General features: G+C 39.5%; 2 protein-coding genes and 1 pseudogene across 7 annotated transcripts; 1 reads left to right on the top strand and 2 right to left on the bottom strand.

The window, feature by feature from the left end:
- Positions 1–2,106: 2,106 nt before the first annotated feature.
- On the bottom strand, positions 2,107–47,037 carry Slc25a24 (solute carrier family 25 member 24). 3 transcript variants are annotated; one of them, XM_070006168.1, is made up of 11 exons: positions 46,722–46,810; positions 38,276–38,520; positions 32,745–32,871; positions 29,546–29,633; positions 25,164–25,275; positions 22,385–22,543; positions 18,103–18,249; positions 12,229–12,336; positions 10,977–11,144; positions 7,973–8,123; positions 2,107–4,100 (listed from the first exon to the last, which is right to left on the bottom strand). In XM_070006168.1, the coding sequence occupies exons 3-11, from the start codon at positions 32,782–32,784 to the stop codon at positions 3,916–3,918; spliced, it is 1,158 nt and encodes a 385-aa protein (XP_069862269.1). In that variant the 5' UTR covers positions 32,785–32,871; positions 38,276–38,520; positions 46,722–46,810; the 3' UTR covers positions 2,107–3,915. The 3 variants fall into 3 exon arrangements, with proteins under 3 accessions (XP_069862269.1, XP_069862267.1, XP_069862268.1); XM_070006166.1 differs by lacking the exon at positions 38,276–38,520 and having other exon boundaries at positions 46,722–47,037; XM_070006167.1 differs by lacking the exons at positions 38,276–38,520; positions 46,722–46,810 and adding an exon at positions 36,890–37,284.
- A 5,203-nt stretch (positions 47,038–52,240) lies between these two features.
- Positions 52,241–103,507, bottom strand: LOC138817019 (mitochondrial adenyl nucleotide antiporter SLC25A24-like). Of its 4 annotated transcripts, none has more exons than XM_070007383.1 (11): positions 102,988–103,507; positions 98,121–98,247; positions 87,819–87,906; positions 84,742–84,853; positions 82,535–82,693; positions 80,191–80,343; positions 62,475–62,585; positions 62,057–62,224; positions 60,354–60,504; positions 59,037–59,143; positions 52,241–52,365 (listed from the first exon to the last, which is right to left on the bottom strand). In XM_070007383.1, the coding sequence occupies exons 1-11, from the start codon at positions 103,168–103,170 to the stop codon at positions 52,360–52,362; spliced, it is 1,365 nt and encodes a 454-aa protein (XP_069863484.1). In that variant the 5' UTR covers positions 103,171–103,507; the 3' UTR covers positions 52,241–52,359. The 4 variants fall into 4 exon arrangements, with proteins under 4 accessions (XP_069863484.1, XP_069863482.1, XP_069863485.1 ...); XM_070007381.1 differs by having other exon boundaries at positions 58,926–59,143; XM_070007382.1 differs by lacking the exon at positions 52,241–52,365 and adding an exon at positions 55,133–55,181.
- A 21,299-nt stretch (positions 103,508–124,806) lies between these two features.
- On the top strand, positions 124,807–125,607 carry LOC138817082 (PRELI domain-containing protein 2 pseudogene; annotated as a pseudogene).
- The last annotated feature ends 16,861 nt before the right edge of the window (positions 125,608–142,468 follow it).

Consider the following 142,468-nt stretch of genomic DNA (forward strand, 5'->3'; position numbering starts at 1 on the left):
GGACAGCAAAGACCTGCTGAGGGAGGCATGTCTTCAGCGACTGCTGGACAAATTGCTCTAGAACAGGTGGACAGGGTGAGTGTGAACTCTAGATATCTATAACCACCCAAGTTTATAAGGTAGCCTAGGAAACTTCAACACACCCAGGCAGACCCGCCTCTAATTCAGGATTAGCAAAATAGGAAACACTCATTTGTTATATGATTGATTTGTTATATGAGTGTCTGACTTTGCACAGGTGGATTCAAAACAAATCAAAGTCAACTAACAAAAAGATAATAATAAAGGATTTCCAGGAACCAGAGGCTCGTGCCTGTAATCCCAGCTCGACTATACAGGAGGCTGAGATCTGAGGATCTTGGTCTGAGGCCTTGAGGCCAAGTAGGAAAGTCCATGAGACTCTTAGCTCCAATTCAACACCAAGAAGCCAGAAGTGTAGGTTTGAGCACAAAAGCTCCAGGACAGGGCCTGGGCCCTAAGTTCAAGCCCAGGACCAGCACCCCCTCAAAAAATAAAAAGGAAAAAAAAGATTGCCAGTAAGGTTGTAAAATGTGCATGAAGACAAATAAAATACAAACAAGTCAATCAGAGAAGCAAGTGAACTCTATAGTCTTGTCCATTTGATAAGCTTAAATGTCTCTGTAATTTTTAGGAAAATACCTAGATTGTTTAGCCTCTTAAGTTCCTACTCTCTTGAAAACTTACAATTCTCCCTGGAGGAAGAGAGGTCCATCTACATGCTGGGGAGAAGGGGAGGGATGCCTTCCAGAAGTTGTCTTGCTTGTGATAGAAATGGTGCTTGCCAGAAATGTAGAAACGGAACTCTCACAGGAGAGATGTTGGAATCGTGTTTAGGGCCCGTCACTAAAGAACTGCTGTTATTACAACTAAAGTGAGAAGAGGGGTGGAGTGAAAATAAAAGAGGAGAGGGGAAGACAGAGGAGAGGAGAGGGAAAGTGAGGAGAGGAGAGATGGGAAGAGGAGGATGGGAGGGGAAGGCAGGAAGGAGGGGAGAGGAGAGAGTCCGGCTAATGGGCCTCCCTGATCAGCCCTCTACCTCCTCCGCCTTGCCTCTTTCTCCATGTGTTTCCACCTGCAGCCACTGCAGCCAGGCTCCCTATCTGCCCGGTGCAGGTGCTTGCTAACTACTCCTTCAAAGAGCACATGACTGAATGAGTGCTGGAATGGGTAAGCACCAAGATGGTGCTTACCAAGTTCGACCCTGCTGTGTCCTGTGGCAGAGGATCACGCTAGCTTCCCCCTCAGATGATCCTGCCACCCCCCAGCCATCCCCATACATGGAAGCAAAGGACAGGGCCATTCTTCACCACTAATAGTGCTGCTCTTCTGGGGTGCTTTTCTCCGAAAACTTGCTGACTGAAGGGCTGGCAAAATGTGTGTCTGGAGAAGAAAAGCATGCCACCTGGTTGGTTATACATGCAACTCCGTGGGAAGCTCCAAGAACAAATGACATCAGCGCAACCCCTGTCCTGGTGAAGCTCCACTTTCTTGGCAGGAAGACAAAACTAAGAGGTCAAGAAACAAATCTGGCAGCATTTTCCAAGTATCAGAGGGGCTGAGAGCACTCTACAGGGTGTGAAAAGTCCTGAAGTTGCGGCAAGACTTTTTCTATGGTCTTTTTTTATTTGGGGGAGGGGGGGCGGTTGTGGGGCCTGAACTCTGGGCCTGGACGCTGTCCCTCAGCTCTTCAGCTCAAGGCTAGCGCTCTACCACTTGAGCCACAGCGCCACTTCTGGCTTTTTTCTTTTTGCTTATATGGTGCTGAGGAATCAAACCCAGGGCCTCAGGCATGCAAGGCAAGCGCTTTACCACCGAGCCACCTTCCAGCCCCTTCTATGGTCTCTTGACCATAGAAAATAATTTCTTTTACAAATTTGACTTACCAGTAAATTCTCACAGTTTCAAGACAAATATACTCCACACCAAGATGGGGTGAGAAAGTCCCTTGCTTGGATTTCTGGCTGTAACCCTAGTTGATACGGTGGGACCTAGCATTGTGTGATTAGTAAGTTTCTCTCACAATGAAGAAACAAGTCATTTTACAAACAAATATTTTTAATATAAAAGAGAAGTAAATATGCAATCATGCAAGAAATAAGCTATCTTCAACTTGAAGCTTTTCTCTTTCCAAAAGATACAAGATGATTTTTTTTCAAAAGATAACAAGAGGCACAGTGAAATCACATTCATACCTATGAGGAACAATTTCAGTTCATAATGAAGTGCAAATAGTTTCCATAGTTTTCACCAGCTTGAAATTAAAAAAACAATGTTGGCACAATTATTATTTTCCATAATTTTATGAGTTACAAAAAAGAAAGCACTAATCATGTACTTTAATATTGTCATTTTATGTGTTTTATCCCCAAAATTACAAATAATCCTGAAGGTAGAGTCTCAGGTTTATCAAATCTTGTATAAAAGTTTTTAGACATGTATTGAGCATAAGTAATGTATTACTTAGACAAAACTAAGTAATAGAATATGGTTCACGCAACTACCTTTTCTGTTTATTTCACTTTTGAAATAAAAAAGAGGTAGGTTCAAAAGAAGCAAGTGCCTATTATGTGATTAGATTTTCATGAAAATGTTGGCCATCTATAAAAAAAGATCAAATGAGTCTGCAAACCAATTTTTTAAAAAAAACAACTCCAATGAATAAATATCTTCCTAAGTTCTAAGCACTCAAATTAGAAAAGAAAGAGTTGACCACAAAAAAAAGGCTTATAATGCTACCACTATTATAAATTAAAGATTCTATTGTGTCCCTAAAACTTGAGACAAGTGAAAATGTGGATAATGTATGATTTACACATTTAAATATAGGTATTTAATATATAGGACTAGTATTATTACTATTGATATGTACTTTTCTCAGCTTTCTGCTGCTCAAATCCAGAATGGAAGGTTCGAAACAATTCAGCAAGGAAGAAGAAATCAGTGTACCATTCACCCATGATCAACACTTCATGTCAGTGGGAGAGGAAGTTCAGATGACAACAAATGGTCCCAAGAAGCCTTCTTGATTAAAACAGAATCTGATTCAAAAAGTAGGAAACGAAGGACTAACGAAAGGATGTAATTCCAACACAGGTGCAAGTAAAAGAGGTTTGCTTCAAGCAAAACGTTTCCAAGCAATGACAGAATAACAGAATCTTACACTTAAGTTTTCTCATGCTGATCATTTAACAGTAATATAAGGCCATCAGTGTTCAGCTCCAGGAACCAAATAATAATGGAAGTAAAAAGGAAAAATGACTACATTGAAATAAATATTATCTCATTGTTGCTCTGTATAAATTTGCCCTTGTGTCCGTCCCTGCTCTGCTCTTAGAAAGACAAGAATATAAACTTTATACTTACATAGCTGTTATAAAGTATATTTTAAATATACTGACTTTTAATTAGTGGTTCTCTGAGGAAATTTTAAGAAGTCTATTAAGACATTTAAAATGTATAAAATAAGTTCACTCTCAAGATTTTCTGATCATCGTGCTAATCTTTAAAAAAGACATTTGTATATCAAAGAATTGGCATAAATTTGAACCAACCAGAATATAGAGATCAGTGAATGATAATTCTACCACACAAAACAAATACAGTTTACACAAGTACATTTTCAGGTTTATACTTCCAGGCTCTAATCTATAGAAGGACTCATCGGAAAAGTGCAGTTTTGTGGTTTTTTTCCAAAACGTATATATAAAACTATGATTTAAAAAAATTGCTGAGTATTTAAAATTGAGCCCAAATGTTTTGAAATGATCGCTAATAAGACACTTCCCTTTTGTACAAAAGAAAATAATACGCAGCTGCTTTGGATCCTGGTCTCGAAGTCAGTGCAGAGAATGTGGAAGTTTTCACTCATCGTGCCAAAGCAGAAATTTCAACTTGTCATTTCTGGGTGACGCCTAACGTCTGCTTCATGTTTTCGTACACCACGTAACTGATGCCTACGGCAGGAAGGACCTTCATGAAGTTTGGGGTAATGCCCCTATAGAGCCCTGGCACGCCTTCTTTGGAAATGATTCGGCGAAAGAGGCCCATCATGCTCAACTGCTCAGTTTCTTCCACCATGGCTAGAAATATATACATACATGTATTTTTAAAGGCTAATTCAATACTCAAGCATGTGAGATAAGCGTTATAATAAACAACTCCGATTTCAAAATGATGTCCAAAATGCAACACAAGGATAAAGTGCACCCCAAGGGAACCAAGAAAATACCCTTTAAAGAGCACCGAATAGGGAGTTCTCTACCTATAATAATGATAATAGTCATCACAATTTTTTATTAGCTTTTTTATCTTTTTAAAGGTTTGTTATTATTTTAAGTAGTTGTACAAAAGAATCTGCATTCAGCAAAGCAGGTCCTAACTGCAGTGCATCTTGATCAATCAACATTCTCAACCCCCCTTTCCATCCCTCCTCTTCCCTTACTTTTCTTAATTTGTAGGATATGTATTGAATTTTTTTTGCCATTTAACCAAGCAGATTCTGTATCACATCTTGATCTGTTCTTTATTGAGGAATTACCATGTGCTTGATACTGAGTTAATTACTTTCCATGCTAGCCCTACAAAGTAAATGGCTTCATTTAATGACTGAGAAATTAGAGGCTTGGAGCGATCCTAAAACCTTCAGTTAGCAGGTGGTAGAGCCAAGAGCTCACGGCCCCCAGACTCTGAAAACATAACTCACCATAGCTTTCCCTGCCTCCTCCCTTACCACACCAAGCACATAAGGAAGAACAGTTCAATGCTGGGACTCAGGGGAAGCGAGGGGACACTTTGGGAATCTTAGAAAACGTTCTGGGAACCTGGGCCTTCTCGACGATCTCAATAGGCAAGGGGAGGCCTGTGTCACTGGCAACACACAGTCAAGGGCAGGAACCCCACACAGCAAGGGGATCTGGTGACTTTTGGACATGGACCACCAAGAGGCTGCCGTGGAGTCGTACCATTAGGGATGGAGAAATGGAGATGGAGCCAATCTGAAGTGGGCTTTGGAATTTACTTTGAAGACACTGAGGAGTGACAGAGAGAGAGAGAGAGAGAGAGAGAGAGAGAGAGAGAGAGAGAGAGAGAGAGAGAGAGAGAGAGACAGAGACAGAGACAGAGACAGAGACAGAGACAGAGAGAGAGACAGAGAGAGAGAGAGAGAGAGAGAGAGAGAGAGAGAGAGAGAGAGAGAGAGAGAGAGATATGTCTGAGTGGATATAAAATAATCAGGCCAGCCAGGTACTGGTGGCTCCTGCCTGTAATCCTAGCTAGTAAGGAGGCAGAAAAGCCCCTGAAACTCTAGAGCACCCAGGGGCAGCACACACACACACACACACACACACACACACACACACACACACACACACACACACACACACACACACACACACACACACACACACACACACACACACACACACACACACACACACACACACACACACACATCAGAACTTGAGTTAACCAATGACAAATTTGGTGGCCATGCCAAGACCGGGACTAGAACTTGCAGACTAGAGAGAAGGACTCGCCTGGCTCATAACGTTTGAGTCAGACTGCCTGCCATCAGCTCCTAGCTCCACTACTTTCCAAATGCTTATAACCTGGTGCAAATTCTTAATCTCCCTCTGCACCAGTTACTCCCCTGCCAAGTGTGAACAATATTACTATTGGGTTCCTTAAAATGGTTATGGCGAGAGAATACACATGTGACATTTAGTTTGCTACTTGGCACCTTCCTGGGCAGCCATGACTGTCTTGCGTTATTATTCTGCCCCAGTGCCTTTTTCCACATGTGTTTCCTCAGGCTGAAATGCTTTTTCTATTCATTTCTTTTCTCTCTTTTTTCCTGGGTGAGCCAGTCTTGGGGCTTGAACTCAGGGCTTGTGAATTGTCCCTTAGCTTTTTAGATCAAGGCTAGCACTTTAGTACTTGAGCTACAGCTTCATTTCTAGCTTCTTTTTTTTTGTTCATTGGAGATAAAAGTCTCACAGACTTTCCTGCCCATGCTGGCTTCAAACCATGATCCTCAGATCTCAGCCTCCTGTGTTGCTAAATTAGGTGTGAGCCACCAGGATGGCTGGAATACTTTTGTCTTGACTCACTTTTCCTTCCCGTGCTCATCTCACTCATATTTGTTTTCCTAGTTCCAGCTGAGTTAGGGAAGAGCCTTGTTTTGAACTCTCCTAACAAAGAGGAGGTGGTTTGATGTGTGTGTTTACTTGCTATGCCTTCTCTACCAGCTGTTGAGTGCTCTGATGGCATCTGGCAGAGTGCCTAGAGTCCAGGCTCAAAAATTAGTAGTAATTAGTGGATAAACACTTGGTCAAAGGAGGGATGGGTACATCTGGAAGACAGATTGAAGGTGGAGACACAGATGCAGACCATTTACTATTAAAAGGAAAGAGCTAGCCTCCCTTGGTTCATGCCTGTAATTCTACCTATTCAGGAAGCTAAGATTTGAAGATCATGGTTTGAAGCCACATTGGGCAGAAAAGTCCATGAAACTCCTATCTCTAATAAATTACCAAAAAAGCCAGAGCTGTAGCTCTGTGGGACTGAAGCTCTAGCAGTAGAGCACTAGCTTTGAGCAAAAGAAAAAGTTTGAGAGACAGAACCCAGGCCTGGAGTTCAAGGCGTAGGACTGTCCAAATATACATACATACATACATACATACATACATACATACATACATACATACATACATACATACATACATACATGGAATGTGGGAAAGATGGGGGAGACTGACAGAAGAGGTAATATTGATCAAGAAGCATTTTACTCAAATACTGTCATGTTGAATTGAAACCCTTTTGTATAACTAAAGAGAATTTAAAATTATAAGTGAAAAATAAAAACAAAAGGAATGAACAACAGTGAGTGAAACTGACCAGGGAAAAGGGGTGGGGAAAGGAAAAGAAACACATTAGAATGCATGAATGGAACAGCATTAAAAGTCAGCAGCGGTAACAAGAGAATAACCAATGTGCTGGCAAAAGAATCAGGCTAGCAGCACAGTATCATTTAAGCCAGTGAAGGGAGAGACCCAGATCAAGCACACTAACAGCAACTCCAGCCATCACTTCTTGAGAATTTAACAAGTACATGTGCTTTACTTACACTGTTGATAGGTCCTTTCATTACCATTCACAGAAGAAAATGAAAACCCAGAGTTGGGGCAAGAACCTACCCCCAAACCCTTCTACTTATCAAACCTAGCCAGGAAGCAGTAGCTTCCAGCTATAATTATAGCTACTCAGAAGGATGAGAGCTCAGCAATGAAGTTCAAAGCCAGCTTGGGCAGAAAAGACTTCAATCTAATTAATCCGCAAAAAGCTAAAAATGGAAAGTGGGACTCAAGTGGTAGAACAGCAGCCTTGAGCAAAAAAAGCCAAAGGAGACTGAGAGCTCCAGTAAGGGAAAAAAAAAGCAAAAGGGATACCAAACTTTATATACTTTTATTACACACACACACACACACACACACACACACACACACACAACACATCATTCTGCTTCTATATAAATCATGCATGCACATGCACTATATCCATGGCTTTGGAAAAGGGAGATTTAGAAAATGAATTTCTAAAAATTAGAAATCTTAGGGAGGGCTTGAGAATTCTTCCATTTAAAAACAAAATAACACAGCTGTGCACTAGTGGCTCACACCTGTCTTCCTAGCTACTCAGGAGGCTGAGACCTGAGGATAGCAGTTGGAAGCCAGCCTGGGCACCAAAGTCTGTGAGATTCTCATCTCCAACAAACTACTCATAAAAGGCTAGAAGTAGCCCTGTGTCCCAAGTGGTAAAACACTAGCCTTAAACAGATGCAGCTCAGGGACAGTGCCAGGCCCTGAGTTCAAGCCCCAGGACTGGCAAAAAAAAAAAAGTACATGGTTGACACAGCCCTGTTATCAGTACCATCCTTTAACCAAAACCTCACCTTGAGCCTGCATTCGAGTTCTCACCAGAGACAAAGGATAGCTGGCCAGCTGCCCACAGGTACTGGACAAGGCCCCACAGCTCAGCAACACCATGACCCCTGGGTTGACAGAGTCTTCTGCAAAATTATCCAGCCAGTATGACTTCAAAAGCTGCCAAAAAAAAGAAACAAGAAGAAAAATTATCAATAACTAGCTGCTTCCACTTAATACAAACATTCTCACAGCGAGTCTTGTCTTCAACAAAGAAGGGTCACTTGCTTTGCGCATTGGGGTGTCAGGTTGTCAGCAACAGCTCTGGTGAGAAAAGTAGGAATTCAAAACACAAGAGGATCTGCACTGGGTGCTCATTTTCTTCCAAACAAACATGGAGATCAACAGCACACAAAATGTTCTAAGATGTAAACATTTTTCTACATACCAGAAAGAAATTAGGAGAATAGTAGTTCGAGACCAGGCCAAGCCAAAAAAAAAAAAAAAAAAAAAAGCAAGATCCTTTCTCAATAAATAAGCATGGTGGTATACTACTGTAATCCTAGCTACAAAAAGGAAACAGAGACAGGAAGGTTGGTTGCTCTACCAATTGAGCCACACCACTAGCCTGGCTCTTTGCTGTTATTTTTGGAGATGAAGACTGTCAGGCTCTTCCTGAGGCTGGTCTCAACACATTATCCTCCAGGTCTCAAGGGTACACTTAAATGATTTAAATGGTAATTTTTATATTCACACATCCAAGACAACAGATTAACCAATCCAAGAAGAGATGATCAGGAGACTCAGCAATGGTTTTCATATGGGTAGAAGAGATGCACTCTAACTATAAATAGACTAGCATGGTCAATCAGTGCAAATCAGCAACCCAGCCTTCTCTGTCAATGTTATCCAGTCTTATGCACAGCCATTAAACATTCACACACCTGGCAGCACAGTCAATTCATTTATACCACAAGCCTCACACGAATCTGAATAGCACCTTGCAACAGTGATGCAAAGGTATTTATCACTAGGCAACAGGAAAATTTTAGTTCCACTGTAATCTCCCTCATCTATGTGGTCCCTCCCTGACCTAAATATCATTAGGAGTCACACAACAGTATAGACACACCATGAAAGAGTGCTCTGCCAATAGACGGAATGAAGATCTCATACCTGCCAGGACATGAATAAACCCTGAAGGTATTATTAAGGTCTTAAGTGAAGTGAGTCAGACACAAAATACCAACAGCATATGATTCCACTTATGAAACATCAGATCAATCTAAATTCATAGAAACAGGAAGTAAATTGGAGGTTATAAAGGGGTGAGAGGAAATAGAGTGACTGCCCACTGGTTTAAAAGTTTCTGTTTGAGCCGGGCGCTGGTGGCTCACGCCTGTAATCCTAGCTACTCAGGAGGCTGAGATCTGAGGATCGCGGTTCAAAGCCAGCCCGGGCAGGAGAGACCATGAGACTCCTATCTCCAATAAACCACCAGAAAACCGGAAGTGGCGCTGTAGCTCAAGTGGTAGAGTGCTTGCCTTGAGCTGAAGAGCTGAGGGACAGCGCCCAGGCCCAGAGTTCAAGCCCCACGACCGACAAAAAAAAAAAAAAAAAAAAAAAAAGTTTCTGTTTGAACTTTTTGAGCTGACAAAAACATTTTGCAATTCTAGCTTGGTGAAAACTGCACAAATTATGAATATAACTAATGTTGTTTAATGATACACTAAAATGGCAATTTTATATTCTATTTTACCATAATTTGTGATATGCCAAATGTGCAAACTGTGATATGCCAAAAAGCCACTGATATGTTGAACTGTATGCTTTAAGTAGGCTGACTTGGGATATGCATTTTATCTCAATCAAGCTCTATGTTTAAGAAAGTATTCATTATACATTCCTTCTTCCCCTGAGTTATAAATTGTATTCCTCAACATGTATCCTGGCTTACGTTTATCATGCACATCTGACCACACTGCTTTAGTTTTTGTTGTCCAGCTCCCCACCACATCTCCTTTTTCCTTCCTTTCCCTTCCTTTCCTTCTTCTCTCTTACTCTTTTTCTTCCTCTTTCTGTCTGAGGTACTAGAAATCAAACCAGGGCCTTGTGAGTGTTAGGCAAATACCCAGCCCTTGCTCAATTGAGACACAGTCTCATTATGTAGATGAGGATGGCCTAGAACTCACTACATAGTAAAAACTGGCCTCAAAGTCTTGATCTTTCTACTTCCGTGCCCAGCTCAAGCCTTCAGTTTGAGTCTTTCTTCCAAACCCTAGCTCTAGTATATCACCCAGGGGCTTATGAACAGGATGTGCTCTGTAAATGCTCATCAGACTCATAAAATATTAAATAACTTCTATGGCAGGAATCTGAGATGTGTGTTTTGATTTGTCTGTCTAGTAGTTACATTAATCACTTAGCTACCAATTTAAACAAAAAATGTGACATTGTTTTTCTGCCTTCTTCAAGGTGGAAATAAACATCCCTCGAAGGAGAAAAGGCCTGTTCAAAGTAGAATGTAAGCCAGGAACTGGTGCCTCAGCCTGCAATCCTAGTCAAGAGGCTGAGATCTGAGGATTGCAGTTCAAAGCCAGAAGAGGCAGGAAAGTCTTCTTATCTCCACTTAACTTCCAAAAAGAAAAAAAAAAAGAGTTGGAAATGGAGCTTTAGCTCAGTGTTAGAGCTCTAGCCTTAATCATAATAGCTCAGGGATACTGTCCATACCCTGAGTTCAAGCCCCACAACTAGCACCAAAACAAAACAAAAAAAAGTAGAATGCATTCATGTATAAAATTGTCACAATAACATTCTTTGATGTCATAGATGTATATCAATTCAAACTCAAATATATGTTCATTCAAATTAAAGAAAGGGACAGGGGAGAGGAGGGATAAAAAGGGAAGGCAAAGTAGAGGAGAGGACAAAAAGAAGGAAGGATCTCATACCCAAGGTCTCTTAAACAGACTATGTGCATAGAGAGCTAAGAATGCATGCCTTAGAACTACATCAGCACTGCTACAAACTCACCTCATACACAGCAAGATCAATGCCTGCGTAAGGTATGATGCCTAGCAAATTGGGAACATAACCTTTGTAAAAAGCCCCAATGCCTTCACGTTTCAAAATCTTCTTGGCACAATCATATATTCCATAATATTGCCCAGTTTTGCCAACTGCTAGCCGGGTTTTCAAAACCTGGATAGAAAAAAGGTAACAAGATAACTATGTTTATACTAATTCACAATGGAAATCAACAGGAACAAATTTTAGGGCACATAACTACTAACAAATCTTGTCATTCAATGACTACCCTATTTGTTGGCCATGCTCTTGTGTATTACCTCCATTGAGGGGCCAAGACCAGAGCTGGATGACGAACTTTTGTGGGCAGAGGATCTGAAGGGGGGAAGTGATGAGGACGTGGAGATAAGATAACCCTATCAGTGTGATCAGAAAATGAATTGGTGTATGGTCCAGGCATTGGTGGCTCACACCTCTAATTCCAGCTACTCAGAAAGAGATTGTGGTTTGAGGCCAATCCTAGAAGGAAAGTCTGTGAGACTCATATCCAATTAACCACCAAAAACCAGAAGTGGAGCTATGGCTCAAGTGATAGAATGCCAGCCTTGAGCAAAAAGACTTCAAGGACAGTGCCCAGGTACTGAGTTCAAGCCTTAGCAATAACATCAAGGAAAGAAGGAAGGAAGGAAGGAAGGAAGGAAGGAAGGAAGGAAGGAAGGAAGGAAGGAAGGAAGGAAGGAAGGAAGGAAGGAAGGAAAGAAGGAAGGAAGGAGGGAGGGAGGGAGGGAGGGAGGGAGGGAGGGAGGGAGGAAGGGAGGCAGGGAGGCAGGGAGGGAGGGAGGGAAGGAAAGGGAAGGGAAGGGAAGGGAGGGAAGGAAAGGGAAGGGAAGGGAAAGGAGGGAGGGAGGGAGGCAGGGAGGGAGGGAGGGAGGGAGGGAGGGAAGGGAAGGGAAGGGAAGGGAAGGGAAGGGAAAGGAGGGAGGGAGGGAGGGAGGGAGGGAAACAGGGAAGGAAACAGGGAGGGAGGCAGGGAAGCCGGGAGGGAGGGAGGGAAGCAGGGAGGGAGGGAGGGAGGGAAACAGGGAGGGAAACAGAGAAGGAAACAGGGAGGGAGGCAGGGAGGGAGGGAGGGAGGAAGGCAGGCAGGCAGGCAGGCAGGCTTATTGCTTTCATTTGGGGAGAACTTATAACACAATACATAGCTGATACAAACAGCATTGAGCACCTACACATACCAACACACCATAGTGGTACTTACCTCCATGGGATAGATAAACGTCTGTGCTGTAACTCCAGCCATAGAACCAGAAATAAATCTCTCCAAAGTTCGCACTTGCTGTCCTTCCTCAGTAAGCAACTTCTTGTACTGTATGAATAAGTGTTTGGATGCATATTAATACCTGCTATGGCCGCAACTCTGTCCTCAGGAAATTCCTATGTTGAACCCTAACCCCAAAGGATGGAGTAGGAGATGGAGCCTTTTGAAGGAGGTTTGGTTAGATGAGGTAGAGAACCGGTGACAGGAAGAGCATTCCTCTAGGAGGAGAGCCCAGAAGGACTGCCTTTCATTGATGTATGCATAGAGAAAGGGACATCTGACCCCTCAGCAAGAAAGCAGCTACTGTCTGGCATTAGTAGCTCAAACCTGTAATCCCAGCTATTTTTAGAAGGCTGAGATCTGAGGAGCCTGATTCAAAGCCAGCCAAGCAGGAAAATCCATGAGACTGTTGTCTCCAATTAACCACCAAAAGTCAGAAGTAGAGCTGTGGCTCAAATGGTAGAACATGAGTTAAGAGACAGTACCCAGGCCCTGAGTTCAAAACTCACCAACACACACACGAAGGAAGGAAGGAAGGAAGGAAGGAAGGAAGGAAGGAAGGAAGGAAGGAAGGAAGCAAGGAAGCAAGGAAGCAAGGAAGCAAGGAAGGCAGACAGGCAGGAATCTTCAAACATGGGGAGTATTTATCCTCACTAGAAACTAAATTATCTGGTCCTTGGATCCTTCAGGACTATGAGAAATACATTTCTATTGTTAAAGTCACATAGTTGGTGGTATTTCATTAGGATAGCCCAAGCAAACTAAGATGCTAGCAAAATACTTCCTAAGAATGACCTCATCGATAATGTGATGATGGCGCATCAAATCGCTGCATTACATTACCAATACCTAACAGAAAAGCAAAGCTTAAGTGCCAGCACCTTCAATTTCCTCAATAGTGGTTTTCCAGTTAGAGTTTCACAGAACATAAGCTGTGCTCTGGCTAAAGCAGTTTAAGAGCTTTCATTCCCAAGTGATCAGAAAAAAAAAAAATAGGGTTAATAAATTTTTTTAGATATTTGCCCCTATAATTTCTTTTTAAAGAGAAATTTATTTTCACTAGTGGAAATAAAACCAAAATAAAAGTATTGATCCTCAAAAGACTCCACATAGAGCTCCCCTGTGACCCAGCAATCCCACTTTTGGGCATTTACCCAAATGATCACAAACAAGACCACACTAAAGCTACCAGCACGATTATGTTTATTGCAGCATTATTTACCATAGCTAAGATATGGAACCAACCCAGATGCCCCTCAGTAGATGAGTGGATCAAGAAAATGTGGTATATATACATAATGGAATTCTATGCTTCCATCAGAAAGAATGACATTGCCTCATTTGTTAGGAAATGGAAAGACGGAAAAAATTATATTAAGTGAAGTAAGCCAGGCCCAAAGAAACATAGGTCCCATGGTTTCCCTTATTTGCAATAACTAGTATATGTCCAAGTCAAGCAGGAAAGGTCAGATAAGTTGATGTCAGGGAAATGAGCCCTAAGATATGTATTCAAATGTTTTCTTTTCTTTCATGCGATTGTTTCTAACACATTTATAAGATTATTTCTTTGTTGCTTTGTATGTCCCTCCCCTATGGTATAACCCCTGCTTTCACTGTATTTGATGTTGTTGTAATTTGTGGAGGGGAAGGGAAAAAACAAATCGTTTAAATAGGGATACAGGTGGACCCATTGCAACAATGAGACGTACAAGTCGTTATATCGAAAATGAAAACGAACTTTACAACTTTGGTGGGGGGGGGCTTAGGGGGGTGGGGGAAAATTTTTTTAAAAGTATTGATAAAACAATCTTTGTCAATATTTAACAAACAAATATTTACAACTTAGGAAACCATTTTTGGTAGATGTACAGTTAATTAGACTAGCACATTGACCCCAGTACTTCCTGGCCCACCAGTACCAAAGCAACCCAACAGAGCTGATTGGACCAAAGAGGGAACTATGACTCAAATGAAGTCCAAATATTAACTAGTCTGGATGCTTCTATTATAGGATCTGGAGTCAGGAAGATGTATGCCAGAACCTCTGAGCCAGGTGGCCCTGACAAGTTCATGAACTTCTTCAAGTTGCCTTATCTATGTTAGCACAAGGTATGGCTGTTGCTAGGATTAAATAACACATGATATGAAAATTAGCACTGTGTTGGGCACATGGTGAATGTTCAGAAGTTATTTTTATTACTACTAACAGATTGTCTTCACACTCATGGAAAGAAAAGGTTCTGCCCTTGCAGTGGCTATGGAATTAGCCAGGTGCCTCAAATTCCTTCTCTTGGAAATAGGGTGTGGGTCTGGGAAGGCAATCACTGGTCCCAGGTGGAGACATGGGTAAGACTACAGAGAAAAGCAGACACGAGTGGAGAAGGAGAGAGTCAGAGAGATTCTCTGAGTTTCCTTCCCTTTCTTCCATGCTGCCCATCCTCCCGCCCCAGTGATTTTCAATCCCAAACTAGGCAGCTACTGCTTCTTGAAATTTAAAGGGCCTAAAGCAACAAGATAGGACTCATAGCAAGATTGTGTTTCTCTGCTCATACTAAAAGTGAGACACATTACTATTTCCTGAAGTTACTCAAATAGTAGATACTCTCCACAAATGAGCTCAAGTATTTCTAAGGACTCTGTTTCCTGAATGACCAGGATGCTACATAAGACTACTCTTCAGATAGGCTCAAATACATTTCCTGTCACACTGTCAAAATAAATAAATGTAATTTGTTAAGAACATATCATCTGTAATGTTAGCTATAGTGGTATACACCTGTCATCTCAGTACCGGGGAGGCATAGACAGGAGGGTCTTGAATTCAAGGCCATGCTGGGCTACATGGGTAATTCTGTGTCTCACAAAAAAAAAAAAAAAGGAGGGAAGGAAAGGAGGAAGTTTCTCTCTGCCATCTAAAATATTTCCATAAAGTATTTCCATAAAGTCCCCACCTCTAGTCCAATCTCACTCTTCTGCAATACTATTACCACTACTTTTTCCAAACTAATCTTCCTTCAGTGTAAATCCACTCATTTCGCTTCCCTGCCTACGATGCCTACTAGCCCTCACTCTAATCCAGATGAAGTAGAATCCTGGCATATCTGGTTTGTGCCTCCTTTCGCCATACTCTAACCACAAGTGCCTTGCACTCCACCTGAGGTACAGAACCACCTAGCATTCCTTCTGCCTCTGTGCTGTGCCTCTCCTACACTTACCATCTCCATCCTCCCTCTCATCTAAATGGTGGGAGAGTCCAGTTTACAGGCTCTAATTCTAGTCCTTCTCACCCTGCCTTCTCACCCACTCAGCAATGTTTGTTGATACCGGGCTGGGAATGCAAACTGTGAAAACAAACAACTAGTGCCTAAGAAAGCTCCCAGTCTCACAAAAGCCAGGTGTCAGGTATTGGAACAATCAAAACTCACTAAGGAAGAGCTGAAAACAAAGAAAACAATTGGAACCATAGCAACAAAGAAGATTCCCTGAAGAAAATCACGCCTGAATAAAACCTTAAGGATAATAAAGTTCACTATGACATAGATTGAGGAATGGTTGTCCATCATTTTACTTGGAAGTATTATAAAATGAAAGGAAAGGGTGATATGAAATTACTCATTAAAATCCTTCTCTATTCTAGAAAAGAAAGGAATGTGTGTGTGTGTGTGTGTGTGTGTGTGTGTGTGTGTGTGTGTGTGTGTGTGTGTTTGCTGGTTTGCTGGGACAGGAAAGGGAGTAAGGGCAGAAGGAAAATGACTGTTGTGTTGTGAACATGTTGAGTCTGAAGTACTCCCATGGGATATGCAAGTAGAGATGCAGAGATTCACAATGCACAAGTGGATCTGTGGGTGGGTACAAAGAGGAAGAGAGAGACACAAGCGTGGAAAGAACTTATATGGCAGCTGGAACCATGTGAGCACTGGGCACACTGCCACCATGAGTGACAATATGGCAATGACCACTTGGACATTATACAACGCCATCTCAAGACTGATGCATCTGAGAGTGACAGACAAGGCTTAGCTATCTAAATGACTAGTTATTTCATAAACAAAACATATCCAAATCCAAAAGTGAGCTTTCTTAGCACTCGGTAAGATTTGAGAATGAATGTAGGCAACATATCATTTATCCTGGAAGTATTTAGAACTCGCTAGAGAAGCAATGTGGGTTCCATTAGCCAATGGAAAGCTGACTATTCCATGATCTAGCACTGTAAGGAGGCTGGTGGAGGGGGCAGGTTTGGGATGGAATGTTCAGAAAGTGCTTCTCTCAGAAAGATGGCCTACAGAGAAGAAATGAGTGGAGCTTTTGTAGGAGGAGAGAAAATGAAGCAGTATCACAGGCCCAAGAGACTACCAGGGCACTAGACCATGCTGGGCAGAGAGCTTTCCCTTGATAACAATCTGCAGATATCAGAATGCTGTAGGAGAGCTCAGGGAAGCAGCTGGCTGGTTAGAAGCAGATAATGCCTGCTGGTAGTAGCCAAGGTAAAACTGAAAGGTGGTAGTAAGTGTCATGTGCATGTTTGCTTTCAAATATACCAATCTCTCTCCTGCTGAGATAATGGCATTATTTTTGAATATGCATTTTAGGCTCTAGCTTTCCTATCATGAAACCAAATCATATGGTTAGAAAATTTCAATACTCATGATTTGAATGCTCAAAAATTCACAAAAGGAAAAATATCTTTCCCCAAAATGGGTTCCCATTACATTCTTGTCCAGTGTTTCTTTTCTTTTGATATTGTTTATTTTTTTAAGGGTGTGGCTGAAAATTTATCACAGACTTATGGAACTATACTCATTGACATCCTGTCAATGCTTCTTTGATGCTGCTTGATTTCCTACACTAAGGACATCACTAGATTTTATAATCTGCTTGAGTCTATTCTGCTGTTCTAGATCAAAACATTTTCCAAAATAATCTAAAACTTATTTAAAATACAACCAGAAATTACAGAGTGAATTTAAATTTCAAGGCCCTAGTAGTCCACAATAAACAGTGATGGAATGAATGACTGAAAAGGCCTTGGTAAATGCTCAACTAGACCGTTCTGCTAAGGATCTCGGGGAAAGCTAGATTCTAATACTTATTATTCCTATATTTCTTTTTACCATCTGGCTAGGAGGAAGCAATATCCTAAGCCATGTAAGTCAATGAAAGTCAGCAGAGAAGCTGATTCAGAGGTAAGCACATTCACTCATTCTCTCATTTATTCATTCAACAAACACTGGCTTAGCACTTTAACCACAAGTACTGCACTGAACCTCAGTGTGGCAGTGCTCAATAAGAAGCATGGCCCTGCCTTTAAGGAGCTTTTACTATGAACTCAGCTCTAGGTTACAGCAATATCAAATCACACACAGAATTTTAACTTAAAAGCTTCCTCTCCAGAGTAATTAGAGTGGGACACTTTTGTAAAATGTATGTTAGTGTACCATTCTATTAGCAATTCAAATAAGTAGAGAGTCTACCTTTTCCTTCAGATCGACTTAAAGAAAACACACACTGGGTTGGGGGTGTGACTCAAGTGGTTTAGCACCTGTCCAACAAGTACAAGGTCTTGAGTTCAAACCCCAGTACCACCAAGAACAAAAAAATGCTTTATGAATCATGAGATCCAGAATTCCAGAATTTACTCATAAGAAATCACTGAGTTTATTGAGCTTAATCTTTTAGGAGAAATTCCTCATGGAGTTTATATTTTAAAAATATGTATGTGCTATAAGAATTCTAAAACGAATGTATGAATCTTTACTGAATCCGTTTAGTAACTTCTCTTTGCCCATAATTTCCATAGATGATTACAATTACCTGTTCGTATGCCCAGAACTTCACAGCTGTCTCTGGAGCAATTTTAATGACATTTATGCCATTTCCTCTCCAAAGGGAACGAACACCTCCTTCTTTTACCATCTGGCGAAAGCCACCAAATATGTTCATTGATTTTGAACCATGAACCTAAAAACAAAAGCAAAGTAATATAAAATCAACTGCAAGTAGCTGATACAGTACTAAATGAGTCATATAAACTCTTTTCAATACTGTTTATTGAATGGCCAGGAGATCTATCTGAAAATAAAGTATATGATGGGAGGAATTACCACCACATGTTTTTCTCATTTTTGAGGCAAACGTTTATGTCTCACTCTAAAACTACGAGTTTAATTGGTATCTTTAGCAGGGGAAATGGAGAGAATATGGTCAAAATTAAGTGATTATGAACAATATACATAAAAGAAACCACATGATACATTACACTGAAACACCCTTTGAAACAAGAGAAATAAAAAAGAAAACTCCAAAATAGTAATCCAGATATGAGTGATAAAAATGATTTGGCTATTACATACATCAGAGCCATAGAAACTTGAATGCACAAAGCCTGAAAACAAAAAGGGAAATGTACCTTAACCTATGGGTTATCTCTCAAGGTCTTGGTAGGCAATAAATTGAAAACAACGTGCATCCACAGCCCAGCCCAGTTAATGCTGATGAATTAAGTTAGGGCAAATGAATTACTTGGATGATACCATAGATGAGGTAGTCCTTTAAAGATGCCAAAATGTATGTTTAGCTATAGAAGAAAATTAAAACTAATAAAATTGAAAAGAATTTTAGTTCCAGTCATTTCAGCATATACACAAGAAACTACCACTAAAAGTGAAAGGAAGGAAGGAAGGAAGGAAGGAAGGAAGGAAGGAAGGAAGGAAGGAAGGAAGGAAGGAAGGAAGGAAAGAAGGAAGAAAGGAAGGAAGGAAGGGAGGGTGGGAGGGAGGGAGGGAGGGAGGGGAGGATGGAAGGAAAGAAAAAAGAGAGGGAGGGAGGGAGGGAGAAAATGCGGGAGGGAAGAAAGGGAAGAGAGGGAGGAAAAGGAAAGGGAAATAAAAGTATCAAAAGAAGGAGGGAAGAAAGGAGGAAGGGAAGGAAGGGAGAGGAGGGAGTAAGGAAGGGAAAGGAGAGAGAGCTGGAAGAAAGAGAGAAGGAAGAGAGAAGGAAGGAAAAGAAGATGGAAGAAGCTAAAGGACTCAAATGGTTTTTCTTTCTTGGGATTGTTTTTAACATATTTATAAGATGATTTCTTTGTTGCTTTGTATGTCCCTCCCCCATGGTATAACCCCTGTTTTCACTGCATTTGATGTTGGTATAATTTGGGGAGGAGAAGGGAAAAAACAAATCGTTTAAATAGGGATACAGGTGGACCCATTGCAACAATGAGATGTACAAGACGTGATGTTGAAAAACGAACTTTACAACTTTGGCAGTGTCGGGGGAGGGGGAGGAGTGATGGGAGGACAGGGATGGTAAGGAGAAACAAAGGAGGAGGCAACAATGCTTGATAAGAAATGTACTCATTACCTTGCTCATGTAATTGTAACCCCTCTCTACAGTCTTTACACAATTAAAAAAAAACATTAATTTAAAAAAAAAAAGACTGAAGGTCAGAATAGAACGTGGCCCAAATAAAAATGCTGGACACCAAAGGCTGGGTTGAGCCTCCCTGCAGTGCCCTGTGTTTACTGCTCCACGTCAATGCCAATAAAGTACAGCATTAAGACTCCACAGCAACAGGACAAGAGACACTCTGAGGCTGGTACTTCCCTGGACTCAGCCCTCTGTACTTCCTTTGCTTGGCTGATTTTAATCTTTATCTTTTCCCTGTAATAAAACAGGACCATGGGTATAAAACCTTTTTGAGTACTGTGGGTATATCAAACCTGAAGACGACTTTGGAAACCACCTCAAATTTGCAGAATCTAAAGTCCTGAAAAATCCATTTTTGTGTAAATACATAAACTTCACAATAGATTTTTAGGAAAACATGAGTGTTTAAGCTTCTTCAGAGTTAATTTGCTACTGTTCCTAATAGAAAATACATATACCAATCCCTACCCCCTTTTCTTAAAAACACCATGCTTGTCCCTAAACAAATTTTGAGACTTGGCTTCATTCTGAAAAAAAAAAAAAATCTTAGAAATTGGGCTGGGCTCAGTGGCTCACACCTGCAAACCCAGCTATTCAGGAGATGAAAATGAGGAGGAGTGTAGTTCAAGACTAGTCTAGGCAAAAAGTTAGACTGATATCACTAATGTCTCAACAAATAAGTCAAGTTTGTTGGTCCATGCCTGAGGCAAGCCCAGGCCAAAATATTAGATCATATCTAAAACATAACTAAAGCCAAAGGACTAAACCATGGCTCAAGTAATAGAGCATCTGCCTAGCAAGAATGAGGGCCTGAGTTCAAGTCCCAATACTACCAAAAAGAAAAAAAAAGATCAGAAATATTTGTGTACAAAAGTCTTAAACAAAAAGTTTTAAATATACATGTATGTGTATATGTATGTGCATATATATATATATATATATATATATATATATATATATATATAACACAACTTTTAAAATAATTTTTAAGCAGCTTCTGTATTTCAATAGGTTATTCAAGTGTCCCAGTGTATTGGGTTGTCTTGTAAGGTCATCCTGTTAGATTTCAGAATGAAGAAAAATAAGACCTCAATGGCCACACACAGTGTGAGAACTATAAGCTCAAGTGGTAAAGACATGCAATTCCTGGTCTAGCTAATTAGCTCATTAGAAAGAGAAAGTTAGTGAACTCTTACAGCCTCAGGTACTCCATGGATAGCATAAAGAATAAATACCTACCTAGCTGAACTACACAAATTCCTCCTTATATATAGGTTACATGCAGTTTTAACCAAGTTTATTAAAATAATAATAATGTTTTAAATCAAAAGAATTTTTTAAATTTAAGTGAAACTTTCCAAACATCACTCAGCTCCATGGATATCAAGAAACTCCTGGCCAGTCCCATGTTATCATCAATCATGTTTAAATCTTTGTGTGATCTATTGAATGTCTCCCTGCCTTTGAATTTTGTGGAATCTGCCTCCCCCCAAAAAGCAAATGGTGCCCCCAAAACAAAGTGAACATTATAGTAATCCTCCCACGTCTTAAAAGGCCATGCAATGTGCTTAAATGAAGCACCAAGTGGAAATCTAAGATTTGTTCAAAGGTGGCACATCCTTTAGTGGAAGTTGGGTGGTGATATGGAAGAAATGAATCAAACATGTGCAGCATCACCCTGAACTTTCTCAAGTGTGTTCTCCTTGAAACCAGGTACCCATGAGTACCAAGGGTCTACTGTATTAATTCATTTCCATTCCCTGCTTCTTTCTAGCCTAATACCACACTGAGAGTGAACAGAGAAGCCAGTCTATAAATCCAGGTCTTTTTCTGCTAATCTTAGCTTTTAAATAATTTTTAAAATTGTATCTTTATCCCCTGATTCTAGATTTCAGAAATGCCCCACTTTTAATAAAGTAACATAAAAATGAGTGAAAATACAAGTAATTTAAAGTGAACACTATAATAATGGCTAGAGGATTTCTTTTAATGAAACAGTTGAATAATCATAGAAAGCCAAAGATTAAAAGCTCTTACACACATACACCCACCAATAATTTAAGGTTTGGCAGAACATTGCCAAATACTTACATGGACTGAACTAAGGGTTAATAGCAATAAAATAAAACGTTTTTTTAAGGTATGACAGACTATTACTGGAACATTTTGAAACCTCTTTTTGAGAAAGAGAGAATGAATTTTTAAATGCAGTGCAACTGTGTAAGAAGACAGTATACAGCAGCTCAGTGAAAGCTGCTGAGAGATACGAGTGGGAAAACAATAGAGCTATTCAGAGCAACACATAATACATGCTTGTTAAAATTAATACACAGTCTAAAACAACAACAGGGAAGCAAAATAGACCCAAATGCAGTTGGGGAGGACCAGTAGGAAAAGGGAAAGGCTAACAAGAGGGTGAGTATGGTTCATGTAGATTATTTGTATGAGTGAAAATAGAACAATGATACTTGTTGAAATTGTTGTAAGAAGAGGAAGTGGGATAAAAGAGACTGGAAACCAAGGCAAGGTTGATGGGTTATGTAGTTTACACATATGCAGGGGTCGTGACGAAATTACCCTCGTACAGCTAACATATGCTAATTTAAAAAACAGAAACTTACAATCTGTTTTCAAAGCAGCACATGACTCAGAGCAAGGCCCTGGAGCTCACCTGCATCATGACCTTCAAGCGATCTAGAGGGGCAGTGCTCGTCCGAGAGACAGCCCCAGCAATGCCTCCGGACAACAGCTGCCGCCACCACTGCCCCGACTTCTTCTCTTCTTCTGTGAACTCATCAGGAATAGTTAAACTGTCCCCTATGTCAATCCCCTGTGCACACGGGAGAAAAAGACCATCTTACTCCTTCGGCTAAAAACTGACCCTCCAACGAGAGGCTTCTGCTGGTGTTAGTTCTAGAGAACCATGCATTATTTTGGTTAAGATTATCTATATTCCTCAGAACTTACAATAAGCCAATTTAAGCACTTAGATGATTATAGTCTGTTCACACTAAATATAATGCAGTATCAGTTCACAAGAAATTAAAATAATTACCAATTTAATTCACCAATAATAAAGTTAATGACCAATTTTACCAAATCAATCATTAATTAATGATTTTACCAAATGGATGATTACCACATTCATTTAATAAGTTATCAATTTTTACTAAAACAATTATTACCAATTTTATCAAATCATTACCACATTCAATTAATGTAATTACCAATTTTTATCAAATCAATAATGACCAATTTTTTATCAACTCAATCGTTAACATTCTTTCTTTATAGACTAGGTGACTTTTGTTTGTTTAAGTTATAATAAAAGAACAGTATTTCATCAGATATAGTGAATCCTTTCTAGTATACTTTTCAGGATGCTAGACAAGCATTAGTGATGACAACTTTTAAGAAATTAGGCCAGGCACCAGTGGCTCACACCTGTAATCCTAGCTTCTCAGGAGTCTGAGATCTGAGGATCCCTGTTTGAAGCCAGAATGGCCATGAAACTCTTATTTCCAATATATTACTCAGAAAAAGCTGGAAATGGCGCTGTGGCTCAAGTGATAGAGCACTAGCCTCAATCACAAAGAGTTTCAGTGACTCCAGGCCCAGAATTCAAGTTCTGGGGCAAGAAAAGAAGAGGAGAGGAGAGGGAAGGGGAGGGGAGGGGAGGGGAGGGGAGGAGAGGAGAGGAGAGGGGAGGGGAGGGGAGGGGAGGGGAGGGGAGGGGGAAGAAAGGATGGAGGGAGGGAGGGAAGGAAGGAAGGAAGGAAGGAAGGAAGGAAGGAAGGAAGGAAGGAAGGAAGGAAGGAAGGAATTAAGTTTGTCAGTTCCTCAAAAGTAATCTTTATCTCAAAAGTATATCTACATATGACACAAACCATGGCACATTACTTTATAAAATGAAACAAAAACCATATTCTTCCTCCATGGTATAACCCCTGTTTTCACTGTATTTGATTCTGGTGCCCTGCATCTTGTATATACATTTTTCTAATTTGGGGAGGGGAAAGGAAATAACAAAATGCTGAAACAAGGATACAGGTTGACCCATTGTAACAATGAGATGTATAAGACACTATGTTGAAAACGAACTTTACAACTTGGGAGGGGAGGAGTTGGGGAGGTGGGAAGGAAAGAGATGGTAGGGAAAAAACAAAGGAGGGGGGTAACAATGTTCGATAGGGAATGTACTCATCTTACTAATGTAACTGTAACCCCTCTGTACAGTATCTTTAATATATATATATACATATATATGTGTGTGTGTGTGTGTATATATATATATATGTACATATATATATATATATATATATATATATATATATATATAAAATCATATATGTGACTCTCCCTAAGCTCGGTTCCCATATTGACTTTCTAGAAATAGTTTTACAAATCTGGCTTGTTACTTAAAGCATGCAAGAGATTGTATGTAAAATTTAGCTAGTAGGTAGATATTATGTGAAATGATCATTCATCATACCTGTCCTAAACATTGCTACAGGTTACAAATGTAGCTTGAAAGAAATGAAATCTGTAATCATGTTCTTATAATTATCTAACTCATTTTGGTTGGCATCAGAGATTTCACAGGCAAGCATGTAAGGGTAAGGAGTGAGGCCATGGAAATGACCTTCCCCTCTCTCAGTTTACAATAAACAATGAGTAATGCTTCATACAAGTATAAAATGTGTCCAACTGAACTGCTAATGTAGCACTACTTAATTTTATACTCACAGTTGAATGGATATTAATCACCAACAATTTTCATAGTGTTTAGGCATTGCTGCTAATGGCAGTATATGAACTATAGGCTTCATTTAACTTTGCTGAAATCCATGAGTGAATATAGAAGAGAAGCTCACTCTTTTCCTCCAGAGAGTCCCCAGTGGCCTCCAGAGGAAATTTCATTTCAGTACCACCTTATTTTAGCAGAATATTGATAAAACTTAATCAAAATGTAAAAGCTTTGTGGAATACCAACTGGTGTGACACACTGTGCAAATGAGCCAAAAATATTACATAACCTTCAGTGAGTTCACTGAGTATCCTCAACATGCCAGAGATCCATGTAGGAGCCTGCCTAAATAAGCCTAAGTTCCAGAAGGGACCCGAGGCCACATCAGCATGGACAAGGTAAGCCCTTAGTAGGCACAGGTGTTGAGATGATGTGGGCAATATGTGACTTTTAGACTTCTTCCTGGTAGAAGACGAATATGCTAATTAAAGCTGCACAGCTCATGCATCAAGGTGGTCCTTCTAATTGTGGACAATGGCATGATTTTAAAGACTTTTGCATGTTTGTCTAATAAATTTCTTCAAGATAAGGAACTACTGGGATTTGGGGACCCTGGCTCAGATTTTACATGGGGATTCTTGGGTGGTAATTCTGTGAATGGCATGCAGTTCCAAAGAAGTATAATGACACAAAGCAAACTCACTGTAGAATGTTTCCAGAAACGAATAATTTCCTGGATGTCTGAAGCAGGATTAAATAAGAAGTAGTCCCTCCATTCATTCCAATCCACTGTCATTGTCCCATCGGCATCAATACTGAAAGAATTTTTAAGAGATTAAAGAACACAGGGACAAAGCTGGTATTACTGTCCATCATATACAATAACAATTTCTTTTTCCTATGTAATATACTTATTAAAAACTTAAACCCATCATACTAGGTTATCAGAATTAGCAGCAGGTATTTAATGGTCCTGTAAGGTAGGTTTAACTACCTAGACAAAAATAAACCCCAACATTACAGTGAGAGCTCACTAAAGATTGCTGCAGGCACCCTGTCATGAGCTATAAAACACAAAACCTAGACAATTAAATACTGGAAAGTAGTCATGAATGAATTATGATCCATGTTTGCTTGCACTGACTCGGGAAGGTTTGTTGGGGTTTTTTTTGTTTTTTGGTTTCATTTTTTTTTGTTTGTTTTTACCATTCTGTTACAACATTTGGATGCAATTTTGAAATATGCTACAATTTGCTTTTCCAGCTTGCATGTTAAAAAGAAAAAAAACAGTGATTGTAAGAAATCAAACTCTTATTAAGTAGGCCTTTAAATGCTTAAGAAATCCTGGAAATAAAGGACATAAATTAGAAAGGGTAAAATTAAATTTTCACTGTTTGCAGATGACAGGATCTTAAGTATACAAAACTGCAGAGACTACACTCACACAAAACAAACTATTCAATGAATGCAGAAAAGTTTGTTTTGGTTTTTGGTTTGGTTTTTTTTTTTTTGGGGGGGGGGTCTGGTCTTGGGGCCTGAACTCTGGGCCTGGGCACTGTCCCTCAGCTCTTCAGCTCAAGGCCAGTGCTCTACCACTTGAGCCACAGTGCCACTTCCGGCTTTTTGCTTTTTGCTTATGTGGTGCTGAGGAATTGAACCCAGGGCCTCATGCATCTGAGGCAAGCGCTCTACCACTGAGCCACCTTCCCAGCCTCCAGAAAAGTTTTAGTGTACTAAGATCAGTATATAAAAATAAGTATCATTACTATATTACAATACAGAAATTTGCAAAACAATCAATGTAATAGCTAAAAAAAACCCAAAGTATTCATTTAATCAAAGATATACTAATAACAACAGATGCTGGAGGGGATGTGGACAGAAGGGAACCTTACTTCATTGTTGGTGGGAATGTAAACTTGTTCAACCACTTTGGAAAGCAGTATGGAGGTTCCTCAAAAGACTTCAGATAGAGCTCCCCTATGACCCAGCAATCCCAATTTTGGGCATTTACCCAAATGTTTACAAACAAGACCACACTAAAGCTACCAGCACAACTATGTTTATTGCAGCATTATTTTCCATAGCTAAGATATGGAACCAACCCAGATGCCCCTCAGTAGTTGAATGGATCAAGAAAATGTGGTATATATACACAATGGAATTCTATGCCTCCATCAGAAAGAATGGCATTGCCCCATTTGTTAGGAAATGGAAAGGCTTGGAAAAAATTATATTAAGTGAAGTAAGCCAAGCCCAAAGAAACATAGGTCCCATGGTTTCCCTTATTTGCAATTTCTAGTATATGTATGAGTCAAGCAGAAAAGGTCAGATAATGTGATGTTAGGAAAATGAACCCTTAGATATGTATTTAAATGTTTTTTTGCTTTCATGCATTTGTTTCTAACACATTTATAAGATTATCTCTTTGTTGCTTTGTATGTCCCTCCTCCACAGTATAACCCCTGGTTTCACTATATTTGATGTCGGTATAATTTGTGGAGGAGAAGGGGAAAAACAAGTCAGTTAAGGATACAGGTGGACCCGTTGCAACAATGAGAAGTACAAGTTGTCATGTCAAAAATGAACTTTACAACTTTGGTGGGGGGGCGGGGATGATTGGGTGGGGGGGCGGGGGGAGGCTGGGAAGGGATGTGAAGGGTAAACAAAGGAGGAGGCTGCAATACTTGATAAGAAATGTACTCATTATCTTGCCCATGTAATTGTAACCCCTCTGTACAGTATGTTCACAATAAAAAAAAAGGTATAAACAATCTTCAATGAAAACTATAAAATGTTGGTGAATAAAATTGAAGATAACACAAAAATCAGCAAGACACCTCATGTTTGTACCTTGTTTTCACCTTTAAAATTAACATGTTATAATCTTAAATATTTAACACAAACTTTTTGCTTGTTTTATAACTCTATTGAAAACAGAGTCCATCTGTACTGTTTTTTCCCCCCTAAGATCAATTCAGCATCATGCCAGACTTTTGATTGGCTTGTTCACTATTGTAATTTTATGGAAAGGCTACAGAAAGATGGTAGTCAAATAAAATGTAATTTTGAAATACTTATTATGCTTTCTGGTGCCATTTTACATTCTGATCTGCATACATGAAATTACACTTCACTTGTCCCAGTGCACAGACTTTGACATTCCATATCTACAGGAGAAACAAAGTCACTACTTACTTTTACAAGTTCATTTTTTGTTTGCCACATCTGTAGCTTTACTGAATCACTATTTTCTATTTCATTACAATTGTTCATTTTCTAACCCCATCCTCAAACTCCCAAATATGGGCAGGATTTGGGCTGATTTTTATTCACTGCTGTAACTGGTGTCTAGTATAGTGCCTAATACAGAGTGGTTCAATGCCACCGTAGGCATAAAGTTTGTGAAACCTTTTCTCAACCAATAAAAGCTGGGCATAGTGGTTAATACTTTTCATCCCAGCTACACTGGAAACTTTAATAGGAAGATTGTAGTATAGGCTAACCCTGACATAGTCATGAGAACCTAATCAAAAGGGCCTAAGTAGGGGCTGGCCATGTGGCTTAGTGGTAAAGTGCTTAACTTTCATGCATGGGACCCTGGGTTGGATTCCTTGGTACCATATAAACAAAAAAATAAAAGTAATAAAAACAAGAAAAAGGAAAAGGGCATAAGTGGTAGAGCACCTGACTAGCAAATGTGAGGCTCTGAGTTCAATGTCCAATACCATCAAATAAATAGATGATTAAATGAATGAAGCCAGGCATCAAAGCTCACACCTGTAATCCTAGATACTTAGAAGACCGAAATTGGGAGAGTTGCAGTTCAAGGTCAGACTGGGCTGACCTTGTGAGACTCTTAGCCGATGAGCTAGGTGAAGTGATGTGCACTTGTCATCCCAGATACTTGAGAGAGCTAAGATGAAGACAGTCACAGTTCAAGGCCAGCCTGGACAGAAAAGTCCACAGGATTTTATCTGAACAGAAGCTGGTCTTGATGTATGTCCCTGCCATCCCAGCTCTGACAAAATGTATGAAACAAGTCGATTACAATCCAGCCTAGACCTAGGAAAAAAGCAAGACCCTATCTCAAAAATGACTAGTGCAAAAGAGGGCTGGAAGCATGACTCAACTGTAAATATCCATCTAGCAAACACAAGGCCCTTAGTTCAAACTCCAGTACCATTGAAAAAGAAAAAAAAAATAGTACTATTCAGTACCATGGGGGCGGAGGGGGGGGTAGAATAGGTGGTAATAAAAGAATTATAAAAGTATCTGTACTTCAGAGGGTATGATCCCATCTTGTAAAATAGCAGATTAAGGCTGTAAATATCTGACTAAACAGCTGAACTGATGGTTCCAGATAATGATGTTCAGATTGACACTGAGTTCTGAGAATTAAAGTTATCTGATCACTGGGAGACCTTTGGAATTTTTCCTCATCTAGTCACCTAAACACCTAAACAATTTGCTAGACAAGTTACCTTAGAAAAAATGAGTTCTATTGTCACCACAGAAAGCAAGAGGAGGAAGACAAGAAACAGCCAAGTCCTTGTCACCTTGTGTCCGACTGTAACACCTACTCCTGTTCCACTCTCTGGGCTCCCTCGCCCATCCCTGCCTGTAGACACATAAAGGCATACAAAAAACAAATACAGGGAAAAAGGAAAGACAAACAATGGCCACTAAGAATAATGAATAGTGCAGTACAGAAAAATGCTTTAATGCCTCACTTAACACATGCAGCTCTCTAATGAAGAATATTAAAGTGAGAATGGAAATAACCATCAAGCTGGGCACTAGCGGCTAACATCTGTAATCCTAGCTACTCTGGAAGCTGAGATCTGAGAATCACAGCTCAAAGCCAGCTCCTGCAAGAAAGTCTGTGAAACTCAATAAAAGATGAAAATGGAGCTGTGGCTCAAGTGGTGGAGCACCAGCCTTAAGTGAAAAAAGCTAAGGGACAGAGCCCAGGCCCTGTGTTCAAGTCCCAGTACCAGCACAAAATAGTAGTAGTAGTAGTAGTAGCAGCAGCAGCAGCAGCAGCAGCAGCAGCAGTAGTAATAAACAGGACAAGGAGCTTACCTTTCTAGAATTAATTGTGCTTGTTGTTCAGAAATATTTACACCCAGGGTCTTGAGAGACTGGACAACTTCTGATGCCTCAATTTTTCCTTTAAGCAAATGAAAACAACAGAAACTCAGACTCAGAATTGATAAAGATCTTGGAAATTGAATTTTCAAATCTTCTATTCAAGAGAAAGCTTTACAATGATTAAGGCAAAATTATGTGTCTAGGTACAGTATAGATCAGCTTAAATCCATATTACCACATCAATACTCAAACTTTGACCAAGTAAACATGAACATGGAACAAAAATATATGCACATCATTTAACTCAGTAATCACTGACAATCATATAGCTAAAACCTGACATTCTACAGAAGATCCCAGAGTTCCAATAGCCTTACTCAGTGATGAAATTAAGAAGTAGCAGTCCCTAAGTCTCAAGTAGATAGAGCACCAGTCATGAGAAAGAAAGTCAAGCAGGAGCACAAGGGCCTGTGTTCAAGCCCCGGTACCTGAGTTCAAGACCCAGTACCAGCACTAATGCAAAAAAGAGAGAGAGAGAGAGAGAGAGAGAGAGAGAGAGAGAGAGAGAGAGAGAGAGAGAGAGAGAGAGAGAGAGAGATAAAGTGATACTGTTTACATTTGCTGTAAATGTGTCATTAAATGGATCATTGTCTTTTAGTTACTCAGGAGGCTGAGATCTGAGTATCATAGTTCAAAACTAAGTTTCTGAGACTCTAACTTCCAATTAACACCAAAAAGCTGAAATGGAGCTGTGGTTCAAGTGGTAGAGTGCTAGTCTTGAGGGGAAAGAAAGAAAAAAAAGCTCAGGGCCTGAGTTCACGTCCCAGGACTGGTACACATACACACACACAAAATATCATCTTTATTTTACTAGAATTTTCTGTGAAGGACATGGATATGTGTATGGCTTATGTGCTGGGATCACTGGCCACTAATTATCTGGCAGTTGATCCTGAGGTAGTTCCATTTCTCCACTTTTGGCTTTCCTAAGTTTATCAAGAAAGTTTCCACCGCAACTCAACTGAAAGGTGATCAAGTTAAGACAATATGGGTATATTCAAGGTGATATGGCCATAGACATTCAAGATTTCTGTCTTTTTTTTTTGGTAGTACTGGACTTGAACTCAGGGCTTTGCTTTTTATTAGACAAGTGTTCTACCACTTGAGCCAGCCCTTCCAGTTCAGAGTCCAAACTAGACTGGAAATTTGCAGAAAGGAAGGCAAGCTGATTGTAACATCTGAATTATGCTTGACAATTAGAGGAAGACTAGAATGGGGACAGGCATAAAGGTTTATCAGAAGACAAGGATGCTCTCATAGTTCTATCTTCTATCATAAGCTCAGCTCTTCCTGATATAGAATCATAGACTTGAACCAAACTCATTCTAAATTAGTTGAATCGACTTGGTTTGTAAGAATTTGCTTTGAATTTAGCTTTAGTGTGAATCAGTAACTTTCAAGCAAAATAAGGCTTGTTAACTGTCTTTGTAAATAAAGTTTTATTGGAACACAGCCAAGCCTATTGGTTTGCATATTGTTTATGGCTAAGTAGCCACAGCTAAGACGTCAGTGCCCATGATGCTAAAATATTTATGTCTAAACTTTTATGTGATGTTTGCCATTACAATATAAACCCCATTTTCTCTCAATCTATTTGTTCAACTTCTCTACTGAATAGCAAGTGTATGGAATGGGTGACCCTGACTCTTTATAAAGAGAGAGGAATGTAGAGATATGTTATAACCTGATAAATTTCCTCTTTCACTGATTGTTGCTAGAGATGGGAGGTTCATGGTACCTCCCTTTCTCATACTATGGCCTTTGTTTTATGCCCTTCATAACTGGGTCTCTAAGCTACTCCTATAAATAGAGAGGACATAATACCAATCAGAAAGTATATAGTTAAATCTCACATGCTATATGCTATCTATATTTTCCTTTAATTTTCAAGAGCAGAGTCCTTTTTTTTCTCTTTCTGCTGGTCCTGGGGCTTGAACTCAGGGCCTGGGCCCTGGGCCTCTTTATGCTCAAGGCCAGCACTGTACCACTTGAGCCACAGCAACACTTCCAGCTTTTTCTGAGTCGTTTGTTGGAGATAAGAGTTTCATGAACTTTTCTGGCCAGGCTGGCTTCAAACCATAATCCTTACATCTCAGCCTTCTCAGTAGCTAGGATTATAGGCATGAGCCACCAGTACCTTGTTCCTCCTTAATCTTTAAAAAAAAATATATTAAATATAAGATAATCTGAAAGTTTTTAAATTTTAGAATATATAATATCCATGCCTATAAATGAATAGAAATAAATATTTTTTACAGAAAAGGCAAGAATGTATTATTATTATTATTATTATTATTATTATTATTATTATTGCAGTACTAAGGCTTGAACTCAGGCTTCTTGCTTGCTAGGCAAGTATTCTCCATGGAGCCATGCCTCTAGCCCTTTTTGCCTTAGTTATTTTTCAGATAGAATTTCAAGTTTTCACCCAAGGTTCAGTCTCTGACCTCCTATGTATAAACTTCTGCGTAGCTGGAATTATAAGTGTATATCCTCAGCTTGTTTGTTGCGATGGGAGTCTCACTGATTTTCCTGGGCTAGCTTCAATTTTTGATCCTTTCAATTTCTAATTCCCAAGTAGCTGGGATTATAGGCATGTACAACTACACCCAGCCTTTTTTTTTTTTCCATCCTGGGGCCTGAACTCTGGGTCTGGGTGCTGTCTCTCAGCAGTTCAGCTCAAGGCTAGCACTCTATCACTTGAGCCACAGCACCACTTCTGGCTTTTTCTGCTTATGTGGTGCTGAGGAATGGAGCCAGGGCCTCATGCATGCAAGGCAAGCACTCTACCACTGAGCCACCTTCCCCTTCTTTCCAGCCCTAGCTGGTTGAAGCTTTTTTTTTTTCCCAGCCTATTCTTTTTAACCCTTAGCTTTAAGTCACATCAGCATATTGACTGTTCTATAATTAACATTTTATGTCCATTTTTAATTCAGTAGACCATGCTATCTGTAAATTTTCTTCATTAAAATATGAACTGTAAAGAAAACTAAGATTATTAAAACAAATGAGTGAATAGTAACACAAGAAATAATTACATCTTGAAAATAATTACATCAATTTAGACTTTCAAAAGTCCAAAAAATGTTTCTTCAAAACTGGTAAAAAACAAAAATTGAAAAAGACACACCATCATTATTTCTGTCCAAAGTTTTAAAGGCCAATTTCATTTTTTTCTCATGGTCTTTGAGGTACTTTGAAAATTCTTCAAAATCCAGCTTCCCATCTTTGTTGGTATCTCCAGTATCAAAAATTTTCTATAAATAAATAAAAATAGAAACAATTTTATTGTAAATATGAACCAGAGTGCTAAATTATCTTAATACCTCAATTCAACTGTTGTGCAAACGCACATGTACACGCATGTACACACATACATACATACATAAACACACACATGACCAAAAATTCCATTACAGCAAAAACTTAAATGTAAGTATCCTACTACAAAACATTTCTAAATCTTTTTGCTAAATTTGATAAGAAAAATGATGTTTTTATTTCAATAAAACACAGCAATGGTGTGTGTGTGTGTGTGTGTGTGTGTGTGCGCGCGCGCGCGCACGCTGTTACTGGGGCTTAAACTTATGTCCTGAGTGCTGTCCCTGAGCTTTTGCATTCAAGGCTGGTGCTCTACCACTTGAGCCACAGATCCCCTTCCAGTTTTCCATGCTTAACTGGACTTTCTTGCCTGGGCTGGCTTTGAAGCACAATCTTTGGGTCTCAGCCTCCTGCATATCTAGGATTACAGGCATAATCTACCTGTGCCTGACTCTACAATACTCTTAAGGAAGTAGTAACAGCAATATTTCAGAGAAGTGGAAAAGTGACAATATTTCTCAACCCATTTGATAAGGCAGATCTACCCTTCATGCCATCTCTTCAAAAAGAAAATTATTAGCAATGTCACTGACAATACATATATAAAACGCCTAAAGGATGGTAGATCAAATGCCATAATATATAAAATTACATGTATTATTTATATATTTTATATGGGGGGGCAGATAAACAAGTTAAAATGGAATGTTAGGTTAACATTTAAAAAAGAAATCTTGTAATTTACAGCATAAACAGAGAAAGTCATACGATTTTCTTAATAAATATTTGATGAATTCAATATCTTGATTAAGAACTCTTAGAAGCTCATGTCTGTAATCTCAGCTACTTAGGAAGCAGAGACTGGGAGGATATGGATTTGAGGCCAGTCAGAGAAATATTAGCATGACCTCATCTCAACCAATAAAGCTGGGCATAGTGGCCAACTTAACTACATGTCATCCTAGCTCTTCAGGAGAAGGGGTAGGGGGAGAATTTATTCAAAAAATAAAGCCAAAAGGACTTCAGTTATTTATACTCAGGTGGTAGAGTGCTTATTTAGCAAGTATTTAGCAACCACCACCAAAAGAAAAAAAAAAAAACCTCTTAGCAACTAGGAATAGAAAGTACTTCCTTAGTCTGATAATGGGTATCTACAAAAATAGTCCAGCCTTTTTTTGTCTAAGCTAGTTTCTTTTCCAGTATAACCTAAAGAGGCTTGATTAAAATACTACTGCTTACTTTCTAGAAAATAATTATTGTTTTTCAATTTCTTTTTCAAATTACTCAACTGAGATTTGCATCATTCAGGAGAAAATGTCAAAGCATTCTGAAGGCCCATCTATATCTCCAATTCTGTATCTTGTTCCATGTACATATCAATAAATAACTTCCATTTGGGAACAAAGTGTCTTTTACCCTGTCTTTGCAAATCAAAGAAAAGAAACAATGGCCAGGTATGGTAGTTCACCCCTGTAATCCTAGCTACTCAGTAGCCTGAGACCAATAATAACAGTTCAAAGCCAGCCCAGGAAGGGAAGTCTAAAAAATTTGTATCTCCTATTAACCACCAAAAGGCCAGAAGTGAAGGTGTGGCTCAAGTGGAAGAGCACCAGCCTTGGGCAAATAAGTTAAGGGATACTGCTCAGGCCCTAAGTTCAAGCCCCAGTACAAGCACCCAAAAAAAAATCCCACAGGAATAAAATCACTATACAATGTAATTTTCTATTGCTTTTAATCAATTGAATTTTCAGTCTATACAATTAATTGTCCTCCTAGAAAACTAGAGACATGTGCACAGCTTCAACTCAGAAATTCTTGGAGAGGTGACTGTCACCTGAAGAAAAAGGCCAACATCTCTCCTGGAAAACATGATGCCCATGTTTGGTGAGAAGCCCCTGTGTACCTCTGCTTGGTTTGATGTGTGAACCTTCATCAGCCATCACTAACTAGAAAACATTTTCATATGGTTTCCACTCCATCTTTTACCAAAAGCAGGGAAAAAGATTTGTAAAGAAACTTTTGTTCTGACAAGAAATGACTATGTTTTGCAGGATGGTAATTGTTATGGCATAATCCAGAAGATCTACCAAAAGGCTGGTGGTTAGCATAAGAGCAAACACAAATCATAATTTACATAGTGAAATGCAAGTGTGGGTGTAAAGAAGGATGGAGAGCATTTAGCTCTAAAAATAATTGCATTTCCAATACTTTCAGGACTTCAAGAACTAAAGGGAGCTTTTAAAAACTAGAACTATGGAATCCACTCTTCTACAGACAGCACCTGTTCCAGGTGGTAGCACAGATACGTTAAGTCAGTGCTGTGACGAAACACCTATGGTAATCAGAGCAAAGGCTCATTTGGGCTCAGAACTTCAGTTGCTGGTCATTTGGCCACATACGTAGCCTTTGGGTCTGTGGGAGAGCAGCACATCCAGGTAGGGGAAAGCCCCACTCCAAGTGCCAGGAAGCAGGGAGAAAGAGGAAGGACCCAGGTTCACAATCTCCTTCAATGGTACAGCCCCATATGACAGAGACTTCCATCTAGGTCCCGAATCTTAAAAATCCCCCTCCCCCCATCTCCTAATAATACCACTGTTTGGAGACCAAGCTTTTAATCCTGGGATCTTTGGGAAAGACACTCATCCAAATCAATAGTAAATTATGAAGAAACCAGGAGACAGTGTTTGATACATAGAACATGTTCAAAATACAACTAATGACTAAATGGATGTTTAAAGACTTCTAGCTGGACACCAGTGACCCATACCTGTAATCCGAGCTACTTAGAAGGCTAAGATATAAGGATCATGGTTGATAGCCAGCTCATGCAGACAAATCCAAGAAAATTCTATGTCCACATAACCAGCAAAAAGCTGGAACTAGAAGCATGGTTCAGGTGGTAGAGCACCAGCCATGTGCACAAAAAAGCTGAGCACTCAGAGCTTGAGGCCCTGAGTTCAAGCCCAATACAAGCACCAAAAAAAAAAAAAAAAATACACAAACTAGTCACTAAGAAGATTGAGATCTGAGGATCTCCTAGCCCATGCAGGAAAATGTGTAAGACTCTTATCTCCAATTAATCAGGAAAAAAAAAACTCTGAAGTAGAGATATGGCTCAAGTGGCAGAGTACCAGCTCTGAGCAAAAAAGCTAAGGAACAGCCCTGTGTTTAAGCCCCCAGTACACACACACACACACACACACACACACACACACACACACACACACACTCACACACAGACTACCAACGCTCACAGACTACCAACACTCCCATGACTCATAGGAAGAGTTTTACAAATCCTAATGACAAAACATTTTTGTGGGCATGAAGTACTAATTACGAATAATAATAATTTCTTGAAAGTGCATGAATAAAACTGCATGAAGCATAATTTTGAGAAGGGAAGGATCGACATTCTAGACTGCTAGGAAAGAGTTCATAAAGGAAATGGTGTCCAAGCTTGATCTTTATAATTAAGGTTACAATATGAGGACACTTCAGACCTGTCAAAGCCCGAAAGTATAAACCATTCAGACCAAACCCTTCCTAGGAAGAGAAACCAAAACCTAACATTAGAGAATCACCTACAATTCTCTTCATCCCCAAATGGCAGGTACAGATCTAGCAGCTGTTCCAGATTGCCATCTAAGCTATTAATGACAAGTGAGTACATTGAACAAGTTGACCTCCAGAACAAAATTGTAGCTAATTGGTGGAAGAGCCATCCAAAGTTGGGGGGAGGGGGAAATTTTGTGATAGCCAATAAGAATGGGGAGAAGATAACAGAGTATTAGTTGTGTTGGGTCATTCCTTAAAAACAAAACCAGAAGCACTCATAAACCACAAGTATTACAGGAGGCCAGGTCCAGCCCAGAAATAGGGAAGTTTGGCTTCACCCCTCCGCTGCTCCCAGCGCCCATCTCTCTGGTCAGAACCCCTGTGAATGAAGCCTACCTTATCATCCTCCAGGGGTTGCTTGACCCCCAAATCCTGCAGGCCTTCCTGAAATTCAGATAAGTCCAAGGACCCATTTTCATCCCCATCCAGGTACCAAAAGAGGTCTCCATAGATGGCGTCCATCTATGATGCGTCCAGCACAGGGGTGACCCACACCGCAGTCCTGTGAGTCCCCTGTCAGTAAAACCAGAAGAATTTCTGCCCACCACAAGTACAGCTATAAGAGACCTAAGATGGTGGCTTCCTAGAGACCTCAAAGGCAAAGCACCTGCTGGGACCACCGTGCAGGATCAGATTCGCCCCAACGGTTCCCCCCAGGAGCCGCCTGGGCGCGTGCGCACAGCACCCACAGGCCTGGCGCTACAGAGAGAGCACCGGCTCAGCGGGGTCATTCGCCCTGGTACCACCCCATGGGGCACCGAGAAAGGATGCAGCATGCTCCCCTAGAAACTTCCAGACAGACCCCAGCGCCTCAGAGCTGGCTTCGGGGGACAGATGGGAAGGATAGTGCAGACTGACATCTGTAAATGGCTGGCGGTAAGTGGGCAGACAGCCGTTTCGAAGGAAGATGGGTAGCACCTGTCTAGAAATCCCTCTAGGATTACTGCTCTATTTTCTGTTTGCCCCATTCCTACTTTCCACTGAATTTGTTGTTTATCTTTTATCTTCACCCAACAGCCAAAATGGCTCCAGGGCAAAGCCACTCTAGAGTGGAGGTGGTTGGCTGGACGGTGGAGAGGAGAATCTCAGACTGGCAACAAAAGCAGGAACTGGGGGTCCAAAAGTGAAGGTGGAACTCAACTGTATTTAGGACTGTTGCTTCTCTTCTATTTCTCTTTCTTTCTTATTTCTTTCTTCCTCCTCCTCTTCCTCCTGCTCTCTCTTTCCTTCTTTCTTTTCCTCTTTCTTCTTCCTCCTCCTCCTCCTTCCTTTCTTCCTCCTTCTCCTCCTACTCTTCCCCCTCCTCCATCTTGCTGTTGGAAATTACACCCAGAGCCTCTGATGTGTTCTTCGTGTTGGCTCAAGGTTAGTGTTCTACACCATAAGCCATACCTCCAACCTTGCTTTTAGCTACTTAACTGGAGTTTGACAGACTTTTCTGCTCTGGATGGTTTCAAACTGTGATACTCTAGTTCACAGCTTCCTGAGTAGCTAAGATTACAGATATGACCACCTGCACTCAGCTTTCCATAACCCACCCTCCAGAACTACAGAGTGCCAGGTTTCTATATCTTTGTTCTCCCAGCCTGTCAGCTGAAGGGAGGGGTGCAATTGCACAGAAAAAAAAAAGTCCCCACTTTTATGGGATTGATGTTCTTAAATAAAATATTCTTTCCTTTCTTATATTGCCTATTAGAAGTCATAAGAAAATTTAACTCTTACCGTCTCTGTTAGCCTCTGGCTCCATTAGCTCTGATTGCGTTCAGTACCGAATGGTGGAGAGGATCGTCACCTGTGTTTTAATCACTCACTCTTTCCATTGGTTAATCACAGCTATGACCAGAGGCCACACCATAACATTCCCCTCAGGGCTGCTGAATTGAGGCAGATGTGCTGTGGCCTATTCATACATAAATTCTTCCACCAAAGAGGATTCTGTGGCCCATAAGGACAGGTCTCTCTCTCCACTGCAGAGAACATAGACAGTGGCAAAGAGTCACAGACAATATAGTCAGAGAATAAGCCTCTGTGGAAGGCACCTGTAAGATCTGGCAGAAAAGACAGAAATCATGGCCAGGATAATAAAGAAAATAGACAGGTCTTCTCAGAATTGATAGGAGGCAACAAACTGTACAGCTGAGAGTTCCATCACATAACACATTTTTTTTTTGGTGATGGGGCTTGAACTCTGGGCCTGTCCCTCAGCTCTACACCTCAAGGCGAGCACTTGACCGCTTAAGCCACAGTGCCAGTTCCAGTTTTCTGGTGGTTTATTGGAGATAAGAGTTTCACGGCCTTTCATGGCCTTTCATTGGCTGGCTTTGAACCACAATCCTCAGATCTTAACCTCTTGAGCAGCTAGGATTACAGGTGTGAGCCACCAGCACCTGGCATAACACACATTTTTGCTGAATAGCTTTGTGCACTTTTTGAGACTACCCTATTCATTATTTGCTTATTAGTTTTTATTCTCTCACTTAACCAACTAACCCAGATAAACTATATAGGATTATAAAACCCTATATATAGCCAGGATATGGAAACAACCCAGATGTCCCACCACAGATGAATGGATCCAAAAATTGTGCTATCTGTACACAATGGAATATTATGCAGCCATTAGAAGGGACAAAATAATGGCATTTGCAGGGAAATGGATGGAGCTTGAAGAAATCATGTTGAGTGAGGTAAGCCAAGAACGAAGAGACAAACGGCACAGGTCTCCCTGAGAAGTGGATGTTAAATCCAAAATGTTAGGTGATATGACAAAATTAACAAGGCTTAAGAAACAAAGGACTGGGCTGGGAAGGTGGCTCAGTGGCAGAGCGCTTGCCTTGCATGCATAAGGCTCTGGGTTCAATTGCTCAGCACCACATAAGCAGAAAAAATACAAAAAAAAACAAAAAAAAAAGCCAGAAATGGCACTGTGGCTCAAGTGGTAGAGTGTTAGCCTTGAGCTGAAGAGCTGAGGGACAGCGCTCAGGCCCAGAATTCAGAACCCACGACCGGACCCACAAAAAGAAAGAAAGAAAGAAAGGACTTCCACTCATCTAATCGAATCACTACTAAACCCCATGCTGCTGATCACATATATGGTATATATGTGCACACCGGAGGGAAACCAGGAGGAGAACACATAACTAGAGGGAATCAGGGAAAAACATACAACAGCGGGACCCATCAGCTGCACTGGACATTGACCAAAATGAACTAAGCAACTCAATGGCAGCGATGGGAGGGAGGGAACGAGTGGGAAACAGGGAACAGCTGATGCTATGCATCAGCTTATAGAACTCATAAATGTTATAGACAATGATAGACAATTTGCCCCATGAAAGTTAGAATGTGTTTGTGACTTTAAGCATCACTATCCCACAATACTGTGAAATTTGGGAAATTATGTAATCACTTAATCACAATGAATTTGAAAAAAAAATAAAAAATAAAGATTATAAAAATAATATTTAAAAACCCTATATAAACTATATAGCCCTATAAACTACTAATAGGGCTAGGCACTTTAGCTCATGCCTGTAATCTAGCTAAGCAAGAGGCTGACAAGTGAAAGACTGCAGTACATGTCTAAGCATGGACAGAAAATTCAGATTCCATTTCCAAAATGAGCTAGGTTGGAGACATGGCTCCAGTAGTGGAGTAGCAGTTGAGCAAGCAAGTCAGGTGAGCTGGAGACCTTGAGTTCAATTCCCAGTACCTACAAAAGAAAGAAAAGCAGAAGGAGAAGGGAGTGGGAGAGAGGGAAGAAGGAAGGAAGTTAAGGAAGGAAGGAAGGAAGGAAGGAAGGAAGGAAGGAAGGAAGGAAGGAAGGAAGGAAGGAAGGAAGGAAGGAAGGAATACCATAGAATACAATGATGGATAGTTTCCAAGGTGTTTATCACCTAGTAGTACACATGACAGTACGTTTTTTTTTGGTCAGTCATGGGGTTTGAACTCTGGGCCTCAGCTCTTCAGCTCAAGGCAAGTGCTCTACCACTTGAGCCACATTTCCAGTTTTCTGGTGGCTAATTGGAAATAAGAGTCTCACAAATCTCAGCCTCCTGAGTATCCAGGATTACAGGCATGAGCCACCAGTGCCCAGCGGACACTACATTCAGACTTTCAGACCCAGTCACTTGTACTTCTGTTAGAAGCTCTGTCTTATAGTTAGGAAATATATGTGCATGGTAAGAATGAGAAAAATAAGCCAGGCACCAGTGGCTCATGCCTGTAATCCTAGCTACTCAGGAGGCTGAGATCTGAGTATCCAGGTTCAAAGCCAGCCTGGGCAGGAAAAACCATGAGACTCTTACCTCCAATAAACAACCAGAAAACCAGAAGTGGCGCTGTAGCTCAAGTAGTAGAGCACTAGCCGTGAGCTGAAGAGCTGAGAGACAGCACCCAGGCCCAGAGTTCAATCCTCATGACTGACAAAGAAAAAAAAAAAATGAGAAAAATAAAGCCCAAGTTTGACTGAGGTTCTATGGCCATTACACACCAAGTATAGAACTCTGCACAGACTACTTCCCCTCTTGCTCTGGGCAATTATTTTAGTCAGTTTGGACTATTATAACCACATACTGGCTTAAACAATAACATTGGTTTACCATAGTCTAGAAGCTAAAGTCCTAAAGCAAGGTATAGTCAGATTCAGTGTGTGGCTGGATTATCACCAATACGTGGCTCAGCATCTCCCTTTCTGATTTCCTGATGACTGCCTTCTGTCTTTGCATAGGGGAAGAGGCAGGAAAACTCTCCTGAATCTCTTTATAAATCCCATTCATGAGGACTGAACAAAGGCTATGTTTCCCCTGGGCTGCTTCCAGCCATTAACTAGATATGAAGAACCATTTTACCCAATGTAGAAACCCTCTCTCCAACCAACCTTCCACCCCGTGATTAACCACTGACTATGAGTGAGTTCCAAGGCTATTCTTTCTCTGGGCTACTTCCAGCCAATGACTAAATCTAGAAGCCATTTCTAATCCAACATAGAACCCCACCTGTGATTAACAACTGACTCTGAGTTAACTCCAAGGCTATTCTTTCCCTGGGCTGCTGCCAGCCCAAGACTAGATTTGGAGAACTTAAGCTGCTAGGCCATTTCTATGCAATACGGGGCCTCCTGTGAATTAACAGCTGACTGACTCCCTGTCAAGCCTAGTCCAGTCATTCTCAGAACTTCTCTGTTGTCTGAAGCTCTCCCCATACAATCCTTAGGTGGGAAAAGCCGGAGCCTGGTTAACTGAACGGTCAACTGAGTATGTCAGTGCAAAATGAAGACAAGCAGTTACATTACAGCAGCATCAAGAAGTAGCCTTAAGAAGTAGTAGCACAGGACGCGAAGGGTAAACAAAAGGAGGAGGCTGCAATGCTTGGTAAGAAATGTACGCATTATCCTGCCCATGTAATTGTAACCCCTCTGTACAGTATGTTCACAAATAAAATAAAATAAAGTAAAATAAAAGAAGTAGTAGCACAGGAAAAGCTTCTCAGTGATAGGCATCATTCACTGTGTAAAGGAGGTGAAAGGGCCTGAGGTAAGACTCTATATGGGTTTCCTGAGTAGTGGCATATGGCCCGTCAAATACAAAGTAAATAAGGTGCAGGTGCTGGCCCAAGACCAGGAAATTTACTGGTTATATCACATACCATATGCCTTAATACATTTTCCAACTATTTTTAAAATGCTTAAGACAGGATTTATAAAGAATAGAACTTTAAGCCAGGTGCTGGTAGCTACTCAGGAGGCTCATATCTAAAGATTATGGTTTGGAGGCTAGCCTAGACAGGAAAGCCCATGAGATCCTTATTTCCAAATAACCATTAAAAAGCCAGGAGGGAAGGTGTGGCTCAAATGGTAGAGCACCAATCTTGAATGAAAAAGCTAAGGGGTAGTTGCTCAGTTCCTAAATTAAATTCTCAGTACTGGTGCATGCAAATGTGTGTGCATACATGTGCCACATGTGTGCACACACTCACACACACACAGAAAAAAAAATTGAAGTTTACTTGGCTCATGACTCTAAAGGCTGGAAAATCCGAGAACATGTTGCTGCATCCACTCAGCATCTGCTGAAGGCCTTCTGCTGCACTGTACCATGATGGAGGAAAACACATGGTAGAGGAAGCATCCTGGCTTGCGTCTCTCTTCTAGTAATGCCACTGATCCCCATGACCTTGCTTATTCCTTTACTCTCCAAAGGCTCTCCCTCCAAAAAACAGCCTCCCAGAATACGAAAATGGCCTAATGAACATACAGCAGAACAACTAGAAGACCTTATCCAACAAAAGGGACATACTACCCTTCAGGATGCAGTGTAGGCTCTACAATATGGCTCCCACAGGGCCCCAACTGGAAGAATAAATGAGTCCTATAAGAGGTATTAGGGGAGGCTTCATTCCCAATGACCCCAGAGATGCTTTGGGCTTCCTGTCCTCACACTCTCAGTTCTGCAAAGTTAGTGTCTGACCTCAAAACAGGAACACAGCAAGTGACCCATTGAGCTATAAGTTATGGTTGCCACCAGGAAGGACCTTTTTGAATTTCTGATGTCCAGGGACCAAGCAAGAAGAGATGTTGCCATCTTGACAGATATAAGTTGACCATGATAGACAAGAGGCAGTGCTGCTTTTTACAATAGAGACGGAGAGACTATGTATAGAACTCAATGACTCACACAGATGCCTTGATATTCCCTTAACTATAAAGAAGCATGAGCTACAACATAGGCCTGAGATGCTCAGATCCCCTCAGGAAAAAAAAAAAAAAGGTAAGTCACAAAGACCTTAAGAAAATATGGTAAGGATAAGTGTGATGAAAATACATAGTCAAGAAGGGATATAAGGAGTGCTAGTTGTGACTTACAAGGACTACTGTGTGTCCCACTGAACTCCCTTAGGAAGAGAGCATAAAATCTATGAAAGAGCCCTTTTCTAAAGTTATCTAGGCAAAGAATCAAATGTGTGTGTCACCAGGAGCAGTCATTGGTGTCCAGGTCATTGAATGACTCTGTGAACCTTCTAGAAAACCTGCCTGTGGAAGAGGACAGACAGCCTACTTCCCTGCCACACCTTAGCCCCTCTGACTCATGGGAGCACTCTGATCAAATCCTTGTTTGCGCTGGGTTGTGGCACCCTGGTATTATCACTTGGCAAGCAATGCCGGATTCCCCTTAGTGACTCCCCATCCACCTACCTGAGAATAAGAACCACGCTTCAGTCTGCAGTTCTTCCTAAAGGGATCCTCTCTCACATTTTTCTTAAATGTCCATCCTGTTCTGGAGACCCTATTGACTTCCTACTTACTGTATCCTTTTGCTTGTTCTTCACAGTCATTTCTCAATAAATATTTTGCACACCAAGTCCCTTCTTCATTTCTGATTCTTGGAGAATCAGAACGGATGCAGACTCAGGAGTAGTCCAAGACAAGAGGCAGTAACGGGGGGGGGGGGGGGGGGGGAGGGACAGTTGTGTATTCACTCACTCACTGATCCTCAGGCAAAGATCACTGATCCTATTAGAGTGGGGGGGCAAGTATTTTGCTTTACACAATAAGGGGGTATTCCAACTGCTGAAGATTTCACCTGTGACAAGAAAACAAGCTGGCCTACAGAACTGTTCTGACTAGTGTAATGATTCAGGCATTTGAAAGCTATGAGGGAATTATGCTCTCCAAGAGAAGGCAAATTTAATCATAAAAGGAATATTGTCCTAATTTGAATATATCAATAGCTTAAAATATGGATGGGGGAAAAAATTACAGTTTTTAAAGAAAAGTTAGCAAATCCACAATTATAGAAGAAGATTGACACCTGTCTTTCAGAAGTGATTATAAAAAGGTAACACCAGTGACTCATACCTGTAATCTTAGCTACTCAGGAGGTTGAGATCTGAGGATTGGGACTCCAAGCCAGTCTGGACAGGAAAGAAGAAAGCCCATGAGACTTGCATCTAAAATCAACTACTTAAAAAATAAACAAACCAGAGGTAGAACAGTAGCTAAAGTGGTACAGTGCTAGCCTGGAGCAAAAAAATCTCAAGGAAGTGCCCAGGCCCTGAGTTCAAATCCCAGGACCAACACAAATTTAAAAAAACTAATAGTTATTGAATATTTTTATGGGTAATAGCATTCTTCTAAGTGCTTTGCATAGTCTAATCCATTTATTCTTCACAATAATCCCATGAGGCAGTACTACTGCTATCTTTTTCACAGAAACTCAGTCCAGAGGCTCTTAGAAAACTACTCAAAGTCAGCAGTAAAAATAACAGAATTAAGATTTAAGCCAAAGCAGTTTGATGGCATTTTCCTTGTTTTCTTACAGGCTTAGCTAGGGACAAAGATGTTTATCCTATTTTGCCCACCATTTCTAGTGATCATATATTATTGTCCTACCAGTAATACTAATAGAAACACTAACAACTGATTTACAATTCCATTTTTACTTTTAAAATTTTTATTTTAAAGCAGGCCACTTAGGTTAGTTCAAACCATAGCCTTCAATCTAGGTGGATAAGACAGGATCCTCATTCTCTAGAGATTTGGTCTGGCATAGTGGGATAGGGTAATCTTGTAATCCCAGCTACACTGGAAGTAAAGGTAGGAAGATCAAAGTCAGAAACTGGCCGGGGGAAAAATGTAAGATCTTGTCTGAAAAGTTAAAGATATGGCTCAAGTGGTAGAACACTTAGTTACCAAATGTGAACCCTAGTACCACCAGAAAGAGGAAAAAAATATTTTTAGTAGAGAGCATAATAATTAAAAGTAATAATAATTAAGCCAGATACTGGTGGCTCATGTCTGTAATCCTATCTACTCAGGAGGCTGAGAGCTGAGGATGACAGTTCAAAGCCAGCCCAGGCAGAAAAGTCCCTGAGACTCATATCTACAATTAACCACTCAAAACCCAGAAATGGAACTGTGGCACAAAGTGGTAGAGCGCTAGCCTTGAGATATATATATATATATATATATATATATATATATATATATATATATATGTATGTATAAAACAAATGAGTCAAATGAAAGAAAGATGAAATAAACCGAAATTACGGCTGGAGCCTCGGGTGGGCAGGCACCTGCTTTGCAAGTAGGAATACCCAGAAAAGAAACAGAAAATGAATTTACAAAGAGACAACTGGCAAAAAAAAAAAAAAAAAAAGCCAAAAGATAGTTCTTTTTAAATGTAATTAAAATAGACAAACCTATGTCGAGGTTAGGGAAAAGAATAGGCATCAGGAATGAAATAGAGAATCTATCTATAAATGTAGTCATATATATATGTATACATATATATGCATATGCATATATGTATATATGCATGTATATGTTTTGAGCAAGATGAGCAAAATAAAGTAACTTCCTAACTCTGAAGACAAAAGAGTAAAGTGAAGAGATCTATAATTACTAGAGACCTGGACAGTGGAGTTTCAAATATAACTGGCACAGTTGTTGGCCCCCACAGTAACCCAATCACTTTCTCTCTTGGGTAGGGAATGCCACAGTGTCTTCTTGCACTTGAGCAGGGTTGGAGAAGGTCCAAATGCTGTATCTCCACCCTGCTAAAGGGGGCTGAATCTCAGGAACATAATTAAAATGACTCATAGAAGATAAAACTGCTCACTGACAAGTCAACCCTTCCTTCCTTCCCATCAATGTATGTACTCAGGGCAGTCACCTAAGAATGCCTTTGCACAAAAGAATGCTGTCAGCCCTCCTCCCTAAGAAGGGAAAAGGCTGACTTTCAAAGTTTGAAACAGTCAACTTGAGTGTAACAAAGCAGCTTTAAAGAGATACAAAGTATCTTTTGAAGAGAGTGGGACCCACGGCAGGTGAAGAGCCCAAGATGCATGGGACAAAGGTGCAGTGTGGGGGACAAGGTCTGGAATGTTAACGTGGACGCCCCTGGCTGGACGCCCAGGGTCTGGAGCGTACACCACACTAATTTCATGCTGGAAAATCCCCGCACCCTTTCTGATCCAGACTTGGGATTGGATCCAGGGGCCGCGCACGCCTTTCTCGCCTAGTTTCTGAACCCAGCACAGGCTCGGAGCCACAGTTCCGCCTTCTGCCTGCTTCCAGGCCGAGCCTGGAGCCACCGCCCTCCTGGGTCCGGGCTGCGTCCCGGAGTGCTCCCGGCCCTCCCAGCCCTCCCAGCCGACAGCCACCCACCTCCTCGGCGTCCTTGCCCAGCGGGAGGCCCAGGCTGCTGAGCCCCTCCTGAAGCTCGCGGATGTCCACCACACCGTCCCCGTTGCGGTCCAGCGTCCGGAAGAGGGTCTCGTAGCGCGCGGGCACGTCCGCATCCTGGCAGGCCGCGGTGGGCAGCACGAAGCCCCGCAGCCAGCGCAGCATGGTTGCCGAGGGGCGCGCGTGGGGGTGCTGGGGAAAGTCACAGCGAGGGATCTGGGCGTGATCGGGACCCAGAGAACACCAGGCTGGGTGGGGCCTGAGGCCGTGGAGCGTCCGGGGCGGTGTTGGTGGCGAGGCTTCCTTCCTTCTGGCGAGGGAGCGAGGAAGCCGGGCTGTGCGGGAGGCTGGCGCGGGGCGTGGCCGCCCCGTGAGGAGGGGCCGCCCAGCCCTGGCCCGGGAGGGAAGCGGTGGGGACCAGCTGCGCCCTGAGAGGGATTGGGGGGCAGGAAGTGGTGGCGGGGCGGGCTGGGGTGGCCAGGCTCGGGGACTGCGCCCTGCTCAGTCTGGGGTCGCCCTGTCACAGAGGAAGGCCTCTGGAAGTCCTGGGCTTTGGTGTCCGCGTACTAATAACTCCGAAATGATCATAACTCAAACTAAAGCCATCCCAGGCTAGGGGAGCTGGTGAACTGATCAAAGGTGGATCTGCCACCTTCTGGTAGAATTCCACGCACACTACACGGCAGTTTTCCACGCATTAAAAACTAAGGAAGTGGCTGTATATTTGAGATGGGAAATCTGCTTGGAAAAGTATAAGAATGAAGCTGAAAACATTTATAGAGCAAGTTAACAAAAAGAGAAGCGGGGGGAGGGGTCGCAGAAAACTCAAGATCCGAGTTTGCAGTTGTGAAGAGCGGCTGCATTAGGAAACAGTGTGATCTGTACACCGCCTGTGCCAGAAACATCCTCAGGCTCCTTCCTCTCAATATGGGTGTGGCTCTGAGGCTTGCTGTTTATTACCCAGGTGAGACAGAACTTCCTCCTGCCACAGCATAGCATAAGGAGGGAAGCACTGGATTTATAGAGAAAACACTAGAGACCCAGTTGTTCAGCTGTGTGAATTTGGAGATGAAAGCATAGCTTGTCTGAGCGGCCTCGAATCGGTAAAAAGGAGAACCTGAATAGCTTTTTCCCAACAAGTACATGGCATATTGCATGAGGAGTCTTCATACTCTAAAGCACCCATCCAGTATTTATTGTAATAATTCCCAGTTCAAACACTACTGCTTAACAGAAACTGTCCTATTCCTGTGTTCTGCTGGGTGAAGACTCGGCATGGTTGGAGTTGTAACTGAGGTTTACACTCTTCCCCAGAAATTTTGAGTCATTAAACCAAAACCAGTTATTCCCCCTAAAAAGCCAGAATTCATATTACCTTCTCCTCATACCATTTTATATGTTTAGGACTTACTGTTATGAATCTAGAGGTTTTTTTGTTAAGGATGTCTGCTTAGTAAAATCATCTTACTTTGTTTCCAACTTCCAGTCTTGTTAAGAATTAGCCCATTCCTTTGGAAAACTTCACCAAATTTTCTCTGACCTTGAAAATCTCCTTTAAGCTCCTACTTACTGTGAGTGTTCTGTGCTTGAAGGAGGCTGCCTGCCAAACCCAGAAACAACCAAAATGATCTTCAATGGGTGAATTGGTAAATGACCTGTGTTACATGCATACAATGAAGTTCTTCTCAGCAATGAAAAGGAATGAACTGTTGGGAACATGCCACAGTGCATTATATGACTGGAATAGGAACAGAAAACAGATCAGTAGTTATAAGAGGTTAGGAGTCAGTGGCTTGACTATAGAAGAGCATGGAGGAACTTGGGTGGGTGGAACTGTCCTATAACTACATTCTAGCGATGGTTGCACCACTGTGTGTTTGCCAAAAATAGTATGAGTTAATCTTTTATTTGTTACTTTTATTTGTATTATCTTTAACTAACTGTACAAAGATGGGGTAACCTTATTCTATGTGAAGAATCTCAATCAGTCCGATATTAATCATGGGCAAAACGGAATAAGAATGCTAGCTCAAAAGATCACTGTGCGGGCTGGGAATGTGGCTCAGTGGCAGAGAGCTTGCCTAATATGCATGAAGCCCTAGGTTCAATTCCTTAATACCACATAAGCAGAAAAAGCTAGAAGTGGTGCTGTGGCTCTCAAGTGGTAGAGTGCTAGCCTTGAGTAAAAGAAGCTGGGGGACAGTGACCAGGCCCTGAGTTCAAGCCCCAGGACTGGCCAAAAAAAAAAACACTGTGGACATCAAATACTACATAAACATTTAAACTAAGTCTTATTGTTTACAATGTGGATCACAGAGCAGCAACATTGATGTCATTTAGAAACTAACTTCTCAGGCCTGTTCCAGGCCTGCTCCAGGCCTACTAGATAAGAATTGCCTTAGGGCCCTGGTGGTCATTTCATGAAGTGAAGCTTGAGAAGGGCTTCTAGTATAAAGTGGTAACTCCCCAGAGTGGCTTGCACACTGACTGGGGCCTGTCTGAAAATTGTTACCTGTCTCAACAAGGTAAGAAAGTGGGAAGGATTTAGAAACTTCATAGCAATTTTGTATTTGTTGAACCCAATAATAGGGCTCTCTTTTATTTCAATTGTTTAGGTTTTTTTATTTTTATTTTTTGTTGGTCACAGGCTTTGCTCTCAGGGCCTGGGCACTGCCCTGAGCTCTTTCACTCAAGACTAGTACTCTGCCACTTTGACAGCTCTACTTCCAATTTTCTGGTAGTTAATCAAAAATAAGAGTCTTACACACTTTCCTGCCTAGGCTGGCTTCAAACCATGATCCTTAGATCTCAGCCTCCTTACTAACTAGGATTACAGTTGTGAACCACTGGCACCCAGCTAACTTCCTTTTGGTTAAACAAAACATATGTATGTATGTAATATATTGAGAAACACTATACTGATTGTTATAGCAATAAACTTTTTTCCAAGCCAGGCACTTGGATAAGGACAAGACAGGATAAGGACAAATATGGAAGATAATTCTGCATTTTTAAAAATTTATCTATATAATTATAGGTCCTTAAAATATACTAACAAAAGGTAAAGAACTAAAATATGATTTATGTCCAGGTGTTACACTTAAGATACATTTTCTTGTCCATATTCATTTACTGGGTACTCCAATGTACTAAAATGAATCAATTAGAGAAATTTAATACATTTTAAAAAATTATTTATATATTTCAAAATATATCAGCATAATAATAAAGCCAAATAAATAATAAAGCCAAAAGTTTGTACTGGACTTTTATAATTCCTGTAAATGATTTTTTTTCTAAGTATCTCAGTCATACCTTTAAGTCCTGAGGTTAATAATACTTGATGCTGCAAAAAAGGCCACAAGATAGTTTAATTTTTTTAATTTTGGTTAAAATGTACATACTCTAAAATTTACCACCTTACCCATTGTAAGTGACACTAGTGTACACACATCTCCAGAGGTCTTCAACTTGCAAAAAATAAAATTCTATGCCCAAATATTGACTCTGCATTCCTCTTCTCTCCAAGCCTCCGATGACTAACACATTCTACTCTGTGTCAATGTCTTCAATTACTCTAATTACTTCATATAAGTGAATCATACAGTATTTGTCCTTTTGTAATTAGCTTATCCCAAAGGTTCACTCTATACTGTAACATGTATCAGAATTGCCTTCTTTTTAGGGTAAGTACTATTCCATGGTGCATATGTGTACCAGAGCACCTAGCCATACTTCTGTACATAACCATTTGTGTTGCTTCCACATTGGCTGCTGTTAAAACATGAATAAACAGATATTTCATTTGAAGTTTTTTTTGAAATACATCCAAAAGTAGAACTGTTGGACTGTTGTTTTCCAAAACAGCTGTACCTGAGGTTCACAAGGGCTCTATTTTTCTACATCCTTACCAAAACTTGCTAGTTTTCTGGGATTTGTTGTTGTTACTGTTGTATTGTTATTGTTGTTGCTATTGTTGTACTATATTGCTAATAATAGTTATTTTAGCATATATAAAGCACAACTTCCTGGATGTTCTAATTTGAATTTCCCTAATGACTCACAGTGATATTGAGCTATTTTTAATTGTGCTTATTAGCTATCTGAATATCTTCTTTGGAGAAACGTCTATTTGAGTCCCTTTCCCATTTCTGTTTATTGGAGATGGTAGGCAATTGCTCTTGGTCCAGGTCTCCAGCCTCCTGCTCATTTAAAGTCATACCTTGTTTTTTATTGAAATTATATATTCTAGAAATGAACACCTTATTGGATAAATGATTTGCCAGTATTTTCTTCCATTCCATAGCTGTCTTTTCATTATTTTGTGTCCTATAGTGCACAAGGGTTTTACTCACATAACCTGATTTATCTTTCTTTTTCCTTTTGGTTGCCTACAGTTAGTTTTGTAAACCTTGAACCATTCTGTTGTCAAAATGTAGTGTTTTAGAAATTGTTACAGCATTGTTACAGAGGTTGACTCTGTAAAGATAATTTTATTATGTGTGTGAGGTTGACTCTGTAAAGTTAATTTTATTATGTGTGTGTACACAGTATACTTATTATCATATACACTTTCTAATTTTTATATTCTATTTTATATTTTCATGTAAACCTCATAAGTAATTTCAGTAAGATATAGAGGTAGTGCTTCACAAGCTACCAACCTCCTCAAACCTCTATAAGGGACTCATTGCCTTCAGTTAGGTGCTTATCACTGGAACAATGAACAATATCTGTAAACCAAGGTTTATGGCAAAGCATTATAATTTCCATTGTTACCAAAGAGAGAGGGGAGAAGCAATACAGATGTATAGGTATGCTTTGCTGCTTGAGTTTAATTGACTTCCATTTCAGTATGTCAAATATTTAATTTGTCAAATGTTTAAAAGTCAATTCAACTTCCTTAAAAATCAAGACCAAAGAAAAGGAAAGGAAGAATGATGGGAGTTGGTGAATATTATAGAAGTACTTAATGAACATACATGAAAAATAACATAATAAAACTCAAAATCTCTATTAAAAGAAAGGAGGAATTAAAGGGCAAAACAGAGGGGGTAAATTTGACCAAAGTTATATGTATGTATGTATACATATATGTATGCATATATGCATGTATAAAATTACATGAAATATCACAATTTATGTGTTAAATTGATAATCAATAAAATTGTAAAGCCCAAAATATACACAAATATGTGCACCAATAAAGAAAATTTAGAAAAAAGGACAAACCACCTCTTGAATTATTTATTCTTCATATAAAAGGATATTTGCTCAGTAAAATTTCTAATGGTTTTAATTAATGTGTATAATAGAATATTTTCATTAAATTGAGTTAGATTCAAAAAATGGCAATAGGAAAGTGGGATTCAATTAATGAAAACTAAATTCACAAGCAATATTGGAACAGCACAAATTTTATAAAAAGTAATGAAGAACTAACAGACAACAAAAATTCAGACTATAGATATCCTATTAAAAATGAAATACAAGAGATTCTTCAGAATTTCCACAGCTAACAAAAAGTCAATTCTGTGACTACTGAATTCCTCACCCATGCTGCAAGTGGATTAAAAGAGGGACTCCGAGACCCTCGTTGCTCTGAGTACGATCTTCCACTTCATCCCTATCAAGAGGAAGAGAACTCATCTCTAACTGCTGTTAAGTACATTCAAGGTTTTAAAAGTTTTTTGCTTTTTGGTGGTTGTTATTTTTTGTCAGATACTGTTTTTCTTAATTCTGAATTTTCTATGTAATTCTTTTATAATTTTCATTTCTCTACCAAGATTCCCCAGCTTTTGACCCATGTGATCATTTTTCCCTTAAATCTTTTAACCAATTTATGGTAGTTTAATAATCCCATTATCTGCTATTTCCAACACTTAGATTTCTTGTAAGCCTACTTATATACAGGGCATCTTCTGGTGATGTTTCCCTGCTTTTTCTAAGAATTGGTTACTTATCAATGTAAGTCAGTGATCACATAAGTCAGGTTAATTCCAGCAAGCAAAATTCTGATTTCTGACTCCAAAAATAAACTGAAAAGTCTGTAGATAACTCTTCAGAAAATTCTGCTATCAAAAGAGGTAGTGAAAGCCAGGCGCCAGTGGCTCATGCCTGTAATCCTAGCTACTCAGGAGGCTGAGATCTGAGGATCACGGTTCAAAGCCAGCCCGTGCAGTAAAGTCCATGAAATTCTTACCTCCAATAAGCCACCAGAAAACCGGAAGTGGCCCTATAGCTCATGTGGTAGAGCGCTCGCCTTGAGCTGAAGAGCTGAGGGACAGCACTCAGGCCCAGAGTTCAAGCCCCATGACCAACAACAACAACAAAAAAGAGGTAGTGAGCCAGGCACTAGTGGTTCATGCCTAGCTACTCAGGAGTCTGAGATCTGAGATCTGAGGATTCAGCCCAGGCAGGAAAGTCCATGAGACTCTTATCTCCAATAAACCACTACAAAACTGGAAGTGGTGCTGTGGCTCAAGTGGTAGAGTGCTCACCTTGAGCTGAAGAGTACAAGGACAGCACCCAGGCCTGGAGTTCAAGCCCCATGACTGACAAAAAATAAAAATAAGAGACAGCGAAATGGGGTAAAAACTGGAAAGGGGTTTATAAAATGTGTAAGATTTATGAGATAAAAGAGGTAAGAACATATTTGTATGTTAATATCCAGTGGAGACAAAAAGTGATTGTGAAGGAAAGAAAGGATTATTAAGAGCAATGTCTATAAGTACACTAGAAGTGATAGGATCAATAGCATGCAAGAACATACTGGCTTTGACTCATCATGGACAATTCATCACATGATAGGAGGGAAAGATTAATATATGGACAACAATGTAAGTAGGTAGAGGTATACTAGGAGCTTATGAACCTATCTTCAGTACTTTTCTTTTGGGGGCTTTAAAAGACATTTATTTTCTCATGGTTTGGAAGACTAGAAAGTCCAAAATCAAGATGCCAGAAAAGATGCCAGAAACTAACTGCTGGGTACCAGTTTTGCATAACCATAATCCTAGCTACTCAGGAGGCTGAGATCTGAGGATCAGAGTTAGAAGCTAGCCTGGCAAATTCAAGAAACCTTTATCTCCAGTTAACCAGAAAAAAAGTCAGAAATAGAAATGGGAGAAGCTCAAGTGGTAAAACACCAACCAGCCTTGAAAGGAAAAAGCCAAGCAGAGTGCAAGGCCCTGAGCAAGCATGCGTGCACGTGTGTGTGCGCGCGCACACACACACACACACACTTATCATCTGAAAGTGAAGATGGATAGGAACTATTGGAAGTTTTAAGGAAAAAGAAGAAATACAGAATAGATTTAAAGATCATGAAAGAGTGACTGGAAGGCTGAGAATATGAAGTCTGACTGCTGGTGTGCATTAATGGCTCATTGAGATGTGTGGTCATGAGCTTACATGATCACAAATTTCAAGTGAAATTAGTGACATGGTTGTATAGCCTTCTTCGGCCACATTCAGCTATATAAAAGGGCCAAAGGAGGGCCAGTAGAGAAAAAGTGGATGGTTTTTTAGCCAAATGATCATAACAATGGAGAGAGGCACAAGGAGCTGAACATGTAAGGGAACAGTAATAAGTAGAGAATCAGAAAGAGGAAAGAAGACCTGAGGAAGGACCTGAATGGAGTGAGGGACAGTGAAAAGGTAGCAGATCAATGGACTCAAGTTTCCACTGAGCAAAAGGTGTTCGATTTCACATATGAAAATACTGAACCAGAAGGACAGATGGTGGTAGGAGACTGGAATTCTTAAAAAGAGAGAGTTTAGGGAGTGGTTTTTAGTAATTATGGATATTACTGGGAGTGGGCAGCTGAGATAGCCAGTGGAGGAGAGAAAACCAAGGAAATGAGACACTAGAGCATTGGAACCATGATCTTATGGGTATTGAAACCTCTAGATTATGACAACGTAGTGATGGAGTGTGCGCCCCTGAAGCAGGAGCCAAGATCTTCAAGGACTGAGAGAACAGGAGGGTTAACAGGTGACTCCAACAAAGGAATGTGGACACTAGCATGAGCTAACTTAAGGTTGAAACATGGAAGCTTTCTGAAGGAGGGAAATTTACTTTTCTGGAAATGAGGAAGACATTAAATCTGACTCCAGAGTCACTGTATTGATGTGCAATCTAGTTTTCCAGTATTCATTTAGTCCTTTGATGCAGACAAATCATAATCATAGCTCCAAGAAATCCCCTGTTTTCTAGATTTGCTTGCTCTGGTTACTACACCATTTTCCTTACTCAAGGAGTTTAAGGACATTCTAGTCAAAGTGGTGGTTTTCTCTCACAATGCTTCCTGCTCTTCCTGTTCTAATCTGTATTAACTTTGGCTACCATGATGAATACACTTGATGACTTAAAAAGACATTTATTTTCTCATGGTTTGGAAGACTAGAAGGTCCAAATCAAGATGCCAGCTAATTCAATTCCTGGAAAATATATAAAAATATATAGTCATTGTTGCAATGGGTCTACCTGTATCCCTATTTAAACAATTTGTTTTTTCCCTTCCCCTCCACAAATTATACCAACATCAAATACAGTGAAAACAGGGGTTATACTGTGGGGGAGGAACATACCAAGTGTTATATCGAAAAATGAACTTTACAACTTTGGGGAGGGGAGAGGAACAGGGGTGGGGGGGGAGATGGGAAGGGATGGGAAGGGGAAACAAAGGAGGAAGCAACAATGCTTGATAAGAAATGTACTCGTGGGCTGGGAAGGTGGCTCAGTGGTAGAGAGCTTGCCTTGCAATGCATGAGGCCCTGGGTTCGATTCCTCAGCACCACATAAGCAGAAAAAGCCGGAAGTGGCCCTGTGACTCAAGTGGTAGAGCACTTGCCTTGAGCTGAAGAGCTGAGGGACAGTGCCCAGGCCCAGAGTTCAGGCCCCACAACCGGCGGAAAAAAAAAAAAAAGAAATGTACTCGTTACCTTGCTCATGTAATTGTAACCCCTCTGTATGGTATTTTCACAATAAAAAATAAAATAAATAAAAATATATAGTCATGGTCCAGGTATATAACTGTCATATATATGCATATATATCCACAGTCCAGGCATATACACCTGGAAATATATATATGCTCACACTGCAGTTGGAGGCTAGCTCAGACATACACATGAGACCACATCTCAACCAATAGATGGGTAGGGTAGGATATGGAGGCTGAGATCAGGAGAAACACAGTCCCAGGGCAGCCCAAGAAGAAAATATCACAGGATGGATCTCAGTGGAAAAAGAGAGGCACGGTGGTGCAGGCCTGTCATCCCAAGTAAGACAGGACGTCCAAAATAAGCAGTCTAGCCATGGCTCAAGAAAAAAGCCATACCCTATCTCAAAATAATAACCAGCTGGGCACCCGTGGCTCACATCTGTAATCCTAACTACTCAGGAGGCTGAGATCTGAGGATCGCAGCCCAGGCAGGAAACTCAGTGAGACTCTTATCTACAATTAACCACCAGAAAACCAGAAGTGGCTCTATGGCTCTATGGTAGAACAATAGCCTTGAGCTGAAGAGCTGAGGGACATCGCCCAGGACTAGAGTTCAAGCCCCATGACCAACAAAAATAAATAAATTAATAATAATAATAATAATAACCAATGCAAAAAAGGGCTGGAGAGGTAGTAGCTCAGCAGTAGGATGCCTGCCTAGCAAAAGTGAGACTCTGAGTTCAAAAACAATAAAACAAACTCTATCAGATTAGTGTTATTCCCTTATAGAAGCCACATCTCCAATGACCTAACCAACTACCCTGTGGTAGTTGGTGGGCCTGTGGTGGGCCCTACCTCCCAAAGTCTCTACCACTTCTCAACATCTCCATAATTGGGGCCAAAGTTCCAGTACATGAACCCCAGTGCACCAACTACAACAATTACACCAACTTATCGTATCTCACTATATTTTCCTATACACAGTCACTTAACATGACCAGGCTAGCAGGATATAGTGGTACATGCCTGTAATACCAGCACCTGAGAGGCTAAAGTGGAAGGATCAAAAGTCTATATGCCAGGACCCAATCTAAAAAAACAGAAAAGACCCCAGTGCTACATGAACCTACTAAAGTAGTTTCATCAAATTGGAATGCTTCTAAAAACAAAACCTGTAAAATGAGGGCTCTCAGGGAATTTTCATACATTCCCATCACCACACTTCACAAGAGGTAGATCCTTCTCCTTTCTGGTGGTCTGAGGCCTAGTTTAGCCAAAGTTCTACAATTCTCCCAGTACATAACCCCTATTTTAGGTCTCAGTTTCTCTCTTTTTTTTTTTTTTTTTTTTTTTTTTGCCAGTCATGGACCTGAACTCTGGGCCTGGGCGCTGTCCCTCAGCTCTTCAGCTCAAGGCTAGCGCTCTACCGTTTGAGCCACAGTGCCACTTCCGGCTTTTTTCTTTTTGCTTATGTGGTGCTGAGGAATCGAAACCAAGGCCTCATGCATGCAAGGCAAGAGCTCTACCACTGAGCCACCTTCTCAGCCCTCAGTTTCTCTTTTTTATGTACAAAATCTCTAACACCTTCCATCTAAATTGGAACAGGACTGAATGGAATATTCTTCAGAAAAAAATTCTTCTTTGTTCAAATTCCACATCAATTTTCTCATTACTTATTTGGTTATTTCCAGGTGCTGTGATACCAAAAAGCAAGGTTTCCTGGACAAAGTTATGGTAAATGGAAAGAATTCAACTCTATTGTACATGAATGATTGTGAATTGTGATCTATACCTCACTTTTTTTTAAAGTAATTTTTGTTAGCCTACCATCAAGAAATTGACCATTTTGAGGAAATAGATAAAAGTCTAAATTTTGGATTCGCAAAGTTAAGAATCAAAACCTAATTTAGTGTGGCAGTTCTTCATCTGAGGGCTGGGCACCAGTGGCTCATGCCTGTAATCCTAGCTACTCAGGAGGCTGAGATCTGAGGATCACAGTTCAAAGCCAGTCTGGCCAAGAAAGTCTGTGAGACTTCAATTAACCACCAGAAAACCAGAAGTGGCGCTATGACTCAAAGAGATAGAGCACTAGCCTTGAGCTGAAGAGCTCAGGGACAGCCCCAGGCCCAGAGTTCAAGCCTCGGGACTCCCCCCCCCAAAAAAAAAATTCCAACAGAGAATATAATTTACTGTTTAGGCGCAATTACTTACAATTTCAAAGGGTTAATTCATCTAACTCTTAAAGTTGAAGTAAGAACTGTTTTACCAGGTATAAAATAATGAATTTATAAAATTCTTCCTCTCAAATGTTTTCAACTAGAAGAAAAACATTTGTTTGATGCTTATCTTTTCCTCTGTGACAAGCTCCTTATATAGTTAAGAGTATTGAAAATGAACCAACCATATATTTACAGACAAAAGTCCCCAGAAATAACAAAATATCTTATTATTATTCCATCTACAATATTATAGAAGAAATTCTAAGCTGGGCGCCGGTGGCTCACGCCTATCATCCTAGCTACTCAGGAGGCTGAGATCTGAGGATCGAGGTTCAAAGCCAGCTCAGGCAGGAAAGTCCATGAAACTCTTATCTCCAATAAACCACCAGAAAACTGGAAGTGGCACTGTAGCTCAAGTGGTAAAGCGCTAGCCTTGCACTGAAGAGCTGAGGGACAGCGCTCAGGCCCCACAACTGACAAAAAAGAAAAAAAGAAAAAAGTAACTATCTGTGCTGCTTCTCAAAAAAGAGAAAGAGTCTTGATGGGTAACTGTAAGATCAACTTTAAATATACATTTTTCCTCCCTTTATACATAAAATGTTCTCAAGCTCTCCTTAAGAAAGAAGTTTTGAAATACAAAAAAAAAAAAAAAAAGCCAATGCAAATCCCTGTAACCAACTAATGTTACTCTAGGATATGTTCAAATCCAATGTAAGACAAGTTTTAGTATTAGGCTAGTGGTAGAGCACTAAGGCCCAAGGCTTTGAGTTTAAACTCAGTATCACAAAAATCAAAACAAAACAGAAGTTTCATGTTAGGATTAAAGGGAGAGTAAGAAGAAATGCTAAATGAAGAAGGAGGAAAAAGAGGAGGAAGAAATCTATGGATATTAGGGATTTAAAATCATTAACGTTTCCAAGATCATTTAATTTATATATTTTATAATAAAGAAAAATGCTTTAACAAATATATTACAATTAATATGAAAAGGTAATATTGCCTTGTAACATAGGTATTACCTTGTAATTTAGCGATTATAGCAAAGACAACAATCTGATATTCTAAATTATTCCCAAAAGTGGTTTCACTGTTTCATGAGCAACACAGCCAATGCCTATTGCAGGAATCACCTTTAAGATGCTAGGGGTGAAGCCCCTAAAAAATCCCTTTTTTCCTTCTTTGTTATATATTTCGTGAATGAGCTCAGTCATAGGTAGTTTTCCTTTGTCAACCATGGCTATAAATTAAAAGAAAATAATAATAATATAATAATAATATAATTCAATATTTTAATCTTTAAACATTGAGATAGTCCATTTTTAATGAGGAGAAACTGGCATTACTTCAGAATGAAAAACAACTTATGTAACCCTACCACCACCACCATCTGTATAAAATGGTCCCATACAGTTCACTATGGTAGCTACTAGACATGTGGCTATTTAAATTTAATTAAAATTAAGTAAAACTAAAATTTCAGCTTCTTAGTAACAATAATATTTTTAGCGCTCATTAGTTTCACATGACTAAGGACATTAAATTCACAAGGAATGCTTACTGGAAAAATACAAATATAAAGTATTTCTATCACTACAGAAAGTGCTATAGAACAAATTGCAAGTCTTTCATGAGTAACCACCGAGAAGCATTTGGAATTGGGAATGACACAATCTGAAAGAAGAATAGACAGGTGATACAATGGACAGATAATTTCCCTACATAAGCAAAATATAAATCAAACCCGAATCTTATTCAAGAAAGAGAGAGAGAAAGAGATGTTAGACACTTACCACATTATCCCCTTTCAATCATTTACTCAAGAAGATAACAACAGGATAATATGGGGAGTTTTTCTTCTTGAAAAATGATGAGGGCTTTTTTCTTAAAATCTAAATCTCTAACATGGCACTCTGAGATAAACAAAGTAGATTTCATCCCCACTTGTTATCTCCTCTCTAGACTAAAAGAAAACAACTAAGTTCAATCCACAGATGTGTTGAGTTCTTGATGCAGAATACAGTAAGTATATCAGATTAAAGGCAAAACTGTATGCTCCCATGGAGTAATTCTTGATTCAATATGAAGAGAGCAAAGCTAATTAAAATTTTAATGAAATCATCAGTAATTAGATGAAGTATGGAGAGTGCCAAACATAACTTTTTCCTTTTCTTATGTGTTTTTATGTTTTACATTATCTTTAAATAGCTGTACAAAGGAGTTGCCATTCAACAAAGTAGTTTATAAATACAATGCATCTTGATCCAAACATAACTTTTGAGAATAACATCTGAAGCTCATTAAGTGTCTAGTCAATAAAACAATAAATTTGACTCTAATGCTTTTGATTGATCAATTCTACAATTTTTCTGTTTTTAAACCATTAGCTTATAAATATTTAAAGTATATTTTTAAAGTAGATAGTACTTCATTAAAAATGCCAAACTCACCTTCAACCTGCATGCGGGTTCTAAGGAGGTGTAGAGGGAAACTTGCTAACTGACCACAAGTGTGAGACAATGTACTACAGGCCAGCAAAATCATTATCCCAGGGTTTACAGACTTTTGTGCAAAATGTTCTAGCCAATAATTCTTCAAAAGCTGATAAAGAGAATGATATTTATCCTTTAACTACAATGCAACTGTCAGTAGAATAAAGCTTCAATAGAGAAGAGCATCTCTGCTGTCAAAACAGGGAGAGGACACGCAGATGTTTCCTAACGAACAACTCAAGTTTGTATTTCTGTGTGTTTTCTTTTGTCTTGTTTTTCCTTTGCTTGTTTGTTTTGGTTTTAAAGATGGTCAAAAACTAGAGTGAAATTCTGGAGATTCTCAGAGAGCTTAACAACACGTTGCAGAAAAGATGGCACAATCTACGGCAGGCTAACAAAACCATATTTTCTCAACTCTGAAGAAAGACACGTCTTTCCTAATTCCTTTCTTTAAATAAAAGTGACTGGGGAAAAACATTTGAGGTTTCAAAACTGTTTCTTAAAGGATGGCAGAAAGTTTATGTACTGCAACAATTACACAAATGTGTAATTTGAGGCTTCTGAAAAATTAAGTTCCAAAATTTCTATCCTGTGTATCCTTATTAAATCCTCTAACAATGAAAGCAGAAATACATAATGGCACTTTAGCATAAAAGCAAAAAAATACTCGACTATGAAAATGAAAGAACAGCAAAATCCCAATGTGCTAATATTAACAATTTTGTTTTAATAGTATCACAGAAGTAAGAAAACAAAAAGGTTAGAAATGCATGATATAATAATTGCTATTTTGAACACATAAAAAATGTACTTATATGCGTTAAGGTCCTAAGGACACATGGCTACTTTTCATATGATAGTGGTAGCATCTGCCAAAAATTCTACTGGCCTGTGTCCAGAGAGCTGTCCTCCCACATTGGAAGTGAATTCTTCTAATCACATGCTCTCACCTGGTTTTTACAATTAAATGGTAACTAATGTGAAGGTGGTCTTCCTGAAACAGATGTATAGTCAGAAAAATGAAATGATTGACAGAATGCAGAGTTACCCTTGATTCCTACCTGACAGGGCTTTTGCCCCATCTACTTTCATGCTGCCTGTCATCCCCTGCCTGACGGAGCTTTTGCTCTATCTTCATGCTGGCTGTCATCCCCAACCTCTTGTCAGATCCCCTACAATTCTGATAGTCATGATTTTGCTAGACTATTTGTTTTCTCAATCTTATCTGCACATCATATTTTTTCTGCATAGTGAGTTAAAAGCTTGAATCTTAAGGCTATCCTGGGATAATTATATCAGAATTGCTCAGGGTCTAGCCCAAGAATTCTGCTTTTTAAAAATACACACAGGTAGGTGATTCAGAGATGCATCCAGGGTTGAAAGCCAGGATACTATCAGAATTTATTTCTATAATTATTGTTGCCAAAAACTCATTTACAACAACAAAAAATAGCCAAACATAAAATTATTACAATGCCACATGTCTAACATATAAAACAAGTAGACAAATAAAAACATTCAGTTCACTTTGTGGTCCAAAGAAACTTGGACCAACTTTAGGCAAGGTCATTTATAACCATACTTTTAGAATTAAAAAAAAACAACTATTGTTCAGTATTTCAAAACTAACACATCATGTCCTATTTTGAGAAGGCACTTACCTCATAAACAGCAAGATCTAAGCTTGTATAAGGTACAATGCCCAGCATGTTAGGAACATATCCTTTGAAAAAGGTTTGGAAACCTTCTTTTCTAAAGAGTTTCATACAACAATCAATAACTCCAGAATATTCTCCAGTTTTGCCTACAGTCAGTCTGGTCTTTACTACCTATGTGTGAAAGAAAATAAGGAAATACTTATCAAATTTACCCAACTTTTCTATTGATCTGGTGCACCTTATTAAATCAGATTGCTTAAAAAAATTAAAGAAATCAAAAATGAGCATTAATTGTAACTTCTTAATTATCAACAACTGATACAATACTGAGGATTTCTGAATTTTGCTTGTTTATCCTGTGATGTTTCCACAACCAACAAAAAAAATACAACTGCAGTTAAAATTTTATAATGATACACACCTCCATAGGGTAAATACAGGTCTGGGCAGTTGCACCAGCCAATGAGCCAGCTATAAATCTTTCCAGAATTCCTATATTAGCACCATCATCAAAACTAAGCCATTTCTTATACTGCAAAAATAAAAATATAGAAATTCATATTGATAGTGAAATGTAATATATACTGTTCAAATTTTTAAATATTAATAGTATAAGATTTATATTAAAACATAACCAGATGCCTGATATTAGAACAACCTATAAGAATGTTTGAGGCTGGGAATGTAGCTTAGTGGTAGAGTGCTTCCCTAGCATGCATGAAGCCCTGGGTTCAATGCCTCAGTACTACATAAACAGAAAAAACCAGAAGTGGTACTGTAAGCTCAAGTGGTACAGTGCTAGCCTTGAGCAAAAAAGCAGCTCAGGGACAGTGCCCAGGCCCTAATGTCAAGCCCCAGGACGGGTAATAAATAAATAAATATATAAATAAATAAGTTTTTGATTTTAAATTCTAAACAAAAGCTGCATCTTAAGCCTCCTTTTTCTTGCTGAGTATGTCACTAGCAATATAAAATTATTTAAGCCTATTCACACATGTATTATTTCATAAGAGGCAGGCAAATAACACACAGGGCAGGAATTTCATCTTTTATCTCTTTTCTGTACTATGTTTACACATGGAAGACAATATTGTTTGGTTACTGGGCAACCAAAAATAGTAAATGACATGCGGCTTTTCTTGTTACAAGGGATACGATAGGGGCTGGGAAGGTGGCTCAGTGGTAGAGAGCTTGCCTTGCATGCCAAAGGCCCTGGGTTCGATTCCTCAGCACCACATAAGCAAAAAGAAAAAAGCTGGAAGTGGTGCTGTGGCTCAAGTGGTAGAGCACTAGCCTTGAGCTGAAGAGCTGAGGAACAGCGCCCAGGCCCAGAGTTCAGGCCCCACGACTGGACCCAAAAAAACAAAACAAACATACAAGGGATACGATAACAAGAAATGGGGCATTAAAGGCTATGCTGATGAGTTTTCAAATGGAAATCAAGACTAAAGGCCCCAATGTGGAAAAGAATTTAGATATATTTTGTCAGTGCCTCAGAGAGGTCAAGCTTAAAGTTGATGAACTAGTTTACATGGCAGAGGAAATTTCAAAGAAGCAATTCATTTATGTTGTATGATGGGTTGGCAGCTTTAAGCTAAATCTGCAATGAGAATAGGAAACAAAAATAAAAAATAAGTAAAATTTCATCAAATTATAAAGATTTTGCACAGCAAAAGACAATTAACAAAGAGGGTTGAAAAGAGTTATCCACAGAATGGCAGAAAATATTTGCAAACCATATATCTGACATGAGTTAATGACTAATTTATATAGAGCTCACACAATTCACTTAAAAATATAACTCATCTGATTTTAAAATGGGCAAAGGGCCTGAATAGACATTTCCTCAAAGAAGACATGCAAATGGCCAATAGTTTTAAGATAGGATGACATCACTAATCAGGGAAATGCAAACTAAAATCAGATATCCTCTAATAACTGTAAAAATGGTGAATATCAGAAAGTCAAAACTTTTGCATACTATTGATATTATCAAAGGATATTTACCATGATCCAGAAACCCCACTTTTTATAATCCAGCAATACTACTTCTGGATAGAGAGCCAAAGGAGACAAAACTCTACGTCTCAAAAAGATATCTCCACTCTCTATTTTAACATTATTCACTGTAGCCAAGATATGAAAGCAGCCTAAATGTCATCTGATGGATGAATGGCTAAAGAAAACATGCACAAATGTAATACAATAATATGGCACATGAAATATTCATCTTTTAAAACAAGTAAATCTAGGAGTTACTCACAGGTGGCAAAGTGAGAGCAGGTAACAATCTAAGCTCTTCCCAACTTAACAGGGATTTAGGATTCCAGCAGGCAATCCATACCAAGTTAGGTATAAGATATACACTAAAAAACAAGATTATATATTACATGCCTACAAAGACAGAAAACCAGTGAAGTGGCACCCACGACAATGACTGAGCTGCCAACTTAGCACTTGCCTTTGGTGAAGAATTAAAAGAGCCTGAAGGGAAAAGGCAGGAACAGGAACACCCAGCCAAACCTGCCACAGTCATACAGATACATAGATAATTCACCACACCATGGACAATCTAAATCATCACTAGAAATTCTGAGTATTTCCCAAAGGGAGAACAGCATCTGGCTAGGAACCCCTTCCCCCACCCAAGAAGTGCACCATCTTTGAAAGTGGCACAGAGGCCTTCAGAACACCTGGCCAGAAATACTTGCCAGAGAAGTGGCACCATTTTTGAAAGGGAAAAACGAATCTGATACTCTCCCCAACCAAAAGTGAAGTTGTATTTATATAGGAAAGTACCTATCTGTGATTTAAAGTACCTATCTGATTTAAAGTCTATGCAATTGTAGGCTTCTGTGTTTGTTGTTTTACTTCATATTGTGTCCTGTTGTGGTTTCAGTTTTAGGTGCTTTTATTCCATTGGTATTATTTTGCATTGGTTCATGTTGACTCTTACAATTGAATTACTTATCAATTATAAATATATCTAATCTCCTTTTCTAAACTACAATACCCTTCTCCATCCAAAATAAAGATATATTTAGATAGGGAATACCTACAACTGACAAGCTTATTAGAGAGTATTACTGTTTAGGGAGTCTGATGCATAGATTCATAGGTCTGTAGATAGACTACAAGGTCTGTCTCCCTCATTTGGTTCCTCCATTGCAGCTATTACCTACCTTGTTTTTCATCCTTCTTCAGCTTAATCTTCTATAACATTAAGACTTCTCTCACCCTTAGTTCTCTCTCAAAAACTGCTCCTCTCCAAACTTCCCCTGCCTAACAACTTCAATATTTTCAACTGATAGACAAGCATAAACATCACAGCATCTCAACATGACTAAACTCTAAACCCTTATCCTATACTTAATGCTCTCAAAAAAATCTGAGCCCAGATAAACAAATCCAACCAAATATCACCTGGCCATCAACTGGCTAACCAACCAACCTATTAGGAAGGCAACAGTCCCCCCAAAAATTAAAAGCAAAAGGGTTTACAAATGAAAAGAACAAACTATAGGAACACAAGGAAAATGGCACCTCAATGAAGCTTAATTCCCACAGAAAATAACCAGGTAATAGAACTGATAAGCAAGGACCTAGAAGACAGCTCCAAAATGCTTTAAAAATACTGCTGATAAATATGATTAATGAGAAGATAGAAAACCTACACAAAGCAATTGTGAGCATGATGAGATTAATGAAACATTAGTAAATGAATTCAGAGTCTTCAAACAGAAAGTTCAATGAATTCCAAGAGAAAGAAAGGAAGAACAATAAAAAAAATTGTCTCCCAGCTAAAGGATATGGGAGAAGATACAGATAAACAAATGAAGGAAGCAAAGAAGTTCATAAAAGATCTAAACCGGCATGGTGGCTCATGCCTGTAATACTAGCTACTCAGAAGGCTGAGATCTGAGGATCATGGTTCAAAGCCACCCTGGGCAGGAAATTCCATGAGACTCTTATCTCTAATAAACCACTTAGAAAATCAGAAGTGGTGCTGTGGCTCAAGTGGTAGAGTGCTTACTTTAAGCTGAAGAGCTGAGGGACAGCACCCAGGCCCAGAGTTCAAGCCCCATGACCAACCAAAAAAAAAATCTAAAAGAAAATTTCAATAAAGAAATAGAAGTAATCAAAAATGACCAATTACAAGGCAGAGAAATAAAAAAAGTAGAAAGTCATGACAGAAGACTAGAATAGATTACACAGAAGAGAGGGTCTCAGGGACAGAAGACAAGAAAGATACAATAGAAAAAGAGAAGACAAATATCCATAACAAATCCATGAAATAAGAAAGGAGCTTGCAAGAACTTCAAGACTCAATAAGAAGAACTAACTTAAGACTGGTAAGTATTGAGGAAGAAGAAAAGCAGGCAACTAAAGGGATTATGTAACATATTTAATAGAATTCTAGCAGAGAACTTCTACAACAACCAAAAAGATAGGCCCACTCAGAGATAAGAAGCTTTTGAACTCCAAACAGAGCAGGCCAGAAAAGAACATTCCACTGCCACACTGTAATCTTCCCAGGATGAACAGAGACCAAGGAAAGGATGCTTAAAGCTGTTAGAGAGAAAAAAATTGATTACATATAAAGGAAAACCAGTGAGAATTACTACAAATTTCTAAGCTGAGACCATGAAAGCAAGAAGAGCTTAGAATGATGTATGCCAATTAAAGGTACACAACTATCAACAAAGAATACTGTACCAGCAAAGCTCATTTTCATAACCAAAGGACAAATAAAAATTTTCCATAACAAAGAAAAATTGAAACAATTTATCTCCACCAAACCAGTACTACAGAAGATACATAAAGACATCCTGCATGTAAAGACAACAACAACACAATACTGATAGAGAGAACGAACCTTACCAAATAACCAGATAAATATAGTTAAGAGGAAGCTATAACTCATCTTAGAAAGTTGATAACATGGCAAGAGTTACCAAACACTTCTTAGTCCTAACCCTCAATATTAATGGACTTAGCTCTCTAATTAAACAACATAGATTGATGAGTTAGATCAAAAAACAAGGGATCTTACTGCCAAAAACAAACATTCTCAAAGTGAAAGTCTGGAATAAAGTCAAGCAAATGATCCCTATAAACAGGTCAGAGTAGAAATACTAATATCAGATAAAATAGACTTCAAACTAAAACTAGTAAGAAGAGACAAAGAAGGACATTACATATTAATAAAGGGAACTCTCCTACAGGAGGGTATAACAATTATAGGTATCTATGTACCAAATGCTGGAGCACCCAACTTCATCAAGCAAATAGTACTTAACCTAAAAACACATAGATCCAAACACATTGATTGTTGGTGACTTCATCCAGTTGAAACTCAGCAAAGAAAACTCAGACCTAAATAATTCCATTGACCCCTCAACTACAAATAACAGATATCTACAGAATATTTCACCCAGCAGCATCAGAATATACATTCTTCTCAGTAGTATACAGAACCTTCTCCAAAGTAGATCTTATTTTAGGTCAGAGAGCGAAATTGTGCAAATTTTTAAAAACTGAAATTATTCCCCACATCCTGTCAGACCACAATGGAATAAAATTAGAGCTCAACACCAAAAGTCATCATAGAAAATTCTCTAACTCGGGCTGGGAAGGTGGCTCAGTGGTAGAGCACTTCCTTTGCTGAGGCCCTGGGTTTGATTCCTCAGCACCACATAAGCAAAAAGAAAAAAGCCAGAAGTGGCGCTGTGGCTCAAGTGGTAGAGTGCTAGCCTTGAGCTAAAGAGCTGAGGGACAGTGCCCAGGCCCAGAGATCAGGCCCCACTACCAGACCCCCAAAAAAAGAAAAAAAATTCTCTAACTCATGGAGACTGAACAACACATTGCAGAATGACCAGTGAGTCACTAAAGAGATTAAAACAGAAATTGAAACATTTATGGAATTTAACAAAATTAACAAACAAAATACCAGCTCTTCTAGGACACAGTAAAGGAAGTACTCAGAAGAAAAATTATACTTCTGACTGCCTACATAAAAAAATTGAAATCTCAAATTAACACTTTAATGATGCATCTCAATCTCCTTTAGAAAACAGGAACAGCCAGGAGCTGATGGCTCACACCTGTAAGCCTACCTACTTGGGAGGCTGAGATGTGAGGGTTGCAGTTCAAAGCCAGTCTAGGCAGGAACGAAGTCCATGAGGCTCTTATCTCCAATTAATCACCAAAAAACCAGAAGTGGTGCTGTGGCTCAAGTAGTAGAGCACTCACCTTGAACTGAAGAGCTCAGGGACAGCACCCAGGTCCAGAGTTCAAGCCCCACAACTGACAACAACAGCAACAACAACAACAAAAAAAAAAAAAACAGGAAAAGCCAAACCCCAACAAATTAAAAAACTATTTCAGAAATAAATGAATTAGAAACTTAAAAACCATAGAAAGAATCAACAAAACAAAAAGTTGGTTCTTTGAATAAATGAAAAAAATTTAGAGACCCTTAGCAAATCTGGCCAAAAAAGAACACACCCAACTAAACAGAATTAGAAATGAAAATGGGAGCATCACAACATAAAAAGCAAGAGTCAAAACATTATAAGGGAATACTTTCCAAACTTTTATGCCAACAAATTGGAGAATGGGGAAGAAATGAAAGAATTCCTAGAGAATACTGATACACCCAAACTGAACCAAGGAGATTCAACACAACTAAATAGTCTCATAAAAAGTAATGAAATTGATACAGCAATAAAAGGACCTCCCATTCAAGCAAAGCCCAGGACCAGATAGATTCACAGCCAAATTCAAAGGAGAACTCACTCCAATTCTCCTTAAAGTCTTCAATGAAATTTAAAGGGACAGATCACTACCAATCTCATTCTATGAAGCCAGCATTAACACTCATCCCAAAACCAGATAGGGACACATCAAAGAAAGAACTATAGATCCATTTCTCTTTTTTTTTTTTTTGTCATGGAGTTGGAACTCTGGGCCTGGGCAATGTCCCTCAGCTCTTCAGCTCAAAGCAAGCACTCTACCACTTGAGCCACAACGCCACTTCTGGTTTTCTGGTGGTTTATTGGAGATAAGAGTCTCACAGCCCAGGCTGGCTTTGAACCATGATCCTCAGATCTCAGCCTCCTGAGTAGCTAGGATTACAGGCATGAGCCACCAATGCCCAACTAGACCCATCTTTTTGATCAACATTGATGCAAAACTTCTTAATAAAATCCTAGCCAACTGAATTTAACAAATCAAAAAAAAAACCATACATTATGACTAAACAGGATTCATTTCAGGAATGCAAAGCTGGTTCAACATACGTGAGTCAATTAATATAATTCAACATATCAACAAGGACAAGAAGCAAGGACAAGAACCACATGATCATCTCAATATATACAGAAAAAGAAATTAACAAGATTCAACACCTCTTTATGGTAAAACTTCTGGAGATGCTAGGAATCCATGGAACTTTCCACAATATAATAAAGGCTGTAAATGATAAACCAGCCTAATAGTTAATAGTAAAAGTTAAAATCATTTCCTCTAAAATCAGGAACAAGACAAGGATGTCCATGCTCCCCACTCCTCTTCAATATAGTACTGGAATTCCTAGCAAGAGCAACAAGGCATGAGAAAGACATAAAGGGGATCCAAATGCAGAAAGAAGTACAACTATCTCTCTTTGCAGGTGGTATGATATTGTATTTAAAGAGCTCTATAGGTTCTTCCCTCCAGTCACTTGAGCTTATCTAAAACATTGGCAAAGTAGCAAGGTATAAAAATTAGTAGCTTTTCTGTATGCCAGCCTTGAGAAATACAAGACTGAAATTAGAAAATCAACTCCATTTGTAGTAGCGTCTCTCTCTCTCTCTCTCTCTACACACACACACACACACACACACACACAAACACACACACACACCTTAACCAAAGTTGTGAAAATTCTCTACTATGGAAACATTAAAAATTTGAAAATGAAGTTGAAGCAGATTTAAGAAAATGGAAAACCCTTCCATGCTTCTGGATTGGAAGGATTAACATTGTGAAAATGGCAATATTGCCCAAAGCAATTTTAAAATTCAATGCAATACCCACCAAATTCCCACACTTTTCAATGATATAGAGAAAGTAATCTAAAAAATCATATGGGATAATAAGACTCCAAATAGCAAAAATAATCCTTAGCAAGAAGAACAGTGTTAAGAGGAATATCAATACCAAACTTCAATCTCTATTACAAATCTATAGAAAAAAAATTTTAAAAACAGCCTGCTACTGGCACAGAATAGGCCTGAGTACCAATGTAACAGAATAGAAGACCCAGAAATAAACCAACAGACCTATATCCACCTAATAATTGATAAGGAAGCCACCTAATAATTGATAAGGAAGCCAAAAGCATAGGATGGAAGAAAGACAACCTCTTCAACAAATGGTGCAGGCAGAATTGGCTATATACATGCAGACAACTGAAACTATATCCTTACGTATCACCCTGAACTAGGATCAAATTCTAATGGATTGTAAGGCCAGATACCATGAAAATATTACAGGAAGGGATAGAGGAAACACTAGGGCTCCTAGGCACAGGTTGAAACTTCCTTAAATAAAGATCCAGAATCACAGCAAATCAAAGAAAGACAGAATAAATGGGATTGCATCAAACTGAACAGTTTGTGCATAGGACATAGCTAGCAAGACAAATAAAAAGCATGCAGAATGGGAGAAGATTTTTACTAGCTACATCACTTTACATCACCTTTACAATAACAATTTTAGAAAAGAAAAAAAATGAAGTAAATCCTACCATTTTCATTGGGCACTGGTGATTCAGCCCTTGTAGTCCTAGCTACACAGGAGGGCTACAATCTGAGAAATAGGGTTCAAAGCCAGCCTAGACAGAAAAGTCTAGGAGACTATCTGCAATTGTACAGACCTAATGGTACTTTCTCCTGTGACTATAGATGAAGTGCCTGGCCAAGTTTATTAAACACTTGCCTAAGCACTAGTTCTTATCTCCTTTCACCCGTATCTCTAGTCACAATTGAAAGGTAAGCTGTTAACCATGCTAGTCTCTTTCTTCTTTAATCAATGGCCCCTTCTTTGCTTGATCAGTCCCCTAGGAATATACACATTGCTTCTTCTACAAAAAAAATGCTCTCTTGGTCCCATTTTTCCCTCCATTTAACATTCACTTTCCCTTTCACAGTATAACTTGTCTTAAGAATTATCAATCACTGTTGTCTGTGTTCCCCGCAGTCACTGTTACCATCTCACATACCATATATTTTATTTATTATTTCTTCTAATATATATTGTTATATAACTTCCATAAAGGCAGAAAAAAAATTTTTTTGATCGTTTCTTATTTGCTGCAACATGTACATTACTTTTCTAGCTGAATACATCAGGTGTTCAGGAAATATTTCTAGTCTAGAGGAGCAGCTGGGAGGTTAAACAAGCTCTCCCAAAGAAACCAGTTTTAGTGTTCCAGTGAAAAATCCAAGGCTAGAGAGTCACACCAAGTGTGCTATCATAGTACAGAAAGTTTAGCCAGAGAGAAAAAAATCAGAGAACTTGGTTAAGGAGACTGATTGGAGTACTTGCCAGTGTCTGCAGCAGCAGACAGCAGACAGCAGACAGACAGAGCCTAGACAAAGGCACCAGAGATGGTATATAAGTGGATTCTACTCACTGCCAGCAAGAACTGACAAGGACTGGATCTCTTCATCCTGCTGACCACAGACAGTTGCTGACTGTGGATGACCCAGAATCCAAGGGAAAGGCATGAGTACCCACCCCACAAGACAGTCCCACTCCTCACAGAGCAATGTTAGGAAAATAGCCAACTCCCCCACCACCAGAGAAGAACACCATCTTTTAATACAAAAACTGGGCCAGAGGAGCTAGCACATAACTCAGGCCTTAGAAGAAGACAATGGGAGCCATTCAACAGGTCAAAGGAACTTGACCAGCATGGCTCAGCTCCATCCCTGGGAAAGTTGCCCTTCCAGGCAGAAGGAGCTCTGCCCAGAGCAGGGAGACCTTCTTCACTGGGTAAATAAGCCAGAGGCAGCCCCATCCCTTTGCAGCATGGGCAGCTCTTCCAGCTGCAGAGGGTAACAGAAAAACCATTGGGAACTGGATTCCCATAAATCCTGAGAATGGCTCCATGCTAGGCTGTGGGAGTGTCTCAGGAGCTAGTTCCTCAGGGATAGCTACTGATTGCTGACAGGCCACCCTACCCACACCTAGCTCCCTCACAGCAACTCCAAGCAAGTGACACTCAAAGCAGATTACCCTCCCACTGAACTAGCCTGGGAGGAGAGTCATAAAGTCCACATGCCAGTAAGGCAGAGCTTTGTTCTGCCTGCTCAGATTTAAGAAACCAACTAACCACAGGAAAACTAACCACCACAAGCAAACAAGAGACTCCACCAAAAGAATGGTTACAGACACAGAGGAGACACAAGATTCCCCCCCACAAAAAAATCAAAGAATTATTCTTTCTCCCTAATTTTTTAAATTTTTTAAAATTGTTTTCTATATTTTTCATCATTTTTCTTTTTTTAATTCTCTTTTTATTCTTTCCCCTGTTGGTCCTTTTTCTTTTTTTGCTTTATTTAATTGCTGTTCTGTTCATCCCCAGATACATACCCATCTTCAATTATTAGACCTTATCCTTCATTGTGTGCATATGTAATTCAGATATCAATTACTTAATTCACAAACTACCAGCCTTAACTTCTTTAATTATGGCATTATTTCTTTATGCTTATATAATTTTAAGTGTTTCATTTTTAATTTTTTCATTTTTATTTTTTCTTTTTCTTTATCTCTTTTTTCCTTTCCTTCTTTTTCCTCTCTCTGAATTTAGGTCTTCCCTCTCTCCCTTTCCCTTATTTTCCCCTCACAATTCTCCATAGACCTATTAATTTCTGGTCTCCTGACTCCTTTTTTGAGTTTCTTAGTCCATTGATTCCTAGTTGTTTGTTGGTAAATTAGACTGCATCTGTACTCATTTGACTGCATCAAACAATCTATGCAACTACAGGATTCTGTGTTGATACTTGCCTTAAAATAGTGTTCTATTGTGGAATTAATTTTGCTTTCATACCCAAATGGGCAGAACAAGCCATAAAAACAAAAGATGAATGGCAAGTCCAGGTATCTCAACTCCCACTCATGATAATCAGGCAACAGAGCAGTTGATGAATAATCCAAATGAGAGCTCCCAAAATGCTCTATAAACACTACTGGCAAACATGCTGAATGAAAAGATTGAAAGTCTGCAAAAGGTTCTGTATGAGCATGATAGGGAAATGCATGAACATGACGAGGCTAACCAAAGATTAATAGAGGAATTGTGTGAATGTGATGAGAATAACCAAAGACTAATTAGAGGCATTCATGGAATCCACAAACAGAAAGCTGGAGGAATCCATGGAGTCCACAAAGGGAATGCTGAATGAAGTCCAACAGAAGGAAAGGAAGTCCAATGAAACTGAACCACTCAACTAATGGATTTAGGAGTTCTTTGCCACCTTGATTTGGTTTTCAGTGTTCACTCTCACTGAAAACCAAATCAAAGTGGCAAAAAAACTCCTAAAACAAAGCTCCAACAAAGAATTTAAAGCCATCATCTGACCAATTAGAAGGAAAGGAAATAAAAAACAAAGTAGAAAGTCTTGACAGTAGGTTAGACCATACAGAAGATCAAATCTCTGGAATTGAAGACAGCCTAGACATTATAGAGAAAGAACAGACAAGTATTCAAGATGAATCCAAGAAATATGATAGATCAATTCAACAGATAGAAGATTCCATCAGTGTTGAACCATCAGTGGATAATGGGAGAGATCAGAAAAGAAATTCTAATGTTTATGATATTTAAATAAACACACAAATTACCAGCTTCTCTGGAACACAGCAAAGGCAATACTCAGAGGCAAGTTTATAGCTCTGGGTTCCTACATCAAAAAATTGAAGAGATGTGAAACCAACAATTTAATGAGGCATCTGAAACTCCTTGAAAAAGAGCAATAAGCCAAACCCCAATCCAGTAGATGGAAATAAATAATTATAATTATAATTAAATCAGAAGTAAATGAATTAGAGTCCAAAAGAATAACAAGAATCAACAGAGTTGGTTCTTCGAAAAAAATTAACAAAATTGACAGACCTTTAGGAAATCTTATCAGAAAAAGAACACACCCATATAAACAAACTCAGAGATGAGAATGGAAACATCACCACAGAATCAACCAAGATCAGAACATTATAAGGGAATACTTCTCAAACCTTTATGCTAATACATTTGAGAATCTGGATGAAATGGAACAATTTCTAGCAAATATTGACATGCCCAAACTAAACCAAGATTATTTGAACCAATTTAACAGACTCATATCAAGAATCAAAATAGAAACAGCAAGAAGAGTCCTCCCACCCAAGAAAATCCCAGGACCAGATGGATTTACAGCTGAATTCTACAAGGCCTTCAAACAGAACTCACACCAATACTCCTCTAACTCTTCAATGAAATCAAAAGTGAAACTTTACTACCAAATTCTTTCTATGAATCCATCATAACCCTCATCCCCAAACCACAGGGACTCACCAAAGAAAGAGAACAATAGACTTATTTCTTTGATGAACATAGATTCAAAACTTCTCAACAAAATTTTGGCCAAGTAACTTCAACAACACATAAAAAAAATCACATCTAAAAAGAGCAAGGATAAGAACCACATGATTATCTCAATAGATGCAGAAAAAGCATTTGACAAGATCCAACACCCCTTTATGATGAAAGCTCTAGAGAAACTAGGAATCAATATAATGAAGGTATGTATGACAAATCTACAGCCAGCATTATAACGGTGAAAAGCTAAAGCCATTTTCTCTAAATTCAGGAATGAGACAAGGATGTCCGCTGTCTCCACTCCTCTTCAATTTAATATTATAATGTCTAGCTAGAATAATAAGACAAGATGCAAAAATAAAGGGGATCCAAATAGGGAAAGATGAAGTAAAACTCTCCTTCTTTGCAGATAATATGATCTTGTATTTATAAAACCCCATGGACTGGGACTCCACTCTCAAGTTACTCAAGCTGATCCAAAACTTTAGTAAAGTAGCAGGCTATAAAATTAAACCTCAAAAATCAATGGCTTTTCCATATGCCAATAATGAGAAGACTGTGGCTAAAATAAGGGGAAAAAACTCCTTTTATAATAGCCCCTCCAAAAAATAAAATACCAGGGCTAGAAAGGTGGCTCAGTGATAGAGTGCTTGCCTTACATGCATGAGGGCATGGGTTTGACTCCTCAGCACCACGTAAGCAGAAAAAGCTGGAAGTGGTGCTGTGGCTCTAGCCTTGAGCTGAAAAACTGAGGGACAGTGCCAGGCTCAGAGTTCAGGCCCCATGAACAGCAAATACATACATACATACATACATACATACATAACATACATACATACAAAATAAAATACCTAGAAGTTAACTAAAGAAGTGAAAGACCTCTATGATGAAAATTAACTTTTAAAAACCTGAAAAAGGAAATTAAAGCAGAACTAAGAAAGTGGTAAAAATCTCTCATATTCCTGAATTGGAAGGATTAACATCGTGAAAATGGCAATACTGCCAAAGGCTATATACAAGTTCAATGTGATACCTATCAATATTCCAACCTGATTCTTTAATGAAATAGAAGAAGCAATCCAAAAATTCATATGGAACAATAAACTACCCCAAATAGCAAAAACAATCCTTAGCAGAAAGAACAGGGCTAGAGGAATATCAATACCAAATTTCAAACTCTACTACAAAGCCATAGTAATCAAAACAGCTTGGTACTGGCACAAGAACAGATCTGAAGACCAACAGAATAGAATCTGAAGACCCAGAAATTAATCCACAGATCTACAGCCACCTAATCTTCGATAAGGGAGCTAAAAAAAATAGAATGGAAGAAAGACAGCCTCTTCAGTAAATTATGCTAGCAAAATTGGTTAAACACCTGTAGAAAACTAAAATTTGAGCATTATATATCACCCTGTTCCAGAATCAACTCCATATGAATCAAAGACCTCGAAGTAAAAGCAGACACACTGCAAACATTACAGGAAGGAATAGGGGAAACTCTAGGGCTCCTTGAAACAGGTCAAATTTTCTTAATGAAGACCCAGAAACACAACAAGTCAAAGAACGGTTGGACAAATGGGATTGCATGAAACTACAAAGTTTCTGCATGGCAAAGGACATACAAGCAAGATTAATAGAAAACCCACAGATTGGGAGAAGCTCTTCACTAGCCATAAGACAGACAAGGGCCTTATATATATATAAATCATACTTAGAACTCAAAAAATTAAATCCCCCAAAAGCAAATCCTCAAAGAAACAACTTCCCCATTAATAAATGGGCTAAAAACTTCATGAGATCTAGCCATAAAGGAAATGCAAATCAAAACAACATTGAGATTCCACCTCACCCCAGTTAGAATGGCTAGAATCAAGAAATCTAATCACAACAGATGCTAGAGGGGCTGTGGCCAAAAGAGAACCCTACTGCACTGCTTGTAGGAGTGTGAACTTGTTCAACTACTTTGGAAAGTAGTATGGAGGTTCCTCAAAAGACTCTACATACAGTTCCCCTATGACCCAGCAATCCCACTTTTGGGCATTCACAAACAAGGCGATACTAAAGCTACCAGCACAACTATGTTTATGGCAGCATTATTTACCATAGCTAAGATATGGAACCAACCCAGATGCCCCTCAGTAGATAAATGGATCAAGAAAATGTGGTATATATACACCATGGAATTCTATGCCTCCATCAGAAAGAATGACATTGCCCCATTTGTTAGGAAATGGAAAGACTTGGAAAAAAACTATTAAGTGAAGTAAGCCAGACCCAAAGAAACATAGGTCCCATGGTTTCTCTTATTTGCAATAACTAGTGTAAGTCTAGGACAAGTAGAAAAGGTCAAAAGCGATGTACATATGACCAGATAATGATGTTAAGCGAAATGAACCACAAGATATGGACACAAGTGGTTTTTTTCTTTCTTGCTATTGTTTCTAACGTATTTATAACCACGTGATTTTTTTTTGTTGCTTTGTATGTCCCTCCCCCACGGTATAACCCGTTTTCACTGTATTTGATGTTGGTATAATTTGGGGATTGGAAAGGAAAAAAAAATTGTTTAAATAGGGATACGGTTTAACCCATTGCAACAATGAGATGTATAAGACACTATGTCGAAAAAACAAATTTTACAATTTAGGCGGGGCGGCGAGGGGGGAGGAATGTAGTTGTGGAGATGGGAGGGAAGGGATGGAAAAACAAAGGAGGAGGCAATAATGCTTGATAAGAAATGTACTCATTATCTTGCCCGTGTAATTGTAACCCCTCTGTACAGTATTTTCACAATAAAAAAAAAGCAATATACTCATTATCTTACTCATGTGATTGTAACCCCTCTGTACAGTATTTTCACAATAAAACACTTATTAAAATTTTTTAAATGACCATATAAGATGATGTTAAGTGAAATGAACCCCAAGATAGGGGCACAACTTGTTTTTTTTTCTTTCTTGCTATTGTTTTTAATGAAGTTAAAATGTACTACGTGACTTTTTTTGTTTCTTTTGTATGTTCTTTCCCCATGATATAACCCATTTTCACTGTATTTGATGTTGGTACCCTTCATCTTATATATACATTTTTCTAATTTGGGGAGGGGAAAGGAAATAACAAAATGCTGAAATAAGAATATAGGTTATCCCATTGTAACAATGAGATGTACAAGACACTGTTGAAAACGAACTTTACAACTTGGAGAGATGGAGGAGTTGGGCAGGTAGGTAGGGAAGGGATGGTAGAGGGAAAAGAGGAGGTAACAATGCTCGATAGGAAATGTACTCATTACCTTATGTAACTATAACCCCTCTGTACACTATTTTTATAAACACACACACACACACACACACACACACACACACACACACACACACAACGACTTAAAGAGAGACTTCTCTGAAGAGGAAATAAGAATGGCCAATAGACACAGGAAGAAATGCTCAACTTCTCTAGCCATAAAAGAAATGCAAATCAAAACAACATTGAGATTCCACCTCACCCCAGTTAGAATGGTTATAATCAAAAAATCTAATAACAACAGATGCTGGAGGGGATGTGGCCAAAAGGGAGCCCGACTGCATTGCTGGTGGGAGTGTAAACTTGTTTATCCACTTTGGAAAGTAGTATGGAGGTTCCTCAAAAGACTCCACATAGAGCTCCCCTATGACCCAGCAATCCCACTTCTGGACATTTATCCAAATGATCACAAACAAGACCATACTAAAGCTACAAACATAACTATGTTTTTCACAGCATTATTCACCATAGCTAAGATAGCTCCAAATCCTTTTTTTTTGGGGGGGGGGGTCATTTGTAGGGCCTGAACTCCGAAACTGGGCAATATCCCTCAGCTCTTCAGCTCAAGGCTAGCGCTCTACCACTTGAGCCACAGTGCCACTTAGAACTTTTTCTGCTTATGTGGTGCTGAGGAATCTCTGCAAGCACTCTACCACTGAACCATCTGCTCAGCCCTCACCATAGCTAAAATATGGAACCAACCCAGATCCAGATGTCCCTCAGTAGATGAATGGATCAAGAAAATGAGATGTATAAGATATATATATATATGGATATGGATATATATATATATATATGAATTCTATGCCTCCACCAGAAAGAATGACACTACCCCATTTGTTAGGAAATGGAAAGACTTGGGAAAAAAATTATATTAAGTGAATTAAGTCAGACCCAAAGAAACATAGGCCCCATGGTTTCCCTTATTTGCAATAACTAGTATATGTCTAGGGTAATCTTACCAGGCAAGCAGAAAAGCTCAAAAGCTATGTACATATAACCATATAAGATGACGGTAAGCAAAATAAACCCCAAAATATGGAGGTTTTTTCTTTGTTGCTGTACTACTGACTTTTTGGGTTCTTTTGTATGTTCTTCCTCCTATGGTTTAACCCCTGTTGTCACTGTATTTGATTCTGGTGCCCTGCATCTTGTATATACATTTTTCTAATATGGGGAGGGGAAGGGAAATAACAAAATGCTGCAACAAAGATACAGGATGACCTATTTTAGCAATGAGATGTCCAAACATTGTATTGAAAACAAACTTTAAAACTTTGGGGAGGGGGTAAGGAGGTAGGGACAGAAGATCCAAGAAAACAAAGGAGGGGGTAACAATGCTCAATAGGAAATGTCATTACCTTACTCATGTAACTATAACCCCTCTGTACAATATCTTTACAATAAAAAAGGAATATTTGCTGATGAAAGCAATACTTGTTGAATAAAAAAGAAAATCTAGTTTTAGTAAGAAATATTTGTTTTAAAGATGTAAGCCCAGTTTTCTATTCATCTATCTACTTGTTTTTCAACTGTTTGAATCAAAAAAAGATATCATAAATATTTTATATTTCCTCAAAATTTTGAGGCTCTGTGACCATGTGAACAAGGTTCTACAAAAGAAGCATTTGAAAACCATATGCTAAAAATTGTTTTAAAAGAATTATCACAAGATTCACAGTAATAAAGAAATATTGAGAAGCATATAGACCACTCTTAGACTCTTACATGACACAAATAACATATTTTAAAATAGACCCATATCATGTCAAGATAAATTACTTAAACAAAAGAAAATATTAAACCAATTAATATATTTTAAAATTCAATGAACATTTCTCATATGTTCAGTACTCCACTGAATTACATCATTAATCCTGGATTCATTAACAAATGAACTGGAACTAATGCAAAGTATTCTAAGTATTGAAATGTTTTATGAGCATGTCCTAGATATGACAATGAAATTAACAGAATTAAAGAATTATTATTACCCATCAGTCATCATAATATAATCCATGGACCCTCTTCCTTTTAAACAATAGCAATATGAAAGCACAAGTAATCAAATGACAATAAAGTCAATAATATTTATGAGCAACTACTCCTTTTTTATATTCATTTGGTCTTTCATGAAAGTCTAAAATTTTGAAATTAAAACTAAAATTTGATCCTCATTTCAAATTTCACAGCCAGTAGATTTTACCTGCTCATAGGACCCTATCTTGATTGCTGTCTCCGGTGCTATTTTAAAAATATTCATACCATTTCCTCGCCAAAGAGAAAGAAATCCTCCTTCTTTTACCAACTGCCGAAACACACTAATCAGTCTCATTCTCCTTGTCTGTAAACTGTAAACCTAGAAATGAATAGAAAGTATATTTTTTAAATTTACTTTGCTGATATCATTTTTATTACTAATAAAATTATTATACAGTATATAAATTCATTATTTTCAACACCAATTTATATTTCTTTGGTCACACATAAAATCGATATATTAATATTTTCATGTCCCCAAATACATACATTAATAACAGTAGTCACCCCCATGCATGGATTTGCATTCCATGATTTCCAAGATCCAACTATACTAAAGTAAAATTACACAAATAAACCATTGGCTCATTTAAATTGCATGCTGGCTGTACTGAGCAGAATAAAAACATCAACTAATGTCAATCTCTACCTTGCCCTCCAGGGTCATGAACCAAACCTTTGTCCAATATATCCATGTTGTACATAATACTCACCCATTCATCACTCAGTAATCAGATCTATTGTCACACTATCATCACAGTGCTTATGCTCAAGCAATTCTTATTTTATGTAAGAATAATCCCAGATTGCAAAAACAATGATGTTGGTAATGTCATATATACCAAAAAGGCATGAAAAGGGCTTCTTTTACGTGAAACAGTAAAAGTCATATAAGTGTTTGTTACAATATTGTTATAATTGCTCAACTGTATTACTAGTGTTGTTAAGCTTTCACTGTGTTTAAGTTATAAATAAGAGTTTATCACAGACATGACATATAGGGTAAAATGTAGTACATACAAAATTTGGTACTATTTGAAGTTTTAGGTATACACTGGCAGCTTGGGAATATTTCAAATAAAAGAAGATTATTACTGTTAATCTAAGACTTCAATGGAAAGAATAACTTAAATAAGGAAGACATGAATAACTTAACTACCAGAGAATCTCACAACACATTGTTGCTACTAACATATTGTAACATTAATAAAGAATTACTGAGGTATGCACTGAAAAAAGAATGAATGAAAATACATGAACTTTCAATACAGAATACTTTTAGCTATCAAAATATTATAGATTAAATTGTATCTTTCAAAATTCAAATGTTGGAGTCTTAACTTTTATTCTCTCAGACAGAACTTTATTTGCAGATAAGGTCTTTAGAGATGAAATCAAGTTATGATGAAGTCATTAGAGTGGGCCCTAATCTAATATATAACCTGCATCCTTAAAAAAAGAAATTAGAAGCCAGGCATTAATGGCTCACCCTTGTAATTCTAGCTACTCAGGAGGCTGTGATCTGAGGATTGCAGTTGGAAGCCAGCCCAGGCAAGAAAGCCCGTAAGACTCTTTTCTCCAATTAACCACTAGAAAACAGGAAATAGAGTGGCTCAAAGTGGTAGAGTACTAAGCCTTGAGCACAAATGCTCAGGGACCGCGCCCAGGCCCTGAGTTCAAGCCTCATGATAAACCAAAAATACCTGAAATTGGACATAAACATAACACACAGAGAAAAAAATGTAAATATATAGAAAGATCATGACCATCCCTAAGTCAAGAAGAGAAGTCTAGGAGATTCCCTTACAGCCTTCAGAAGGAATCCTGCTGATACCTTGATTTTAGACGTCTAGCCTCCAGAGTTTTAAGTAAATTTCTGTTATTTAAGCCAGTTCGAGATACTTGGTTATACAATTCCTAGCAAAGGAATAAATGAAGAATTCTGGTCATTTTAGTATCTGCCTTTATGTCTTTCTGGACTTTCCTATTTTCCTAATGTATTATTTTATGATCAAAAAAAATATTTTTAAGAATGCAAAAGTTAAAACATGGGGCTTGAACTCTGGGCCTGGGCCCTGTCCCTCAGCTCTTCAGTTCAAGGCAAGTGCTCTTCCACTTCCACTTCCAGTTTTCTGGCCATTTAATTGGAGATAAGAGTCTCATGGACTTTCCTTCCCCTGGCTGGCTTTGAACCAAGATGCTCAAATCTCAGCCTCCTGAATAGCTAGGATTACAGGGTGAGCCACCAAGACTCACATAGATCTTTCATTAATCCTCTCTGAAAATACAGGCACACCTCTGACATTCTTCAATCCAAGCAAGTTAAGAAACATTAATCATCACAGAAACCAAAGGAGTTTAAGAAACTTAAAAATCTTCTCATATTAAAGTTTTTTCAAAAAAAAACTTAATGAGAAGTAGGATAAAATCTGACAAAACATTTCTTTTGAAAATTATCAAGTACTCAAGTCATTTTAACTCTTGAGGGTGCATAAAATCATTCAAAATACCTGCATCATGATTTTCAAGCGGTCAAAAGGTGCTGTGAAGGTACGTGCCACCGCACTAGCTATTCCTGCTGCTACCAAACGCTTCCACCAAATCCCAGTCCGCTTTTCGTGTGCAGTAAATTCATCTGGAATAGCTAGACTCTCTCCTATATCAACCATCTGAACAGGGAAAAAATAATGAGGCAACAAACTATAACATGTAATACAGTAAAAGGATAACTTTCTGCAAAGACCAACTATAACTTTTACATTAGGACCAAAAGTTACAGTAGTTCTATAAAACTCTAAAGCCAAAGGAACCAAATGCAGAATGAGATAAGGAAATAGTTCTTAAGCAAAATGCAAAGTTACAGACTACTATATTTTTATGGATTAATTACCAAAAACCAACTATTTCTGTTCAATTGAGAATATTCATGGACAAGAAAAGCAAATAAACAGTAGACAAATGACATATTTAAAAATTGCAAGTCAAACTCAGGAGTCTGAGATCTGAGGATCACGGTTCAAAGCCAGCCCAGGCAGGAAAGACTGTGAGACTCATATCTCCGATAAACCACCAGAAAACCGGAAGTGGCGCTGTAGCTCAAGTGGTAGAGTGCTCGCCTTGAGCTGAAGAGCTGAGGGACAGCGCCCAGGCCCAGAGTTCAAGCCCCACGACCGACAAAAAAAAAAAAAAAAATTGCAAGTTAAGTATAACAGGGTATTAATACTTAGGGTATTAATACTTAACTTCTGTGAAACAACCAAGACAAAATAAAAAATGTTCCTCAAAAATAGACAAAGGATGCAAATAACATATAAAGTATCAACCAACAATTCTCTGAAAAGATCTTTAAAATGTACTAAGAACTGAAGAATAAGATATGACTTCAGACCTAAAACAATCATATTCACCTCCAATATTAGAAAATTGAATTATGACAAGCAACAAATAGTTAACAGGAACCTTACCTCAGTATCACCTATAAAAAGAAAAAGAAAAGAAAAATAAACAAGAACCTTCACATACTATTTCTGGAAGCAGTCAGTCTAAGCTATTCTGAGAATCAATACAACAATGGTTCATAAAAGCACAAGGGCATGACTTGTTGATTGTTTAAGAGCAAACACAAAATCCTAAGTTCAAATCCCAATACCACCAAAAGCAAAATATAAAAAAGATTGAATATTTTAGCAAAAAAATGTACAAATGCATAACCCATTGACTCAGAAAGCAACATTAAATTATTTAAGGTCCATAGGAGATAAGCATTTTTCATGGTTAGAGAGTTGAAAAAAACATAAGATGTTTATTACTATGGGAATTAAGATGTGATAAATGCATAATATGTAGTACTTAGAAATCTGGTGTGACCTCTAACACAATACTACCTATATAAACAAAAAATTTAACATATGAAATAATACTTTAACTTTCCTAAAATTATACAATTATATGAAAGTACATATTATACTTATCATTGGTGCTTATTCTAATATCTTACATCTTCTGCTTATTTTAAAATGCATTAAGTAATGGAATTATCTGGTCCTAAAAACATGTATCACTGCCTCCACTATATTCTTTAGGAAACTAAATCACAAAAGGGTTTCTATAATTAGTGGGTGGCACATATGGACTTCAGCCTTAGGCATTCTGACTCTGCTGTTTTTCTTCCCCTCTGCTGTCAGTGGAGAGAAGGCAAAGTAAATGAACATGTTATTAACTTCACTCCACACCTCAGAGCTAAACAAAATTTTTAATGTTTTGCCTTGTAAAATCTTGTTTATTCCTTTTAACCTCAAGTCAAATAAAAAAAATGATCATGTGGACCATATATTTCATCTTTTCTTACTCTAAAATTCAGAACGCTTAATATTTGACTTCACGTTTCCTATGACAAAAGACGATTCTGACATATCATATCTGTGAAAAAATTAATTTTCATTTTTGTAGGTCAATCTGGTTACATCACAGTACAATTAGCATAATTTTTAACACAAATTATGGCCTTTAAGGAAATATTTATTTTAACATGTTGGCTTTGGCAAACAAAAAATTGTTGTTCATACATTTATACATAAAACACTAGTAATGCTTACTAAATTAGTACAATATTATTAGGAGGGCATATTGTCACTACATTGCAAGTATAATTGGAATTAAATGGCAGTAATTGCTATGACACTAAAAAATAAGAATAAGAACTACAAAGTACTTTTACCATAGAACGCTTCCAGAAACGAATAATTTGATTGATATTTGTTGCAGGATGAAGTAAAAAGTAGTATTTCCATTCATCCCAGTCTAATGTCATTGTGTCATCAATGTCCATGCTGAAATAAAATTTAAAACCACATAATTTACAACACACATAACAAGCTAATCAATATGTCCTAAATATTTATTTTGAGGCCTCTGTTGGACCTCATGAGCATCTGTTTTTTCATACTTTCTTTAATGGACTTTATCTTTTAGTTCGAAAACTTTAGAAAATATGAGATGATGATACAAAGAATTACAATATATTCCCTTTCAACATTTCTATTTATTGAAAGATATATCTTTTATAGCACCATATAATTAGATCTTGTCTACAGAAGCAGTCAAAAACAGGTTTATGCTTTCAGTGCATTAAAACATCATATTGAATGATAGAATTAGATAAACCACAATGTTAAAAAATAAAACAGAATCAGAAAAACAAGCAAGGAATAAAAAACAACAATCAATTCTTGATTTGAAAATTTGAGGTAATAGTGTTAGATACATTCAAAAGTACAAGTGTTTATCTTTTCATGAATTATCAAATGTATTTGGAAATGAACCAAAAGAAACTTCTATATAAGTAACAAAAATAATTTTAAAAGCAAACTCAACAGGGTGGGCATGAGTGGCTCACACCTGCAATCCTAGCAACTCAGGAGGCTAAGATCTGAGGATCATGGTTCAAAGCCATCCCAGGCACAAAAGTGTGTGAGACTCTTATCTCCAATAAACTACTCAGAAAAAGACAGAAATAGCACCGTGGCTCAAGTGGTAGAGTGCTAGCCTTGAGCAAAAGAAGCTCAGGAATGGCAAAGTTCAAGCCCCACAACCAGCAATAATAATAATAATTATTATTGTATTATTATTATTTAAAAACTCAATAGAAGGGATAAATGAAGGAAAGACAAAGATGAAGAACTGGTAAATTTAAAAATATCTGAAAAACTGCCAGAGTGATACACCAAAAGACAAGAGCAGAAAATGTCCACTAAAGGAATTTCTGAGGAATATAATTCAGAAACAATGGAAAATATCTATAAAAAGCCTGACATGCTAGATCAAATGGTGATTAAATAAAATGCTAAATATAAATACATCTAAACAAATATGCTATATAAAGAAACAATTACAGTATCTATTTGTTAAGAGAAAAAGAACAAAAGAGTTTATAAATTAAGAGGGAAATGTTTGGAGTTAAAGGTATTCGTAAGTTTTTCTATTATTTAAAGTAAAGGTAAAGATTTTGCTTAGGTTTGGTCTTTAAATTTGTATGGTAAAATCTTAAGACTAACTACATACAGGAAATAACATACATGTTTCCAACCAGTAAAAATGAATTCGGAATAAAAAAAAAAAATTTTGACAAAGCAAGAAAGAAACAAAACCAATATAAATAGTAGGATGAATAGAAAGCAAAAATATATTAATAAAAACAAGCCCAAATACTGTAAATAATACTAATTGTATATATATGTACATACTAGATTATATATTAATTATACAAGTACATTGTACACATACATATTTATATGTATACATATATATGACCAAGAGAGTCACTAGACTCATCAGGCATAAAATGAATTGTCAAAGTGAAATAAAAAATTTAAAATCCAGATGTAAACTGTTCATTCAAACAGAAACCCTTATAGTTTGGATCTTGAATGTTCTTTGAAGGCCCATGTGTTGAAGCTTTGATTCCCAACTCATGTAACTATTGGGAGGAGGTTGATGCTAGTGGAACAAAGTTATGTCACTGGAGTTATGACCTTGAAGAGGATATTGGAACCTTGGCCCCGTCCTTATCTGGCCACCATGAACAACCTCCCCTGCCATGTGTTCCCACTAGGATGTATCATGCCACTCTAAGACTAAAGCAAAAGGACCAAATGAACATGAACCAAAACCTCAGAAACTATGAGCCAAAGTAAACCTTTTTTTTTTAAAAAAATTAGCTACCTCAGGTATTTTGCCAGTGTTAGAAAGCTGACAAACATAAAGGTATATAAAAACACTTAGTGAATGATGGCAAATACTGGTGTCGTATAAATTTGATAATAATAAATTTTGAAATTAATTAAACATTTCAATTATTATTTATTTTATAATTCATATGTTTTATGATTAATTTTATAATATAATTTCCATAATTAAATTTATGGTTAATATTTATTCATATTAATCAATAATTTGAAAATTAATAATTAAATTTGAAATTGGGTGAACCTAAAAGATTCGTCAAATACATAAAGCTAAAAATAACATTACTAAAAGAAAATGAAAACTCCTCATCATAGTAATAGATATCAATCTGTAAGTCAGGAACACAGTTTAACAACTGTTTTCTGCAACAATTAGAAAATACATATTCTTTAAGGACATAGGGAACATATATAAAAACTCCCACTATAGCAAAAAATCAAAAATCAAAGAAATACTATCATGTAGGCCATATTCTTTAAATACTAGGCAATCATGGTAGAAATTAATAATTTAAAAATCTCTTAAAATAGAAATGTTTTGAAATTTAAAATGTATTTAAGTTTAACTTGAAAAATTAAAATATCTGATATGAAAAAGAAAATACTGACTTAAATATTTAAACTTAGCACTAAGGTAAGATACAGCCATTTCAACCATTTCAGTCATTTTTTTCCTTCCAAAGAAATCTTTCTGAAAGCTTAAGAAACAGAACAAATGAATGTGCAACCGTTTAACTTAAACAAAACTATAAAGCTAGGAGCTCATTCTGCTCTGTCTCCCCATCCCTCCTCTCACATATATACAGGCAGAGAGCACCTTTAAGTACAGTCTGAGAAATCACTATACTGTGAGTATGTGCAGTTTCATTTGGAATGTTTTTGCAAGTTGCTTTCAAAAGAGTAGATGCAAAGTATAACAAAACTATACAAATGTGAGTATGTTTGTTCACAAAGCTGTAGAATAAGGGGGAAATGCCACAAATATGCCAATTTCTTTATGATATACAGCATAAGACAAACAAATAGTATTAAAATGAAGACAAAAGCTGACCTTTTTATAACGTTTTTTGCCTCAGCTTCAGAAATATCTATACCCAATGCCTTCACAGCATCAACTACTTCGGAGGCGTCTATTACTCCTTTAAAAAGTAAAAAAATATCAAATTAGAATATCCAAGAAGATGATGCAGCGAACATATGTTCAGAATTTTTAGGTCTATAATCCCAAATTCACAACTCTCGGCCTAAAAAAACCTAGAATAAAAGACTCTTTGCAAATATAGTATCAAAATTAAGTTGGTGGCAAAAGTTGTCATAATCTAATGAGGTTAATTCTTACTCATTTATTTCTACTATAGAGTGAATATTCTTATTTCCCTATAGAAATATTAATGTATGCAATTCACAGTAGTGACCAAGATACCTTTTCAAGTCCCACATAATGTATCATATTTATGCTATATTATTTCCTCAAATATAAATACTAAATTTAACACACTTCAAGTCCCAAGGGTTATGGATTCTTGATTATTATAACTATTGGAAACGATTGAAAAAGTTAATGCCAAAGTCTTATATGAGATGCATGAAAATAAAACTTTTCAATGCTTTATAAAAGTAAGCTTTTAAAAGACACCATAACTAAGACAGCAAACTCTTTTAACCCAACTATATCACATTAATATGAATCAACAAATATTTTTAATATAAAACTATTACAAAGTTCACTTTTGTGAAAGAAAAATGAGATAGTCCATATTTTCCTCAAACCTTGAAATAAAAATCTAATCATATCATTCCCCAATTCAAAAAGAAATCTTAATTCTGCTTTATGTAAAGATAATAGTTGAGGATACCCAATCTTTATAAATGAGAACAAAAAAAATAAAATAAATAAATAAATATGAGAACAATGTTATTTGTAAAAATGTTTAGTGTCCCCTAGCTGAAAACTAGGATATGACTACCATATTATATTCATCAAGCTACTATATGTTTAACCACACCTTAACTTTGTATTTTATATGAACCATATTTGCAAATGAAAACACTTACAACTGGTGTGTAAAAGAATTATTTAACTGGGTGCCGGTGGCTCACTCCTATAATCCTAGCTACTCAGAAGGCTGAGATCTGAGGATCACAGTTCAAAGCCAGCCCAGGCAGGAAAGTCCATGAGACTCTTATCTCTAATAAACCACTAGAAAATCTGAAGTGGTGCTGTAGCTCAAGTGGTAGAGCACTCACTTTGAGCTGAAGAATGCAGGGACAGCGCCCAAACCCAGAGTTCAAGCCCCACGACTGACAAAAAAAAAAAAAAAAAAGAATTATTTAGCTCATAGGAAAAAAAAAATACCTTCATTCATACACAGAATTTCAGACTCTGTAATTTAAAGTCCCCATCTGTTCCAATCTCTAGTCCTCAGCCTAGAAATCAAAGTTTCAACTGGGGAAGTTAAATTCTTTGCACATATCTCATTAAAGTGAAATATCACCAAACGTGCATCAATTCAATAATTTTTAAACATTTGATAATCAATAATCCAAATATCTACCATATTAAATGTGAGGGCACTGAAAGATTAACAAACACTAAGGAATTCAAAGTTTATACAGCTGTACTAATTACTTTTAAAATATGTAACATTGTACTAAATGTATGTTAACAGAAGAGTTAGAAATAAAATGCTTTATATAGGTAAATAAAGGAATGAGAAACAAGAGTCACAAATAAAATGCAATAAATGATAAACAGAGACCATTAAAGAAATAGAAATATTTCTATAAAAGGTACAGTATGAGCCAGGTGCTGGTAAATCACTCCTGTAATCCCACCTCTTAGAAGGCTGAGACCTGAGGATCATGGTTCAAAGTCAGTCATAGCAGGAAAGTCCATGAGACTCTCCAATTAACCACCAGAAAACCGAAGTGGCACTAAGTGGTAGAGCACTAGCCTTGAGCAAAAGCGGTCAGGGGCAGTGCCTATGCCCTGAACTCAAGCCCCATGACCACCACCAACAAAAAAAAGGGGGGAGGGGAACAGTATGATCAAGGCATACTTAATTGACAAAACTTATTGCAAGCTTCCATGGAGTAAAAGACACTAAAGTAATATCTTGGAGAAGTAGAAGGGTGTTCATTTAGAGGGGACACAAAAATGATGTTTCTGAGAAATTAGCAAAATCTGAAGGTGGCTTTCATACTGTATGTTTACCTTAGGAAGATTCATGGAGCTTATAATTATAATTTAATATGTTTACAATGTATGCACTTTGCCACACATGCTAAATGTTGCCAAAAATATTAATTGAGGCAGCTCTGACCTTGTATAGCAATTTCTCCTGTTCAGTGATCAAGCTATTACGTTTGCTCAAGAAACGCTTTCTTTTTATGTGTTTAAATATTGACTCAACACAAATCTAAATTACCTCTAGGCACAATTAAACTCTTCTTGTACTACTTTTACAGTAACTATCATTGTCAATCTTGTATGGAGCTATGTATGTGTTTTCTTTTTCTTACTCCACCTCAAACTGAGGTCCTAAGAAGTATGATTCACTGATACAGCTGATGTAAAGCAACATTATTTAACCTTCCTAAGCATTAGTCTTCTCATCTACAAAACATAGCTGCCATGAGGATAGTGTGAAATAAAAATAAGGTAGAGCATGTAGCTAGAAGGAACATCATAGACAGACAGGTACAGTAAACATTAGTTCCTTTCCTTCCATTTCCTAAATCCCCCAAAACTCTAAGAAAAATCTTGGAGGATGGAATTATGGGGTTTTTGTATTTCAAACGATTAAGCCAGGTGCAGAGGCTTAAGCCTGCAATCACAGCTTCTTAGGAGGCAAAAACTGGGGAATAATGGCTCAAAGCCAACAAAAGTTCACAAGGCTCCACACCAATGGCTGAGAACAGTGGCATGTACCTGTCACCCAGAAGTACTGGGGAAGCACAATGGCAAAGTGCAATGTTGCACTCCTGTCATCCCAGCAATACAGGAAAGCACAAACAGGACAACTGGAGTCTAGGGTACTCTGAGTATAAAGTGAGACCCTGAGCACAAAGGAGCTTAGCTCAAATATAGCCGACTGACTTCAAACCCTAGTACCACCAAAATAATGTTTCTATTTTTAAAATTTTTTACATATATTAGTTGTACAAAAGGGTTTCATTATATTTCCAAGCATGCATACAATGTATCCTGATCCAACTTACCCACTAACTTCCCCTCATCCCTCTCCTCACTTCTTAAAATAATTTCTGCCAGGCACTGGTGTAATCCTAGCTACTGTAATCCACTCCTGTAATCACAGCTACTCAGGAGGCTGAGATCTGAGGATCATGGTTCTAAGCCATCCTGGGCCGGAAAGTCTATGAGACTGTCATCTCTAATAAATCCAGAAAACCGGAACTGGTGCTGTGGCTTAAGTGATAGAGTGTTTGCCTTGAGCTGAAGAGCTCAGGGACAGTGCCCAGGCCCAGAGTTCAAGTCTCACGACAGACAATAATAATAATAATAATTTCAGATTTCATACTTCTGATTTCATAAATATATAAAGTACTCCTTCATTTCACAATCTCCCCCACCAGGTAGTACACACCTCCAAGTTGAATCTGTTTCATGTCATTGATTTTGGGGAGTAGAGAGCAAGTAAAGAGAGAATACATGCAATATTTGTCCTTTTCAATCTGGCTTAGACTTAAGACTTAATCTTCTAGTTCTATTTATACTTATGCAAATAACATAATTTTGTTCTTCTTTATGGCTGAATAATACTCCATTATGTATATATACCACATATTATTTATCAGTTCATCAGTTGATAAACGCTTAGGCCATTTCCACAGTTTGACTACTGTGACTAGTGCTGCTATAAAAATGGATATGGAGGTATCTCAACTGTATGTTATCTTTCTTCCTTCAAATATATGCCCAGACATTGAATAGTAGGTTCATATGGTACTTCTGTTTTTAGTTTTCTAAGGAACCTCCATAATGATTACAGTAAATTTCATTTGCCCATTTATTAATTGGATTATTTCTTCATTTGGTGTACAAGTTTTAGAGCTCTGTACATGTTCTAGATAGCAATTTTTGTCTGGTTAATAACTTGGAAAGGGGGCTGGGAAGTTGGCTCAGTGGTAGAGGGCTTGTCTTGCATGCATGAGGCCCTGGGTTCAATTCCTCAGCACCATATAAGCAGAAAAAAGCCAGAAGTGACACTGTGGCTCAAGTGGTAGAGCGCTAGCCTTGAGCTGAAGAGCTGAGAGACAGCACCTAGGCCCAGAGTTCAGGCCCCACAACTGACCAAATAAATAAATAAATAAATAAAATAACTTGGAAAGAGTTTCTCCTATTCCATAGGTATCTTTTTGATTTTGATGATTGATTTCTTTTTGTGCAGAAGGCTTTTGATTCAATTCTGTTTTTTAATTGCTGTTCTTAATTTCTGAGCAATTGGAGTTCTTCAAGGATTTTTCCTGTTTTTCTTTAGCAGTTTCAAAGTTCTTTAAGAGTTCTTTCCTTAAGATCTTTAATTTTTGCACAGTCTGAGAGATAATAGTTATAATCTTCTTCATGTGATATTGAGTTTTCTCAACTATTTGCTGAAAACTGTCTTGTCCAAAGTGGATTTTTTGACACTTTTGTCAGAAATCAGATAGTTGCATTTGTGTGGACTTATTTCTAGATCTTCTATTCTATCTTATTGGCCTGTCTTTGTGCAAGTACCATGCTAGTTTTGTTACTACAGCTCTGTAATATACTCTGAAGTCAGGTTTCATGATATCTCCAGCAATTCTTTTCACATTCAGGATCGCTTTTGCTATTTGGGGTCTTTGTGCTAATAAATAAAACTGTATGACTATTTGTTATATTTCTGTGAAGAATTACATTGGAATTTGGGGGTGGGGAATTACACTAAATCTATACACTATTTTCAATAGTACATCCATTTTTACAACATTAATTCTGCCAATCCATAAATATGGAAGGTGTTTCCATCTTCTAGTGTCTTCTTCAATTTCTCCTAGACTTTGGCAGCTGCTAGAATGAGGCACAGCAAACCCTATGGATATCAGTAATCCTCTATGGCTTAAATGTTTTACTCAGATTTTGATTGAAATTATGTGTAGTGATGACATTATTTATATATTTGCAATAGCTTTCCTTTGACACTGGAACTGAAAAGAGTAGTGGCTCAGATGCTTCTTGGTCCAAAAAGCTGAAAGATTAGTTAGTTAACACTGGTTCTTGAATGCTTGCAGTTAGAAGTACTCTGGCATGGTGCCTCCCCTGACTGGCATGAGGCCTGAAAGCTCCTAGCCCAGTGGACATAGGGTGATTTTTTAAAAAAGAATTTCATTTACTCTTCATGTTTAATACATAAAATGTTTTGACCTGGGAAAGTCCCAAGAACAACATTGATGCCGGAAAGTTACAGATGGGGAAAGGGTCTAATACAGGGAGCCAAATCCAGTAATTGTACTGTGGAGAAATGTTAGCTCCAGAGTCAATGAGCCACCTGATGACGAAGTAAGAAGGCCAGGTCTGGCTGCTGCTATATTGGCCACATTGTGGATGGTATCTTGTCTTCATGCTGGGGGAAGGAATATGCCCCCCCTCCCATCACCTGCCTCCCAGGTAATGGGCATGCCCAGATTCCTGGAGGCAGGGGCAGGCACTTGGCTGACAGGTTACTGAATCTGTCAGTCTAGTGCCTGGGACTGAGAATTTCCTGAGGATCTGCCCCCTGTGCAGAACTATTTAGCCAGGACCAGCCTAGCCACTGGGACTCCATGCCATATGTGTCTCTGTGATCGTGTTCTGGTCCTGTCTCCTGGCTTGTCTCCAATCATCATGGCATCCCAATTCAGCTCTCCATTGGAGCTGAATTGGCTTGTTGGTATTGCTTTTGTTATTTCTTTCCTCTTTAGCACGTTTTCTAGCTGTGTTATGTGTATTTGCATGCTGCAGGCCTTTGTAACAACTGGCAGCCTACAGCCTGTTAACGGTATAATAAAGACTCCAGTATTCTATACGTGTGGCCTCTGGGATGATTTACCTTACTTATGTGTCTAAGAATCCTCTGAAATAAAGGTTGTATTGAGCAGTTGGTCAGTTAACTAGCCAAACTAGCTTTTGTAACCAGCCAACAGGTGAAAGAACTAGCCCTGACACAAATTCCCTAAGCTGACAGTGGAAAAATATCCATTGAACCTAAAGGGACAAGGTGACTTATAATGAAATTCGGGAGAAAAGAAATATAAATCTTTTATATATAACCTGTATTGGTTACACGTAAGAGGGCAGAAAAACTGAAGTAGGCAAAGTCATGGGATAGTCCATAAAAAGAAGGATTTGCTTCTTTTTGTGGGTCGATTGGCAAGTTTGTTAGTTCTAAAACCAGATGCAATGTGGCTTCAATAAGTATCTTCAGTGTACAGGAAAGGAATATGGAGTCCTTTTCTTTTTCTTTGTTGATTTCACTTGAAGCTGTGAATTAAAATGATCCTTCTTTATCTCTCCTCCCCCTGTTCTCTGGTCTAAATTTAGGGCATCTCATAATTTTTCTCTTATCACCAGAAATTACCCTTTGCGAGCCACTCTGAAAGCAACAATACAATGGAGGAAAGTGACTGTTACGTACATATAAATTTAAAAGGCTGAAGTTTGGGGCCCTAACTTTCCTCACATCAAACCCCACTAAATAGGAGAATGGTGTATTAGCTTCCTAAGACTTCTATAAAAAGAAGTACCACAGATTGACTGGCTTAGAGGGGCCATGCCTCTTCTAAAGATGCTAGGGAAGAATTTGTTCTGTTTGTCTCTTACCTGCTGGTAGCCTCAGAAGTTCCTTGGCATGTGGTAAAGATGCATCACTCCAGTTATGACTACATCATCATATGATGGCCTTCACATAATCATCATCATCATCATCATCATTTGTATCTGTCTTTTGTGTCAAAATTTTCTCTTTATAGGAGCACCAATAAAAACAGACAAGGGCCTACCTAATGACCTCATGTTAGCTTCATTATCTCTACAAAGACCCTATTTTTAAATAAAGTCCCATTCTGAGGTTTTAGGGGTTAAGACTTCCATATATCTCTCTGAGAAGGGGACATAATTCAATCCAGGAAAAAAAAAAGAAGCATCTTGCATCTTAATATACACTTCTCTAATTTGGAGAGGGGAAGGGAAAAAGCAAAATGCTTAAATAGGGATACAGTTTGACCCATTGTAACAAAGAGATATACAAGACACTATGTTGAAAACGAACATTACAACTTTACAACTTTGTGGGGGGGAGGAAAGAGATCGTAAGGGAAAAACAAAGAGGAAGCAACAATGCTCGATAGGAATGCTCATGTAACTGTAACCCCTCTGTACAATATTTTTACAATAAAAAACATACAAAAAAGAAGCATCTTAGCCAATGTAAATTAGTTGGAGTCTATAAAAGTTGGAGACTAAGGCATCAGCCATAATAGCAACCTAGACAGCAATAAAGAGAAGGCAATTCAAAGCAGTACCTCTGTATGGCTGCTAGAGAATAAGCTCTCTAGTCTTGGTAGCAATATTGGAGATTCAATTCTATATACTGCTACAGCTCAAATGCTCAAAACAGTAAAGTTACTAGGATAGAAAAGTTAACACTTTCAGAATTATATCTCCACGTGTCTTTTGGAGCTAAAATGTGTTGTACTATTACCATATCATTCTGGGATTTCTCCTTGCTGTAGAACTTATATGCCTCAAAAAGAGTATTCTCTATCAAGGTCTACAAGAATTGATACATAGTTTTATCAGAGACAATACTACTACCGCATTTTTCCAATGAAATTCTAATTTCCCTGATTATCTGACTGAATTATCAGCTTCACAAATGATGATCATAGTGGTACCAGTAACAGAGTAAAGTTCCAGAAAAGAACCAGAATAAAGCTATCAGTCTTAAGACTAGTAGATGACCATGTCTAATTAACCTACAAATAGCCAGGTTCATAAGTCAGTATGAATGTTAGTTGTTCTATTATTTGTAAGTGCAAAAAACTAGAAACACTCTAAAATGTCTAAAATAAGTGTGAATGATTAAATAACATATTACAGTTGGAATATTTCACTGCCATTAAAAATTTATATTTTCAAAGGATATTAACTGAATTGAAATTGCCTATGATATAACATTTTTAATTTATTTTTTATTGTAAAAGTACTGTACAAGGGGTTACAATTATATGGGCAAGATAATGAGTACATTTCTTATCAATCATTGTAACCCCCTCCTTTGTTTCCCCTTCCCATCCCTTCCCAGCCTCCCCGCCCCCAGTCCTCCCACACACACACCAAAGTTATAAAGTTCGTTTTCGACATGACAACGTGTACTTCTCATTGTTGCAATGGGTCCACCTGTATCCTGGTTTAAACGACTTGTTTTTCCCCTTTCCCTCCACAAATTATACCGACATCAAATACAGTGAAAGCAGGGGTTATACTGTGGGGGAGGGACATACAAAGCAACTAAGAAATAATCTTATAAATGCGTTAGAAACAAATGCATGAAAGAACAAAAACATTTAAATACATATCTTAGGGTTCATTTTCCTAACCTCACCTTATCTGACCTTTTCTGCTTGACTCATACATATACTAGATATTGCAAATAAGGGAAATCATGGGACCTATGTTTCTTTGGGCTTGGCTTACTTCACTTAATATAATTTTTTCCAAGTCTTTCCATATCCTAACAAATGGGGCAATGTCATTCTTTCTGATGGAGGCATAGAATTCCATTGTGTATATATACCACATTTTCTTGATCCATTCATCTACTGAGGGGTATCTGGGTTGGTTCCATATCTTAGCTATAGTAAATAATCTGAATAAACAAAGTTGTGCTGGTAGCTTTAGTGTGGTCTCGTTTGTAAACATTTGGGTAAATGCCCAAAAGTGGGATTGCTGGGTCATAGGGGAGCTCTATGTGGAGTCTTTTGAGGAACCTCCATACTACTTTCCAAAGTGGTTGAACAAGTTTACACTCCCACCAACAATGCAGTAAGGTTCCCTTCTGGCCACATCCCCTCCAGCATCTGTTGTTATTAGATTTCTTGATTCTAGCCATTCTAACTGGGATGAGGTGGAATCTCAATGTTGTTTTGATTTGCATTTCTTTTATGGCTAGGGAGGTTGAGCATTTCTTCATGTGTCTATTGGTCACCTTCTTTCCTCTTCAGAGAAGTCTCTCTTTAAGTCTTTAGCCCACTTATTTATTGGGCAATTGTTTCTTAGAGGATTTGTTGTTGGTAATATAACATTTTAAAGAGTAAAGAGAACTAGTGGATCATGTCTGCTCTCCTAGCTACTCAGGAGATAGTGGAAATCAGGAGGATCATGGTTCAAGGTCAGCTCAGGAAAAATGTTAAGTGAGAACCCATCTCAAAATAAGGCAGGCACTGTGAAGCACTCCTGTGATCCTAGCTATGCAGGAAGCATATGTAAGAGGATCACAACCTCTGGCCAGCCCCAAACAAAAACTCCATATGAGAAACACCTAAACCAAAAAGGGCTGAAGGTGGAGTTCAACTGGCAGAAACCTGTTCAGCCAATGTGAAGCCCTAAGTTCACACACCAGTACTGCCCTCCCTCAAAGAAGAACACCAAACTATACACACTGCAACTCTAATTTCATTGAAAGAGAAGGAATCAGAAAAAGAAATTAAGAAACAGAAAGTAATATAAAAATTCAAAATGTTAAAATGATCTCTATCTAGTATGGATACAGTCATTTTTACTTCCTTTTACAAGTTCATCTGTGCTACCTAACTTTTTTTAAATCATCATATACTTTTGGTTCATATTAAAAAAAAGCCAAGAAGCTTTAAATTCAGAATGGCAATGCCTTCCACAAAAAATATTTTATTAAAAAGATAGAAACTGGGCTGGGAATGTAGCCTAGTGGTAGAGTGCTTGCCTAGCATGCATGAAGCCCAGGGTTCGATTCCTTAGTATCACAAACACAGAAAAAGCAGGAAGTAGCGCTGTGGCTCAAGTGGTAGAGTGCTAGACTTGAGCTGAAGAGCTGAGAGACAGTGCCCAGGCCCAGAGTTCAAGCCCATGACCAACAAAAAAAGGAAAAAAAGAAAAAAAAGAAAGAAACTTCATGGGACCTGCTATATATACATATATAGCATATGTATGTATATATATAAATTAAAAATTACTGCTAGATAGCTAGTAGAAGTAATTGAATTTTGACAGCAAGAGTAAATTAAAGGCTAATAAAAGTACTCTTTAGTACTGATACTTAGTCACATCAAGCCAGATCCTGATGAAACAAATACATACCATCGCCATTTTTGTCCAGACTATGAAATGCCAATTTCATTTTTAGTTCATGGTCTTCGAGGTACTGTGCAAATTCTTCAAAGCTTATTTTTGAGTCAGCATTGGTATCTGCAGCTTTAAGAATTTCCTACAGAAGAATTTCCTACATGTTAAAAGCAAAGCTACTATACCAATTAACATTTGCACATTTTACTCATACTAATAATTATGATTGCCTTATCTATTACCCAGGTTATTTACTTGAAGTAAATGATTGTCTAGGACCTTAAGGAAATAAAGACACTAAGAGATACACAGCTTTGACATCAGAGGTAAAATCAACAGATTTTTGTTTGGTTTGGTTTGGTTTTTGGCTAATCCTAGGGCTTGAACTCAGGCACTGTCCCTGAAGTTTTTTTGCTTAAGCCCAATGCTCTACCACTTGAGCCACAGTACTAATCCCACCTTTTTCTGAGTAGCTCATTGGAGATAAGAGTCTCACAGACTTCCCTGCCTGGGCTTGCTTTGAATTGTGATCCTCAGATCTCAGCCTCCTTGAGTACCTAGGATTATAGGTATGAGTTACTGGCACTGGCTTTAAAGGATTTTTTAAATTAAAATATTTTATAATAATGTTAAAATGCATATCATATAAATTTTCAGCAGATTTTTTTGTCTCATTGGACATGTTTTATTCATCTTTATACCATTAATGGCTAACATAAAGTATGACATACACAGGCCCTTAATAAATAAATTAGATAACTCATACTTAATATTTATTGAGTTGAAAATTAAATACTATGAGCTGGGAACTGGACTAGATGTTAGGGGAAAAAAAACACAAAGATTTCATCTCTTCTCTAAATCAAGATACCAACTAACATAGATAACTCACATAACCAAACACAATATGTTAGGTGCTTTAATAAGAATACATTCAGCCAGGCACCAGTGGCTCACGCCTGTAATCCAAGCTACTCAGGAGGCTGAGATCTAAGGATTATGGTTCAAAGCCAGCCGGGCAGAAAAGTCCATGAGACTCTTAGCTCCAATTAATCACTAGAAAACCAGAATTGGTGCTATGGCAGTAGAGCTCTTGCCTTGAGCTGAAGAGCTCAGGGATAGCACTCAAGCCCAGAGTTCAAGCCCCACGACTGACACAAAAAAAAAGAAAAGAAAAGAAAAAAAATACATTCAAAGGGGGCTGGGAAAGTGGCTCAGTGGTAGAGCGCTTGCCTTGCATGCCTGAGGCCCTGGGTTCAATTCTTCAGCACCACATAAGCAAAAAGGAAAAAGCCAGAAGTGGCGCTGTGGCCCAAGTGGTAGAGAGTGCTAGCCTTGAGCTGAAGAGCTGAGAAACAGTGCCCAGGCCCAGAGTTCAGGCCCCATGACCCAACCACCCCCCCCAAAAAAAATACATTCAAAGTTCAACAAGGTTTGGGGAGATTCTGGAAAGCTTTCATAGGACATTGCTTCTGAAAACATTCACAAAGAAAAACAGGTATTAGGTAAACAAATAAGTGTGGATATTCTAAGACTATGCGCTCATATTTGCATGGAGGCAAATATGAATTAGAAGAACATCATAATTGTCATAATAAAGATAATAAGAGCTAACATTAGTTGAGCACTTACTTCTAAGCACTTCTAAGCACTTTATCTGGATAAATTCATTTAATCCTCATAACAAAACCAAATAGTGCCAATTTGGTAGGGAGAGAATACACGGGAGAAAAATGTCAGAGATAAGCAGGAAGAAACAGTGAGATAACTTATATTTCAAAAAAAAGGATGTCAAATTAATTATTCAGTTCCGTATTTCTCAATGAAGAGATGCATATGGTGCTGTATTTCAAGTAGGATATTACAAGAGAATGATACTAAATATATTAAATGTGAGAAAATTATTCCTCTTCCAATTATTTTTCAACCCTGATTATATCAGGTTTTTCTTGTTTCAAAATCTGCAAAAATCTTATAGGAAAAAAAAACCGTAGAAGCTCAACTTTATCAAATATGCAGAGACAATTATCAAATGTTAATTTGTTATAATTTACTTTATGCTTACTTTTAATCTACTAGTTTTATATATAGGGCAGTGATGTAACAATTTGTTTTACAATAAATTACTTGAGAGTGATGTCAGCAAGATGACGAAATAAAAAGTGTTGGCCTCCCTTTCCTCACCCTACATTGGAAAGCTCAGCTACCAGCTATCCACACATTAGAATGTATGCCTTTTAGAAATCTCTACTATTTAAAAGCAAGCCTGAGACATCTACATGGCAACCAGAACTGAATGAATTCTTAATTAAATAAGTTAAGTTTTACTTCCATTGCACTGCTCTTCTACTCCCACAACCCAGCATTTTCCCACAGTTTTATCTAGCTCCCCCAGCATTCTAACATGCTTCCAAGAAAGGCAGCTCAAGTCTCACTTCAAGACTATTGGTGGTAACAACATAGCCAGACCTCCTGTGGTTAGGTAGAAGCACAAAGTGAGGCAAAGATCTTAGAGATCAGTACGTGAATCCCATGTTATCTCTGTCCTTTCCAGCTCTGGTTCCCAAGCAAAAGACACTACTCAACTTCAGTGGCCCACCTGTAAAACTGAGCTTGTTGCTTTCAGAAACAGTGGCAAGTTCAACCTAAATTAGTCCTCACCACTAAGCCTGCAAGTCTATTCCAATAATCCCACCCATTTCAAAGAAATACAACTCACTGAACTGAGAATGTCAAGCACTGGCTCCATGAAATCAAAATGTCTGTTCAATGGCACTGCTCAGACAGGGAAATTCCCATTTCCATGTATTTTGGAGAAGCACAGAAGCTAGAATTACCTGACCTGAAAGGTCAAACAGACACTAATTCAGCCAAAATCCCAACCATGGTACTACCCTGACAGGGAGGCAATAGCTAATAGTACAATTTCTAAGAATCCTAGTCCCTGGGTCTACATAGTCCCTGGCCTACAAATGCATATCCCAAATAGTGAAATTTCCCTGCCAGAGAAAACATGAAATCATTGCCTTATTTGAAGCCACTAAAATACCTAGTCATAGTATCACCCACTCAGCCATTCAAACTTGCAACACACTCTGCCTGGCTGGGGTAATCTTCACCTTCTGACCCTTCTAGAATCACAGGCTGACCTAAACAGTGAACATCTCCCTGACATAGAACATATAAGGAAGTGCTAGCTTCTCAAATATACAGGCAGCAATTCAAGGAAGGGCATGAGAATTACAAAGAATCTCCAAAGATACTAAAACGGCTCTAATGATAAACTCCAAGATAAAAAAGATCAAAGAAATGACCGCATTAGTGCATGTTCCTATACTATAACAAAATATGTAACACAGCTAACGTAAAGATTTATTTAGCTCAAAGTTTAGAAGGTTCAAAGACCAAGATTGGGTAATCCCATTGGCTTGGCAGCTGTGAGGCTGTCAAATATACTGGCATATCACTGCAAGATGTGTGTAGGAGCAAGTAGTCATGTCTTGAACTAGATCACAGAGAAACAAAGTACAGAGGTCCCACCCTTCTTTCTGAGGGCATTTGTACAATGGCTTAAGGACCTCCTTCAAAAATCTGTATCTTAAAAGTCCATAGCAATTGCTTAGGATGGTAGCTCAAGCCTGTAATCATAGCTAACAGGGAGGCAGCAATACACTGATTATAGTTAAGAGGCCAGTATAGGCAAATAGAAGTTGGAAAGACCCTATCTCAACTAATAGTTGAGCACAGTGACACAGGCCTGTTATCCCAGTTAGGCATGGTATTGTGTGCTTGTTACCACCAATGACACGAAGAAAGCACAAGTAGGAAAACAGCAGTCAAGGCTGACCTGGGCATAAAGTAAGATCCTGCCACGAAAATAATCAATGCAAGGAGATATGACTCAAGTGCTAGAGAACCTTGTCTAACAAGTGTGAGGATCTAATTGAATCCCGTGTTGTCAAAAATAATAAGTTAAGCCAGGCACTGGTGGTTCACACCTATAATCCTAGCTACTCAGGAGGCTGGGAGCTGAGGCCCACAGTTCAAAACCAGCCCAGGCAAGAAAGTCCACAAGACTCTTAGCTCCAATAAACCAACAGAAAATCAGAAGTGGTGCTGTGGCTCAAAGTGGTAGAGCCTTAAGCCAAAAGAGCTAAGGGACACACCTAGGCTACCTACAAACAATAAAATAAGAAGCTCACAATACCTCCTAATCCTGCTAGCATAGGACCAACCTCACTCTAACATAGCTAAAATGTTTCAGGTATAATCTTAAGACTGTTTAGCAATGATAGAGACCAAAGGAGATAATTTTTCCCTTGGTATCCTGAAAATTCCATCTAAGTAGTTTTTAAAATACTCAAGGGCTGGAGGCATGACTTAGGTGTTACAGTGCAATCTTAAAACCCTAACTTCAAACCAGTATCCCCATCTTAAAAAAAAAAAAAACTCAAGTCCAATATAAAAATGTAACTTTTGTGTACATATATCAAAGAGAGAGTAGCTTTGGGCAACCAAAGTCCTTTTGTGTGTCCTTTTGGAGAAAATCTTTAAGTACCTTACCTTAGGATGAAAGCCTTCTAAAAAAAAATTACCTGTAATCCCAAAGGCTTCACACAGCCTCTGACCTTCTCAGCAGGTTTTTCAAATTTTCAAAGCCCCAAACCCACTCACCATCTCCCCAAACCCTATTACTGGAAAGTGACTTCTGGGAAGAGAGTGAACCAGTTAATGCTGAAGATAACAACTCATTGAGCTGAATTATTCTGTGAAAAGAAGCCACCGGAGGAAGATCTCACATTACTTCCTGGGCCTTTGGAAAGGGCAGCAAGGTTGGGTTTTACACTGAGGATCCCAGTGCCACATTCATCTGGTCGCTCACCTGCTCTGAGCTCATGCCAAAAGAGGAGCTCCAGTAGTTCAGCCCCTCCTTGAGCTCAACAATGTCCACCACACCATCCCCATTGCGGTCCAAGTCTTCAAATAGGATCTGATAGCGGAAGCGGTCTTCTTCACTCAGACAGGCCGCCTCGGGCAGCACGAAGCCCCGTAGCCAGCGCAGCATGGCCCGTCCACTGGGGCCCGTGGTCCGGCACGGCCCAGGGGACACTCTCCTGGTGCGACCAGGTCAAAGCGTCCTGCTTCCGGTGCTGCTGCCTCCCAGGCCGCAGCCACCCGGGCAACGCGCTCATGCAGATGGCGCACCTATGGCAACTGCCTAGCGGAGCACCGTGGCTCGGAGAGCCGCGGGGGCCCGACCCCGCGCCGGCGGCCTCTCTCAGGTGGCAGAGATGGCCTCAGCGGAACCTTCAAGCATCACCCCTGTGGGAACCCAAGCCGACCCCTCAAGCCAGATTCTCCGGAAGTTGGAAGTTTCTTCCCAGAGTTGGGAGTTGAAGCTCTGCTAGAGGCCCCACCGGAAGTTAAACGTTTCTCCCCGGAAGTGGAGAGCTGGGTCACCCGGTAAGGCCTCACAGGAAGTTGGAAGTCACCTGAGGCAGTAGAAACTGATATTGAACAGGTCAGGCGGGGTTGCGGACTCCTCATGAGCCCAGGGAAGTTTGGGGAAGCGAAGGCATTTTTCCAGAAGGAGTTGAGAGAGTTCTCTGGTGGTCTCAAGTCTCATGGCACGAATGCAGGATTTGAGCAAAGACCAGTGAGGCCTGCAGCGGTGACTAGCAGCTCAGGCCTTCTCCCCTGACATCAGTGATCAGCCTACCCCCTCCTCCCCCACCCCTGCCCCAGGAAAGACCAGAACATGGGGGATCTGAACCCATTTGACCTCCTCCTACCACCACTATCCCACGCCTGAGAGCAAGACCCCTTCATCATTATACCTACCCCCTGCAGGTGTCACCAAACCTCCATTAACTTGTTTTTCCCCCTCTCCCACTTTAAGAGACTGACATCTTATTTCAGCTGAAACCAACTGCCACATTTTAAAAAAGCAGTTTTCGTATTGCAAAATTAACAATACAAGTCTACACTAATTTAATCCTGATCATATATGGACATTGCTGGCCATCCCCTCCACCCTGAAATGCCGTTCTTTGCCTCTTTACACCATACACATCTGCCACTTCTCCACCTCTCTTACCCCCTTTTCCAGCTCCATGGTGAGCTTCATCTTTTCTAAGGTGGGGCCCTGGAGAACTGTAGTAGTGGTTTATATAGAAAGCTAATTCTGTAATTCATTGCTTTGAAGTTTTGTGTCCTCTCTTGTATTCTTTAAAAACCAGACTTAAATCAGGTGCCAGTGGCTCACACCTGTAATCCTAACTGCTCAGGACACTGAGATCTGAGAATGGAAGTTGGAAGCCAGCCCCTGTAGGAAAGTTTGTGAGATTCTTATCTCTAATTAACCACCAGAAAACCAGAAGTGGCTCAAGAGCATTAACCTTGAGCAAAGAAGCTCAGAGACAGCACGTAGGCCCTGAGTTCAAGCCCCAGGACCAGCACAAAAAACAAAAAGAAAGAAGAAAGTGACCAGGTGCCATAAAATGTGTACTGTTTTGTTGAATAAGTTCAGAAATTAGCAATAAAACAAATCTATTAAACTATTTGTAAAATGTATTTGGCACTTATAGAATATCTCTTTAACTGCTAATTTCAACTCTGAATAAGTTTAATATAGAGTTTATAACATGTAGAAGTAAAATATGCAACCATAATAATAAGGGTGGAAGGGTAGCATGGAAGCATGGTTAAAAGCCCTTCATGTTATATGTAAGTGACATTTTTTAAGTATATAGAAGCTAGGTATGGTGGCATAAACTTGTAATCTCAGCACTCTGAAGGCAACAGGAGGAGGAATGAGAGTTCCAGGACCAGCCTGGGCCAATAATGAGCTCCTATTTCTAAAAAGGAAAGGAAGAAACAGAAACAAGAGTATGTGAGACTTTAATAACAAGATCAGCCAAAGGACAAATATAGAATGTTATATAGAGTAGTAACAGAAGGCACAAAAATTTTCATTTGCCTACATAAAAATCAGTAAGACCATATACTGGTAGATAGAATGTCAGTAAATTTTAAATGAACTCATGCAGAGTATATTCTTTGACCACAATGAAATTAGATTAGAAATCAATCACAAAAATAATGAGAAATACTCAAACATGGGGAAATTAATTTGTACAACTTTCAGTGACACGGAGATCATAGAGATCTCAAAGGAAAAGAACATAGGGAAAACTAGAAGATATTGTCAACAGAATGAAGATCCAGTTTTGAGCATGTGCAAGAGTTACAAATGGGAGGTTCCCTGCTCAGTTGACAGGTCTACATTTTTTAATGTATAACTTGCATTTTGTTTTTTATTGTGAAAATACCATACAGAGGGGTTACAATTACATGAGTACATTAATGAGTACATTTGTTATCAAGCATTGTTGCCTCCTCCTTTGTTTCCCCTTCCCATCCCTTCCCATCTCCCCCTCCCACCCTCCCCGCAGGCTCCACCTCCTCCCCATGCCAAAGTTGTAAAGTTCCTTTTTTTGACATGAAGTCTTATACATCTCAGTTCTACATTATTGTTGGGAGAAAACTTCCCAAGCCTCCCTAAGATCTTCAGGATATAGGACTACTTGAAGAACAGAATATATTATGGTGCAGAGCAAGAAATCTATTTGCATGAAATAATGGATAATTTTGGAGGACTTCAGTCAGGAACTCTTTTATGAACTTTACAGTATTTATTTCTTGCCAAGAATTTACGGGACATCATTGAATATGACCGTGATGTTGACAACTGCAAACTATTGGAGAAGCATAAACTAACAATGATAAGGAGATATCACTACAAATTGTACCCAAGTATATCACAAACCAATAAGGTATGCTCATAAATTTCATATAAGAAAGACTTTTTTTAAATTATTAAATAGAACCAGGTGCAGGAGCCCACACCTGTAATCCTATCTACTCAGGAGGCTGAGATCTGAGGATTACAGTTCAAAGCCAGCCCAGGCAGGAATGTCTGTGAGACTCTGATCTGCAATTAACCATCAGAAAACCAGAAGTGGTGCTGTGGCTCAAGAGGTAGAGTACTTGCCTTGAAGTGAAAAGCTCAGGGACAACAGTTAGGCCCAGAGTTCAAGCCCAACAACCAACAACAACACAACAACAAAAAATAGCCATCTATATAAAATCCAAGTCTTAACAATCACAATAATGAAAGAGTAAATGTTCCCCACAAAGATTGGAAACAAAGTAAAAATGTTGGTTCTCACCACTTGTCTTCAATATTATTCTTACATCCCAAATGGTACAATAAGGGAAACAGAAACGTGTGTGTGTGTGTGTGTGTGTGTGTGTGTGTGTGTGTGTGTGTGTGTGTGTGTGTGTGTAGATAAACAGAGACAGAGACAGACAGGGAGCAAGCAAATCTTATTTTCAAACAAATGACATGATCATGCACATTGAAATCCTAAGGGACCTACCAATGTTTGGCAAGGTTGCCAGTTAAGAAGATAGCATTTAAAGGATTCATCATTCTGAGCTTGATACACTGTGGAAGTAGCACCTAGACTAACTTGTACCCTATGAAATTTCTCCCCCAGAGACTTCAGATTTTAACAAGAGACACTTTCTCCTGAACAATGACATTGATGGAGAAGTGAGCATACATGCAAGCCCAATATAATACCTTTGATCATGTTCTGAATATGACTACAGAGAATGCCAATAGTAGCCAGTTCCTACTGCTCTGATATGTGTTAACACAGAGCCTCTTCTTTTTACAAGAAGACTGTTCTACGTACATCAATGTGATTGAAGTCACTCTTCAGGGTAACATCTGGGATCCTTCATAGTAATATGTGATGTCATTGGGTTTTTTTTGTTGTTTTTTTTTGGGGGGGGGGTCCAGTCGTGGGGCCTGAACTCTGGGCCTGGGAGCTGTCCCTCAGCTCAAGGTTCAAGGCTAGTGCTCTACCACTTGAGCCACAGAGCCACTTCCAGCTTTTTTTCTTTTTGCTTATGTGGTGCTGAAGAATCGAACCCAGGGCCTCAGGCATGCAAGGCAAACGCTCTACCACTGAGCCACCTTCCCAGCCCCATGTCATTGTTTTTTGGAGTGTCAATAGTTTGATTGCTGAGAACAGCCTTCATTTTTGCAGTCAGTGTGGCAAAATGTGCAGGTTCAGTATTTTACACATCAGCTTGATATAGTAACATTATAATCACTACACTATAGCTATTCAAATTTAGATTGAAAGGATTGAATGACCAGGCACCCATGGGTTAATCCTGTAATTGTAGCTACTCGGGAGACAGAAATCTGAGGATCCCAGTTCAAAGCTTCCCCAGGCAGGAAGTACATGAGACTCTTATCTCCAATTAGCCACCAAAAAAAGCTGGAAGTAGACCTGTGGCTCGAGTGGTAGAGCACTAGCCTTGAGCACAAAGAGGCTCAAGGACAGTAGTGCAGGCCTTGAGTTCAACAAGGTCTGGAGCATACACATACACACAACAAGGATTGAAATTCCCAATGTCACAAGTCTAATTTAAGTAGGGCACCGTGAAGCATAGTCAATATGATTCTAGAGTTCACAACCTTATGAGTAAGGAAGCCAATTACTGCTTAACCTCTCTGTAATTGTTCCTCAATTGTAGGAATAATAATCTCTCCCTCAAAATGTTCTTTAGAGACAGACAGATAGCTAGATGATGGGTGATATGCTGGGCTATAAAAGAATGCTATGAACTATATTTATAAGAAAGAATTTTAAGATATTTAATAAAAGGAACTTTGAGAAATTTCAGAAATTATGAAACATTGACTTCTAAATGTATTGGAGATGAGAACTATGTAAACTGACATGTACATAAATTTGAGCCTTGATATCCTTTTCCAGAGAATCTCGGTCATTTATTCATTCAGCCTCCAAATATTTATTGGGAAAGCACCATATGATACAGCAATCAGGCAAGTAAACAACTATGTAAATAAGTAAATAGACAACCATATAGCACACAATGCATTATATTTTGTATGTTTGTGGGGTTTTGGCGGATGTCATTACAAGGGCTTGAACTCAGAACCTAGTAGTCTTGCTTGGCTTTTTTGCTCTCCATGTCTTCAGCCCAGCATTTTTCTGATTAACTGGAGATAGGAGTTTCATGGACTTTCTGCCTGAGTGGCCTTAAAATCATGATCCTCAGATCTCAACCTTCTGAATAACTAGGCATACAGGTGTACACAACCAGCACCTGGCCACATTTTGTATTTTTAATTTGTAATAGATACACTATCATTGTACATGCTGCATTATACTTTTATTTATTTTTTTTTTTGGGTCCGGTCGTGGGGCCTGAACTCTGGGCCTGGGCGCTGTCCCTCAGCTCTTCAGCTCAAGGCTTGTGCTCTACCACTTGAGCCACAGTGCCACTTCTGGCTTTTTTCTTTTTGTTTATGTGGTGCTGAGGAATCGAACCCAGGGCCTCAGGCATGCAAGGCAAGCGCTCTACCACTGAGCCACTTCCCAGCCCTGCATTATACTTTTAAACCCAAGACTTGGCATAAAATATACATAGTAAAAAGAGACCAATTACAGGAAAATGGTGCCAGTAACAGGCCACTTCCTCAATGTTTCTTTCAGTTTAAAAAATAATACTTTCTCAGAGCTGGGAAGTTGGCTCAGTGGTAGAGAGCTTGCCTTGCATGCATGAAGCCCTGGGTTCGATTCCTCAGTACCACATAAGCAAAAAGAAAAAAAGCCAGAAGTGGCGCTGTGGCTCAAGTAGTAGAGCGCTAGCCTTGAGCTGAAGAGCTGAGGGACAGCGCCTAGGCCCAGAGTTCAGGCCCCACGACCGGACCCAAAATAATAATAATAATAATAATAATAATACTTTATCCATTCATCCCAGTTCACTGTCATTGACCCATCAATATCTATGCTGTGTATTAAAAAATAATATGCTCATAATCCCACTTTTGGGCATTTACCCAAATGTTCACAAACAAGACCACACTAAAGCTACCAGAACGACTATGTTTATTGCAGCCTTATTTACCATAGCTAAGATATGGAACCAACCCAGATGCCCCTCAGTAGATGAATGGATCAAGAAAATGTGGTATATATACACAATGGAATTCTATGCTTCCATCAGAAAGCATGACATTGCCCCATTTGTTAGGAAATGGAAAGACTTGGAAAAAATTATATTAAGTGAAGTAAGCCAGGCCCAAAGAATCATAGGTCCCATGGTTTCCCTTATTTGCAATATCTAGTGTATGTCTGAGTCAAGCAGAAAAGGCAGATAAGGTGATGTTAGGGAAATGAACCCTAAGATATGTATTCAAATGTTTTTTTTCTTTCATGCAATTGTTTCTAACACATTTATAAGATTATTTCTTTGTTGCTTTGCATGTCCCTTCCCCAAGGTATAACCCCTGCTTTCACTGTATTTGATGATGTTATAATTTGTGGAGGGGAAGGGAAAAAACAAATCGTTTAAATAGGGATACAGGTGGACCCATTGCAACAATGAGACGTATAAGCCGTTATGTCGAAAACGAACTTTACAACTTGGGGGAGGCAGGAGGTTTGGGTGGGGGGGTGAGGGGGAGGAAAGATGGGAAGGGGAAACAAAGGAGGAGGCTACAATGCTTGATTAGAAATGTACTCATTACCTTGCCCATGTAATTGTAACCCCTCTGTACACTATTTTCACAATAAAAAATAAATAAAATTTAAAAAATAATATGCTCAAATATAATATATTATTTATAAGCTTCAAAACTCAAAGGAGATCTTATATTCTTTTTATGGTTTTTTTTATTTTTCCTAAGTAGTTGTACAAAAGAGGTACCATATAACAGAGCAATTTATGAATATAATGCATCTTGATCAGTGTTACCTCCTTCAACCTTCTCACTCCCCTTTGACTTACCCCTTCCCTTCCTTTTCTTAGGAAATGGAAAAACTCAGAAAAAAATTATATTAAGTGAAGTAAGCCAGAGAAACAAAGGTTGCATGGTTTCTTTCATTTGTAGTAGAATGTACCTATAAATCTATAAGTAAACACATTTGGACAGTATGCAAATGGTCATAAACAAATGAACAGAAGTATGATAGACTCTATAGAGAGCTCAAATAGTGTAACCTTTTAGAAAGAATAGGTCAAAGCCCAACAAAAGTAACACCAGAAAATATGGCAGGGGAGCCAAGGCAAAGGGATAAATAAGTGAAGGGGAAGGAAGGGAGAATGCGGTCAAGAATTCATTGCATATACATCTTATATTATTAAAGTTGTAGTTGAGCTTTTCCTGTTGTTACTTTTGTGATATATAATTGACCTCCTATCTGTGAATTTCAGTTTTCTGAGAATAATTCCTACCACACACAGCTACCAGAGTATTAACAAGACTATATGCACACTGACCTGTAAATTCAAAGAACTATAGAAATATAAGTCTGTATTCCTACATCTTATTCTTCTAGTATTTATTCCTCAATATTTCTCCTTGCCATCTTACAACAGCATCCTGTGACTTCTTTTTAACTTTTTAACTAATATGGTCAGTAATAGGATAATGCTGACAATTACACTTTTCATGTATATGTCTTAAAGACAACTTCTGGGGATTTTTGTGGATATAAAAACATCCAGGGGCTGGGAAGGTGGCTCAGTGGTAGAGCGCTTGCCTTGCTTGCTCGAGGCCCTGGGTTTGATTCCTCAGCACCACATAAGAAAAAAGAAAAAAGCCAGAAGTGGCGCTGTGGCTCAAGTGGTAGAGCGCTAGCCTTGAGCTGAAGAGCTGAGGGACAGTGCCCAGACCCCCCCCAAAAAAATATCCAAAGAAGCCTAAAATAGCCATAGAAATACAATGTTCATTAAGAAATGGCAGTGTGTTAGCACATTTTTAAGAATCTTTTATGTTCCCATTAGACACTTTCTTGGAAACCTGTATGAAATTAAGAGTTTAGAGAAAGATGGTAAGATATGTTATTTCACTAATTTTGTTTTCAAAATTCCTAATTCTTGTCTCCGTTTCTTCTGTAACTATTGCTTCTTTTTCTGCATCTTGTTAAGCCACCACATCTATTCCTCTCAGGCCATGTCGTCCCCAGTTCTCTCTGAATCATGAGTGTTCAAGACAAAATTACTCCATCTCACTTCCACAGTTAGCACCTTTACGCTGCCTTTGTCTTTTCAGCGACCCTTCTTAAAGGGATGTCTGTCTTCTCTTTCCAATCTCTCCTTGCCATCATTGTGGCAGAGTACCTGAGATAACTTAAAGGAGTTTGTTGTTCTTTTGGGGCTTTGTTTTGGTTTTGGTTTTGCTTTTTGGTCATGGGGCTTGAACTCTAGATCTGGACGCTGTCCCTGAGGTCTTCAGCTCAAGGCGAGCACTCTACCACTTGAGCCACAGAGCCACTTCTGGTTTTCTGGTGGTTAATTGTAGATAAGTGTCTCATGGACTTTGTGACTCAGGCTGGCTTTGAACCAAAATCCTCAGATCTCAGCCTCCTGAGTAGCTAGGATTACAGGCGTGAGCCATCGGCACCCTGCCAGGAGTTTTATTTTTGGTTTACCGTTTTGGAGGTTTCAATCTACGATTGATTAGTGCATTACTTGTGGCAGATAGGTAATTGTGGCAGGGAGCAAAGGTAAAACAAAGCTGCTCACTGTGTTGTAACCATGAAGGAGAGAAAGGTAGAAAGATAAAGATGGGGAAAGGAGAGGGAAGGGGGCTGGAGCCCCAATGCAAGGGCATGTCCCCAACCACCTAACTTCCTTCTATAGACCACACCTAAAAATTCCATCACCTCCCTGGGACCACACACACACACACACACACACACACACACACACACACACACAGAGGAGCATCAAAAAATGTGGGGGAGGTGGGCCATGGTATAACCCCTGCTTTCACTGTATTTAATGTTGGTATAATTTGGGGAGGGGAAGGGAAAAAACAAATTTTTTAAATAGGGATACAGGTTGACCCATTGTAACAATAAGACATACAAGATGCTATGTTGAAAAATGAACTTTACAATTTGAGGGGGGGAGGGAGGAGGGAATGTAGTTGTAGAGATAGGATGGAAGGGATATTGGGGGAAAACAAAGGAGGAGGCAACAATGCTTGATAAGAAATGTACTCATTACCTTGCTCATGTAACTGTAACCCCTCTGTACAGTATTTTCACAATAAAAACTTATTTTTAAAAATGTGGGGGGAGGGGCTGGGAAGGTGGCTCAGTGGTAGAGCGCTTGCCTTGCATGCCTGAGGCCCTGGGTTCGATTCCTCAGCACCACATAAACAAAAAAAGAAAAAAACTGGAAGTGGCTCTGTGGCTCAAGTGGTAGAGCACTAGCCTTGAGCTGAAGAACTGAGGGACAGCGCCCAGGCCCAGAGTTTAGGCCCCACGACCAGAACCAAAAAAAAAGAAAAGAAAAGAAAAAATGTGGGGGGAAAATGTATGTCCCCAGAGGACAAAACCATCCCTAGATGAGACAGAGCTGACTCTGAAGTCTGGTGAAGCAGAAGACACAACTTGCATTAAGAAGCCAAATGAAAGTAAGTTCACATCTGTAATCCTAGCGACTTAGGAAGCTGAGATCTTAGGATCAGTTCAAAGCCAGCCTGGGGCAGAGAAATCCATGAGACTCTTCTCTCAAATTGACTACAGAAAAGCTCAAAGTGGATTGTGACTCAAGTGGTAGAACAGGAGCCTTTAGCAAAAAAGCTGAGGGACTGTCGCTGGGCGGAGTTCAAGCCGCAGTACCAAAGAAGATTTAAAAGGGAGATGAAGGAGGAAGAAGTAAGGGAAGTGTGGGGAGGTGGGGAAGAGGAAACAAAATCACATCATAAGATTCTGGGACTATATTCAGAAATAAAGTATATTGCCAGTTTGTTTTCTGACCCTGTATAATGAAAAGCAATGGGGGAGAGGTGATATGAAGTGTTAATGTGGAAAAAAAAAAAAAAAAAAAACCACCTTTGGTGGACAGAATCCAGCAAGATCAACTCATATTGACAATGAAAACTGTCTGACACCCATGGTTGGCTAGACATAAAGCTCAGGAACAAATAATTGGATTCCATAACTGAAGTATGATCATTGTATCATCTATGCCATATAATTAGTCCATTTCATTACAATGTACTTTGCCAATCCTATTACACACTCCACACTATTGCAGTGCTATGTGGCTCTAAACAGAGATCTTTTGCCTTCACATCCATCAATTAACTTAAGCTTATCTGAGAGAAACTAAATATTTTCTCTTTCTACAGTAGCCATGCTGCTGCTGGGCCTTGCCTTCTCCAAGAGAAGCTTAGATCAAAACAAAGACTGGCCATATTGTCATCTGTTAAGCGTAATAAGAATTCTATGCTATGGGGATGGCATATGTGTACAATATACCATAGTACAGATAGTTCTTTAGTGTTATAAGCTGTAAATGTGTGGTTATAATTAACGTATTAATTAGTGTAATAATATGGCCTCTACTCCCTTAATCAGCCAAATGAATGGCAGGTGCATGCAGCAAAATCCACAAAGGGTACACAGCTGGTCCAAAGTGAACCCTGGCCTTGCAGATGGAGTCTTTAGAGGTCTCCTACTGGCAGGCAGGCAAGACATTTCCCAAACTATGGGATGCCTTTGGAGAGCTCCAGATGAGCCCATTCAGACCACCGAGGAACCTCTGGAATACCAAAGGATGACCAAGTTTGCACACAAGCCTTGACAACTGGCCCAGTGAGGAATGGGGGGAGTTAGAAGTGAGCACTAATAGTTGCAGTAATGCTACTGGGCCTCTTAAGTGGGTGGGTGGCCTGGTCCCACTGGAGCAAGATGGGGCTCCAGTGGCTCATGGCTGTAATCGTAGCTAATCAGGAGGCTGAGATCTGAGAATCACAGTTCGCAGCCAGCCCTCGGCAGACAAATCCATGAGACTCATCTCCAATTTACCACCAAAACACAGGAAGAGGAGGTGTGGCGCAAGTGGTAGAGTGCCAGCCTTAAGTGAAAAAGCTAAGGGAGCTCAGAGCACCAAAAGAAAAAAGAAAAAGATGGTAATGTTTAACTGTTTGCTTCACAGTACCATGAACTATCAGGAAACCTTCACCCTGAGAAAACTCTGGAAGCCAAGTTATACCTAGGCAGCCCAATGGAAGGATGAAGGATAGCAAGAATCATTAGGGGAGGGGGAAGAGCTGGGGGCCTGCCCTGTGGCATGCCCATGGCTTACAGGGCTCTGCAGTTCCGTGATGTCCACCACCCCGTTCCCATAGAAACGTGGTCTGTGTCCTCACAGTTCTGACCAGCCTTTGGGGGCAGCGGGAAGACCCACACCCAGCATGGGCCACAGGGACCCTGAAAAGAGGCAAGGACCCAGGCATGGCCGGGCTGCCAGCATGCAGCACCCGCCTGGTTCCAAACACGGGGTCCCGAGGCTCTGGGTTCCAAGACCACTGGCCTGGAAAGGTCCCACATCTGGATGACAACTGCCCAGGTTCCTGATCCGCTTCTGCCCATCTTGGATGGGGATTCCCTCTCCCACTCCTCCTCTCACCTTAATGTTTGGCTGGAGATCTCCAGATAGCACAGCTTTAATTCCGTGAAGTTTTACAAGATTCACACCCCCCCCCCAAAAAAATGGAGTTCAAAACCAGGGCTGATGTAATAAACCTGTTTCCCCAGGGCCAGTTCTTTTTTTTTTTTTTTTTTTTTTTTTTTTTGTCAGTCGTGGGGCCTGAACGCTGGGCTTGAGCACTGTCCCTCAGCTCTTCAGCTCAAGGCTAGCGCTCTACCACTTGAGCCACAGCACCACTTCCTGCTTTTTCTGCTTATGTGGTGCAAAAGAATCAAACCCAGGGCCTCATGCATGCAAGGCAAGCGCTCTACCACTGAGCCACCTTCTCAGCGCCCCCCCCTCCCCCCAAGGCCAGTTCTATCTGCCTTCCTCTTCCTGAGCCAAGACTTCATCACCTCTTCGCAGGAGATTGCTGGAAGCCAACCCCTCTAATAATTAAGGGAGAAAATGTTGAGATTTTTATTGTTTAAAAAATAGAGAGAGCGAGGCTCTGGAGGCTCAGCCCTGTAATCGTAGCTACTCGGGGAGGCTGAGATATGAGATCACGGATAAAGCCAGCCTGGACAGGAAAGTCCTTGAGATTCTTACAATTAACCACCAAAAAGCTGGAAGTGGAGCTGTGGCTCAAGTGGTAGAGCACCAGCCTTGGAAAAGCTCAAGGACAGCGACCGGACCCTAAGTTCAAGTCCCAGAACCGGTAGAAAACAAAACAGGAAAAGGAGAGGAGAGAAGATATGGAGAGGGTGAGAAGTGAGGTTGATGTGGATACATTGTATGCATGTGTGGAAATGTTATAATAAAACCCTGCTTATACAACTAACAGGTGCAAATGAAACCTTAGAAAAAGGTGGTTGAATGGGAAAAAAGATTTTAAAAGAAAATTAAAATAAAGGTTAGATGAGGGAAAGAGAGGATGAGTTTGATCAGGGTACATTTTGTGTATATGTATGGAAATTCGTGATGAATTCCCTTTGGAATGAACATATGTTAATGTAAATCTTTTTTTTAAAAAAGGAGAGGGTCTAACTCCCATTGAGGAGCTTACAGAAATAAACATGATTTTATATTTGATTATTTTCACATTATTTTGCAAAACATTTTATAGATTAAGCAAATGAACAAAAACAGCTATTAGCCTTTAGAAAACTTTGGAAAAGAAAACGGTTAGCTGTAATTCTACTTTCTCAGCAGTAGGGGGCGATAGAACATCAGAACCACTTCAGAATGCCTTTATAGAACAGGTGGCAAGCATTTTTCTATGAAGATAATTCAAGGACTATTTTCCTTCGGACTCAATGGCATACTTAGCTATGAATACAAAGAATATAATTCGTCTGAGTAAACACATTCATGATTTGACAAAAATATAGTTAAAAATAATTGTAATTACCTTTAAGTAATTGTACAAAGTGGTTTCAGCATATCCGTTTATGAATAATGTATCTTGATCAATGTCATCCCTTTCAAAATTTTCCCATAGCTCCCAACTCCACTCATCCACTCAATTTTTCTAGTTCCATTTTCATATGTATGCATTTAATATTATGACTTGATTTCGCATCCTTTTTCTCGTCATTCATCTATTTCCCTTCCCTTTAACTCACCTCCTTCTAACAATTTTAATTTCTGTCTGTTTGTCTCTTTTTGCAATTTTTCTTCCATGTTATGACATGAAAATTCAGCCTGCATTATAGTCCATCCTGATGATACAATATCATGAAAATTCAGTTTATTTTCAAAATGCAATTCTAGCAAAACATAATATTAAATCAGTATGTGTCTATGAGAGAGAAAGACAAACAGTTTTCTTTCAAATGGAAATTCTACAAGAGACAAGAACTGTGTAAAAAAAGTTGTGATACAAATACAAAGTCAGTTCAAAATGTGGCATCACTTTAAGCAATTTCTGAAATGGTAAAAAGATTATTCACTGTAGACACTAAAATATTATCCTCCAAGGAGTCTAGAGATCATGATCTTGGACCTATAAAAAAGGAATATGCAATTTTTATTTGGCTTTGCAACAAACAATATATTAAATGATATAATAATATAGACTGAGAGAAAGACAGATGTTTAACTATGAGGATCAACCTATAACCAATATATAAAAGGTTACAATAAAGAATGAACTTAGAAACCAAGTGCTAGTGGCTCACATTTCTATATTCCTAGCTACTCAGCTACTCCTAGCTGATATTTGGAGGATCACAGTTCAAGGACAGAATGTAAGAAAAGTCCTCAAGATGATATCAAAATATCATCAGTAAAAAGCTGGGGTGGAGGCTAGGCTCCAGTGGTAGAGGATCCTAGCAAGCAACTCAAGCAATCTCAGGTCACTAAATTCAAATCCCACTACCACAAAAAAAAAGAATGAATGAATGAATGAATATAACTAAGTGGGCTTGGGAATGTGGCTTAGTGGTAGAGTGCTTGCCTAACATGCATGAATCCCTGGGTTCAATTCTTCACATTAACAAGAAAAGCCAGAAGTGGTGCTGTGGCTTAAGTGGTAAACTGCTAGTCTTGAGCAAAAGAAGCTTAAGGACAGCCCTGAGTTCAAGCCCCAGGACTGGCAAAATTAATTAATTAATTAACTAATTAATTAATTAGTGGCAAAGCACTTGCCATCTCATGCAAAGGCCCTGGATTTGATTAATTCCCATATTTGGCTGAGGGTCGGGGAGGCAGTGAAGGAATGAATTTGACACTAGCCTTGACAATCTAAAAAGGACAGTTGACATAATACAGTGATGAGGCTGGACACTAGTGGTTCATGCCTGCAGTTCTCTGGATTCTGAGATCTGAGGATCATAATTCAAAGCTAACCCTGGTAGGAAAGTCTATGAGCCGCTTATCAATAATTTAATCACCAAAAAGCTAGAATTGGAGCTGTGGCTCAAGTGGTAGAGCACTAGCCTTGAGCAAAAAAGCTAAGGACAGTGCACAGGCTCTGAATTCAAACCCCAGCACCCACCCACCCACCCCCCCACACACAGAATATAATTTTAATATCACAGTTTTGTATAACTACACTCTATGACACAAATGATAAAACTACCTACAATTAAGTGCTATATTTCTGTATACATTTGTTAAAATCACAGAAACAGTCTTTTGAGAGGGATTGAATACAGGCCCATGCACATGCTAGGTAAGCACTCTACCACTTGAGCAATGCCCCCAGTCATTTTGGTGTGTTGTCTTCACCAGTCCTGAGGCTTGAACTCAGGGACTAGACATTGTCCCTAAGCCTCTTTATGCTCAAGACTAGCACTCTAACACTTGAGCCACAGCACCACATCTAGCCTTTTCTGAGTAGTTTATTGGAGATTATTGTAGTAGTTTATTGGAGTTTATTGGAGTGTTATGGACTTTCCTGCTGGGGCTGGCTTCAAACCTCGATTGTCAGATCGAGATCTCCTAAGTAGCTAGGATTACAGGCGTGAGTCACCAACCCAGCTTGGTTTGTATCTTTATTTTTGTTGGTCATGGGGCCTAAACTCTGGGCCTGGGTACTCAGTTCAGGCTAGTGCTCTACCACTTCCAGCTTTTTCTGCTTATGTGGTGCTGAGGACTCAAACCCAGAGCCTCATGCATGCAAGGCAAGCACTCTACCCCTGAGCCACCTTCCCAGCCCTGTATCTATTTTTAAGATCAAGTTTTACTGCTACTTTTGCTTGGGCTTCTCCCTGCCTTTACCTCCAGAGTATCTGGGATTAGGAGCATGCACCACCATACCCAACAAAAGTAAACATACCTGATTACTTGTGCAGTTTACAATTTTTCAGGGGGCATTTTAAAGGGATGCCTAGACAAAAATCAAGAATTAAAATTTACAGTCTTTTTTATTCTTAAATTTGCCTCTGGAAAGTGGGACTAGGAAGTGGAAAAGAGAGTTGTCAGTGTGCATTTTCAGCACAATTTTATTTTTACCTTCTACATGTAAAAGAAAAGAAAGTAAGGGTATAGTGGCTCACGCCACCACCTGGTAGACTGAGGCAAGAGAATGGCAAGTTCCAGGCCAGCTGGGCTACATAGTGAGAACCACCCAAAGAAGGAGAGAGATCCAGGCCCTAGTGGCTTTCCCCTGTAATCCTAGCTACTCTGGAGGTTGCAATCTGAGAATCAAGCTTTGAAATGAGCCCAGGTAGAAAAGTGTGAGATTCTTATCTCCAGTTAACCAGTCAAAAGTCAAAAGTGGAGGTGTAGCTCAAGGGCAGAACACAGCCTTAAGCGAAACAAGCCAAGTGAAAGCTTCAGAGTCTGAGAGGAAACAATTCTAGGTCCTTTCTAGCACACACAAAAAAATATCCAAACTACTAAAATGATATTGGTCTTGGACACTTTCAAAGCGAATGCAAGTTGATCATCATGGGCTCAAAATAAAATAAGCTGGAATAACAGTAAGCATTTGGTTTTAAGCAGTTTGACTTTCAGATATATACCTGTTTGAATTTCAGAATATTCCTTGATTAACCAAAATAGTCACTGGTTGCATGTGAAGGCCTCCTCTTCTATGCACCTGTCAGCTGCTAGGGAAATCATCCAGCGAGTTAGCATTTGATCTTACTTTCTCCCTCCTGGATCTTGTGGGTTGGCTCTGCTTCTCTAGAAGATTGTAAAAAGGAATTGCAACATGCCAAAACAAACATGTGTCACTAAGGAGATAGATTATTCTCAGGTGAGACATGCTTGGGACATGAGGAAGGCCCTCCACTAGCATCCTGTCCCCCACTCAGCCCTGCAGGACCCCAGCTCTCTCCTTGTAGAGTGTTTTCAAGAAAGCTAACTGGAAGGAAATTTCTGATGAGCAGACATGCAGACCTGCAAAGCATTCTTTGAGACATGGTTGTAGTTTCTATAAATCTCGAGGGCTGAGATGAAAAATGGCCCCCGGCCATGTATCCATCTGGGAGCCTTGGCATCTGCTATAAAAGCTCTTCCAACTCCTCTCAAGCCAGGCAGGGGAATAAAGACAGCTTTTGTCAAGACATCAGAGAAAGAGAAATTCTGGTTCTCAACACTGATTTTATCCCCGAGGACAGGGAAGGAAAGGAGGATTTAATACCCAAGAACAAAAGATTCCTGCAACTCCTCACCCATATCTTCAGAATGGGAATGAGGCCGTTGTCCTGGTAACAAAGATCAACTTACTACAACAAAGGTAAATGGCAAGCCATTCAAAGTACTTAGACCAAATATTTGTCTCTGTGTGTGTGTGTGTTAAAGGGTCTATAGCAGATCCTACTGTGTTAATTTATCACATGCAGTAGTTTGTTAGTATTTAGCCATTAAATTTTGGGTGTGGTGGTAGAGTACTAGTATGTGTGAGACCTTGGGCTTAACCCCCAGAAAAGGAAGAAGGAAACAAGGAAGGAAGGAAGGAAGGAAGGAAGGAGGAAGGAAGGAAGGAAGGAAGGAAGGAGGGAAGGAAGGAAGGAAGGAAGGAAGGAAGGAAGGAAGGAAGGAAGGAAGGAAGGAAGGAAGGAAGGGAGAAAGGGAGAAAGGGAGAAAGGGAGAAAGGGAGAAAGAGAAAGGGAGAGAAGGAGGAAGGGAGGGAGGGAGAGGGAGGGAGAAAAAGAAAAGAAGAAATGGAGGAAGGGAAGGAAAGAGAGAAAGAAAGAAACAAAGAATAAAGAAAGAAAGAAGGAAAGATAGAAAGAGAAAGAAAGAAAGAAAGAAAGAGGAAAGGAGGGAAGGATGGAAGGGAGGGAGGGAAGAAGGAAGGAAGGAAGGAAAGAGAAAGAAAGGGCAAAATTTGGACAACATCTATTAAAGATGACATTTGTTTCAAATTGTTAATATTATGCCATTTTGTCTAATAATGCTAATTATTGATTTAATTGTACCTTGAGATCATTCTTAGTTCTTGAACGAAAAACCCTATTGATCCATATATGGTGGTTCTAGCCCTAGGTGGGTGGAAAGGGGTAAGTATGAGGCAGGCAGATGGCAAGGAGTTTAAGGCTAGCCGTGGCTGCATAGGGAAGCCTTGTATCAAATAAATAGATAGATAGATAGATAGATAGATAGATAGATAGATAGATAGATAGATAGATAGATAGATAGATAGATAGATAGATAGATAGATAGATAGATGCATACATACATTACTTACATACATACATACATACATACATGCATACATATTAAGGAATGGAAAAAAAAAACTCATATTGCCACTTGTGCCTCTATATGGAACAAAGGATCAAAAAACTAATTTTGTTTTTGAGCAATTTAAATGTTAAGAGAAGAAGTGTTCCTGTACTGCCCAATTCTTCCAACATTATTAAAATATAGACTTCTTAAAGAATCAGTAACCAGGAATCTCATTAAGTGTATATCCAGTCCCTGCCCTTCTCAGTCATGATTCTCTGTGGATGTACAAGCCAAAAAGCTGGGAGCAATTCTGTACTGTACTCTCCCCACATCTGCTCATCCCTGGCGAAGTCCCATGGTTATAATTCTAAAATACATCAGGAAGCTCTCCACATTCTCTGGTTCATGGTGGTCCAACCCTATTCTACCTCACATTGGGCTGCTACTATACTAATTTTTAAAATAAAAATAATAACCCAAATTTCATCATGCTGAGTATGGGTCAGGTACCCCTCTAAATACTGTATGTGAATTGACATCTTATTTCTCTAACAAACCTAGAAGAAGACAGATGCCTATTGCTCACATCTGTCATCCTAGTTACTCGGGAGGCTGAGATCTGAGAATAGAAGTTCAAAGACAGCCTGCGAAGATAAATTGAGAGACTCTTATCTCCAACTAACCAGCAAAAAGCCAGAAGAGGAGATGTGGTTCAAGTGACAGAGGGCCAACCTTGAGCAGAAGAAGCCACAATAGTGCAAGGCCCAGGGTTCAAGCCCCAGTACTGGCACCAAAACCAAAACAACAACAACAAAACTTATAAGTCAGTCTAGTACATTACCACTTTAAGGTGAAGAAACTAAAGCAGAGAGAATAAGTAATTAAGCTTTGTTGCCAATTTGCCTAAATTGAAAATTGCCCAAGCAGGTAAGTTTATAGGCTCATGCCTATAAACATAGCTACTGAGGAGGCTAAGATCTGAGGATTGAAACTCAAGGCCAGCCTAGACCAAGGAGTAGAGAACCAACCATAAGTGACAAAGTTAAGTGAGAGTTCAAGCCCCAGTACCAGCACAAAGTGAAAAAGGTTACGGAGGAGAAGAAAGGGAGTAGCCAGTAGCCACTAGTGGAGGAATTGTTCTCCTTCCCTCCCTGTCCTCTCCCAATCTCTCTCTCTCTCTCTCTTCCTCACTCTCTCTTTCGCTCTCTCTCTCCCTCCCCTTCCCTCTCTTTCCGCACCCTTCCGCTATGACATTCTTTCTCACCATGGTCCAAAAACAACAGCTCTGTGCAACCATGGACTGGAACCTCTGAAATCTTGAGCCAAAATCAATATTTTGTTTGTTAAGCTGCTTATGTCCGGTGATTTGCCTAACACAGCTGGAAAGTGGAGGAGCTAGCACTCTGCTCCAGTCTCTGTATTCACTGCCAGTATCTTCCACACAACTCACCTCTGCCCCATGGCCAATGGCATTGCCTAAGTAAGGTCTATACACAACCAGGAACTCACTTAAGGTGAGAAAGAAGACAACTAATTCTGTCCCTACCCCCATGTTATTCGAACAGCTCTGCTGGATAGGCTCCTCACTCATGGCCCTCCTTAGCTCCATTCCCACTAGCTGAATGGTAGACTTTGAGCCAGCCTTGGGTAGAGGCAAAAAGGAAGGGAGGAAGACAGAGATGTTCTTGTGTGAAAGGGTCAGATGTAATGTAATATTGATATACTCTGACCACATAAAGTCCACTCATTTTGACTATCAGTTGTTGTTATTGTTTTATGAGACAGGGTCTCACTATGTAGCTCAAGCTAGCCTCAAACTTTCAATCCTCCTGCCTCAACCTCCTGAATGCTGGGATTACAGAAGTTTGTCACTATTTTATTCCCCTGCGTATTCCTGTGAGCATGACTCCATTGGAGTGGGCAAAGTCTTAATGGTAACTTGGCATTTAAATATCCATTCTATCCCCAGACTGTTTCTGTAAGGTTGTCCTTTCTGGACAGAAGCTTCCTTTATTTTGTGCCAGTCCTGGGACTTGAACTCAGAGCCTAGGCACTATCTTTGAGCTTCATTTGCTCAGGCTAGCACTCTACCACTTGAGCCACAGCTCCACTTCTGGCTTTTTTTTTTTTTTGGTAGTTTATTTCCTTCAAACCTTGATCCTGAGATGTCATCCTTTTTGAGTATCGAGGATTAAAGACTTGAGCACAGGAGCTAGGATTATAAACACGGGAGCTAGGATTATAGACTGTCACCCAGCTTGGGCAGAAAGCTTCTTAAGCATGATCCCTTTTTGTATTCTTAACATCAATTTCACACCTTTTTAGCAACCAGTGAATTCTTAAGAGTTCCTTCCCAAACAAAGATCCTTACTCCTATTCCAGCAACTATTCTAGATGTTTCTGTGACCTGTGGAATCCAGACGACACACATCAAACTCTCCCTATGGTCTTACTAAAGCCTCCTTCACAAGGCCTGAGGTGCCTTGAAACACCTGTGCCCCTCCCTAGGCTCCTAAGGTCATAGGGAAACTCACAACAACCATGGAAGATGCTTTCCTTAGGTATCTTCCCAGTCTCAACTAGCTCCTCCCTCTTCAATTTGAACACACACAATATATAACCTTAGGATGGCCAGAGAAGAAAGGAGCCGCAGAACTGGATTTTTTTTGGCTTTGTTTGATTGTTTGTTTGTGGTGTGCACCTAGTACATGCTAAGCAAGTACTCTAGCATGGAGCTACAGTCTAGTCCTTCAGGACTCCTGAATAGCTAGGATTGTAGGCATGTGCAACAGGCCTTTACCTGGCACTTATCTCCCTGTCCTGCCTCGTCTCCAAGCATGCTTTTTTCTGGGCTCCTCCACACTAGTCTCCCAGTAGGAGTTTGGATTCCCTAACTTCCTTCCTACCCTCTAGGCCTTCATACCTGTCTCGATGGTCCTTTCACTCACCACTCTTTGACTTGTGATGTTTTTTCCCTAGATCTCCACTTCAATGTTACCTCTTAACAAAGGATTTGTTGAAATAGACTCCTACTCCTCATTATTCTCACTCATAAATATTCTATAATTCTATACGTAGCACAAGTTAGAGTTGTATAATTGTGTGCTTACTGGTTTGTGGCCATATAGCCAAAGAGTGGTCAACCATTTGCTACAGTATTTGCATGCAATTGAACTACATTTCCCAGGCTAGTCTTGAACTGTGACCCTCCCCATCTCTGTATCTGAGTAGCTAGAATTACAGGCATGAATTATCGCACTCAACCCCTTCTAATGCACCTGTACATTGATAGCATCTAAATTTGTATCTCTGGCTCTAACAATCCCAGTAAAATTATATATTTCTATTTTAATTGCCTTCTTGAAGTCTCTAGTTGGCTGTTTTAAAACAGTCTCAAGCTTAACATGTAAACAGCAAAACTACTTTTTTTTCTTCTTTTGTGATCTGGGTGCTATTCCTAAACGTTTTGCTCAAGGCCATTGCTCTGCCACTTGAGCAATGCTGATTAACTGGAGATAAAAGTCTCACAGACTTCCTGCCCTGGCTCAAGCTATGACCCTCAGATCTCAGCCTCCTGAGTAGCTAGGATTACAAGCATGAGCCACCAGTGCCCACCTCTATTTCTTTATTTTTTAATTTTAAAAAATAACTCTTCCCTTTGTCTTCTAATCTGAGAAGGTGAGTTTTATGTCACTATCGCCTTTCATCCAGGGATGGCCTTCTAATCATCTCCAGATAATGAGCTTTTTGTGTAACAGAAACTGCTTTTGCCAAAAATCCCTGACTCCTTACTGTGCTCACAAATTAACTAAACGCAGATGAGAGGTTTGCCCTCCCCACACCCTCCATCTTGCTTCTGTCTCCTATTAAGTTCCTCTCCTGAGTTCCAAGGACAAAGCTGACCAATAAGATCTGACTGAAGTGTGATCTACACCTATGTGAGATACCATGGTGAGACACCTTCCAACAGTTCACAAAACAAGCAAACAAAAAACAAACAGTAGCACTTGAGCAAACATGAATATGAATAAACTGAAGCATGACAGAAGTCCACTCCCTGCTCTCAGGTAGCTGAGCCCAGCCACAGGCCTGTGCTGGTGGAGGTGTGGTCAGTGCCACCTAGGGGGTCACCATGCACCAGGTGTACAGTACCCCTAGGAGCAGATGGTGGCCAGCTTCCTCCCCGCAAGTACCTGAACCCCATGGATAAAAATGTTGTATCTGGCCAGGCACCAGTGACTCACACCTGTAATCCTAGTTACTGAGGGGGCTGAGATCTGAGCATCGGTTCAGAGTCAGCCCAGGCATGAGAGATGAGACTTTCATCTCCAATAAACCACCAGAAAACAGGATGTGGCGATGTGTCTCAAGTGGTAGAGTGTTCGCCTTGAGCTGAGGAGCTGAGGAACAGGGCCCAGGCCCAGAGTTCAAGTCCCACAACCAACAAAAAAAAATTAAAAAGGTAAATATCGTGGGAAAAGAAAAAGATGAACCAACAGGAATCATCTATAGAAAGAGAACTGCAAGCTGTTGGAACGTGAGCATTTTAAAGGTATGTAGTATCCACTTAGAAGAAGAATCATGGCTCAACCTTCAGGAGAGAAACATGGCTATACAAAGTCCCTGTCTTACGTGAACCCAGTATGCATCCATGAAGGAAGAGTCTGTCTTTGAAGAAAGCATGGAAAATCCAAATTGGACAGAGTTTATTCGAAGAGGCAGAATTTCCATCACAGGGGCTCGATTTCTCAGCTCTATTTTGGAAACTTTCACCTGCACATTCTTAAGACAGGGAGCCCAGAAGGGAACTAAAATAATGGAGAGGCTGCTAAGAGAATAGTGTGAATAAATAACTGAATAAAGAGTCATCAGGGACGGGTTGGGAAGGTGGCTCAGTGGTAGAGCGCTTGCCTTGCATGCATGAGGCCCTGGGTTCGATTCCTCAGCACCACATAAGCAGAAAAAGCTGGAAAGGGGGCTGTGGCTCAAGTGGTACAGCTCTAGCCTTGAGCTGAAGAGCTGAGGGACAGCACCTAGGCCTAGAGTTCAAGCCCCACAACCTCCCCTCCCCACAAAAAAGAGAATCACATCTGAGCCATGACACATCACTAGAGCAGCACTACAGCTTTGAGAACATAATGTTAATGGCTTAAAGAGGAGCTTCACCTTCCAGGACTTGAAGTGATTTGCTCCCCAGGGCCTGCTTCAAATCTTGGCATTCATGACATGAGACTCTATACCTGATTCTAATGGTCCAGTCTCTGTATGACTTTGCAAATAAAGGAAAAAACCTTTAAAAACAAAAAAAGCTGAAATGTCTTTTTTTTTATTTACTTATGATAAAGGTGATGTACAGAGGGATTTCAATGAATCCGGTAATGAGTACACTTTCGTACAGCGTCTTCCCTAGGGTATAGGCATTAGTGAGGGGGGTGGGCAAGCAGAGAGAGGAAAGGAAGAAAAATATAAAGCTTTATGTATATTCATGAAAATAGAACAAGGAAATGTGATGACACCAGTTGGGAGGGGGAGAAGGGAGTAAGATACAGGAAGTGGCTCTGAACAAGATGCATTGTAAACCTGCCAAGCAAACAAAAATCTCTTATACAGCTTCCTAGCACATTACACACACACACACACACACACACACACACACACACACACACACACACACACACACAGTTGGTACTTTTTCCGTGGTCCCCAACTTGCTAGTGACTCCTCTGAGTTCAGTTTTACCATTTTCCCCATTGTTGGCACGTCTCTTCTTGTTCCTTGAAAGCAATGAGCTCATTCCTGCCTCAAGTGCAAGCGTACATTGAATGCAAGTGTGCCCACTCCGGGACACTTGTTCTTCCTCTTCCTGAAACCCTCCTCCACCATATCTGTTGTGGCTTTTTCTCTCTGAGATACCCTGGAGGAGTCTTTCTGGATCAACCTTTTCTTGTCCTTGCCCACTGTGTGGCCTTCACCTTCTTCCACTGTGCTTTTCTTCATTGTACGTGTTAGTTCTTTATATTCGACATTTGCTTGTATGTAAAGCCTGTCTGACTACCTGAATAGAAGCTTCCTGAGGGCAGGGATTTTATTTCTCTTGCCCGCTGCTGTTTCTTTGGTGTCTAGAAGAGGGGCTGTCAATGAGTAAGAACTAATTGTATACTGGTGCTTGTACTCAGATCCTTGAGCTCTCACTTGGCTTTTTCTGCTGAAGTCTGGTACTCTACCACTTCAGCCATCAGCTCCACTTCTGGCTTTTTGTTTGTTTGTTTTTCTGGCTAATTGGAAATGAGTCTTGCAAACGTTTCTACCTAGTCTGTCTTCTAACTATAATCTTTAGATCTCAGCCTCCTGAGTACCTAGGATTGTAGGCATGAGCAGACAGACCTGGGCCCAAGCTATGCTTTTGAATGAATAAATGAATAAATGCATTCTAAACAAGTGAGCACAAAGCCTCCAAATCTGATTCAGTTACAATTAGAAAGCTCATATAGGAAACCTCAGGGTTCCACGTATCTGTTGGGTAACCTTGGCAGCTGTTTAAGCTCCCTGTGCCTTAGTCTATTCATTTGTTAAGTAGAAAAAAATAATATTGATAAGGAAAAAAAACCTGCCACTATTAGAACTAACCCAACTCTGCCATTATTAGAACTAGCTCAACCTGATACTGCCAGAACTAGCTTCCAAGTACTTTTCAAGAAACTGCAACTGCTGGAGTAAAACAAAACTCAAAACACCCCTGCTCTACCTGAGAAAAGAATTGTATTTCCATCAGTCAGGGCTCAGAATTTAGATTGTGAGCCCATCTGGGTCTGCTGACTTACAATAAACTGGAGTGTTCCTACTTCTCCAAGTTACATGTGTTTTCTTGTCAGTCTGTTTTCCCATAACAATACCATCTATTTTATTGAAGCCCAGAGTTAAGTAAATGAGTACTGGAAGTATTAAGGCTGTAACAATGCTTAGTAAAGAGTAAATACTCAAGAAATGCTTGCTGATCTATGTTATTAAAGAGATCTACATGGTAAGAGTTTCAAATGAGTTAGAGGAAAGGGATGCCTTTCAAAGATAAAAGAAAATTTTAAATCCTAACAAATAAACATGGACTAGGATTTACTAACCAAGCATTAACTGAATGAGAGGTGAAAAGTACCAGAGAAACCCAGAATAAAAGTCCTAAAGCCAAGTACCAGGAACCCATGCCTGTAATCCTAGCTATTTAGAATAATGAGATCTGAGAATTGTGGTTCAAAGCCAGCCTGAGCAAGAATGTCTATGAGACTCTTACCTCCAAGTAAACACCAAAAAAGCTGGAAGTGGAGCTGTGGATGAAGTGGTAGAACACAGCCTTGAGCAAAAGAAGCTCAGAGATAGCAAGCAAACTCAGAGTTCATGTCTGTGAGGCTCTTATCTCCAATAAAAGCCAAAAGTGGTGCTGTAGCTCAAGTTAGAACACTAGCCTTGAGCACAAAGATGTTCAGGGACAGTGCCCAAGCCTTGAGTTCAAACCCCAGGATGGGGGTGGGGAGTGGGTAGGGTGAATGGGGGGAGGAGTTTTGGAGTGGGGTAGATATAATTTGTGCTATTTAAAGAATCTCTGTGACTAAACATTTTGAATGCAGTTAAAAAATCTATATACATTTCCTGGGCACCAGTAATGCTAGTTACTCAAGAGGCTGAGATCTGATGATCAACGTTCAAAGCCAGCCCCGGCAGGTAAGTCCATGAGATGCTTAACTCCAAATTAACTAGCAAAAAGCTAGAAGTGGAGCTGTGGCCCAAGTAATAAAGTGCCAGCCTTGAGCAAAAAAGCTAAGAGACAGCACCCAGGTTCTAAGTTCAAGCCCCAGGACACACACACACACACACACACACACACACACACACACACACACATATACATCAATATACCTCAGACCTTGGCTAACCACACATCAATATACTATGGGCCTTGGCTAAGGATATAAGAGATATTTGTCCAACTCATCAATCTGAGAACATAAATATACTTAAGTAATAACAGAAACATTAATACAAAGAACCTGCTTCCCCCCACACCTTTTTTTGGTTGGCTATGGGGCTTGAACTCAGGGCCTGGGCACTGTATCTGAGCTTTTCTGCTCAAGACCAGCACTCTACCACTTTGAGCCACAGCTCTACTTCCAGTTTTCTGCGTGGTTAATTGGATATAAGAGTCTCAAAAACTTTCTTGTCCTGGCTGACTTTGAATCACAATCCACAGATCTCAGCCTCCTAGTAGCTAGGATTACAGGCATTAGCCACCAGCATCTGGCTCCTATTATTATTATTATTGTTATTATTATTATTATTGTGCAAAAATTCCAGATTACCCCAGTACATGTTACTTTATAAATATATATATATATATATATATATATATATATATATATAGTGTATATGAATAGATACAGATATGCCTGGCTGTGGCATAAATCTGTTTTATTTTGTAATATGTTTTTTATTGTAAAAATACTGTACAGAGGGGTTACAGTTACATGAGTAAGGTAGTGAGTACATTTCCTACGGAGCATTGTTACCTCCTCCTTTGTTTTTCCCCTACCATCCCTTCCCTCCCCACCTCCCCAACTCCTTCCTCCCCACCCCCCAAGTTGTAAGGTTCTTTTTCAACATAGTGTCTTGTACATCTTATTGTTACAATGGGTCAACCTGTATCCTTGGTTTAGCATTTTGTTATTTCCCTTCCCCTCCTCAAGCTAGAGAAATGTATATACAAGAAGCATGGCACCGACATCAAATACAGTGAAAACAGGGGTTATGCCGTGGGGGAAAAACATACAAGAGAAACAAAAAACCTACATAATACATTTAAATACATTAAAAACAACAGCAAGAAAGAAAAAACCTATCTTGGGGTTCATTTTACTTAACGTCATCTTATATGGTCATATAGCTTTTGACCTTTTCGGCTTGTCCTAGACTGTTACAAGTTATTGCCTGTGTTTCTTTTATTCCAGAGTATATTTTTTATTTCAGTCCAAGTCTATGTCTCCTCCTATATTCCTTGCTTGAAGTTCCATCATGTTCTCTGCCAGCTCAGGCTGGCTTTGAACCACAATCCTCAGATCTCATCCTTCTAAGTAGCTAGGATTACAGGCATGAGCTCCTGGTGCTTGGCTCTAAGGCTTTAATATTTTTTTTATTGTGAAAATACTGTACAGAGGGGTTACAATTACATGGACAAGATAATGAGTACATTTCTTATCAAGCATTGTAGCCTCCTCCTTTGTTTCCCCTTCCTAACCCTTCTCATCCTCCCTCCGCCCCCCACACCAAAGTTGTAAAGTTAATTTTTGACATAACGACTTCTATATCTCATTGTTGCAATGGGTCCACCTGTATCCCTATTTAAACGATTTTTTTCCCCTTCCCCTCCACAAATTATACCAACATCAAATACAGTGAAAGCAGGGGTTATACTGCTGGGAGGAGGGACATACAAAGCAACAAAGAAATAATTTTATAAATGTGTTAGAAACAATCACATGAAAGAAAAAACATTTAAATACATATCTTAGGGTTCATTTCCCTAATATCATCTTATCTGCCTTTTCTGCTTGACTCAGACATACACTAGATATTGCAAATAAGGGAAACCATGGGACCTATGATTCTTTGGGCCTGGCTTACTTCACTTAATATAATTTTTTCCAAGTCTTTCCATTTCCTAACAAATGGGACAATGTCATTCTTTCTGATAGAGGCATAGAATTCCATTGTGTATATATACCACATTTTCTTGATCCATTCATCTACTGAGGGGCATCTGGGTTGGTTCCATATCTTAGCTATAGTAAATAATGCTGCAATAAACATAGTTGTGCTGGTAGCTTTAGTGTGGTCTTGTTTGTAAACATTTGGGTAAATGCCCAAAATTGGGATTGCTGGGTCATAGGGGAGCTCTATGTGGAGTCTTTTGAGGAACCTCCATACTACTTTCCAAAGTGGTTGAACAAGTTTACACTCCCACCAACAATGCAGTAAGGTTCCCTTCTGTCCACATCCCCTCCAACATCTGTTATTAGAGTTCTTGATTCTAGCCATTCTAACTGGAGTGAGGTGGTATCTCAATGTTGTTTTGATTTGCATTTCTTTTATGGCTAGGGAGGTTGAGCATTTTTTTCATGTGTCTATTGGCCATCCTTTCCTCTTCAGAGAAGTTTCTCTTTAAGTCTTTAGCCCCCTTATTTATTGGGCAGTTGTTTCTTTGAAGATTTGTTGTTGGGGGATTTAATTTTTTGAGTTTCAAGTATATTTTAGATATGAGACCCTTGTCCGTTGTATGGCTAGTGAAGATCTTCTCCCAATCCGTGGGCTTTCTATTGATCTTGCTAGCTACATCCTTTGCCATGCAGAAGCTCTGCAATTTCATGCAATCCCGTTTGTCCAACCTTTCTTTGATTTGTTGTGTTTCTGGGTCTCTATTAAGAAAATTTCGGCCTGCACCAAGGAGACCTAGGGTTTCTCCTATTCCATCCTGTAATGTTTTTAGAGTGTCTGCTTTGACTCCGAGGTCTTTGATCCATTTGGAGTTGATTCTGGTGCAGGGTGATATATAAGGATCTAACTTTAGTTTTCTACAAGTAGTTAACCAATTTTGCCAGCACCATTTACTGAAGAGGCTGTCTTTCTTCCATTCTATTTTTTTAGCTCCCTTATGGAAGATTAGATGGCTATAGGTCTGTGGGTTCGTTTCTGGGTTTTCAATTCTATTCCATTGGTCCTGAGGTCTGTTCTTGTGCCAGTACCAAGCTGTTTTGATTACTATGGCTTTATAGTAGAGTTTGAAATTTGGTATTGATATTCCTCCAGCAGTGTTCTTTCTGTTGAGGATCATTTTTGCTATTAAGGGTCTTTTATTATTCCATATGAATTTTTGGATTGCCTCTTCTATATCCTTGAAGAATGAGGTTGAAATTTTGATAGGTATTGCATTGAATTTGTAGATAGTAAGGCTTTAATCTTGGTACTTGTTCTCTTTATTCTATCACCATATGTAGTGATTCTACCCCTGTAATAACTGCTCGTAATTCCCCCTCCACAAGTTCCTGATGATACTCCAATTTAGACATGCTTCCTGCTCTGCTGTGACAATTGATCTTTTTTTTTTTTTTTTTTTTTTTTTTGGTCGTAGGGCCTGAGCTCTGGGCCTGGGAGCTGTCCCTCAGCTCTTCAGCTCAAGGCTAGCGCTCTACCACTTGAGCCACAGCACCACTTCCGGCTTTTTTCTTTTCTTTTTTGCTTATGTGGTGCTGAGGAATCGAACCCAGGTCCTCAGACATGCAAGGCAAGCATTCTACCACTGAGCCATCTTCCCAGCCCCGACAATTGATCTTATAGCTAGAAGCATTTCACTTCTCCCTGTTCCAATGTAATTCAATATTTCTGCCAGATTTATTCTTTTAATAAGTAACTATGTCCATGTGTGTGCTAGTACTGGCTCTTGATTTCAGGGTTTGGGCACTGTCCCTAACTTTTTTGTTCAAGGCTAGCACTCTACCATTTGGGCCACAGCTCCACATCTATCTTTTGGCTGGTTAATTTGGAAATAATCATCTCATAGAATTATCTGCCCTGGCTAGCTTTGAACCTTAATCCTCAGATCTCAGTCTCTTAAGCAGGTAGGATTACAGGTGTGAGCCACCAATGCCCTGCTTCATAAGCAATTATGTTTTGTTTTGCTTTCATTCTTTTTCATAAATGCCTTACAAATTACAAAATAAACTCTTAACTCCCTCATCTAACATTTAAAACCATGATGTGACCATAATTTTTATATTCCAAAGCTGATTATCCTCCCTTTTCTCCCATAGTGTAGGTTTCTTTTATTTTAACTGGGATTCTTCTTGCCCCTCACTCCATGCTTTCCTGCCTGGGAAATGGCCTTTCCTTCCTTCTCTGCCTTTGCAAATCTTTCATATCCTTCAGGGCTCAAGGTCTAGCTCACTGCCACATCCTCCAGAAAGTGTTCTCTACTGTCATCCAAAAGTAATTGCTTCCTTCTGTTCTGAAGTCCTCTGGGCACAGTTCTATAATGCTTCTTACTCAACTTTCCTGTTTCTTATTTGCCCTACTCTCAGGTTTTTTGAGAAGCTGGAGTCATCTCAACTCTGTTTGCTTTCATATTCTTTTGATTTGAGTATGAAATGCCTTCTATAGGTTTATACATTGGGGGTTTGGTTGCCAGCTCACAAGTTTGGGGGAAGTGATTGGGTCCCATGATCGATAACCTAATCAGTGCTTTAATCCCTTGGTAGATTCACAATGGCATTATTGGATTATTGGGAGGTGGTGAAAAAAAGGAGGTGGAGCCCAGTTAGACTAAATAGGGGCTGTTCTCAGAGCCCTGTTTTGTTCTGGCTCCTTCCTATAATTCATTCCCACTCCCTGTCTCTCCTTCCCTCCTTCTCCCTCCCCTCTCCCTCCCCTGTTCTCTCTCATCCACCATAAAGTGAAGAAACTTCCTGTATCCCACATCCCTACCACCATGATGCTCTAAACACACATGAGGCCAAATGACTATAGATTGATTCCTCTAGAAACCAGAAGCCAAAATAAATCCTCCCTCCTTTAATTTGTTATGCAATATTAAGAGGTGGGACTTTTCAGAAGTGATTAGAACTCTACCTTCATAAATGGATCAATCCATTTATTCTGTTGATGAGTTATATTTAAGTTAGGCCTTCCATAAAAACCAAGTTTAGCTAGGTTTCTCTTAAGTGTTCTAGCTCTCAACATGTGATGCTCTGCCCCATTTTGATCTTCTACCAACAAATAGAGTATCACCAGATGTTCTTGGACTAGAGCCAGAAATCAAAATGAGCTTCTTCTTTTTTTCTTAGCCAATCTGTGGGATTATGTTTATAGCAACAGAAAATAGATTAAGACACCTTGTCATGGATTTCTATTTTCTAGTCTCACTTGTGTGTAATGCTTGACTGACTGGTCTGAGATTTTTTTTTCTTACAATAGCATCCTGCTTAAGCAACAATTTTTGCATTAAGGCAATGCTAGCTTTTGTGGTGAGAACACCTTAAAAGTTCATAGTAAAAGCTTGTTTCTTGCTCACACAACAGTTCAGTGTAAGTGTCCCTGCAAAGAGTAGAGATGTGATGGGGCTAACCCTTTGCTACATGATTATTTAGGGACCCATGCTGATGGAGGCTCCATCATCATGAACATGTAACTTGCAAACTTTCTCTTGACATCAAATTCCAACCAGCAGATAACAGAAGTGAAGGAGGATCAAGTGTGGGAGGCTTCCGTGGGCAAGGCATAGAATTAGTACCATGGCTTCTGTTAACACTGCAATAGGATTTAAATAAAGTGGAGTGTGCATCTTCCAGGAAGTGTTCTTAAAAGAAGAGAATATATCTTCCTTCCTTCCTATCGCCTGGATGAGTAAGAAAGTGGCTGGAGTTCAAGTATCCAAATTGGAGGAGCTGATGAAATCACACATTCAGAATAAAGGAGCAAGTCTGGAGCCAATGGCTGGTGCCTGCAATCTTAGTTATTCAGGAGGCTGAGATCTGAGGATCTTGATTTGGAGCCAGTCAGGGCAGGAAAGTCCATCAGACTCCTATCTGCAATTAATCACCAAAAAAGCTGAAAGTGTAACTGTGGGCTCAAGTGATAGAGCACTAGCCTTGAGAAAAAAGCTCAGGGACAGAGCCTTGGCCCTGAGTTCAAGCCCCATAACTGGCACAAAGAAATAAAAAAATAAATGAATGGAGTAGTGATTCCATACCAGTCCAGGCTCCTGTTGCCCTCCTGATTCTGTGTGTGTGTGAGAGAGAGAGAGAGAGAGAGAGAGACAGAGACAGAGACAGAGACAGAGACAGAGAGACAGAGACAGAGGCAGACAGAGAGACAGAAAGACAGAGTGAGTCCTAAAGGCTTAAACTCAGGACCTAGGAACTATCTCTGATCTTTTTTGCTCAGGGCCACTACTTGAGCCATAACTCCACTTCTAGCTTTTCTGACCTTCTAACTTTTTTTTTTTAATTTTTAATATTATTTTATTTTATTTGAGAACATACTGTACAGAGGGGCTACAATTACATGGGCAGGATAATGCATACATTTCTTACCAAGCATTGCAGCCTCCTCCTTTGGTTACCCTTCACCTCCCTTCCCAGCCTCCCCCCTCCCCCCACCCAATTATACCCCCCTCCCCCCCCACCGACATTGTAAAGCTGGTTTTGACATGACATTTTGTACTTCTCATTGTTGCAACAGGTCCACCTGAATCCTTAAACGACTTGTTTGCCCCCATCTCCTCCACATGTTATACTGACATCAAATATAGTGAAAGCGGGGGTTACACTGTGGGGGAGGGACATACAAAGCAACAAAGAAATAATCTTATAAATGCGTTAGAAACATATGCATGAAAGAAACGAAAACATTAAAATACATATTTAAGGGTTCATTTTCCTAACATCACATTATCTGACCTTTTCTGCTTGACTCATACCTATACTAGATATTGCAAATAAGGGAAACCATGGGACCTATGCTTCTTTGGGCCTGGCTTACTTCACTTAAGAAAGAAAGATGCTCCTATATATTTAAACCACTGTCATTTGGAGTTTTCTTTCTATTTTGATGCCACTACTAAGGCTTGAACTCAGGGCCTTACACTCTTGCTTTCACCCAAGGCTGGAGCTCTACCACTTGGGCCACACCTCCACTTCCTTGAGTTTTCATCCATTTACCATGAGCCTAATTTTAATGTACATAATTGTTTTGCATGGATAGTTTTTCTTTTTTCCCCACCCATTATCATTCGAATATAAGATGTCCCACACAGGCTCATGGGATAAAGACTGAGTCCCAGGCTTGGTGCTTTCTTGGGAGGCACCGGAGGACTTGAGGAAGTGGGGTCTGGTGGGGAGGAAGTAGAGCACTGGTGGGGGTAGGGGAGGAGGGGCATGCCTTTCAAGGACATCTTGTCCCTGGTCTCTTCCTGTCCCTCCACCATGGTGTTCTGCCTCACTTCAGGCCCAAAGCAATAGATTCAGGGAATTGGAGATGTGGCTTAAATGGTAAAGCACCAGTCTTGAAGGGGAAAAAGAAACAAATGAGAGCACAGACCCTGAGTTCAAGCCCCAGTACAGGCACAGAAACGAAAACAAAAACCAAAAAAAAAAAATCAAAGCAATGACTCCAGCCAACCATGGCTTGAAACCTTTGAAATATGAGCCCAATTAAATATTTCCTTCTTTTAAATGGCTTTCCCTGGGTATTTGTCATAGTGATTAAAAGTCTAAGACACCCCTTCTACTGCTCTCCTGGCCTCTACTGTTTCCTTGTTATAGTAGAGGACACCATAGGAACTGTCAGATCTTTGGCAGCAAATAGTCCTAGCACATTTCTTCAGCTCTATTGTTTCACCTCCAGCAAAAAGCCAGAAATGAAGCTGTGGTAGCATGGCTCAAATGGTAGAGCATCAGTATTCAGCAAATAAAAAGCCAAGGGAAAGCATCAGGCCCTGAGTTCAAGCTTCACTACCAATGCATACACAGAAAAAGAAGTGTTTATTGAAAACCCCCTAATTTCAGGAACCACACTAGATACAAAAGCTAGAAAGATGATAAACAGACCACACTTGCCTTTGAGGAACTTATTTATAGGCATCCAGGTAGATACTTTAGATCTGCTACATCTACTCTACCATCCCAGTTGATGAAAGCTAAAAATGACTTAAGTCCTGTTTTCTGCTAGTTACTTTGGAGATGGAGTCCAGTGAACTTTTCTGTCCAGGCTGGCCTCAAACTATGATCCTCTTTATCTCAGCTCCCTTAATAGCTAGGATTATATGAGTGAGCTACCAGCACCCATCTCATACTCTTCCTATGATCTTCATGGTGGGAGAATCAGTAACAGTACAAGTAGCAATGTCCTGTGGTTAGCTTGGCATCTGAGCTACATTCTAGTCTGGATAAGCTAGCCCTGTGCTGTAGTAACAAGTGACTCCTTAAATCTGAGTGGCCTAATACAAGTCTCTCACTGAAAAATGTTTACTATAGGTGTGGGCAGTTGCTTCTCAAGTTCTTACTCAGATATTTAGGCTGTTTCCATTTTTTTGCCACTAAATCTTAAAGGCCTCATGTCTGACTGTTGTAGCTAGGAAGGGAGGAGCTAGATAAGTGCTCAAAGGTTCATTACTTTCTTATCCCGAAAGAAGTACATTATGTTTTCTTTTCCTCTTTTCCTCTCTTTCCTCTCTTCTTTTCTATTTTTCTCTCCCCTCTTCCTTCCTTCCTTCCTTTCTCTTTCTTTCCTTCCTTCCTTCTTTCTTTCTTTCTTTGTGATGGTACTAGGTCTTAAACTTAGGGCCTGGGCACTATTCCTTTGTTTTTTTTCCCCTCAAAACTGGTGTTCTACCCCTTGAGACAAAGCTCCACTTCAAGCTTTTTGCTGGTTATTTTCCAGGCTGGCTTTGAACCACAAGTCTCAGATCTCAGTCTCCTGAGTAGTTAGGGTTACAGGCATGAGCCACTGGCACCTTGCCTGGCACATTGTTTCTTCTCATCTGTTATTGGCTATAAATGGTCACATGGCCCTATCTACCTAAAAATGGCCTGGGAAATGCAAACTTCCATATGACAGGAAGAAAAGGAGGAAAGAAATCCCAATGTTTTTCACAAGAGATGTAACTGTCCATCCAATACTCTGCAGATTTCCACTCCTTGAGCCCTTCCAAAAATTTGAGAAGCACTGCAAGATAAGATATATTTTGAAATAGCCAGAGTGGTTTCAGATTCTAACAGTGAACCCTGGCCGAATCAGCTGTGTGTTGATAGCTTTCTGTCCCCTTACCTCCATCTGCTCCGTGTCCCATAAGGTTTTCCTCTGTAGAATGCCTCTTCCAGGCTCAGTTGCCCTTAGGCTTTTGTTTACTTGGGACAAGGGAAGCACCAGCAGAAGATCAAAAAGTGATTAGGCTATTTTCAGTATATTATCCCTGCCTCCTTTCAACTTCCCACCAGATTGTGGGTCCCTAACCCTGTACTCAACTCTGTACAGAGTTCTTTTGTTATACTTTCCTCATTGAAACATTTGGAGTATGACATCTGTTTCCTGCCTTGACCCTGACTCATACCAGGTGCTTAACAATAAAACCATGAGTCTGAAAAAGAACATCGGATTGTCCTCAACCTCTAGTTTTTCTGCAGCTGGAGATCCTTACAAATGCATTATTTTGTTTTATTTTGGCCACTGAAGCTTGAGCTCAAAGTCTGGGCATTATCCCTTTCCTTTGTTATCCAAGACTAGTTCTATTTCCGGCTTTTTTTTTTTTTTTTAGTGGTTAATTGGAGATAATAATCTCATGGACTTTCCTGCCTGGGCTAGCTTCTGTGAACCTCAGATCTCAGGCTACAGGCATGAACCGCTGGTGCCCACTATTATGAGCAAATCTGAATATTTTATCCTCTGCTTTGAAACATCAGTGACTCCCAATTATACTCCTGTCACCACACCCTACTCTTAAACATGAGCCAGACAGAACTAAATTAAATTCCCTCTGCAATGTGGCTTCCCTTCCTCTGAGCCTCAAAACTTGTAGAGTAGGGTAAAATCTGCTTCCCACCCTCTCTCTCATCCTACAGGCCCCAGCTCACATGTCATTCACTTAACCTGGTTAAACCTTCCATAAAACCTATGTAACCTGATTAGATGCTAATGCACTTTTCCACAGCAGTCTTGATTCACCATTATTTATGAATGATATTCAGTGACTCATTGCCCTAGGACTGCCTGCTTATTTATCTCTGTCCTCCAGTAGACAGGGACTGTATCTCCAATCTATAGGACCTATTGAAGTACTTGGCACATTATAGGAACTCAATAAATACTGGACAGCTCCTAGATATTATTGGAAAAAGCTTGGGCCCTCTCCTTCAGCTACTAACATTACTTTTCATTCACTGGTAAAAATCAGAAAACTGCTTTGTCCCTTATCCCATATTGCTATTTTCAAGTCTTAAACCAGCTGAATCTCCTTTGCCTATATATTTTATGGGTTTTTTTTCTTGTAATGACCTACTTGATCTTCAATTCTGTAGCTTCCTTCTGGTTCAGATCCTCCTGGATTGCTTTGAAGCACTTTCCTGGAATTCCTCCATTCTTCATGCTCCACACTTACTTACCTGTTACCCTTCTCCTGACACCCCAGCAGGGTGCCTCAGTACCTTTTAGATACTTGAAGCACTCTCTTGACTTCCAGGCTATCTCTCTTGATCTCTTTCTCTGATTGTTCTTTGGAGTCTTCACAATCACCTCCTCCAACTACCTATTAAATATTCTTATCCAGCTTTTGGGCTTCAGCCATCAGCAAATACCCTAATTCCCAAATGCCTGTTTTCAGTCCTAACCTTTCACAAGAAGTAAGGTTGTCCTTCTAGCGCAGTAAGCAGTTCAGATAAATATTCATCATCCCTCCATTCCCAACTCACTGTGTTGCTACCAGTACTCAGTCCTTCCAGTGCTCCAAGTCAGCTGTCTCTCTGCCCTCTCTCTGTCTTCCCACTGTCTTTCCCTTGGTGCTGGAGGGCAACAGGCTTCATCCTACCACCAAATCCCACCCACAAAGGTTCAAACTCTGCCTCTCGGTCTTTATCTCTCTTATTTCTTTCATCTGGGGCACATTCCCTACTTTCTTCAAAATCTATTCTTTGAAATTCAGAAAGCTGATTCATTTTTATTGTTTTCTCCTCTGAATTCTATCTAGCTTACTATTAGGCTGGTGTGTGTGTGTGTGTGTGTGTGTGTGTGTGTGTGTGTGTGTGTGTGTGTGTGTGTGTGTGTGTGTGTGTGTGTGTGTGTGTGTGTGTGTGTGTGTGTGTGTGTGTGTGTGTGGCGCACACATGCGCCAGTATTGGGGCTTGAACTCAGAGCCTACATGCTATCTTTTAGCGCTTTTACTCAAGGCTAACACGCTACTGCCACAGTTCCACTTCTGGCTTCTTGGTAGTTAACTGGAGATAAGAACCTTAGGGACTTTCCAGCCAGGGCTGACTTTGAACTTCGATTCTCAGATCTCAGCTTCTGCAGTAGCTGGAATTAAAAATGTGAGCCACTAGCACCTAGCCGAGGGTTGGGTTGTTTTTTGTGTTTTTTTTTTTTTTAATATAAAGTCTAAAGGTGCTTCCCTTATTAGACTGTAAATGTTTTCAATTTATTTACTCTTTATTTCGTTATTTATTTATTTTTAGCCAATGACTAACATTTGCATTAATTAAAAAAACGTTTTATTTGTGGCTGTCCTGGGGCTTGAACATAGAACTTGAGAGATGTCCCTGAGCTTTTGTTTGCTCAAGGCTAGCACTCTATCACTTGAACCACATCTCCACTTCCAGCTTTCTGATCATTAATTGGAGTTGAAAGTCTCATGGACTTTCTTGCGCAGGCTAGCTTTGAACCAGGATCCTCAGTTCTCAGCCTCCTGAGTAGCCAGGATTACAGGTGTGAGCCACTGGCACTCAGCAACAAAAAATACTTTTATTTGAATGAATGAATGAATAAAGAGATTACTTCAATTTTCAGAAATTATTACAAGAGCATCTTGAAGTTAAAAGGACCAGATCTCAGTTTAAAAACACAAACATGTAACCAAGTCAACCACATGTTTGTTTTTGCCCAAGACCAAGATTTGAACTCAGTATCTGACATTTTCACTCATTGGCTGGTGCTCTACCACCTGAGCCACTCTTCAACTTGTAACATCTTTTTTTTGGTCAGTCCTGAGGCTTGAACTGTGGTCCTGGGTGCTGTCACTGAGCTTTTTTGCTTAAGGCTAGTGCTCTACCACTTTGAGCCACAGCTCCACTTCCTGTTTTTTGGCAGTTAATTGGAGAAAAGTCTCATGGATTTTCCTTCCAGGCTGGCTTTGAACTGTGATCCTCAGATCTAGCCTCCTGAGTAGCTATGATTACAGGCATGAGCCACCAGCACCTAGCTTGATGACTACTTTTTTTTAATGCAAACAATACTTCATTTTATTTAAGGGACTTTGGCATCTGTACATATTGGTATCTTTTGGGATAACCAGACCCCCAGGTTATTGATACATTAGTGTATTCAACCACCCTTTGTTATATAGATTATATATATATGTATGTATATATATATTTTTTTTCCGGTCGTGGGGCCTGGGCGCTGTCCCTCAGCTCTTCAGCTCAAGGTGAGCACTTTACCACTTGAGCCACAGCACAACTTCCAGTTTTTCTGGTGGTTAATTGGAGATAAGAGTCTCATGGACTTTCTTGCCCGGGCTGGCTTTGAACTGTGATCCTCAGATCTCAGTCCCCTGAGTAACTAGGATTACAGGTTTTTTTTTTTTTGGGGGGGGGGTCCGGTCGTAGGGCCTGAACTCTGGGCCTGGGCGCTGTCCCTCAGCTCTTCAGCTCAAGGCTAGCGCTCTACCACTTGAGCCACAGTGCCACTTCCAGCTTTTTTTTTTTTTTTACTTATGTGGTGCTGAGGAATCGAACTCAGGGCCTCATGCATGCAAGGCAAGCGCTCTACCACGGAGCCACCTTCCCAGACCCAGGATTACAAGTTTGAGCCACCAGCATCTGGCTGCTGTTTCTGGATGATAGCCATTCTAACTGGGGTGAGGTGGCATTTCATTGTTTTGATTTGTATTTCCTTTGTGGCCAGAAATATTGGGTATTTCTTCATATGTCTATTGACCATTTTTACTTCTTCTGAAAGTCTCTATTTAGCTTGTTGGCCCATCTATTAATTGGATTGTTGATTCTTTGAGGGTTTAGTTTCTTGAGCTCTGTATATTCTGAATATTAGGCCATTGTCTGATGTATAGCTGGCAAAATCTCCTCCAATTCTGTTGGCTTTTTAACCTGCTAACTGTGTCCTTGGCCATGCAGAAAGCTCTTGGTTGATGAAATCCTCTTTGTCAATTTTTTCTTTGATTTGATGAGCCCTTGGAACTTTACTCAGGAAGTTTCTTCTGCCTGCGCAGAGAAGTCCTGAAATGTCTCCTACTCCTTCCTGTAGTAGTTTTATGTCACCCACATCTTTTAACATACTTTCTATGCTTACAGAAGGCCAGCAATGGCCATTCATTCATTCAAGTTAAGGTATGATCTGAACTCCTTCACCCAGGGTGACACGGATACTAGGGCTTCAACAGGAAGAAACGGGGGCAGCAGCAGCACAGTGCCTGGGCACTTGATAGCCCAGCAACACATTTTAATCCTTTACCTTCCTCCCTACCTCACATTCGGCTTATATGTGAAAGCTCATGGATTTAGCGTATCTAAAGGAAGTCTGAGTTTGTACATTCCAGTTTGGCCAAAAACAATGTCTTTGATTCTGTTTGGCCCATGTACCCATAACTCTCAAACTCAAGGGCCAGAAAACACTGGGGGGGGGGGGGTAGGAGGGGGGAGAATAGGCTGTGCAAAAAGAATAAAAGGAAGGAAAAGAAAGAAAAGGCACAGGGGAAGCTTCAGAAGGAAGCTTTGGGGCTGTTTTCTTTTCTTTTGTTTTTTCAACCCCCCTTCCACTCCCCCACGCGTGACACACTAAATGCTTTTAGCTGGTTAGCTTCCCTGGCGAGGCGCCCGCCCGCCCCGAATTTCCCCCGCCCTCTCCCCTCTCCCCTGGCCCCCTGCTTCCGCCCCGCGGTGCGCTGC

This window comes from Dipodomys merriami, unplaced genomic scaffold, assembly GCF_024711535.1.
Source record: "Dipodomys merriami isolate MVZ:Mamm:240054 unplaced genomic scaffold, mDipMer1.0.p SCAF_7, whole genome shotgun sequence".
Taxonomy (NCBI): Eukaryota; Metazoa; Chordata; class Mammalia; order Rodentia; family Heteromyidae; genus Dipodomys; species Dipodomys merriami.

Bases quoted from the DNA above. Each gene is read 5' to 3' on its own strand.
- Slc25a24 (XM_070006166.1), bottom strand. From the start codon at position 46,904: ATGCTGCGCTGGCTGCGGGGCTTCGTGCTGCCCACCGCGGCCTGCCAG. The intron at 32,872-46,721 runs GTGGGTGGCTGT...ATTTATTTATAG, and splicing joins TGGGCAAGGACGCCGAGGAG to AAAATTTTTGATACTGGAGA. The intron at 4,101-7,972 runs GTGAGGTTTTGG...ATATATTTCTAG, and splicing joins AACTCGAATGCAGGCTCAAG to CCATGGTGGAAGAAACTGAG.
- LOC138817019 (XM_070007381.1), bottom strand. From the start codon at position 103,170: ATGCTGCGCTGGCTACGGGGCTTCGTGCTGCCCGAGGCGGCCTGTCTG. The intron at 84,854-87,818 runs GTCAGCTTTTGT...ATTTTATTTCAG, and splicing joins GCAAAAAACGTTATAAAAAG to CATGGACATTGATGACACAA. The intron at 62,586-80,190 runs GTAAAATCTACT...TTATTTTTGCAG, and splicing joins AGATAGGGTCCTATGAGCAG to TATAAGAAATGGCTTAGTTT.